General features: G+C 42.9%; 2 protein-coding genes, 1 long non-coding RNA gene and 1 pseudogene across 10 annotated transcripts; 1 reads left to right on the forward strand and 3 right to left on the reverse strand.

Moving 5' to 3' along the window:
• The first annotated feature begins 6473 nt into the window (after positions 1–6473).
• Positions 6474–30013, forward strand: LOC123453339. 2 transcript variants are annotated; one of them, XR_006632736.1, is made up of 4 exons: positions 6474–6515; positions 8420–8556; positions 25201–25272; positions 28994–30013. It is a non-coding gene; the product is annotated as an uncharacterized LOC123453339 (long non-coding RNA). The 2 variants fall into 2 exon arrangements; XR_006632737.1 differs by having other exon boundaries at positions 28997–30013.
• Positions 20077–20802, reverse strand: LOC123453338 (annotated as a pseudogene).
• A 48-nt stretch (positions 30014–30061) lies between the features above and the next one.
• On the reverse strand, positions 30062–34042 carry LOC101608658 (spermatogenesis-associated protein 31-like). Its single transcript, XM_045161282.1, has 2 exons — positions 31675–34042; positions 30062–31323 (listed from the first exon to the last, which is right to left on the reverse strand). Exons 1-2 carry the CDS (start codon positions 33920–33922, stop codon positions 30062–30064), a joined length of 3510 nt encoding a protein of 1169 aa, XP_045017217.1. The 5' UTR covers positions 33923–34042.
• A 19100-nt stretch (positions 34043–53142) lies between these two features.
• On the reverse strand, positions 53143–113820 carry Ptpdc1 (protein tyrosine phosphatase domain containing 1). Of its 7 annotated transcripts, none has more exons than XM_045129994.1 (11): positions 113589–113820; positions 81804–81888; positions 72971–73034; positions 72363–72534; positions 69088–69168; positions 68783–68901; positions 67559–67696; positions 63912–65170; positions 59500–59685; positions 56201–56311; positions 53143–53498 (listed from the first exon to the last, which is right to left on the reverse strand). In XM_045129994.1, the coding sequence occupies exons 2-11, from the start codon at positions 81819–81821 to the stop codon at positions 53379–53381; spliced, it is 2268 nt and encodes a 755-aa protein (XP_044985929.1). In that variant the 5' UTR covers positions 81822–81888; positions 113589–113820; the 3' UTR covers positions 53143–53378. The 7 variants fall into 7 exon arrangements, with proteins under 7 accessions (XP_044985929.1, XP_044985928.1, XP_044985927.1 ...); XM_045129993.1 differs by having other exon boundaries at positions 113571–113820; XM_045129996.1 differs by lacking the exon at positions 72971–73034 and adding an exon at positions 53950–54007 and having other exon boundaries at positions 53388–53498; positions 113571–113820.
• Positions 113821–144179: the final 30359 nt, after the last annotated feature.

The following is a 144179-nucleotide window of genomic DNA, read 5'->3' on the forward strand; positions in this document are numbered from 1 at the left end:
GTTTCTGTGTCTGAGCCCCACACGGACACCGGCTATTTAGCATCTTCAAAGAGTTCAGACAAGTCTGTGAGGACCTCCCAGCTTCTGCCCTTTCTGGATACACACACTCGAGAGGTCCTAGAGGCACATATTGTAAAGTTCTGGCTGAAGCACTGCTGGGGTCTCCCTCTCAAGGTGATTAAGCCCGTGAAGCTCCTTAAATGGAGAAAGGCTCATCTCCTGGCCCTTCCACTGTGTGCACCCCCTACTTCGTCCCCCCGTGTGTCTGGGGCCCACCCAGCAGCTGAACTTGTCCCGTTCCTAGGGAAACCATCTCAGGCATACCTCACAGAGGTAGTCTTGGATGAATCACCTTCCTCTTCCTCTTCCTCTTCCTCATTAGGGAGCCTTGTTCTTGTCCCTTCTCCATCTTGTCAGGAGATCAAGGGAGCTCTAATGGGAATCCCATCTGCTGTTGAATGTGGACTTTTAAATACCGCTGCATCCCAACATGAAAGCAGGTGCCCTTCAGCAACTGTCAAATATAACTGCATTGGCAAAGCCCGTCAATCCAGGACTATCCTAGAGACAGGGCAAGAGAACCCAGAAGTCCCTCTCCTGCTTGTAAAGGTCTGTTTCCCCAGATCAAAGTGCATCAGCCAAAGCAGAAGTTGTGAGTCAATATGAATGTCAAGCACCTAGCCTTCATGCAGGAGCTGCTAGGCAGTTAGGACACAGAACACAGGATCTTCACGCAGGGGTGGTTTGTCAGTGTGAACATCCAAGGCCCCGTCTTCATGTAGAAATTGTGAGTCAATGTGAATGTCGAGCACCTAGCCTTCGTGCAGGAGTTGTTAATCAGTTTGAACGTCAAAAGCCTAGCCTTCATGCAGAAGGTGTGAATCAGTTTAAATGTCGATCATGTTGCCATCATGCAGATGGTGAGAGTCAGTTTGATCGCAGAACTCCCAGCCGTCCAGCAGAAGTTGGCAGGGATTTTGAACACCAAGCCTTCAAGGAGGGGCTGTTAGTAAATTTGTTCCCCGAGCCCCCAGCGTTCCAGCACAAGCTGGTAGAGAATTGGAACCCCAAGTGGAGATGAAGCTGGCAGCGAAGCCTCAACGCTATGGCCCTGAGGAACTCCTCCCACACTGTTCTAGGGCCCTGCTCCTTGCTGCTCATGGAGGGACCTCACAGCGCGTACAGGAGCCTGTGATCGTGTGGGGCAGCGACGAGCTAACCCAGCAGAAACCCAGTGTCCCAAAGCAGCAGGACTCACAGAAGGGCCCAAGCAAGGCACTGGCCCCTATGTACCAGGGTGATGAGAAACTGAGTGCAGACCTGCGTGAAGAAAGGGCCAAAGTACAGAAGACGTCCAAGTTCACCCAGGCCAAGGGACAAGAAAACACTGTTCAGAAAAAATCCCATTGGCCTCTTCCCAACAGCCAACAGGCTCCTGCAAAAAGTCCTTCACTGGATTTTACCCAAGAAATCAATCAAAGCCCAGGTAGAGCCCCCAAAGAAAGGCAAGCCTCCATCGACCACCGTAAAGAGCCAGAGACAAGTGAAGAAGCCACAAGTAGACAGCAACGTCGCTGAAGCTCAGAAGCTCATGGCGACGGTGGGCTAGATACTAGAAAAGAAAATGATTCAGCAAAGTAAACTGTGCACCCGAGACCAATCAGCCCAAAGAGCTTCCTCTACCTCCAGGCTCTCCTCACCCCCTCTGCCAAAGCCCTCCCTCCTCCTCAGAATGAAAGAGATTGCCCAGCCACCTAGCCGCACCCTGCTCCCAGAAGTATCCAGTCCAGGAAAGGCATGTTGGGGGCCGAGGGTCCTTGAAAAGTGTGTGGTTCACCAAAGAGCAGCAGAGCTCACAGCATCCCCACCTCAAGCTCACCAACGAGGCTCCCCTAGTGAGTCCCTCTAAGCAAGGGACCATTGTGCCAGGGGCCTCAAATCACCATCAACCCTGCCCAAGGCACGGTGTGAATCAGACAAGTGTCTTATATAATCTTTCAGAAAATGCCACATTTTTATGAGTGGGAAAACGTACTTGAAAGAAAATGTCTATTCTCTGAGAAATGATTTTGCGCTATCACTACATCCAAGGGTTTTAAGGTCACCTAAGGAAAAGGATTTATTTGGCACATAAGAGTGCAGTGGCTTCTGTCTGCCCTGGATGTTTTGATTTGGCCTCTGTAGGGGATGGGGCCAGTTGCACATTTACTTGGATATTGCAAACTCATTTCTATCTTGAGTTCCTTCATTGAACCATATTCCCCCAAATCCCAGTGGTGGGAACAATACCACCCAAACACTGAAACCAGGAAGTGGATGACTTGTGCCTGGCTCTCCTTCCACTCTCTGCTTTCCTCCCCACTTTAAGCTTTAGGAAGCTCCAGGGACCACGGTTACAGAGGCAACTTGACCCACAGAGACTCTGAGAATGGTCAGAGCCACATTGTGTGCCATGTCAGAAAACTGGCAGAAGTTTGGGTTGGTGGGGATGCAACACACATTCAGTTCAGAAGCAGGAGAGAGCTTGCCTATGGCTCTCTTGTAGATAATGCCTGCCCCTAGAAAGCCCTTTCTCTTCAGGGTAAAGACTGGAATGAAGTTGGGACTCAATATTATTTAGCCTTTAACAAAAGTTCAGCATCCCAGTATCTCACTGCCCCCATCTTTCTCATCGGAGGTTAGTTTCTCCGTGCTAGAAGGAATGGTATTGGCACCGGCCCACCTTGTGTTCAGTGAGGCCAGAGAGGATCATGTTTCCCTATGGAACATAGTTCACCTGTCTTGGTCTATCCCTCATGAATCTAGGGATCCTGGGTGAATGTGACATGGAATAGAACTGAAAAAGTTGGAGGCAAAGACAAAGTCTGAGCAGCCCAAGGGCACCGTGATAGAACCAGGAACAAGGAGCCTCTGAGGTTCCTCTATCTCCCACAGGCCTAGGGGAGAAGATGTAAGGGGCCCAAAGGCTCTTTCTTGTCTCGCTTCAGTATCCCACCCACTTGCAGCAGATACTTGAGCCCAGACCTAAGAAAACCACCTCTCCCTACCACACAGAGTATACCAGTGTGGAAGAAAATGCACTCGTGAAGACAGCATTTCTTAGCATCTCGTGTAAACTTGTATGATTCTTTTCCATCCCTGAAAGGGTGAGTTGACCATAAGCACTGGTGATCTTGGCCTGTCTAGGCAGCACCACAGGAACTACTCCCCAAGAGGAAAGAACTTTAAAGGGATTGGGGGACAAGTTTTGGCCTGATTCATTGCTTGGCCCTCAAAGCTTCTCTATCTCAGAGACCAGTGAAAAAAGAGGCAATCCTCAGACTTTTGAATTGAAGGTGACTTTTCAAAATGCCCGCGTGTGTGGGGGCCAAACCGGAATGGTCTCTGCTCTGAATCTTCCTTTCCTCCAGGCCCTGTGCAAATGGAGCAGCCAGGGGAGGAGGAGTCACTTCCGCAGACAGAGTGCTCAGTCTGCATTCCACACAAGGTATTCCACACCGCTCTGGGGGCTAGTGCCCCAGGGTTAGGAGTCCTACCCTGCTGATTTTGATGACAACTGGAATCATCCCCAACTCCCTCCTCCTGTGAGACTTCCCTGAAAGCAGTGTAGGGGGAAGTGGACTCTAGATGCTGGTGTCATGGGCCTCTTGAGCCTAGTGACCAAATCATGCTCCAGAAGTGGACCCAGCAGTGGCAAGGGAGCTAGTGGCTGGCAGGGGAGCTGAGAACCTGGAGCAGACAGGCTGGCACAGAGCCGGATCTCTCTGACTTTGCTAGAGGTCATGCCCGGCTGTGGCAGCCTGCTCCCAGGACGTTGAAACGTGAGTTCTGGGACACGGAGGAGGTGGGCCCAGAACCCATGACTCCTGCTAGGAAACAGGCCCTTTACTGTACCGTCTTCCACAAGGTACTATATGGACAGTAACAGTGGATTCCAGACACACTTCCCAGAGAGACTTCATGACTCTCGATGCCACACAGTACATTTTATACTCTGAAATCTCCCATGGTCATGTCCCACAGACTCCTCAGACAGCTCTGGGACCTTAAGTTAGTCCCATAAATTAGAGAATCATAACTTTTATCCTGAGTACTGTATTGCCCAGCAATAAATGAAAGGAATATGTTAGGCTGGGAGATGTAAGGAGATAATGTGCTTGCCGCCGAGCTCACTGAGGGTCACATTTTCCCATCACAGGAAACAAGCTCTACATTGCCCTGGTTTTCTACTTTGATTTGGAATACTACAAAGACCTGCATAAGTGGGCCTGGAAATAAATAAAATAAACCAACGAGAGGCCATTGCCCCCCACTGGACTCTGCTGCCTTACATGATTTTTCTTTTAAGGTTTAGAGAGATTTATTTTTAGATATATTTTATTTTTATTTCTTTATTTGACAGAAAGAGGGAGAATATGAATGGGCACACTAGGGCCTCCGGCCACTGCAAACAAACTCCAGATACATACACCACCTTGTGCATCTGGCTAACGTGGGTCCTGGAGAATCACACCTTGGTCTTTTGGCTTTTCAGGAAAACATCTTAAATTCTAAGCAATCCCTCAAGCCCTAGAGAGATTTTATTAGATTAGAGGTAGAACTTGAAGTGATTAAGGAGTGAGTTCAGAGAGTTCTTGCCCAAGAGAAGGCTGCAGTGGAGTGATCAATTCAGTCCCCATACAGAACCTTTAAATGTTCCGGACTCAAACTGGAACTTTTGAAGGTTCTGCATGGGGACTGAATTGATCACCCCCAAGGCTTCTATACAAAAGATCAGATTTAATCTTTCCAGAAATCTAGGAAACTACCTAAGAAATCAACTTTATTATTTATTTATTTGTATTTTAAAATATTTTTTTGTTTTTATTTATTTATTTGAGAGTGACAGAGAGAGAAAGAGAGAGAGGGAATGGGTGCATCAGGGCCTCCAGCCACTGCAAACGAACTCCAGACGCATGCACCACCTTGTGCATCTGGCTTATGTGGGTCCTGGGGAGTTGAGCCTCAAACCAGGGTCCTTAGGCTTCACAGGGAAGTGCTTAACCACTAAGCCATCTCTCCAGCCCATTTATTTGTTTTTTTTTGAGGTAGGGCCTCTATCCCAAGTTGACCTGGAATTCACTATGTAGTCTCAGGCTGACCTTGAACTCACAGCAATCTTCCTACCTCTACCTCTGAGTGCTGAGATTAAAGGCGTGCACCACCACCAGAGATCTTTAATCCTTCCAGAAATCCAGGAAGGAGTAACTCTTTTCTAAGGAGAGACTCAGGTTGAGTTTAAGGACAAATAGATCTAGGGAACACTGTTAGGCAGCAAGAAATAAGGAGAAGCAAGACCCTTCTCTGATCTCTAGCAAAGTGAATATTATAAGGGCAAGCTCAAGGATATTCCTCTTACTTTTGAGGGGTCTTCTTACCCCTAAACTGCCTTAATCCTTCTTCTGAAGAAGTAACCCTCTGTCAGGTGTGGGAAGATGCACAAAGGCATCATGGAAAGTCTTCAGGAATAAAAGACAGGAACATGCAAAGAGCATTTGTAACCAGTCTGGTTATAAAAGGAGATGCTGGGGCTACAGAAGTGGCTCAGTGATTAAGGCGCTTGCCTGAGAAGCCTAAGCACCTGCATTAGATTTCCCAGTACCACATAAGGCCAGATGAAGTGTCCCATGCATCTAGTAGTACTGGTTTGCAGTGGCTGGAGGCCCTGCCATGCCCATTCTCTCTCTCTGTTTTATTTCTCTCTGCATACAAAAAATTAAAATTATATATACATATATTTTTTGTGTGTGTGTTTTTGTTTTTCGAGGTAGGGTCTCACTCTAGTTCAGGCTGACCTGGAATTCACTATGTAGTCTCAGGGTGGCCTTGAGCTCACGGTGATCCTCCTAATCTCTGCCTCCGGACTGCTGGGATTAAAGGTGTCAACCACCATGCCCAGCTTCTAAGAAATAGCTTTTAAAAGAACAAAACATGATAACAGGCAAGAGAGCAAAGATGTGGGATACCTTAAGAAATCAGCAAGTTAAAAAAAGAGAGTACTCAGTGATATATATATATGTGTGTGTGTGTGTGTGTGTGTGTGTGTGTGTGTATGTATGTATGTATGAATGAATATATGGCCTAGCAATTGAATATATGAATATCATTCAGTGATAGATAGATAGATATAGATAGAGATAGATAGATAGATAGAGATAGAGATAGAGATAGAGATAGAGATAGAGATATGAATGTATGGCCTAACAATTCCACTCATGAAGTTGGCCTGACACACGATGCAGGAAATCCTTGCATTCACAAGGAAATACACGGACCTTACACACGCACTCACGTCGTCCCTTGCAGCCCAGGGAGCAGCGAGCCGCAGGCGCACCGGGCTCGCTCTCCCGCGCCCCCCGCCCCCCGCCCGAGACTGTTGGGCGCAAACTGCCGCTGGGGGCGGCGCGGAAGCGGCTCCTCCGCCCGCAGCCCGCGTCTGCGCGACGTCGTGCGAGCGGCGGCCGCGGGGCCTCGGGGTGAGCGGCCGGGGCGGGCGGGGGCGGGGGCCGGGGGCGCGTCCCGGGCGGCGGCAGGGGCGCCCCGGCTCCGCGTCCGCGTCCGCGTCCGAGCGGCGAGCGCGCGTGCCCGAGCCCGGCCGCGCCCCTGCGCCGTCTTCGCGGAGAGCCGCGTCCTCAGCTCGGGGGCGGCGGCTTCCCGGGGGTGAACCCCGCTGCTTCTCAAAACCACTGGCCAGGCGCCGACACCGCTCTCAGTCGTCGCGAGGAGCGGGGGGCCCGCGGGGAACCCGCTGTCCGCTGGCGTCAGCGCGCTCGCAGGCGTCGCCCTCGGAGCGCATCGCGAGGCCCCGGGCGGCGCCGCGTCCCGGGAGGGAGGGAGGGAGTGGGGAGGCCGGCACGTTCTGCTTCTCCCCTGAAGACCCGCCTGGCGTGCCACCCACGCCACCATGCGAGGACTGCGATGAGCGGGATGGGTGCCCAGAGCTCGGAAGGACGCCTGGCAGCTGCCCAGTCCGCCCTGAGCGCGCCAATGCGGATGCCCACAGCGGCTGAGGCTTGAGGGGAACCGTGCCAAGGAAACACGCGGATGAACTCTGCGAAGACGCCTGCGTGCCCCTCTGGCCTCCGCCTGCACCCGCGGCCTAGGGCCTGCGCATCTGCACCCACAGGGCATATCCCCTCCCCACACACGCTCATGGGTTTCCCTCATATAAGGACATCAGTTACATTGTTCAAATGGGTTTTAGTACCCATAAACAGTTTAATTCTAAAGAAAACGACAATAACAAATATCCCTGGTACATTTCAATCAAATAATGCAGTGGACATGATGTTTTTGTGTGCCTTGACGACCTGTCTTATATAATTCGTTATGATGGCATTAGTAGAACTAGCTTTGTCCTGTAATCTTAGTCTCTCGTTCCTAATTAAATCTCCTTGCACGAGACATACTTTATGAATAGAAGAAATCAAGGGCCAATGTAGACAATTTATATCAAAACCAGTAATTGCAGTAATGGTTTGCCTAAAGCATTGTATGATGCCGGAGACTCACAAAGGCAACATCTAGTGAAAGAGAACTGCATTGAAAAATAATATTTTATTGAAAATTGCATCCTAAAATGTAAAATTATACTAAAGATGACTTCTAGGGATATAGAGGGATAGGGGGAAGGGGAGAAGAAATTGGGGGAAGCTGGACGTAGTGGCGCACGCCTTTAATCCCAGCACTCGGGAGGCAGAGGTAGGAGGATTGCTGTGAGTTCGAGGCCACCCGAGACTCCATAGTGAATTCCAGGTCAGCTTGGGCTAGAGTGAGACCCTACCTCAACAAACCAAAAAAAAAAAAAAAAAAGGGGAAGAGTATGATCAGAGTATATCACATGCATGCATTCAAATGTCAGAACGAACTCCCTTCATGTTGTACTATTCATACAAATGAAAAATATGAAATTAAAATACATCTCAAAGGGAAAGTGAAAAATAGAGTATCGTTTGTTATATACAGTAAAAATGTGATTAAGAAGAAACAGGGAGAGGTGGCTCAGCGGGTAAGGCACTTGCCTACAAAGCCTAACGACCCAGGTTGGATTCCCCAGTACCCACATAAAGCCATATGCATGTGGAGTTCAGTCACAGCAGCTAGAGTCCCTTGTGTGCCTATTCTGTCTGTCTGTCTCTCTCTGCGTGTGTGTATCTTTCTGTTTCTCTGTCTCTCTTTGCCTCTGTTTGCAAATAAATAGAGTATTTTTTGTTTAAAAAAAAGGAAGAAACATTTGACATGGATAAACATATCCTTTTGACAAAAATCAGTTCCCATGCTTGTGATTTTATGAAACTATGAGTAATTGTCACTTCTATCCTGATAGTATATGGCAAAAGCATTTTTATAACACTTTGGTGTGGCACTATGTGTTTTCTAGATCAAAAGCAAGCACTATGGAAGACCCTGATGACTTGACTTGGTCCTCTGAAGTGACCTCAGAGTGCAGTGAATTGTCCTGCCCTAATGATGAGGATGTTCTGTTGCTGATTGAACAACTGCGGATGGAGTGCAAAGGTAGGCTCGTAACACAGACACGAGGCCTCCGTGTCGAGTGCAGTGACGTGTGCACACGTTGCTTAGCAGCACGCTGTAGAACACGGATGTGTCTTGGTGCTATTCGTGTCAGAAACAGGCAGTGCATGTGGATAGAACGAGAGCTCTTGACTCTCAGCCAGGGCTCCAGTGATCCCCACTGGATTTTTTCCGTGCTAATAGCTCTGCCTGTCTCACCCGGCCTCTGTTTCCCTCTCGTCTCTTTACCCTGACCTGGTCACGTTGTGATTGGGTCAGCCTGGACTACTGCAGTAACCTTAGAGTGGTTTCCCTGCATTCCATCCCCCTGCTGAGGTCGGGGCATGATCATGACCTTTAACACTTCAGATACAATCCTGCTAACCCTTTGCCTAAGCCCAGCTCCCACTCTCATCACTGTAAGGTTGAAAAAGAAAATCTCGCCACGCGTGGTGGTGCATGCCTTTAGTCCCAGCACTTGGAAGGCAGAGGTAGGAGGTTTGCTATGTGCTTGAGGCCACCCTGAGACTACAGAGTGAACTGCAAGTCAACCTTGGCGAGAGAGAGAGAGAGAGAGAGAGAGAGAGAGAGAGAGAGAGAGAGAGAGGGAGAGGGAGAGAGGGAGAGAGAGAGGGAGAGGGAGAGGGAGGGAAAGAGAGAGAGGGGGGAAGGGGGAGGGGAGGGGGAGGGGGAGAGAGGGGGGAGGGAGGGGGGAGGGGAGAAGGGAGAGGAGGAAGGGGGTTGAGGGGGGAGAAGGAGGGGAAGGGGGAGTGGGGAGGGGGAGAGGGAGACAGGGAGGGAGGGAGGGAGAGAGGGAGGGAGAGAGAGAGAGAGAATCTCTTTCCTCTAGCTTTTCCCTGAATTTCTATTTGCCCCATCCGCTGTCTTAGATGTTTGTGCCTGTAATAGAGCTTTGTGCTTTCCATTGCTTTGCAGAGGGATTACTGATAGATGACAAAGTCCACATATACAAATCATAGTATTTGACAGGGTTTGGTGTCCATGGTAGACACATGGTCAGTCACCACAATTGAGATAGTTAACAAATTCACCATCAGAACATTCTCTTCATGTCCTTTCATATTCCCTTAAAGGCAAAATTGTGTCAAAGTACTTGTAGCATCTTCCACTCCCATCAGCACTATAGGGAAGTTCCAGTTCCTCCCTCTCTTCACACACATGTGCTATTTATTGTCAGTGTGTCTTCTTCATTGTAGTGGGTGTGTGTTTCTCAGGTCAGTGTGAGTGTGATGTACATCACACTGACCACTATTGATGTCTAACATCTCTCCACATTCCTGTTTTCCATTTGTATGTGTTCTTAGGTGAACTGTCTTCTCAAATCCCTTTTCACTAGAGATAATTAGGTTGTTTGTTATTTGTTGTGTTTTAAGTGTTATTACTAATATGCCAAATATCATTTTTTATCAGCTACCCAGTTTTGCTAGATTTGTGCTCCCCAGTTTGTGACCTTAGTAGTATCCTTCCTCACTAATGTTTTCTTTCTCCAGTGTTGATAATTGAACTTGGGAACTCACACATATTTAAATTTTTTAAAATATATTTAATTAACTTATTTGAGAGAAAGAGATAGAGAAAGGGAGAGAGAGAGAATGGTCATGCCAGGGCCTCCAACAACTGTAAAGGAACTCCAGACGCATGCACCCCCTTGTGCATCTGGCTTATGTGGGTCCTGGAGAATCAAACCGGAATCCTTTGGCTTTGGAGGCAAGCGCCTTAACCGCTAAGCCATTTCGGCACCCACACCTCATATTTATTAAGCACTGTACTACCAAGCTGTAGCCCCAGAGTTAGTTAAGGTGTCTGGTGGACTTCTAGCTCTGTCACTTAACTCAGGGGATCTGGTAGACTCTTCCTCAAATACTTCTGTTCATGTCCTATCCTGGAAAGCACTCCCAGAGAGGAGCTGGGGCATGGCAAGCCTCCATTCTTTAGATTCTGGTTTTTCTGTTATCATCTTCACTACCCAAAGTCCATTGTCTTGAATTGTTTGCTGTATGTTTGTTTGTGAGTGACAGGGCCTCACAATGTGGCTGAGACCTGCATTTAAAAAATTATTAAGACGGGCTGAAGAGATGAATTAATGGTTAAGGTGCTTGCCTGCAAAGCCAAAAGACCTAGGTTTGATTCCCCAGTGCCCAGGTTGGCCAGATGAACAAGGTAGCACATGCATCTGGAGTTCATTTGCAGTAGCTGAAGGCCCTGGTGTGCCCATTCTCTCTCTCTCTTTCTAATAAAAAAATAAAATAAAAATTTTTATATACTAAAATGAAAATCTAAATTTTATTTTTATTTATTTTTTTTCTTGACAACTTACATAATTGTAAACAATATCCCATGGTAATTTCTGCTCCCTTCCCCCACTTCCTCCTTTGAAACTCCACTCACCATCATGTCCCTTCCCCCTTTTGATCAGTCTGTCTTTTATTTTGATGTCATGATCTTTTCCTCCTATTATGATGGTCCTATATAGGTCATGTCAGGCACTGTAAGGTCATGGATATCCAGGCCGTTTTGTGTCTGGAGGAGCATTTTGGAAGGAGTCCTACCCTTCCTTTGGCTCTTACATTCTTTCTGCCACCTCTTCTGCAATGGACCCTGAGCCTTGGAAAATGTGATAGAGATATTTCAGTGCTGAGCACTCCTCTGTCACTTCTCAGCACCATGGTGCCTTCTGAGTCATCCCAAGGTCACTGCCTTCTGAAAAGAGAAGGTTCTCTAACCAAAAGTGAGAGTAGTATTAATATATGGGTATGAACATTAAGAGAAGTGCTTACTGGGCAGTTTGATAAGCACAGTATATACATTTAGCCAGACTGCAGCAGATGTTACATGCCTAGGGTTCATGACTACTCCTTTTGTAGGTTTTCAGTATCAGGGATGTAGTTCCTCCCATGAAGCGGGCCTCCAATCAAATTAGAGGGTGGTTGGTTTCCCCCATATCAGATGTGCCACTATTGCACCTGCTGGCTCATTTGGCCTGGATGGCCAAATATAAAGCTTGCAGTGTCCAATGTTGGGTATCTTTACTGGTGATTTCTCTGTCTCCCATTGAACTGCATACAGCATAGCTTTGTCCAGCTTTCTGTTAGCTTGTCTACATGGAGAAGGTTTGCAGCTCAGCTCCAGCAGGACTTCTCAGTGACCAAAGGCTGCTCAAATCCCTAGTCCACATATAAAGCCAGGTACATAAAGCAATGCGTGTGTCTGCAGTTTGTATGCAGTGGTGAGAGGCCCAGGCATGCCCATACTGTGTGTGTGTGTGTGTGTCTCTTTCACAAATAAATAAATTAAAAAACCTTGAGGGCTGGAGAGATGGCTTAGTGGTTAAGCGCTTGCCTGTGAAGCCTAAGGACCCCAGTTCGAGGCTTGATTCCCCAGGACTCACGTTAACCAGATGCACAAGGGGCACATGCGTCTGGAGTTTGTTTACAGTGGCTGGAAGCCCTGGCACACCCATTTTCCCTCTCTCTTTTCTCTCTCTCTCTCTCTGTCACTGTCAAATAAATACATAATGAACAAAAAAATTAAAAAAAAAACTTGAAATGCATGAATTAGGTTTGGAGATGCAAGTCAGTAGCAGTGCATACCTTACACATTTCAAGGGCCTGGATTCACTTTCAGCACTACTTAGAAATAATCAGCGTAATACTAATAATAGCTTTAATACTAGTGCATCATTTTTATATATTGTACCTATATATTGCACATTATCTGCAATGACAGCTAGAGAAAAGGATGCATTTGCTAAAATCTACTTAACTTTTAAGCATTTAAGTAATTACTCTTCCAAATATTTATATAGAAATCATACATTTTAAATATTTATTTTTATTTATTTATTTATTTATTTGAGAGCGACAGACACAGAGAGAAAGACAGGTAGAGGGAGAGAGAGAGAATGGGCACGCCAGGGCTTCCAGCCTCTGCAAACGAACTCCAGACGCGTGCGCACCCTTGTGCATCTGGCTAACGTGGGACCTGGGGAACCGAGCCTCGAACCAGGGTGCTTAGGCTTCACAGGCAAGCGCTTAACCGCTAAGCCATCTCTCCAGCCCAGAAATCATACATTTTAAAAGTTGGTAGGAGAATAATTGTGTTAAAATATACATTATAGATTTGGACTTGAAAATCACAAGCTGAAAGTCAAGGTAACAAAGGAAACAAAAAAATTGAACAGTTGGAGAAAAGCCTGCTAAGTACAAATTTGGTAAGATTTTCTCCTTTTTTTTTTTTTTTTTTTTTTGATTTTTCGAGGTAGGGTCTCACTCTAGCCCAGGCTGACCTGGAATTCACTATGGAGTCTCAGGGTGGCCTCGAACTCATGGCGATCCTCCTACCTCTGCCTCCCTAGTGCTGGGATTTCCTATTTTTTAATAATGATAAAAAAGCAGTTTTATTTCTCTGGCATTAGCAATGTTTTAGGCAGTAGAAAAGCTTATATTTAGAAGAGTATGTTTATACTTACAAATACTAGTAATTACTGCTGCTACCACCACTAGCACAAGTAGTCCTTGATAAGTATTGACTGGACTTCTAAAGTCAATGCTTTGAGTACTAAGAGTGAAATCAAAAACTGTGTCAACATGCCACCTTTTGGTTTTCTATTCCTCTGTTGAAGGCTGAGTGGGTTTCTTGCATCTTTCGGTTCTGGTTACAAAGGTTGCTCTGGACATTGGTGTATAATCATGTGACTGGATCCCCACTGATAATTTCAGAACAATTCTTAAAATTATGTTGATTTTCTTTAATTATTTAATCTAGGATTCTGTATGTATCTCTTTCATATTTTAATTACTTATTTGAGAGAGAAGCACGAGAGAGCATGAATGGGCATGCCAGGGCCTCTAGCCATTGCAAAGGAACTTTTGTACATTTGGTTTCATGTGGGTACTGGGGAATTGAACCTAGGTCAGTATGTTTTGCAAGCAAGAACCCTAACCACTTAGCAATCTTTCCCGCCCCTGAATATCTCTTTTAATATAAGCCTGTTTCAGTAAGATTTTGAGAGTAAATTGTTTACAATTTGCATTCCTCATCAAGAATGGGAACTAGGTCATTGCATAAGCATTGTTCCCAATGGAATGTGCTTTGCTCTTTGGATTTTAAAAAAGAAAGGAGATGGCAGTATAAACAGAAATGGCTGCTTGCTTTACTATGACCAGACAGAGAACCTAGTGCTCATAACACTGTGGGTTCAGAAACTATTTTTTTTCCTATTTTTTTCTATTCCATTCACTGTGTTAGTGACTAAGTAAAGAAGTCACCTTCGCGGGGAAGACTCCTGCACAGGTTAACGCACCTTCGAAATATTCTTTCCTTTATAGTGCAAGCTGAGCATGTCCAGAGACGTGTTCCGTCACTTTAATCTTGTACCTATGGGCTCTGAGCTTTTTAGCTAAACATGGCCAAAATACGTGGCTACTACCTTTCCTTCTGAAATTATGACCTTATCGGCTGGGGACATGGCTCAGTGGTTTAAAAATCCTATAGCCCAGGCTGTATTCCTCAATACCCACGTAAAGCAAGATGCACAAATTGGCAAAATGGCACATGAATTTGGAGTTTGTTTGCAATGGCAAGAGCTCTTGGCATGCTCTATTGTCTCTCTCTGTCTCTTCTTATAAATAAAGAAGATAAATAAATAAGTAAATAATGACCTTAAACTGAGCATTATTAGGGATTGGCCCACCCTGTATGAAGTCGTATATCCCCCCAATCCTCATGGTTCCTTTCTTCCTTTGTTCGGGGAGAGCATTGGCTTTAGCAATAACCCCTGTGCCCTCCTACCTGGTGCAGGTAGTGTGTTTTTCTGTTTCTTTTGGCTTTGTGCTCAACAAGATTCAAACCCACTGAATTTAGTTACAACTTGTGTCCTTCAAAGGTTTAATGGTCCAATATTAGACAAAATTGATGTGTAATTCAGTCTGTCAATGTTCTCATGTAGATGACCAGTAAATGTTTCAATTGTTTCATTTAATTTTCCTTTAAATAACAGTATTTTACATTTTGTACCTGTATCTGTGCCAGTATTTTTAAAATCTTTGATTTATTTTGAGAGAGAGAGGGAAGACATAGAGAATTGGTGTTCTTGGGCCTCCAGATGCTGCAAAAAAACTCTAGATGCATGTGCCACCTTGTGCATCTGGCTTATGTGGGTCCTGGGGAATTGAACCTGGGTCCTTTGGCTTTGCAGGCAAGTGCCTTAACCACTAAGTCCTCTCTCAAATCCTGGGTCAGTTTTTGATGCAGTAGAAGCCAGTTCAAAATTTTATGTCTCAAAGCAAAATGTAATCTGTTCCCAATCTACATTTTGGACAAGGCTCAGTGAGGACAGATTATCTTTTTCTACATTTGACATTGACTGGGGTGGCTTGAAGCTGGGCACTTAGAATCATCTTATCTCTAAAGCTTGGTTTTATCGCATGTTTGACAATTGACTCTGACTTTTGCCTGGGTCTTTAGCTGGGACCCCTACATGAGCATTCATAGTGTGGCTTGAGCTTCCTTGCAACATGTGGCAGGATTCTAAGGGTGAGCTTCTAGACAAATAAAAGTGGAAGCCATATCCCATTTTCTAAAATACCCTTAGAAGTCACCCAGAAGTCTCATGACAGTTTTTGTACTAGAATCCAGTAGCAATGGTCATCATTGAGGAAGAGGAACATCACAGGAAAAATACCAAAGTATAGAAGACATGTTTTAAATCTACTATTTGAAGAGCCATTATATTTTTTAAAGGCAGTTCTTGGGCTACAGGGATGGCTTAGCCATTATGGCACTTGCCTGCAAAGCCTAAGCACCCAGGTTCAGCTCCCCAGTACCCACATAGGTCAGATGTACAAGGTGGCGCATGTGTATAGAGTTCATTGGCAGTGGTTAGATGCCCTGGCACACTCCTCTTTCTCTCTTAAATAAAGAAAATATTTCTTTAAAAAGCAGTCCTTGGAAACTCCACACCACTGAAATCCCACCTAAGATTTGCTATTGTTGTGGCTTAGTACCTGTCTTTCATGTACATAAAGACTCAGAAGATTATAAGATAATGCTGTTGGACTAATTATTCTTGTTCAAAATCAATGCATGAAGCTGGGCGTGGTGGCGCACGCCTTTAATCCCAGCACTCGGGAGGCAGAGGTAGAAGGATTGCCCAGAGTTCGAGGCCACCCTGAGAATACATAGTGAATTCCAGGTCAGCCTGAGCTAGAGTGAGACCCTACCTTAGAAAACCCCCCCTCAAAAAAAAAACAACAAAAAACAAAAAGAAAATCAATGCATGGATCATGCATAAGCCTTTGTGCTGGGAGATGTCATCCCTCTTTGCATCATGACTTCTGGAATGCAAGTTAAATGTTATGAGATTTACAGTTCAGGGAAAGGATTATGAATTTAAGAATCCATAGTTGTAAGCTTTTTGTGTTAGGGTGCTATTCTCAATGTTTTGTTTTTGTTCTTTGGGCAACAAATTATTGATAGGGGCATATAAAACTCTGTAAAATGTCCCTAAAATTTCTTCAGAAAGTGAAGATAGAGAAAAGTGGTAAGAGGCTTTCTAAGGAGAAAGCCTTATGTTACGACATAAGGCTTCATGTTACGACAGAATCATAGCACAATAAAGGCAAAGATGAAGTGTCTGTATCAATGCTCATGAGTCTGTTTTGGTGACTCCTGGAGACCTTAACTGTTGACTCGGTGGTAACTCGCAGCAGCACCGGTGAGAGCCTGCTGGAGACCGCGCGGTTCTGCAGCTGAGGCCGTGTCCCGTGCTGTGTGTTTCCGTTAGCCTGCTCTCGGCCCCTTTCCTTATTACCAAAGCGTGTTACAATTCCATCCGTACAGAATGCGGACCTGACGGCAGAACTGGAAACCACACTTTCAAAAAGTTCACACCTGCATAAAGAAAACCAGGTGCTTCGACTGGAGCTATCAGCTATGAACACCACACAAAAGAAGTGTGAAAACCTGAGGAAGTATACAGAGAAATTGAAAAAAGAAATAGTGAGCCTCCGATGTTATATGGAAAGCAATATGGTAGAATGTAGTCAAATAGAACAATATAAATTGGAGGTTGAAGAGCAAACGAAACAAGATTTAATAGAAAAATTGAAACAAGTCAATCTGTTTTTACAGGTTAAATATCTATTATTATATGTTTTAATTATTTTCACTGAAAGTTATATTTTGGATGCATGTATGTATTTATTTCCTCTACTTATAGCAAGTTGATTTTTGGTAGGAAGATGATATCTGCTTCTCCTTTTAAATATTTCTATTACCATCATTTGACTATAGAAAATGATTTCCATTAGAGAATTACTTTATATTTAAGACTAGCCAGAATAAAACAAGAGGAAAAAGAGGATGTAAAAATTATATAATACATTTGAATTGTACTTAAGATACCTTGTTCAAGTTTTTCATTGTGAGTTAATGTATTGTCAGATTGCAGGAAAATATATCATAGTTAATAGCTACATAATAAGTACATAATAAATCATGAATAATAATTGCATGCCTACTAACATAAGAATGATTCTGAGCTGAGGCCATTGTTTCGTGGTACAGCGTGTGCCTACCATACACAAACTCCTGAGTTTGATTTCCAGTGCCACAATAATAATAATAATAATAATAATAATAAAGACAAATGATTATATATTTATAATTCAAGTTTCATGTAGCTTATATTAATGGCAAGCATGTTGGACTCTACTATCTTTTCGATGGGCTTTTTTGAGGTAGGGTCTCACTCTAGTCCAGGTTGATCTGGAATTTACTATGTAGTCTCAGGTTAGCCTTGAACTCAGAGTGACCCTCCTACCTTTGTCTCCGGAGTGCTGAGATTAAAGGTGTGCATTACCACACTCCGAAAACTCTGTTATCTTTTTTTCATGTATTTAAAAATTACTCTTGGAGAGCTGGGCATGGTGATGCATGCCTTTAATCCCAGCACTCGGGAGGCAGAGGTAGGAGGATTGCCGTGAGTTCAAGGCCACCCTGAGAAGACAGAGTTAATTCCAGGTCAGCCTGGACCAGAGTGAGACCTTACCTTGAAAAACCAAAAAAAAAAAAAAAAAAATTAAAAATTTAAAAATTACTCATTGAATGATTCAAAACTAAAGAATATAAATGTATAATAATTATTTGGATTATAAATATTTTTAAAGCAATTTCTTTCAATTTGTCTTAGACAAAAGCCATCTATGAGGAAAAGGAGAAAAAATTAATATTCACAGAAAATGCTTCATTATGAAGTCAGATGGAGCTCTGGATAAAAGATCTGGAATCTGAATTTTCTAGAATGAAAAGACAAGTTCATGTCAACCAGATAGCAATGGACAACTACAAGCTACCCAGAGGAAGTGAAACTTAGAAAATTATTAGCAAATAAACTAAACAAGTAAGTCAAAACATCACAGAAGACAAATTGGCTCATTAATTTGACTTAAGGGCATAAGTTTTAGTGAAGCAGGTTGTGGAGATTAGTGAGATGTAGAAAAATGACTAAAGAATATAGGGCTGGAGAAATGGCTTAGTGGTTAAGGTGTTTGCCTACAAAGTCAAAGGACCCAGATTTGATTCCCCAGCACCCATGTCTCTTGACATGGGGCACACCGAAGTGCCCATCACCACTGGCTGTCAGTAGCAGCTTTTTGGCTGGGTCCACAGCCATGTCAGCAAGGTACTTCTCATGCTGCCGCACATCCATCGAAGGACCCTCTTCTGCTGGTCCCAGAGCCAAATACCACCTGTGTCATCCCCAGTAGCTAGGACATTCTCATCCACCAGCAGCCGACCACTGATAGCGCTCCCATGAGCCTTGGAAATTCATCTTTCCATTTGGCCGTGCTCCACATTTAGAACATGGATTGCTTTGTCTTTGGAGACAGCAACAAGTTTCTATCCATCTTCAGAGAACACAGCTCAGCAAGACGTGAGGTGGGGCCCTTGTAGAAATTCTCTCGAAAGATCACCCCAATGCCAGAATGAGTGAACATAGAGGAGTTTATTACCCAGGGGCCAAAAAGCTTGAGGTCACCCTCCAAAGAAGCTTTGCCTTCCAGCGGAGATTTTATTTCCATTCTATAGTTCTCATAGCCAAGGGGAGGGGGAAGTGAACAAGCAAGATGTGGCAGTTTGCATATCAATCATTTCTGTAGTCAGGCCACCGTAACAATGAACTCCATTTTACTTTGTTTTAGCCTAAACTGTCTTTCCTTCCTATCATCCATTTGGGCCATTTCTGGACAGTTCCTTCTTTTTTTTTTTTCTTTTTTATCAAATATTCTTTAATTTCACAGACAACAATATGAAACAAGCACAATGGTTTTGCAGTACAGTTTCAAGGTGTATACAAATTAGAATACAGAGTTTAACACTTGTGTAACTGACATTTCGAACTTTAGATATCCATATAAAACTTACAATTTCAAATATTAGCCAATCTGATAACTTTCTCATAATATAAAAGGATGAGATGCAGATTTTCACTAAACTACATAAAATATTTAAAATAATCATTAAAACTCAACATTAGAATTTATAAAGATTAGCTATAAAAATATATTGGCAAGTCACTCTTCTTATAAAGGTACCATTCGCTACATTACAAATTAGTCTCTAACATAAAACTCCCTCAACTAGCTGCTCTATCTCAGAACCTGACAGCCCTTACATGAAGTTGATTGTAAAATTCTCTTGGAAAGCTTTGGTATGCATTTTCAGGTTTTATAAAAAGTATTCTCAGAGCTTTTGTAAACACTTCACTCTATTAAAGCACAAAAGTAATGGGTATCCAACAGCATTTAGGATAAAGAATCAAAAAACCAAATCAGTGTATATTTGTAAAAATCACCTTTACCAGAGTAGGCAAAAAAAAAAAAAAAAAAAAAACTATTTAAAAGTATCAAACTTTAAAACAGTTCTTTTTCCATTTTTCTGACAAAAAAAAAAGCTACAAAATCATCCCACTTCATTCATGTACCTTGCAAGCCTTTTAGGAAAAGACCTTAGAAACAGTTAACCCATTCTTAAAAATCCTCTCCAGTTCAACAAACTTACTTTTAAAAACTCATCTAAAAAACTTCACAATAGGACAGGTATACACAATCAGACCACATAATTTATATATTTAGTAATGTATCAAGTTTTCTTTTACATTTGTAATTTAGAATTTATTGGTAGAAATAAAATACACATATAACCATATACGACTGAAAAAGGCCAATCCCAAGAAACAGTAAGAAATGCGTACATACAGGGTAAATTGATTTACAAATTCAATTTACTAAATTTCACCTTATATACCATTTTTTGGATTGATTTAGAAAATTTGAATTGCTGAAGTTCACTTCTTGCTTCTTGAGGATGTTTCTTGTTTACAAAGCCCCCAGTTGTGCCAGTAGCTTCTTAAGGCCATTTCCCACTTCATCCTGTGACCAGGTCTCTTGCATAAAGACATTTATTTACCTTTGCATTGCAAAAACCTAAATAAAAATTAGCTTCACTTTTATAAAACTTTATAAAACTCCACTAAAAAGAAATCCGTCTAATTTTTGGGTTAGTCCACAAAAATACTTTCTTTTTTAAAAAAATCAAACACTTTTATGAGAATAAAGATCCTTCAAAGTTTTTAACTCTTCTATGAGAGTTTTATTTTGATTTTCCAGGACTGCAACTCGATTTTCCAGGCATTTGACGTACTCTTTCTTATTTCTTCAACATTCTCGAGGAGCTTCTCTGTTTTTCATCAATCTTATTTCTCTTTTCAATTGGGGGTCATCTGTTTTAGTTTCCTGAGAGGTAAGAGTGACAGGCGACGTCATCACCACAGCTTGTGGCAGTGAAGTGGCCGATGGTGTGGTGTGGATCTGGTATGTCTGCACATCTCCTGATGCAGCTTGCTGAGGATTGCCTGAATTTGTCATGGTTAACGTCTGGAGTCCCTGTACTCCGTCTGTGTCTGGACTGGCCAACTGCAAGGCTCCATTTGGGGCAATGGCAATGTACTGTCCTCTGCTGGTCTGGTAGATGGGAGTTGGAACAGACATAGAAGTAACAGCAGAAACGCCAGGGTTTTCTCCATCTCCTTTTCTGCTTCGTGTTTCTTCAGAAGAGAGGTCTTTCAAAATTTTTCTGTTGGGCAATATGAGAAATAGGAGCTCCCTGAACTGCGGAACCAGGCTGAGGAGCAGTCTTGGAAGTGTCACTCTTGTGGGAATCTTCCATAATCAACTGTGGCCATTGCCCAGCCGCTGTCCAGGGCAGACACGGTCCACTCCCCCTCCCAGGTGGATCCGAATTCACTTCCCGGTCCCCCTCTCGCGGCAAGGGCCTCACCTCTGTCTCGGGATTGGGTAGGGATGCGCAGGGCCACTTGAGAGCTAGCTGCCGCTCCTCTGCCATCCAGGGCCACCAGCTGTGGCATGATTGATACTAGGCCCGGGGCAAGGGGGGTCGCCAAAACCAGTTCCTTCTTTAGGATTTTTCCATTTGCTGACAAAGATAAGTTTTAGCTCCTCAGCAATTAACTGTTACAGCAACTCCGTGAGTCAGTTCAACTTTTAGCTTCTTTTCTACCACACCCTGAGGACCACAGCTCCTTGTTTTCTCCCTCTTGACAAGAGTAGGAAAAGACAAACACATCCCTGGCCACCAACAGGTCTAGAGTGAGATGGAATGCCAGCCCATTGGCAAGTGATTCCAGCACAATATCCTCCAAAGCCATGTTGTGTCTGTAACACAACATCAGAAGCAATTCTACCCTTCATTTGGCTCTTACATCCTTTTAAAAAAAAAAAACTGACAGACTTTCAATTAATTTAGTTATTAGAGAGAGAGAATGAGAGAGACAGGACTTCTAGCCACTGCAAACATACTCGAAATACATGCGCCACCAAGCGTCCGGCTCACGTGGGCTCAGGGGCATCAAACTTGGGTCATTAGGCTTTGTAGGTAAGCATCTCAACTGCTAAACCATCTCTCCAGGCCCCCCTTTTCTGGGAGGGGGGATTTAGAGGCAGAGTGTTTCTCTAGCCCAGACTGCTCTGGAATTCACCATGTACTTTCAGGCTGGCTTTGAACTCACAGCAATCCTCCTACCTCTGCCTTCCAAGTGCTGGGATTAAAGATGTACCACCACGCCCAGCCTCTTACAATTCTTTCTGCCACCTTTTCCACAATGGTTCCTGAGCCTCGGAGGGTGTGACAGAAATTTCTCAGTGCTGAACACTCCGCTGGCACTTCTCAGCACGATGGTGACGTTTGAGTCACACCAGTGGTCACTGCCATCGGAGAAGTTTCTCTAACCAAAAGTGAGAGTAGCATTAATACATGGGCAAAAACGTAAGTGTTTAGAGGGCAGTTTGATGTGCATAATGCATGCACTTAGCCAGGCAACAGTAGTAGTTACACCTCTGGGGCTTATAACTTCCCTAATTATAGGCTTTTGATGAGGTTTTCAGTACCAGGTGTGAATTCCCTCCTATGGAGCGGGCCTCTATTAAATCAGAGACAGTTGCTTTTTACATAACGAGACATGCTACCCTTGCGCCATCTGGCACATTTGACCTTGTTAGCTAGACATAAGACATGCAGTGTCCACTGCTGACTAACATCATTGATGACTTCTTTCTTCCAAAGGGTGCATGCTGTATAACTCTTTGCAATATTCTGACAAGAGCTAATTTTTTAAACAAAGTTTCTTATTAAAAAAGCTTTCAGATGCTTATTGGTATAAATTTCTGGTCAGTAACTGCTGAAAAAGAAACATTAACAAGATTGGCTGTTTTCTAGAAGTTAACACTTATGCTTTCTGTCATACACTACTGCTGCTCCACTGGGCACCTTTGGGCACTTGGTGAGTTAACTTCCCCAATTGTGATTGTTGCTGTTACCATTTGAGGTCACAACACCGTCCTTCAGAGTTTTATACTCTACCTAAAATCCTAGTTGTGATATAGGGAGAGATCAGCATAAAGGTTAATGAAAGTATAAGTCCTTGTTCCCTGTGAAGGCTGTGTGGGAGACAGACAGGGCGGGTCCCACCCCGGATGCATTGGTGCCTAGGCAGTGACCTCAGTGCTTTCACGGCTGCCTTGGCTGTTCTCGATCCCAGCTTAGCTGTCTCATTCTCCCCTGGAGGCTGCTCCTCTCTGTTCTTCCTCAATGCCAACTGCCTCATTTCTCACAGAAGATGGGAGAGTGTACAGATACCTGCAAATACCTTTAGGGGTGGGCTTTCAAATCCTTAAACTGATATACTAAGTACAAGCTTTCTAGTTCTTTGCGTTTTGTCTTTAACTGTGTATAATTAAGGAGTGCAATATGATGTTTCAGCATTCACAGAGTGAAGTGGCTGATATGGTCAGGCCAACTAACATAATTATCATCTCCCTTCATATGTGCTTTGCTTTGTCCTAAGACTGTTTTGTTTATTTAACACCAACTTCTGAGTGAAGATACAAAACTCAAAGATAATGTTTGGTCTTAGATGATCTACTTTTGTTTTTCAGATTTTATTCTTTTATTCCATCTTCCCTGTTCTTGTTTCCTTGGGCCCTCCTCTGTGGGGTTATGGGATTTATTGTGGGGTTATGAAGGCCTCCCTCAGTCCATCCCAATGGGATAGTATGGGGCCAATGCCAAAATATCCCCATTTGTGGCTCTTACAATCTTTCTGCCCTTCTCTTACACAATAATCCTTGAGAAATGTTAACTATAACCTTGAAAATAGATAAATGTTATGGTGAATCAGATGTCCCCCATAAACTCATGTGTTCTGAATGTTTGTCCCCAGCTGGTGGCAGTTTGGGAGGTGGGGCCTTGCTGGAGGAGGCGTGTTGTTGGGGGCAGGCTTAGGGGTGTTACAGCCAGCTCCATCTTGCTTGTGTTTGCTCGCTCCTCGCTCTCCTGCTGCTGTATTTCTACATGCTGTGGCAGAGGTGATGTCCAGCCTCTGCTCATGCCATGCTTCCCCTTGCCATCATGCTGCTAGTGTGGGGGGGGTCACAGATGCTGGAAACACGCCATTTGGAACTGATTTATGGGAAAATTTGGAAGGATTTGAATCCTTGGTCTGAGAGACTCAGAAAAGCTTAACTTTCCATAGCATGGACTGAAAATGCCCAGGTCAGTGTGATTCTTGGCAGTTATGCAGACTTTCGTCCTGCCGTCCACCCCACTGCCCCACTTTGCTCTCGCTTCCCGCCCAACTGGACTGGCCACACACAACCCCACCAGCGCTCTTCCTCTCCGCTAGCTGTTGGCAAGCACTCGTGTACTTGCGTGCTTCTGGTCTGCGGACGCTAGCTTGCATCTCCTCCACCAGACAAAGCCTTCCATACTGACACAGCAATGATACACACAAGTCCCTTCTGTTGTTCCCGTACTGCCCTGATTGTTCCTGCTGCAGTATCTGTGACCCTACGTGGAAACTGTCTGCATATCTGTTTTGTTTTTGTTTTTCCCTAGGTAGGGTCTTTCACTCTAGCCCAGACTGACCTGGAATTCTCTATGTAGTCTCCAGATGGCCTCAAACTCACAGCAGTCCTCCACCTCTGCCTCCCGAGTGCTGGGATTAAAGATGTGCACTACCACTTCTGGCATAATTGGATATTTGTGCATTGATTTTTTTTCTGAGGTAGGGTCTCACTGTAGCCCAGGCTGACCTGGAATTCACTATGGAGTCTCAGGGTGGCCCCAAACTCATGGCAATCCTCCCACCTCTGTCTCCCGAGTGCTGGGATTAAAGGCGTGTGCCACCACACCTGGCATATGATTAAATGTTTAGAAGGTGTCTTAAAATTTCAAATTCTCATACAAAGAACTGCTTCCCCTCAAATGTCTTATGCTTGTCTATATACTGCTTTCTGCAGCAAAATTACTCTATTTAGCAGGAGGCAGAGGTAGGAGGATCAGTTTGAGTTCAAGGCCACTTCTAAGACTACATAGTGAATTCCAGGTCAATCTGGACTAGAGTGAAATCCTACCTTGAAAACAAAACAAAAAACCTTGTTCAAATACCAAATACATAATTTTTCCATTGTTGTTTCTCAGACTCCTTCAATCTGGAACACTTTTCAGTCTTCCTTTTGTGTAGACTGCCCCTCAGTTGAAATTTTCTGATGCAGCATTGTGATGTTTTTTTTTTTTTTTTTTTGGCAAGAGTGTCACAAAAAAAAGCCAGGCGTGGTGGCACCTACTTCAAAAAGAGAGAGGGGAGGGGGAGGAAGGGAGAGAGAGAGAGGGAGAGTGAGTCACAGAGAAGTGAGTCTGTGCCTTTGTCATTGAATCTTGTCATTGTCATGTGACCTATTTGGATTCCCCTATTGTTTTGATATATAATATTGGAACCTGTTAGGTTTCTTCTCTGTGATGTTGTTTTGAAGTTTTATTTAGTGTTTGGGGCAGAGGTAATTTGTGACTTATGCAAGTACCTATTCCTCATCAAAATTTCAATTTATTTACATACAATAATGGGAATTCGTGGTTTATTTTACTCAGAGAACTATAACTTGTTAATACTTTTAAATTTCACTTCTCATTTGGACTTCAGCATCTGCATGCATGCATGTGTGCGTGTGTATGCATTGCTTGGGTAAGGTTTTATCTGGATTCATTTTTCAGATCATGAGATTATGGTGTGTGGGAGAATGTCTGAATCCAGGGCAGCTCAGTAGCGGAGAAGGGCTCAGAGAGGTAAGCATTATTTCTTTTCCTAATCCTGGTTCAGTTTGTGGAGTTTCTGCAAGTTATCACAACTCTATAGGCTTCAATTTTCTTTTCTTTTTTTTTTAGACTTTTTTATTTTTATTTATTTATTTATTAGAGACAGAGAGAGGGACAGAGATAGAGAGAGAGTGTGTGAGAATGGGCGCTCCAGGGCTCTAGCCACTGCAAATGAGTTCCAGACGAATGCGCCACCCTGTACATCTGGCTTATGTGGGACCTGGGGAATCGAACCAGGGTTCTTAGACTTCATAGTCATGAGCCTTCAGCACTAAGCCATCTCTCCCACCCTAATTAAGTTTCTTAATGAAACATTGACAGTCGTGGAGCTTGAACCTGGAGCTTCACACATGCTAGAAAAGACCTTCACCATTAAGGAGCTCCAACAAGGCAATACTACCTCATAAACATCGCACTGTTCAAATACCGAGGCAGAGCCCTTTAGTTTCACAAGGGTTAAAGAAAGTGTGGAGATTGCCAGGGGCATAGGCTTCAATTTTCCAAACTAGCAGTGCTAGGTTGAATATGATGACTTATCATTGCTTCTCAAAAGCACATTGGAATGATTTTCAATACCACTGTGGCTCTTGACAAGAGTAATCCATGTGACCTTAGTGGGCTGTTCCCACTGTGTGCGCTGCTATGAAGGGAAAAGAATGACTACTGTGATGAAAACTGTGGTGTAGTGCCAACTGGTTCTGTCCCACGCTGACTTCTATGATGGTACATTTTTTGGTCAAGTGTTCCACTGAGCTTCGGGCCTGTGGCTTGTGCCCTTCTGCCTTCCTGGGGTGGCACCTGGCCTGAATGGACGGATGTTGGAATGCAGGCACAACGGATGTACCCAGCTCCTGTGGGCAACAAGTACTTTGGTTTCAGGAGACACACATGTGACTCTTTGGTGCCCTCTCCTGAGGTCTGCTTGTTCTGACCCAGTTTATTTCCATTATATTTCTTTGTGGTGTGGCTTCCTGCCATTATGACACTTCAGTTTGAACTTAAAGGCCTGATGTGGGGCTACAGCATCTGTCCCCCCACTGCTTGTGAGACAGAAAACTGTGGCTGTGTTTGCATCTTCCTCCTGTTTGAAAGTCAGTGCAGGAAAATGATAACATGACAGTGATGGTGGTGGAGATGGTGATGGTGTTGGTGGGATAGCTGCCATTTAGTCACATCTCTGTGAAGTCCCTAGAGCTATTGGTGAGTCCAGGTTTTTGCTGTCTTATGGGGAGAGTCGCCAGGGTCACTGGCCAGTAAAGCTAGAGCTGGGATTTGCTCTTGTCTGCCTGGCCTGAAATATTTTTCTTTTATAGATAGGCTCTGATTCCCTGGGATTAAATCTGGCCAAAAAAGGGAGAGGGGCTGGAGAGATGGCTCAGGAGTTAAAGCACTTGCCTGCAAAGCCTAACCACCCAAATTTGATTTTCCAGTACTCCTGTAAAGCCAGATGCAGAGTGGCTCATGTGAATCTGGTATTCGTTTGCAGTGGCCCTGGTGCACCCATTCTGTCTCTCTGCCAGGCATGGTGGTACATGCCTTTAAGGATCCTTTAAGGTGCCTTTGAGGCCAGCTTGAAACTACACAGTCAACTCCAGGTCACGCTGGGCTAAAGTGAGACCCTACTTCGAAAAACCAAAAATTTAACTAATTAGTTGTTTTTGTTTTTTTTTTAATCACCATGCTAACCCTGGTAAGTGGATGTTCTGCTTCCTGGTGTCAGAATTCCCCATATGCTCCTCCAGTCTTCTGGGCTCTCCTGACATCTTGACTGTCCCCAGACCCAGGCATAGTGGAGGATCTAGGTGCATGTCATTGTCCTTATCAGTCACAGCACTTGGGAGGAGCACGTCTTCATCCTGTGTGCAGCCCTGGGACAGGGATCTTGGAGATAGAAGCTGACTGGAGGGACCCACACAAGCATGACGAGGAACCATGCTAAAGGACATACTGGGCCTGGGCCTCTGAATTAAAGGGCAGATAAGCATGGACACTGAGTTTAGTACAACGGAGAGACATAGCATTAGTGAGCTAGAAGAAACTGGAAGCCCCCAAGCTGGGAGAGTGCTCTCGTTCATGTTAAAACAAGACGTTCTCCCAAGTCACCTGTGGTCAACTTGGCATCTGTCCGCAGCATGAGCACACTGTCGCAATGACGTGCTCTGTTGTGGTTTGTTCTGGGTTCTTCATGGTTGTTACTAAGCTTTCAGGGATCACCCCTCCACTGAGAGCAGACCTCCCAGAAAGGCCTGGTCAGAGCTGGCCCTCACTGACTGTTGGCTTCCTCCTCTCTGGATCCCCCTTTCATCACACGCCTCCCTGAGCCTGTTTCTACCTCTGTGAAGAGGACTTAGCACCATTACCCCTGTGTTCATCGGCTTAGCCCAGTAGTTGGGGGCAGATTCTGTAACCAGACAACCTGTGACCCTAACCCGCAACCTGAGCTCTGCACACTATGATCTCTTTGATCTGAGGATGGCCCTCAGCTTTTCTATGCCTTGGTTTCCCCATTTATGAAATGTGGATGTCAGAAGGCTCTCATGGGATTGTTGTGAAGAGCAAAGGCACTGGTCCACATCAAGTGTTAAGCAGTTCAGGTAACTACAGTCCAGTGGACAGCAGTGTTTAGCTGTATGTTTCAGGCCATGGAGGTTTTGCAAGGCCTGATCAGGAGAGACGTGCTGGTTCATGAAAGTGGCTAAATGTAGCTTTGGGGCCACAGACTAGACTGGCATTATAAGAGGGAGTCAGAGACAGTGAGTGCTCCACTGTGTCACTGAGAAGTATGGGTAGGAAATAACTGAATCACATAGGCTTAAGTGTACCTCCAAACTGATCACCAAGAAGTCCACAGCTCAGGGCCAGAGAGATGGCTCAGCAGTTAAAGGCGCTTGCTTGCAAAGCATGCCAACATGGGGTTGACTCCCCATCATCCACATAAAGACAGATGCACTCAATAAGGGCCCCTGGAATTTCCATACACATGCACATAAATAAAATTTAAAATAATAAGGGTTACCCACTTGGAACCTCTCTGAACGTGGGAACTGTTTGCTATACTTACTGAAAATCTTTAACTTAAAAAATTAAAGGTCTACTGGGTCTGGAGAGATGGCTCAGCTGTTTAGACATTCATTGTCATCTTATTCTAGAACTTTTAAAAAATATATTTAGGGCTGGGGAGATGCATTAGTGGTTAAGGCACTTGCCTGAGAAGCCTAAGGAGCCAGGTTCAATTCTCCAGGTTCCATGTAAGCCAGATGCACGTGGTGGTACATGAGTTTGGAGTTCATTTGCAGTGGCTAGAAGCCATGTGTGCCCATTCTCTCTCCTCTCTGATAAAAATAAATCTTTAAAATATATTTATTTGCATGGGGGGAGAGAATGTGTGCACTGGAATCTCCTGCTGCTGATAAGGAACACCAGATGCATGGGCCAGCTTACACATCTGGCTTTATATGGGTCCTGGGGAATTAAAACCAGGCTATCAGTCATTGCAAGCAAATACCTTTAACCTTGAACCATCTCTCCAGCCATAATTTCTTTTATTTCCTTGACTTCTTTAATAACCCATTCACATTCAATACATAGTTTAATTTCTATGACTTTGTTATAGTGGTGTTTTACACGTTTTGCTTATTTGTCACTTAAAAAATTAAATTTCTTTTGCTTTTTCTTCTTTCTTTGGCATCAGTAGTGTTGCTACCTGTGCCAGGTGTACAGGATATAGGTTGACAAGGACACAGCAGCACAGCCACACAGCCGGATACTGTGATGAGGAGGCGACGTGCAAGGTGGCTTTGCCCAGATGGGACAGATCTGCTCATGCTTCATGGGACTCCACGCGGCCATGAGCCTGCTGCATAAGCAAAGACAAAACTCGACTCCACTGCATGTGAAATGAATCTTATGAAGATCTGAGATGACTTCAATGTCATCAAGTTGTTCTGGGTTCTGGAACAGAGAATTATGTCTACTTCGTAGTGGAACTAGCAAGTGGAGGGGAAGTACTGCATCACATCCTAGTGGCGGGCTGAAGGGAGGGGGAAGCCTGGAGGTGGTTCAAGAAAATTGTTTGCACTCTGCTCCACTGTCAAAGCAATGGCATTGTGTCCAGAGATCTTAAGCTGCAGAACATACTAGTGGATAGCTGAGGCAACATGAAGATCGCTGAATTTCGAGTGAAGGTCTCAGGAGGACAGAAGCTATACACAATTTGTGGAACTGTCCTCTACTGTGCCTCACAAATGTCCAGGCAACAAAAAATAGGATGGGTCGAAAGAGACTATCTGGAGCCTAGGCGTCATGCTGTTCTTGGTGGTCACAGGGCTCCTCCTATGTGAAGTGGACATGGCACACTATGTGGCTGTGACCATTCTCAGAGTCTGTGTGGGATGACTGAGTGTTAAGATGGCTCTGTAACTGTGGTCCCTGGAACTTCCTAAAGCTTAAAGTGGGGAGGAAAGCAGAGAGTGGAAGGAGAGCCAGGCACAAGTCATCCACTTCCTGGTTTCAGTGTTTGGGTGGTATTGTTCCCACCACTGGGATTTGGGGGGATACCGTTCAATGAAGGAACTCAAGATGGAGATGAATTTGCAATATCCCAGTCAATGCGCAACTGGGCCCATCCCTTCCAGATGCCAACTCAAAACACCCAGAGCAGACAGAAGTCACTGCACTCTTACATGCCAAATAAATTCTTTTTATTAAGTGACCTTAAATTCCTTAGATGTAGTAATAATGCAAAATCATTTCTCAGGGACTAGACATTTTCTTTCAAGTACGTTTTCCCACTCGTAAAAAATGTGGAATTTTCTAAAAGATTATATAAGACACTTGTCTGATTCACACAGTGCCTTGGACAGCGTTGATGGTGATTTGAGGCCCCTGGCACAATGGTCCCTTGCTTAGAGGGACTCACTAGGGGAGCCTCGTTGGTGAGCTTGAGGTGGGGATGCTGTGAGCTCTGCTGCTCTTTGGTGAACCGCACACTTTTCAAGGACCCTTGGCCCCCAACATGCCTTTCCTGGACTGGATACCTCTGGGAGCAGGGTGCGGCTAGGTGGCTGGGCAATCTCTTTCGTTCTGAGGAGGAGGGAGGGCTTTGGCAGAGGGGGTGAGGACAGACTGGGGGTGGAGGAGGCTCTTTGGGCTGATTGGTCTTGGGCGTACACAGTTTACTTTGCTGAATCATTTTCTTCTCTAGGATCTGGCCCACTGTCGCCATGAGCTTCTGAGCTTCAGCAACGTTGCTGTCTACTTGTGGCTTCTTCACTTGTCTCTGGCTCTTTACGGTGGTTGATGGAGGCTTGCCTTTCTTTGGGGGCTCTACCTGGGCTTTGATTGATTTCTTGGGTAAAATCCAGTGAAGAAAGCGGTGCATCATTCTTTGGAAAGGACTTTTTGCAGGAGCCTGTTGGGTGTTGGGAAGAGGCCAATGGGATTTTTTCTGAACAGTGTTTTCTTGTCCCTTGGCCTGGGTGAACTTGGACGTCTTCTGTACTTTGGCCCTTTCTTCACGCAGGTCTGCATTCAGTTTCTCATCACCCTGGTACATAGGGGCCAGTGCCTTGCTTGGGCCCTTCTGTGAGTCCTGCTGCTTTGGGACACTGGGTTTCTGCTGGGTTAGCTCGTCGCTGCCCCACACGATCACAGGCTCCCGTATGCGCTGTGAGGTCCCTCCATGAGCAGCAAGGAGCAGGGCCCTAGAACAGTGTGGGAGGAGTTCCTCAGGGCCATAGCGTTGAGGCTTCGCTGCCAGCTTCATCTCCACTTGGGGTTCCAATTCTCTACCAGCTTGTGCTGGAACGCTGGGGGCTCGGGGAACAAATTTACTAACAGCCCCTCCTTGAAGGCTTGGTGCTCGGTGTTCAAATTCCCTGCCAACTTCCGCTGGAAGGCTGGGAGTTCCGCGATCAAACTGACTCTCACCATCTGCATGATGGCAACATGATCGACATTTAAACTGACTCACACCTTCTGCATGAAGGCTAGGCTTTTGACGTTCAAATTGATTAACCACTCCTGCATGAAGGCTAGGTGCTCGCCGTTCACATGGACTCACAACTTCTCCATGAAGACGAGGCCTTGGATGTTCACATTGACTAACCACCCCCGCGTGAAGATCCTGTGCTCCATGTCCTAACTGCCTCGTAGCTCCTGCTTCAAGGTTAGGCGATCGGCATTCACATTGACTCACAACTTCTCCATGAAGATGAGGCCTTGAATGTTCACATTGACTAACCACCCCCACGTGAAGATCCTGTGCTCCGTGTCCTAACTGCCTCGTAGCTCCTGCTTCAAGGTTAGGCGATCGGCATTCACATTGACTCATAACTTCTCCATGAAGACAAGGCCTTGGATGTTCACATTGACTAACCACCCCCCCGTGAAGATCCTGTCCTCCATGTCCTAACTGCCTCGCAGCTCCTGCTTCAAGGCTAGGTGATTGGCATTCACACTGACTCACAACTTCTCCATGAAGATGAGGCCTTGGATGTTCACATTGACTAACCACCCCCCCGTGAAGATCCTGTGCTCCATGTCCTAACTGCCTCGTAGCTCCTGCTTCAAGGCTAGGTGATCGGCATTCACACTGACTCACAACTTCTCCATGAAGATGAGGCCTTGGATGTTCACATTGACTAACCACCCCCACGTGAAGGTCCTGTGTTCTGTGTCCTAACTGCCTCGTAGCTCCTGCTTCAAGGCTAGGTGATCGGCATTCACATTGACTCAGAACTTCTCCATGAAGATGAGGCTTTGGATGTTCACACTGATGAACCACCCCTGCATGAACATCTGGTGCTCCGTGTCCTAACTGCCTTGCAGCTCCTACTTCAAGACTAAGTGATCGGCATTCACATTCACTAACAACTCCTGTTTCGGCTGGTTCCCTTGGATATGGGGAAACAGACCTTGCAGGCAGGAGAGAGACTTCTGGTTTCTCTTGCCCTGTCTCTAGGACGGTCCTGGATTGACTGGCTTGGCCCATTTGGTTATATTTGACAGTTGCTAAAGGGCACCTGCTTTCATGTTGGGATGGAGCGGTATTTAAAAGTCCACGTTCGTCAGCAGATGGGCTCCCCATCAGAGCTCTCTTGATCTCCGGACAAGATGGAGAAGGGACAAGAACAAGGCTCCCTAATGAGGAAGAGGAGGGTGATTCATCCAAGACTACCTCTGTGAGGTATGCCTGAGATGGTTTCCCTAGGAACGGGACAAGTTCAGCTGCTGGGTGGGCCCCAGACACACGGGGGGACGAAGTAGGGGGTGCACACAGTGGAAGGGCCAGGAGATGAGCCTTTCTCCATTTAAGGAGCTTCACGGGCTTAATCACCTTGAGAGGGAGACCCCAGCAGTGCTTCAGCCAGAACTTTACAATATGTGCCTCTAGGACCTCTCGAGTGTGTGTATCCAGAAAGGGCAGAAGCTGGGAGGTCCTCACGGACTTGTCTGAACTCTTTGAAGATGCTAAATAGCCGGTGTCCGTGTGGGGCTCAGACACAGAAACGCCACAGTTCACAGCAAGCCACGACCGACGCAAAGTCAAGGGGAACAGACCGCGTTTGATCTGAGCTGACTTTGTGCCCACGTGGGTCTTCAGGATGCTTTCTTCATTCCTGTCTGTGTTTCCCAGGGAGCCACTTTTTGAGTCTGTCTTCAAGCATTTGACTAGATTGTTTTCTGATTCTGCAGAGGTTGCCCCCTGAGAATTCACTGGGTATCTTTCCAGCCCCCTGGATACATCTCCTTTGGGGACCTTTCCTAGAATCTGAGCCAAATTCTTCCCTGACTCCTTCCTTAGCTGGAACCTCACTTTGGGGATCACCTGTGCGTGTTCAGTGGACGACCCAGAGGATCGCGACGGCCCAGGTTTGAGGTGGGCCTGGCTTGCTTTTGTCAGTTTGTCCTGGTGTTGCATCACTTCCAAAGACTCTTGGATCCTGCGGGGAAGTTCCCACCGGTGTTGGATGAGCCAGGTCTGCAGGTGGTGTTCTAGTTGCTCTCGGGCCTCAGGGCTGACGGGAAAGTTCTCAGGAAGGATAGACGACACCACCCAGTGTTGGCATGGGCCGGGAGTACATACATTATGGACCTCTTGAGGTCTTTGGCCCATCAAGGGTAAAAATGACCCACTCTTCAGTTTTTTCCACATAGAGGACTTTTTCAGGTATTGAGTTTCAGTGGGGATGGAAGGGTTGGGCATATTGTGGGGCTGCAAGCAAGTTGGCTCACAATCGCTAATGACCCGTAGAGATGCAGGTGATTTGACTTGGGTAGAGAATGGCAGATGAGGCTGCATCTGGACCTGGCCCACAGTTGCACACTGGAATTTGGATAGGGACAGCATTAAAGGTGGAGATGGGGACTCCAGGTATGACAGGGAAGAGACCATGGAGTGCACAGGAGACATTTTAGCTTGCACTGGAACTGGGCAAACATGAGTGACTCCATTAAATAAGAAGAAGGGAGACTCTAGCACAGAAGAGCTCTGAGGGATCCATGCAGCAGCCCCCAAGGACTCGCTATGCAGAGAAGGGAGGCCCCAGAAAAGTTGGCTAGATTTCTGCTGGAAATTCTCCCTTGGGGTCTTGGTATAAGAGACTTTCTGTGTGTCCATCAGTTCTTCTGGTTTTTCCTTCCTGTCCCATAAAGGCTGCAGGGTGGTGGAGTCCTTCTCAGCACTTGGTGACTTAACTCTGTTTCCTAAAGAACTGAACTGGTATCCTGGGCTCACTTGTTCTAGAAATGATCCATCTTTTTCTTTTTCCTTCAGCTTTCTGGGGCAGTGTCCACAAGCTGGAAATTATAAGACAAGGTTATAGTGGTAAAGACAGGTAGTGGGATTTTTACAGGAGCTAAATGTATGTAATTGAAAAGACTAAAAGACTAGGAGCATAGACTAGAGTTGCCTCATATTTAAGCTCACATGACCACTGATTGACAGGTAGTTTCAAGGCATATGGATGGACAGCACTCTGTCATCTGCAGATTGCTCCCATTTCTGTCATCCTCCATGGTCCTCACAAATGTCCTTCAGGAGAAAGCTTGGCACCATCTCAAAAAGGCATTAGCTTTTCTCAAGGTGAACATGTGTCAACAGCTGGACCTAGAACCTGCATGCCTGGCAGGGCTGCTGCTACCACCCCCAGCGCCCCCTACTGGATGGCAGCTGCTTCGGGGTCCTTGGCAGTTTCCCCTCTGAGCAAAGAACCTGAGAATTATCCAGGTTCCATTCCCTTCCCAGGCACCTCGTTTTTGTGCTCAGCAACTGGCATCCTGGGTTTGGGGCTGTCGTCCCTCGGGGGTGGACAATCTCGTGTTTATTCTGGACCTCCACTGTGAGGAGCAGAGCCTTACCTCTGCAAGTTAGATCTTTCTTCCTGCTTCTGCTCAGCCGGCGTACCTGCACCTGACATAGAGATGCAGTTAATGTTATGTGCCTTTTTTTCTTAATTTTTTACTCAGTCTTTTCAGGCAATTCCGACAGACTGGTGTTTTCATATGAGAGAGAGAATTGGGACTCTAGCCGCTATAATCAAACTCCAGATGTGTGTGCGCCACCTTTTGTGCACGTGACCTTATGCGCTTGCATAACCTTGTGTGTCTGGCTTATGTGGGATCTGGAGAATTGAACATTGTTCTTTGGCTTTGCAGACAAGCACCTTTGCCGCTAAGCCATCTCTCCTGCCCTTACTCATTTTTTTATATGTATGTTAGTATTTTTTGTGTTTCATTTATAAGAAATACATAAATGGGCAGGGAGATGGCTCTGTTAAGTCCTTTCTTTGCAAGCATGAAGACCTATATTTGATCCCTAGGTCCTTTGTGAAAGCTGGTCATGGTAGCCTGTACTTGTAATTCCCATGCTGGGGAAGTGGTAACAGGCGGATCTTGAGCACCACAGGCCAGCTCATCTGTCCTACTTGGCCAGATCCAGGGCAATGAGGTATGCTATGCTGTCCCAAAAGAAAGGTGGGTGGCACCTGAAGGGAAAGACATTCAGGGTTGTCCTATGGTCTTCATATGTGTGCATCCACTCCCACATGATAATCATAATAACTAAGAATACTACATGCATAAAGGAATTTTCTGCAGTAATATCTACTGGAAGTCTCTGTCAGTGTTCCTCTGCTCAGAAAACACAGGCTGAGCTCTACAGGTCTTCTCAGCATCCAGGTGCTATTCTGCTCCCAATGTCAAAGGTGACTCTAGTCTCTGATCAGACCTCAGATCAGCCCAAATGATGACAAGCCATATGCCTGAGAGGGGACATGATGCCCAGTGCTCTGAGCCTATCCTTGCCCAGGGGCTCCCCTCCTCTCCTGAAATCCAGTCCTTGCCCGCTGACTGTGGTGCTTCCATTTTGCCCTGGCACCTCCAACACCATGGCATTCAGAGGGCTTCTGGTACATGTCCTGCTGCTTTCTCTAGCTCAGCCTGGCCCTGCCAGCTCCCGGGAGAGTATGGTTCTGATCTTCCCCCACATTTCCCCTCAGATGTTCTCTACTTGGTTTGGAGCTGTGACAATTGCAATAAGAGAACCAGTCTCTCCTGGACCTGAGCTCAGAGTTTACCTTTCTGCTGGTTTTCTTTATCGGTGGTGGAGGTGAGGGTGGGCGACTCTGAAGGAAGGCAAGAAAGAGGAGGAAGAGGACCACTCCACACGCAAAGGCAAGGATCAGGTCCATTGCCCAAGTAGTGGAGCTGGGGCTCAGCCATGGGGCAGGGGCATTAACGCTTTTCAAGGGAAGAGTTTCTCCATCTGAACCACGCAGTTGCTCTCAGGCCACTGAGCTCTGGAAGTTCTCCTGGGAGTTGGCAGGAAGGCCAAGGCTTGCATCACAGAGCTCCAGCGTCTATATCACAAAGGGCCTCTGAGAGCGGGGGAGGGGTGGTGGGAAGAAGAGATGGCACCACAGCCTCTCCCTGCCTCCACCCAACAGGCCTCCATCCCTCCTCAGCCTTCGGGAGGGCTTTCACCTCTACCTGCTCGACCCATCAGAGAACCACGTTCCCTCGTTTCTACTTGTTTCCCCCTCAGAACCTGTATAGCACCTGCTTCCTCTTTTCCATTGCCAATCTTTACTCGAGGCCTGCCAATTGTGTGTGTGTGTGTGTGTGTGTATTCACGTGGGTTTGTGTGCAGGTCAGAAGACAACCTCACATTCCACCTTATTTGAAGCAGCGTCTCTTCGCTGCTCTCTGCTGCGTCTACAAGACCATTTTGTGCGGAAGATTCCATGAGTCCCTATGTCCCACCCCCTTCTTGCTCGTGCATCTGTGTTCACGTGTGTTCTCAGATCCGCACTCAGGTTCTCATGCTTCTGCAGCAAACTCGTTACTTGCTCAGTCCTCTCCTCAGTCCAGATCTGCCAGTAGTGTGGTCCTGAGGGATGGGACATTGGGAGCCTGTCGCAGAACAGAATGCCCCGTGACTGCTCTTGCTCATTCCCTCTGTGGACCTGCCAGGAGACCCTAGCCCTGCATGGGCCTTGTCCATCCCTGACTCTGCAGGAACCAACACCCTTGGCGCTGTCCGGGGTGCTGGATTCTGACCACAAACCACAAAGTGCAGGGCAGAACCCAGCCAGCAGGTGGAAAAGCAGAAGCTGAGTGTGCCTGCGACTTGGGTTTGCTGCTTACCATCATTTCTCAGGAAATCACTCTGCTTTGTGTCCATTTAAAAATTACTAACGTGGCCCTAAAGGGAGGAAAATGAAGGATACAGACACAGCAATGATCAGCAGTGGCAGAATCCAGCCTGGGCACCAGGAGAGTGACCAGCTGAGAAGAGAGAAGTTATCGTGGAGGGAGGAGAATGACATGACAGGCTTTCTGGACTCTGTGTGTGTGTGTGTGTGTGTGTGTGTGTGAGAGAGAGAGAGAGAGAGAGAGAGAGAGAGAGAGAGAGAGAGAGATCAGGCTGCCCTTGACCTTGAGAAGTCCTCTTCTTTCAGTCTTCTGAGTGCTGGGATGTATTTTTCTTTAATCTTTCTCACCAGGGGGCATCTAGTGGTGGATTTGAGAAAGGTGGGTGGAACTGGCTAAAACTGGCTAAACTGGCTGGCTAAAACTCTGATTCTCAGAGTCTGAAGATTCATGGGACCAGGCGTGACAGGGCAGGATCCTGTGGCATGCATTACTAGCTAGGCCTGTTCATAAACAGGGATCTGTGCTCTCCAGCGTATGCCTCAGTTTACCAGGAAGGTTTGATTCACACAGAGCGACTGGAATGGTTAATATCCATAGCTGTCAACCTCACAGGATTTAGAATCACCATGAAATCAGATCAGGGAATGTATGTGAGGTTTTTTTTTTAGATCAGGTTAGTTCACATGGGAACCCATCCTAACTGTGGGAGGCACCATCCCCTGGCTGGGGTCACAGACTGCATTCAAAGGACAGAGCGAACTGAGCAGCAGTTCTCACTGCTCTCTTTCCTGGTGCTGATGAAACGTGACCAGCTCTTCCTGAGCTCTCTGCCACACCTTTGCTACTGGGAGTGACTGAACTTGGAACTGTGAGCCCAAACAAACCCTTCCTTCCTTAAGCTGCTTTTGCCAGGTATTTTTGTCACAGGACTGGGTAAGGTAGCTGATACAGAGACTCAGGTCTGCAGGGTGAGACCCGGGCCTCAGCTTACCCCAAATCCCGCCGCACTCACACCCAGCCTGGCTCTGCAGGACGGGAGTCTAGACCTCAGCTTCCTCTGATATCACAGATCTATTGGTTTCTGCACTCTGGGGAGAACAAATTGCACACACTGGCAACGCCTTCCCAAGAAGGCACTGGCAGGAATGGCTGCCAGAAATGGACTTACATAGTCTCCAGGAATCGCCCCCATCCAAATTCCACGCCTCCTTTAGAGCACCTCCGGGCATGGGCGTGGCTATGACCAGGCAGGCTCCTGGCCACTCTATGCCTTCTGCCCCCTCTGCAGCTCCGAGCCCCAGCACTGGGGCGCTCTGCTTCCTTCTCCCAGGCCCCTCCCATAGTCCCAGGGATTGAGCCAGGATGTTCCACTGCTAGGAAAGCACTCTACCTCTGAGCCTTGCCCCTGGAACATCTCTGAGGGTCCTAGGCAGGCACTCCACTTAGCACACTCCAGCCCCTCACTGGAGATTCTAGGAGGAGCTCTACCTATGGTACATGCCTGCGGCCCCTCATTACTGGATTTTAAGCAGATGTCCCATCACCAAACCATGCCCCAAGTTCCATACCGGAGGATTGGAGGCATGTAGCCTACCACTGACCTATCCCCACAGTCCTCTTTTTATTTTGAGAGAGGGTCTCACTCTGTCAGCCCAACCTGACCTTGAACTCACGCTGTATTGCACACTGGCCTTGAACTTCTGCTGCTCTTGCCTCAGCCTCCTAAGTAATTAGGATTATTCTCACTCCTACCAGTGGAAGGCTTGCTCTCTGGGCCCCCATTACCTGTCATCTGTCAGCTGGATGTGGGAGTCTAGAAAGGCAGGTGTACCTGCAGTTCATGCTTCCTCAAATGTCACACTCTCCACTCAGCTGTGTGACTTCTCAGATCTCAGGTACGTCCTGGTCACAGGTGAAATGCTTGTTGTACCCTATCCTCAGGAACATCAGAGGCCCACAAAGATCCAGGTGTAGCTGAGGTCCACAAGGGCCTGAAACATGGGTAGGAAACTCTTCACCTTACCACAGAAGAAACCCAGATGCCCCTGGGCTGTTTATCAGTGAACCACAGCAGGGATCCCAAAGGACCTATGATTGTAAGTTCACCTGCCTGAAGGCCTGGGGCCTGTAGACATCAGGGACATGCTGAGTGCCTATATTGTGTTGAATGTTGGAATCTCAGTAATAAATCCACTTCTCTACACTTGCCTCTGGCTAAACAGAAAGTTTAGCATACCGCCCACTGTGTCTATGTGGGTCTAAATAGTTTTCAAACACTTTGGTGTTTTAATATCACTATATGTAGAAACCTCTAAATGGAAGCCATGGAGCATTTTGCAATAATACACATTTTTAAACTAACTGAATGTTGTCATCGCAAGTGCTATTTTAGACCATCTGCTAAGCAGGTAATTTTGGAATTAACATTTTTTTTTATCTTACAGGATACCAGGTAGGTACTTTCAAGGCACACAGAAATCCTACAGTTGGCACTGATCTTCTTCAGCCCATGGGTGCTGGTTGGTCACAGAGGCTGAGCACAGGCACAACCCAGCCATAGAACGGATGTCACGAGGCCACATCCCTTACCCGCCCAAGAGGTGGGGCAATCTGCATGTGGCAGTGACAGGAATTTCTCTGTGTTAAGACACAGCCCAAGTTTCTCCCATCTCTTGATCCTGTATAGCTACGCAAAGGAAAATGGAAGCCTACAGCTCACGGTATCTTCCTACAGGGCCTCAGGTTCCTAAGGCCTCCTTTAGGGTCAGGTTGTGAGGCACTGGCTGCACTGGGGCACGCACCAATGCATCTGCTGCCTGGGTGCGTGGGAGGAGGTGCAGCTGCAAGGAGGAGCAGAAGCTGTGTCCCTCCTCCTCACCTTGTGCCTGAATGCAACTTTTGGGTGTTCTGATGTCCCCAGACAGACCCTCGCCCCAGGATACTTTGGACCATGGCAGGAGCCTCCTGACACTCGTTTCCCATGATCCCTCAGCTTCAGCAAGGTCCCTTTAGCACTCCCAGCAGACCCCAAGAGCTGCTCAGACATGCAGTCCAGGAAGTTCCCCTTCCCGTCCTACATGCAGACAGCACCACCAAATCTCAAGTGTCTCACTTTCCCCCGTAGAAAGTAGGTCTTGCAGAAGACCCGTCTCTATAGACATTCCATCATGGGATTCCCGGGACCATAAATCCTGTTTCTCTACAACCAATTGTGATCAGAGCACAGAAAGCCATGACTCAGTTTCGGACACATTTCCCATATGTTGCAGGTCAGATAAACAGCCTGTCCTCAAAATCTGTCTCATTCAAGGTGTCAGAGCAGAGTCAAAGGATACAGGCAACATGTAAACATTCTCCATCCAAACCACTTGTGCTTCTCCACCCATGTGAGCGCTGTGTGCACGCCGGGGCAGACACACTGTGGGCAGGAGCACATACAAAGAGCAGGACGAATGTTCTCACTGACGGGCATGCGGTGCACTGAGGCTAAGTGCTGGGGAAGGAGCCCGTTAAAGACAAAAGAGGAGCAAGCTCGGTGGAGAAAGCACATGCCACACAAGCGCGAACACCTAGGTTTGAATTTCAAGAACCCACGGAAAAGCTGGACACTGTAACCCCAGCATCTGTGGTTCCCGAGTGCACCCAGGGCAAGAAGGTAAGCAGACAGGAGGATCACCTGGAAACTCACAGGCTACCCAGCCTGGAAAATGAAGGGTGGTAAGTTGTGAGAGACCCAGCTTCTGGTGGAACTGGGATGGGGTTCCCATGAAATCTTCAGAGAATGGAGCCAAGTGAAGAAGGAGGCCAAGGGAGGGGGGAAAGACAACTAGGCTTGGGGCTTCTGGGGTATATTCCAATAGAGGACACAAAACCCAAAGCTTGCAGCTGAGATTCAATCATGACACATAGTGACTCAGAAGGGAAAACTGGCTAACACTCAAGGATTGCTAGAGAGATGGGAGTCCCAGGGGATTGAGGGTCAGAAGGGCCAGGGACCCACCTGTAACACACACCTCTGTGGGAATGGCCAGACCCATGATATGACCAGGCCCACTGGCAAGGAGGAAACAGAGAGGAGCTGGGAACCACATTGTGGCACAAACCCAGATGGGGTCACCCATGCCAGAATTGCTCTGCGATTTCTCATAAAGCCAAAAAGTGCACCATGACCCAGAAACCCCACAGGCAATCTCCACAAAGGAAAACAACAGAGACAACATATGCAGTAGCTTTGTTACTTCCACCCAAAGAAAAGAATGAACTGTGTGGTACATGCCATAGTAGATACTAACAGCTTAGATGGCCCTGCACTGGAGAAAGGGTGAATGAATGTGGTATGTCTTTATAGTGACTCATTGTAGCAATGGGAGTGAAGCACCATTCATACAATCACATAATGAACTCTGACTTGGCTTTAAAAAATTTTTATTTTATTTACTTTTTAGGGAGAGAGGTGGAGAGAAACAGAGAATTGGCGCAACAGGGTCTCAGCCATTGAAATTCAACTCCAGACGCTTGCGCCACCTAGTGGGCATGTGAGACCTTTGCGCTTGCCTCACCTTTGTGCATCTGGTTAACATGGGATCTGGATTTGAACATGGGTCCTTAGGCTTTGTAGGCAAGTGCCTTAGCCACTGAGTCATCTCTCCAGCCCTGACCTGGTTTTTGACAAGTGAAAGTTTCCAGTCCCCCCCCCCCACCGCCAAGAACTCCCTATGTCATGATGCCATTTGCCCGGGTGTTGGGGTCACAGGGTGGGCTGATTCTCAAGGGGCATGTTGACTGAAGGCAGTGGTATGCCATGACTTGGAGGCCCTCATTACTGAGAGGGGAAAACCCACAGACGTGTGCATGATGAAGAGCAGAGGCTTCCATGTGTGAGTGGGGAAACCCCACAGAGAATGGACAAGGCCCGCCATGAAAGATGAGTGGCGTGAGAAGAGAGAGAGTCTTTTCCTGGCGAGTAACAAACCTGCACATGGGAGGGGGACAGCCTAGGCTGCCTGGAACATGGCGAAGGGACTGGAAATTATAAAGCGCATCACACAAACACTGTGCTCTAGCTACACGTTAGCAGTCCTGAGAAGCCCATTGCATTCAGACAGGAAACAGCCTGTGGTAGTGAGAGCCAGGCTTCTCCGTATCAAAGACAGAATGTGCTCAACGAGAGAATGGATGGGTGAGGATGGGTCAGCAGTACCAGGATGTGCCCTAGGCTTTACCTGTATGTGCAAGCAGAAAGGACAGACACAAGCATAGGAGAGTCTGAGCATGGGTTAGCGCACCCTCAAACTTTTGCTGTCTCTGTCCATTTAGGAGCCAGGAAGCAATGACTGCAGCTGGGGCCATGAGACCCCAAAGCTCAGTTACAAATACATCACTGCTCTCCAGCCAAAGGAACCACATGTTTGAAAGGGAAAAAAGAGGGTTGAAGAGATGGCTGGGAAGTTAAGGTACTTGCTGGCAAAGCCTAACCACTGGGGTTTGATTCCCCAGGATCCACATAAAGACAGATGCACAAAGTGGTGCATGTGTCTGGAACTCATATGTAGTGGCTGAAGGCCCTGGTATGCCTCTTTATTCTCTCTCTTGCTCACTCTCTCTTGCTCTCCTCTCTGCTTGCAAATAAAGAAACAAAAAGTTTTTTTTTTTTTTGTAAAAGAGAATAAGAAAAATATTAAGTATAGAATATGTGCAGCTGGGTGTGGTGGCACACGCCTTTAATCCCAGCACTTGGGAGGCAGGGGTAGAAGGATCGCCACGAGTTTGTATGTAGTCTCAGGGTGGCCTTGAACTCATGGTGATCCTCCTACCTCTGCCTCCCATGTGCTGGGATTAAAGACGTGTGCCACCATGCCCGGCACGATTTTATTTTTTTTATTTGAGAGTGGCAGAGAGACAGACAGAGTGGGAGAGAGAGGGAGGGGGCGAGAGAAAGGTGTGGTGGTGCACATCTTTAGTCCCAGCACTTGGGAGGCTGAGATAGGAGGACGGCTCTGAGTTCAAGGTCAGCTTGAGACTACAGAGTGAATTTCAGGTCAGCCTGGACTATGCGAAAAAACCAAAAATAAAATAAAATTTAAAAGTTCACTAACCTTATAGTGTAGAGACACAGAAGATGTTAAAACTTTGCCAGTGAGAAGACACCAGTGCTCACTTGAGCTTATGACGCACTGAGACAGTCACAGGATCACGTTTCGGGCTTCCACCCATAAAAAAGCATGCCAACCTAACTGGGAGCCAGAGCAGACATTCCCATCAAGGGGCAGTCTACCAAATACATGGGCACTGATCTTGAAGTGTCTAAGGAAAGACAAGGAAAGATGGGGAAACTGCTACAGGGTACGAGAGGTTGACCAACATCATCTGAACACGGTGAGGGATCCTGACCAAGTTTCAGAACCAACACAGGGCACGAAGGGAGGACGTGGTGCACACGCTGCGTCGTGTTAGGACTGTAGTGCTGCGTCATTCACACATCCACTGGAGAGCTGGTGAAGGGTGTCCAGGAACTCTCCAATGCCCTCCCCCCTTCTGTCAGACCAATGCTACTTCAAAAAAGAAAAGTCTTAGAACATGCAAGACACGTGCAAAACAGACAGCAGAGACACATACTCTCTGTCTTCTGACAGGTCTCATGTGCCCCAGGCTGGCCTCGAGTTCCATGTTGCCGAGGTTGACCATCTTCCTGCTCGCACCTCTTCAGGGCGCTGGGATTACAGCTACGTGTCGCCACGCCTAGCTTCTGCAGCGCTGGGATCAGACCCAGTGTTCTCTGCATGCCAGGCGAGCACCCTGCCAATGGAACTACCCTCTGGATCTTTGGGCACTGCAAACACAACCGGATGTGCATGATGAGTATGTATTCTACCACTGAGATACACTCCCCTCTTCCATTTATTTACCTTTCTGAGTAGGTTTTGCTATGTTGTCCAGGCTGGCTTTGAACCCCCACTCAATCTTCCTGCCTCTGCCTTCCAATCCTGCCCATCATCAGTAACCTGTAAACGCAGCGACAACACAGGCACCGACGGGAACTGTTACTGTCAGCACGTAACGCTACTTTCCAATGCTTCTGTCACTTTATTGCACGTGAATGCGTGTGGGATGCACGCTTGCTTGTGTGTGTACGGATGCATGTGGGAGCTGGAACACATAGGGACCAGAGGGAGATGTTGAGTGTCTTCCTCAATCACTTCCACTTTATTTTTTCTGAGACAGCATCTCCAACGGAACCAGGAGCTCACAGCTTCAGCTAACCTGGCTGACCATGGAGCCCCAGGGACCCTCCTGCTTCCCCTTCCAGTGCTGAGACGACAGGAACGTGCCACAATGGGTGCTGGGTCCTGATGCTTGTGTGGCCATTTACAGACAGGGCCATCTCCTCAGCCCCGATTTTGTTATTTTAGAAATGTGATTTTAGAGACTGGAGAGATCGCTCACTGGTTAAATGTGCTAGCTTGCCAAGCCGTATGGCCTGGGTTCAATTCCCCAGTGCCCACATGGAGCCTGATGCACAAAGTGGTGCATGCAGCTGGAGTTCTCTGGCACTCAGTGACTCTGCTTTGGGGACCTGGTTACACATCCTCTTTCCTTACCTGGCTCCCCAGCAGACTGGGATGTTTGTCCCTGTGTCTTACCTTTACACATGATGTATCTCATGCATGCCTTCTACCTTCTGGCGAATGGTGGATGTCCAGGAAGCACAAAAGCATGACCTTGTCCTGGTCAAGCAAAGTGAGAGAAGGTCATCCTGGGTGTGGGTCCTTGAGGAGCACTGGGTTCAGTGAATCTTGTTTCAGCCGTGATGGAGAATGATGCAAGAAAACACCTGACATCAACCTCTGGACTCCACATGTGCACACATACACGTTTAATATTATTTAATATCCTAAGGATTCATCTCCATATCTTAGAGATAATTACTAAACCATTTTTATTGCCACTCTATTCACAATGGCTAGGAAATGGAACCAGCCTAGATGTCCCACAACTGATGAGTGGATAATGAAGATGCGGCACATTTATACAATGGAATGGTGAAGAAAAATGTGGGAAAGAAAAATGAGATTATGAAACTTGCAGGAAAATGGATGGATCTGGGATGGATAATAAAATGGAATATACCAGACCCAGAAAGCCAAATGTCACATGTTCTCTCTCATATGTGCATCCCAGCTACAAATGATTGGACTTCTGTATGAGTTGGAATAAAACTCAGTAGCAGAGGCCTGTAAGCTAGAAAAGGGATATAAAGGGAATAAAAAGGGAGGGAAGAGGGACTTAAGAGGATGGTATTGTGTATATGTAAGTAGAAGCACAGATTACCGGGGGTGGAAAGGCCTAGGTGAGGTCAGGGGAAGAGATTGAGTAAAGGAAAGGTGGGGGAAGGCTAATCAAAATCAAAGAGGGTGTGAATATGTCATATGGAAACCTACTTTTTCGGACAATGGCACACCCAGAAGTCATAGATTGTTACTAGAAAATTTTCAGTGTCAGGGTTGGGATTCCTTCCAGTGAACTGTTGGTCAAGGAGTTCCCTGAGACCACCAAACATTACAGACCATTGCCATGGCTCTTGGCTTCCCACCAGGAATAGATAGCAAAACCCTATTGCTGAAGACTCCACATACCTGTGATGCAAGGCCACTGAGAATTCCTGCTGGAGCTGAGCTGAAAACCTCCTTCATGTAGATCAGCTGACAGAAAGCTGGAAAAAGCTATATTGCATGCACTTCAACGGGACAGAGAGAAATCACCAGTGAAGAAACTCAACAGTGGACACTGCAAGCTTTAAATGTGGCCAGCTAGGCCAAATGAGCCAACAGGTGCAATATTGGCATGTCTGTTATGGGGGAAACCAAACACTCTCTAATTGGACTGGAGGCCCACTCCAGAGGAGGGAATACATGCCTGATACTGAAAACCTATGACAGAGGAAGTCATGAGCCTTAGGGGTGTAACATCCTGTGGCTGCCCAGCAAGCACTTCTCTTGATGTTCATACCAATGTATTAATACTATTCTCACTTTTGGCTAGAGAAGCTTCTTTTCAGATGGTGGTGACCTTAGGATGACTCAGAAGGCACCACGGTGCTGAGAAGAAGTGACAGAGGAGTGCTCAACACTGAAACATCTCTATCAAACCTTCCAACACTCAGGGTCCATTGCAGAAGAGGTGGTGGAAAGGATGTAAGAGCCAGAAGAAGGGTAGGGCTCCTTAAAATACATTCTTCCAGACAAACAATGGCCTGGATGTCCATGACCTCGCAGTGCCTGACACTACCTACACAAGACCATCATAACAGGAGGAAAAGATGAACTCATCAAAATAAAAGAGAAACTGTTTGAGAAGGGGAGGGGATATGATGGAGAGTGGAGTTGCATTGGGAAAGTGGGGGGAGGGAATTACTTAATTATGGAAGCTGTCAATAAAAAAATTAAAAAAAGAAAAAATATTTTTTTTTTATTTATTTGAAGGGGAGAGAGCATACACTTAGATACGCCAGGGCCTCTTGCTGTTGTGAACACAATGAACTCCAGATACATTGCATACATCTCTGTGTATGTGACTTTATGTGTGTATTGGGAAACTGAACCTAGGCCAGAAGGCTTTTCAAGTAAGTGCTTTTACCACCGAACAGTCTACCCAGCCCAAATTCCATTCTTTGAGTCATGTTGCAATTGAGTTTTCAGACAATAAACTTCCACTGTTCACCTGAAACTTTTGGTGGGCCAGTTTGGCTTTCTTCAGGTAGGAGGAAATCTTGCTGGTATGACTAACCCAGACCGTAATAGGGGGGATGGGGGACAGGTTATTGCCATCATTGGAAGAAAAGAGGGCTCTGTTTTGGAACTGAGGGGCTTCTGAGTTGTTTCTGAATTTTCCTATACCCCAACTCAATAAAGTCAAGCCTGCTGCAGATAGTAAATCTTTAATCACTGCTGAAAGATACTTAAAAGCATAGGGAGCTACAGATCAATCTTTCTCATGATGACCGATATAAAAATCTCCCAAGCAGTTTTATCTCAGGGAGTGAAGCACACATCAACATGTGAAAGGAAGCTAAGCTTGGTATTGCACTCACTTCCTCACCGATGGAGCAAACATCCAGAGCTTATGGGAGGAAGGGGCTTACAGATCCAGGGGAAACTCCATCAGTGGTGGAAGAAGCAGTTCACTTCCATAGATCATGCAGAGAGAAACAACTGCAGCAAGCAAACACCCACACCAGCAACCACAGACTGCCAGAGCTCCTAAACTGCTCTCTCCACACCTACTAGGGCTGAACTCAGATCAACCCCTAAAAACACCTTAGGGCTGGACTCTAAGACTTACCCCCAGTGAAATGCTCCCCAATAGCAGGGATCTGCCTGCTAGGGGCTAAAGTTGCAAGCTCAATTTTTAATTATATTTTATTTAATTTTGCAAGCAGATACATACAAATGGGAGAGGAGAGTGGGTGCACCAGGGCCTTTAGCCACTGAAAATGAACTCCAGACACATGCATCACCTTGTGCATCTAGCCTATGTGGATACTGGGGAATCGGTCCTGGGTCCTTAGGCTTCACAGGCAAGTGCTTTAGCTGCTAAGCTGTCTCTCCAACCCCTCAATTTTAATAAGCCACCTGAGTCTAGGGGGTCATACATTCAAACTACTGCATTCCACCTTGGCTTCCACAGACTCATGAGCATCTCACAATATAAATTGTTACTACTGCAGTTACCTTTGCATTGCTGGACAAACACTTGGCCAGGAGTGGCTTACAGACTTGATGGGAAACTCCATGATGGCAGGGGCTCCAATGATGTGGGAGCAGAGGGTGGACATCACCACCTGGCCAACACCAGGTGAACAGCAGCAGCAGGAGAGTGTGCCAATCACTGGCAAGAAGAAGCTTGTTACAGTACCTGTAACACCCCTCCCCCTCAATACACCTCCTCAAGGAGACTCCAATTCCTAAACTGCCACCAGCTAGGCACTTAGCATTGAGAACACATGATTTTATGGGGGACACCTAGTTCAAACTACCATACTGGGCATGGTGGCATGTGCCCATGTCTCAGCACTCTGACAGTGAGGCAGATGGAGCAGGGTTTGAGACCAGCTGGGCTTATAGTGAAACTATCTAAACACAAAAGCAAAACAAAAGGCAATATAGTACATAATTAGAATAAAAAGAGAACATGTCATCAAAATGCTCAAAAAAATACCTTAAGAAAATATAACGTTTGTGGCTTGAGTAGAAAATGACCGCCAAAAGCTGCTGAGCTTGTTGAAGGTTTATTGCCAGCCAGTGGGATTTTAATGGAAATGCTTCCAGTTTTCCTCTACATAGTATAATGTATAATGAATTATTTCTCATAAAACTGGGAAGCTGGGTGACAATATGGCTATGCAAACCTGCACATTTCGAGTTACAGAAATAAATGAAACCAGCTCTTCGCCACCAGAAGCAATTCTTCTCAAAGGAAACCAGTGAACTCTCTGAAGCAGGACAAACCAACTGCAGTGAATATTTATGCACTTCCTCTAAGTGTGCCATGTTAGACCACCATATTAAAATTATGAAAAATTGGCACTCTCAGTTGTCAGCATGGAATCTCATGCTCAAAAATACTTTGAGGTCAATGAGGGTGCTCTAGGTTTGGAAGGTCCACCTGGTCAAGAGTCCCACAGGCAGGCAGTATGAGCAGAGGAGAAACAATGGTCAGTCTCTGTGGTGGTTTGATTCAGGTGTCCCCCATCAACTTAGTTGTTCTGAATGCTAGGTCCCCAGCTGATGGAGATTTGGAAATTAATGCCTTCTGAAGGTAGTTTTGGGGTGGGTTTATGGGTGTTATAGCCATTTTCCCCATGCCAGTGTTTGGCATACTCTCCTGTTCCTGCTGTCCACCTTATGTAGGCCAGGGGGTGATGTCCACTGTCTGCTCATGCCATCATTTTCCCTGCCATCATGGAGCTTCCCCCTCAAGGCTGTAAGCCAAAATGAACCTCTTTTATCCCCCCGCAAGCTGTTCTTGATTGGGTGATTTCTACCAGCAATGCAAACCTGACTGCAACAGTAAAGTGGTACTAGAAGTGGGGTTGCTACCAGATATTTCACTGTGTGGACTTGGCTTTATAGAGCTTACTTTCAAGAGGAATGTGGAAAGATTTGAAACCTTGGCCTAAGAGATGCCCTGAAGTGCTTTAAGTACAGCTTGATGGACTATTCTGGTTAGAGTTGAAAGATCTGAATGCAGTAATAACTATGGATTGTGAGGTTTGGCTTATTAGGGCGAGAAAGAGCATTGCTTGGCAGTTTGTGTGAGGCTTGCTCTTATGTCTGTGTCCTGAGAAGTTGTGCAGGGTTGCTTTGCATAGAAATGAGCTGGCATGAGCAGAGGGATATGGCACAGAAAAAAATGAAATCTTTGGCTCTAAACTGCTGCCCATTCACCTACAAACTGTTTGAGAGATTACAGCCTTTGAGATTGGGCCAGCTGACCTGCACTGGGACAACAGGAAGAATGTAGACTCTTTTGAAGGGGCATGAGTGCTCAAGGAGTGCCCTCTTCTTCAAAGTCTGCTTTATTCCCCCCTGGATTAACAAAGTGGCACCCTACCTGGTATTGTGGGGTATGAGAAATGCAGGAAAGAGAGGGTCATTGAGTTTGCAACACAGTCTTGTGTTTTGGAAATGGCCATGGGCAGTGTGAAGCAAGTTTGCTGGATGCCTGCATGGAGACCTCATGGAGCCATGAGGATGAACTGTGGCTTGCAGTAGAGACCCAATGGAGATGCCAGGAGCATGAGATGGCTGCTAGAGAAAGCTGCCAGCCCTGGATGAAGTTTTCCAGGACTGTGAGTAGCCTAGCTGGAGGTGTGGAATTGGAATACCAGAGACTTGTTGCTGGTTAGAATTATCGAACTTGGAGATTTGTCACTGGCTAGAGTTGCTGGACTTGAAGCTACAGAGTTTGATGTTTGCTCTGGTTGTGTTAAGTCTTATGTTGGTTGAGTATTTCTTTACTATGCCCAATGCCATCTTTTGCAGTGTGAATGTTTATTCTGTGCAATTATGGGTTTTGGGGGGACTTTTTGGTATTATGGCTCAGTTAAAAGATCTTGGACTATGAGGATGTATGAACATCATTGGGATTGATAAAAACTATGGGGACTTTTAAAGATGGACTGAATGCATTATATTTTACATCATGTATGGATATCAGTTTATGGGGGCCAGGAGCGGGATGTAGTGGTTTGATTCAGGTGTCTCCATAAACCTAGTTGTTCTGAATGCTAGGTTCCCAGCTGATGGAGATTGGGAATTAACGCCTTCTGGAGGTAGTGTATTGTTGGGGGCGGGCTTATGGGTGTTATAGCCAGCTCCCCCTTGCCAGTGTTTGGCACTCTCCTGTTCTTGTTGTCCACCTTATGTGGGCCAGGGGGTGATATCCACCCTCTGCTCATGCCATCATTTTCCCTGCCATCATGGAGCTTCCCCCTCAAGCCTGTAAGTCAAAATAAACCTCTTTTTGTTCCCCACAAGCTGCTTTTGGTTGGGTGATTTCTATCAGCAATGCAGGCTTGACTCCAACAGCCTCCTTGACTTGGTATTGTTTATCATATGAACATCTTCTTCAGTATGTCAAGAGAACTGAGATAATACATATAGTTGTTCATAGCAATATGGTTATGCTCTTAATCTTTTTTGGTTAAGCCTTATTTTGTAACCTTAAAATTTCTAGTAGCCCTCATTCTTGAAAATATAGGAAGATGGAATTCATCCAAGTGAATATTTCCTTTTAGAACCCACTCTCTCCCCTTGACCATTCTATACCAAGTGTAGATGGAGATGGGGCTGACTAGACCTTGGCTAGAAGATTACTCAGCCTCCAACTCGGTCTGCACATCATATAATCTAAGAGCAAGGCCTTACCAGCATCATTAGGACATCAAAATAAATAAGTACAGGACTAGTCACAGAATGTTCTTTCAACTTTTATTCAAATAAACATGAGACTGTACATAACCTAATTGCATCTTTTTGGTCTGATGGGCCTTCTAGAAGTGCAGTGCTATGATCACAATCTGAATGTTCTGTAACTTGAAACAAATATTCCAGATTCATGAGCAAATGGATGGCTTTGGGGAAAGGAGGGAGAGAAAGAGGAGGGAAACATTTCATGGTGTCACTTGCCTATTAGAGGTTGACAGAGATGAAAACAAACATTCTTTTTAAGATCCTTATTTTTGGAGCTGAGGAGATGGCTCAGTGTTTAAAGGTTTGTTTGCAAAGCCTGCTGGCCAGGCTTCAATTCTCCTATATTCATGTAAAGCCAGATGCAAAAAGGAGTTCGTTTGCAGTGGCAAGATATCCTAGTGTACTCATTCTCTCCCTTCCCCCTCCCTCAATCAAATAATAATTAATAAACTATTGTTTAAAAATAATTAAAATGTACTTCAGGCAACAAGATGTGATTATTTCCTTCTTTCAGGCTAGGCACTTTAAGAACACTTATTTCTGGGGCTGGAGAGATGGCTCCGTGGTTAAGAATGCTTCCTGTGCAAGCATGAGTGACTGAGGGGCCTAAGACTGGCTGAGTTTGATTCCCCATTATCCATGCAAACAACTGGTGACACTCACATGGCCACATGTCACATGTGTGTAATTCCAGTTCTATGTGGAGCAGAGACCAGAGAATTACTGGGGAGTACCCAAAAATGACAAGCTCCAGAACTGGTGAGAGTCTGTGTCTCAAGGAAAATAGGTAGATGAGTTATGGAGTGGACATGTGATGTTCTCTGGCCTCTGCAGACAGGCACGTGGGTGCTACATAGGCACATACACAAATACCAGCCCCATACCACACTACATACTATATACACGCCTACCCCCATCCTCAGGGGAGAAAAGCTCACAAGATCTTTCACTAATGGGCAAACCACTCTACTATCATCCATGGTATTTAATTCCCCAAGAAAAATGCAGACCATATGGATGACAAGTATATTTAGCCTTTGTCATAAGAGCTAGTGAGAGAAACAATGACTAAATTTTTTTTTTTTTTTTGACATGCTTCAGCACAAGTTAGACTTGCAGGAGTTGAGAAATTCATTTGTTCTAAATCAGTCTTGTTTCTCCTAACATTGTGTTAAAAATTAAGGAGTAGCTTCTTTTGTCTGGATTGGTTTGGTTATGCATGGGCTTCATGGAGGAAGATAATATCTTCTTTGTGGTCTTGGCCTCAGCTACTCTTGTATATTAGTTGAATTTAAATACAGGTTATGGCTTCAATTGCTGATGAATAGTTTGACCTTCAGGAATTAAGTTTGAATAGTCACCTACTCCTATTTTGGGCAAGTTAGGATGAATTCAAACCGAGGTCAAATTCATTCATCTAAAAAGTATAATCCTCATAGGAAAAAATCAGCCAGTGACAAAGGCCTGAGGCAAGTGGGCTCATGAAATGGCAGCTTTGAGAATGTGGGGTCTAGGCTGGGTAGCAATGCTAACAAAACCCCATCCAAACACAGTGGTCCACTGCCCTGATTTGTTCTATGTCTGAAATGCTACTGTCGACTGGGTAGATGCCTGTAGAGAGTCTAGCTGGCCCAGCAGCCACCCCAGCACCACTGACTGTTCTTCCTGCAAAATCCTTGCACATCCCCTTCTATCATGACATGATGTGGCTCAGCAGTTGTTGAGGGAGTGTGAATAAGGCTTCTGAATCAAACGGCCTCCCTCTCTTGTAAGAGCCAAGGCTGCAGTGGCTATTGGGGAGCCTGCCAAACAGCAAGTCTGCTTTCTACAAGTAAGAAAACCTCAATCACTCCACAGTCAGTCCAACTAAAACTAAATTACTGAAAAAAATACACCTGGAAACTCTGTCATATCTATAAAAAAAAGACAAAGAACTTCAAAGTCTTAAAAAGTCATTTCAAAATGAATTAATAGCTTTCTTAGTAATAAATGTAAAACAGTTTAAGACATGTGGTGACTTTCTTAGGTCATATGTCCAGGGACACAGTGACATTTTACTACTAAAAGGATCTATTTGGTAAAAACTCTAAGGAGAGTTCTGTCAACAAAAAGCTGTTTTTGGAAAGAAGTGTTATCTTTCCCACAATGTCAAAAAGAATAAGGACATAAACATTATATACATAAGATGTTAATAATATTAATTCAATCAAATAAATAAAGTGGCACCAACTTTATGGCAATTTTTCAAAACTAAGACACAGTTTAAGGATATTGAAAAATAAATAATTTCTCCAAAAAGGAATGCTTTTTCTCAGCATAAGCCAGCAGCATTCAAAATAAAGTGCTATGAGAAAAACAAGCTCCACAAACCAGCTTATTCACATATGGACAGAAACGTTATCTGGATCTTTAGTTCTGAAATATTCATCCAAGAAAAAAAAAAAAAAAACTTCATGAGAGGCTGGCCTTAGGGCTGTCTTTTGCCATTTTTCTTTTTTCCTCCAATGTGTGCTTAAATATTTTCTTCAAAGTGCTGTAAACTGTTGGTCCATTTTCAGAATCAAAATTGACCTGGTGGCAAAGAAAAATTCTATTCAGGACATTGTGGTTAAATTTTCAACTCATCTCTATTTGCAGAGAAAAGAAGGAATTGAAAAAAATAAAACTAAACTAAGACATAAACAAAACTACATGTAAGTTAAACATATAATAAATTTCATATATTTTGAAGTCTGTATTAAAACTGTCAATCATATCAATACCAAACATATGAGTGAAAACTCAAAAATTAAACCTAGTGTTGACATTTAGTGTAATCACATGCAATTTGTCACGAAAAAAGTCAAAGTAAGTATGAAGTGTTTTTAATTCAGAGACTGACCATTAATACTTGAAAGGAAGTCTCTGATATTTTGTTTGTTTTACAAAGCATATCAGCTTTAAGTGTGGTGTTAAAAGGCCCTAAGATGCCTTTCTGGACCAGAGTAGTAAGACCTGAGCACAGACTTCGGTTTCCACTTGCCTGCTATGTATCCCCATCTCGTAACTATTATCTCTTTGGGTCTCAGTTTCCTCCTCATCTGCAAAATATAAAGCCCAGTACACACTGCTTTGGGATTTTTCTGAGTCCACAAGAAATCTGTACCTGCGAGCCTGTAATGTTTTAGATATATAAAAACCTCAGTGGAAGTAAGATTCTTCTTGTTTGGAAAGGTACCATGTTCCCATACTTGGAGTCTTCAGAGTGAACTAAAGCATGAACTCTGTCCTCTTCCTAGAATAATGTGTGGCTACTGAGGAAGGATCAGGACTTTGGGGTGTCCTAATCCATGGATTGCTCCTTGTTTGATGAATTCTGACTAGAAAGGTTGCACCCTTCATCAGTGCTGCAAAGCATCTGAGATATTACTATTTGCCGATGCCATGCATACTGACAGAGCTCAGGAGGCTCTTGGTAAGACACAGCTTTATTCCTCTTGGAGGTGTGTGCTTTATATCCTTGTGGGCTCTCTTAGCCCTTGTACTTCCATGGGGGCGGGGAGGGGGCTCAAAGGTCCAGATGGAAGCTGCATAGCAGAGGAAGGAACCAGAGCTCCAAACTCAGAAAGTGTCCCCCACCCTTCTCATGCTAGGGATGGAAGTTAGGGGCCCTTACATATGGCAAGCAAGTGCGCTACCTCAGCCCTAAAATCTCCAATGTCTCACAAGGGGGTTACAAACTAAATTTGCCAACCTCTGCTCTGGAGGGAAGCGCCTATCCCACAGGCAAGGCAGAAAAGTGCTTTTTGTGCCCTGTAGGCAGAGCTGTCAGTGCCTTAATCACCAGACTGTCCATGGACACAGGCCCACAAGCAGCAGCCTTTTAATGTTTTTGTAGATGAAGTCTGAACAAATGACACCTCTAACTTCTCACTGGTATCCCTTAAAAAGCCAAAACATACTGTAAAGAACTTCAAATACTTTAAGAAGACCAATATTAAGGAATTTTCTCCAAACTTAATTTTATCTTAATTGCTACAGTATCTATCCTATCTATAAAAAATTCGTATCAGCATTAATTGCAATTTCAATTATTTACTTTTTTTTTTTGTTTTTCGGGGTAGGGTCTCAGTCTAGCTCAGGCTGACCTGGAATTCACTATGTAGTCTTAGAGTGTCCTCAAACTCATGGAGATCCTCCTACCACTGCCTCCTGAGTGCTGGGATTAAAGGCATGTGTCATCACACCCAGCTTATTTACTTTTTTAAACACCAAACCACAACCTTCTTGCATGGGTAGGTAGCCTCTCAGTCCAGGGAAATGTAAAAACACAGGCAATGACCATGTGATTTGGATCTGAGACTGTGGACTCTGAAAACTGCAGTAAGAGAGTAGAGGGACACTGTATGCTTAGTGCCATCAGCTCAGAGAAAGAATAAGAAGCCAGCAGTAAGGACAGCACTTTGGAAAGAGTAGAAAGGGAGGAGATTAGACAAATATAAAAAAGGAACATGTTTAATGTGTAAATGGGTAACATAATAACCAATGATTTCCAACGTTTACCAGAGGTGCTTACTCCAAAGCTGGGTGGTTCAGTGACATTTTCAAATCATATGTGACAGATAAACGAATTAGGTGAAAGGGAGGGGGCAACATTTTCTCTTGACATGAACCTGGTTTGTGCAGCCAGGAAAAAAAAAATGCCAAAGATGTAAAGAAAGGACCTTTTTTAAAAAAAACATGTTTAAAATTTGTCAGCCAGAATATAGTACCAAACCGGACCTAGAATCACCTGGAAGGCAATCCTCCAGGCACGCCAGTGAGGGCTGACCTAGATGAAGTTAGACTGACTGGGTTAATGAAGGTGGGAAGACCCACCTCACCTGTGGAAAGCACCACTCCACAGGCCGGTCCCCTGGGGAGAGCTGGCGGCACACAAGCTCCTCACTTTCTCCTTCCTGACCGCAGCGGCTCCATGCTCCTGCCACCATGAGCCCCTCCCCGTGGCGTAGCGCCCTTACTTCCTCCTCAGCTGGTTTTGTCAGTTACTTTGACACAGCAACTAGAAAGGTAACTAATATACCACATCATCCTTCAAAACACAGGTAAATTTTTCTTGGTATCACTGTTTGGAAACTCCAATTATTTATAAGATATGCTATACACATCTTCATTAAGGCAAAATACAGCTAAAAGTTTAATTTCAGAGCAGAAGGTGCCCTATGGTTCCTGATTTATTTATACTACTGGTGCAGATCCATGTTGTGGAGGATGGAGGGAAGAATGTGACTCACCTTAGTGAAAGCTTTAATAGCATGCACAAGGCAAGCCTCCTCCACTTCCACAGGCAGCGTCTGCAGGTTCACTATGCAATGCAACACGCAAAGGATAGTCTGGTGTTGTCCCTGGTTTTTTTGTTAGAAATCAAAAAATTTTTAAATATCTCAAGAAATCAACTCAAATAAATGTAGAGCCAACAAATGGTTGTGACATAGTACTCAATCTCAAAGGCTGTGATATCTACCAAAAGCTCTAAGTGCTAACTTACTGTTATGTGCTAATGCACTGTGAAAACAACTTGGGATAGTTAAGATTAGTTGGGTTTTACACAAAGGATCAATCAGTGAGTCTGAAGATCAGTGCATTTTAGACCAGATATTTCTTCTGCAGTGCACTGAACAGATGTTTTTCCCTTCTCACTCTAATTTAATCATTTCAGCTTGATTACTGGATGTTGTCACAATTATGATGATCTGTACACTTAAACAGTCAGTACCTATGTGCCCAGTTTTTGCAGATACCATAAAGGGGCTACAGAGCAGATAAAGAGACAGGCCAGCTCCCAAGAAGGCAATACAGACTTCAGGAGGCAGCCCTGATGTGTAGGAGATATGTAAGGAAGTGCCTATGTCATGACCATCCACCTCAGCAAAGGAGAAACTCCATCACCATATGCAATAATATCCAAGAAGTAACCCACTGAGACTCACCACCAATTTCACCTCTGGAAATTTACCCTAGGAGAATAATTTGAAATACAGAAAAACCTGTGCACACTGATTATCACTGCAAAAAGAAAAAAAAGTCTACAAAAGTGAAAAACTTAACACAAAATAAATGCCCTCCACATCTGAGTTGAGGCAAGTCATGATGGAAGATGCAGCATGATGTGCCAGAGAAAGCAGAGTTTGAATTCGACTGTGATGCTTGTTGTAATCCTTGAGCAAGTTGCTTCACCTTGTCTTGTCTATACAAAGGGTACCTTGTCTCTTAAGCACTATCAAGATGAACAGAAGTGAAAATGGAAACTACTTCCTGTAGGGGCTTAGCCCACATCCACCCAACAAAGGTGAATCTCCTCTCTTACTACCTACTGTGTTAGCTCTGAAATTCAGAGTTGTTAAGAAATATCTTAAGAAAAATACTAAAATGGTAAAAATTTTGATCTTAAAGGTATTTACTCTCATCTGTTTATGTTTCTGAATGCATGTTCTTTTGGGGGGTGTCATGTCTTGTGTTCAGGTGTTCACCCCTCATGTGTTTATGTTTCTGTATGTATGTTCTTTGGGGGGATGTTAAAACTTTGTGTTCAGATGTGAGTGCACCTGTGTGCATACTGTGTCAACAGTTTGTGTGACAGCTATAGATTATAGTGAAGGCTTGGAAACCATGATGCTTACACTATAGCATGGTAGGTAAGTCAGTGTTAACTGATTACACTATTTCCATAAACAAAAACAAAGACCATTTTTAACTGAAAAGTAGTATCTTCTGTGGTTAAAAATGATAAATTTCATGAAAGAATCTACAGAAAATAAGTTTCCTGGGGCTGGGGATGTGGTTCATAGGGTAGAGTTAGTTTGGCATGCAGGAAGCACTGGGTTCCATCCCCAATTCTGCATAAAATGGGCATGATGGCATAAGCCTGTTATCCCAGCACTCTGAAGGTGGAGGCAGGAAGATCAGAGGTTCAAGGTCACACTTGACTGCATAGCAAATTTCAAGTCAGCCTGGGATACATAAGACCCTGACTCCTCCCCACTCCTGAGTAATTTTCTTTCCCTTCCAATAATCATTTTTTATAATATCCTTCCCAGAATGCAACCACAATAATCAACTTCTTATTTATCCTTTCATATTCTTCTCTGTATTACACATATATAAGCAATATATATGTGTATGTATGTGTATCACACACTTCTTTAGAAAAATACAAAGGACTTTATATTTCAACCTACTTTATAGTTTTCCCATGTAAGTAGAAGCAAGCATCTTGAAGAAAAAAACTGATTCTAGCATATCCTTATGTAAAAGATATACAAATCAATTATACTTAAGATTTGAAATGTTCATTCTATTTATGGAAAATAAGTTATAATTTTAAACACAAATATCAAATTGGATACTGAACTATATTCAGTAACTTTATGAATTTATAAGACTAAAAAGAAAAAAATTGCAAAGATTTAAAGCACTCTCCTAGGATTAAAAATATATTCCAGGGCTAGAGAGATGGCTTAGTGGTTAAGGTGCTTGCCTGAAAAGCCTAAGAGCTCATGTTCAAATCTTCAGGTGCCACGTAGCCAGATGCGCAGTGACACAAGCACGCAATGTCGCACATGCTCACAAGGGGGCGCATGCATCTGGAGTTCATTTGCAGCAGGCTGAAGGTTCTGGTGTGCCCATTCTCTCTCTCTCAAAATAAAAATTAAAAAAATATTAAAAGACTGTCAATCCACAAATCAGTGAGTTTTGACAAGTGGATAGTCATTAAAAAAAAAGAATATAATCTTTTTGGATGAGAAGGGTGTTTGAGATCAAACCCGGGGCTTGTGCTTGCTAGACAAATGCTCCACACTGACCCTAAGTCCCCAACCTTTGTTTTTTGAGGCAAAGTCTTACTATGTGACTCAGGTTGGCCATGAGTTTACTATGTAGCCCAGGCTGGCCTAAACTTGAGTCCTTCCTATGTCCATCCTCCTTCCTATCCGGCACTGGGGTCACAGGCATGTATCATGATGCTCAGGCACTCTCTTTTTATTTCTGTATTTTCTTTGTGTGTGTGGGCACATTTTCATGTATCTGTCAGATAGTGCAGGTGTGGAGGTCAGAGGACAACATTCCACCTTATTTGAGGCAGAGTTGCTTGCTCTTGCTTGTGCTCTCTCTCTTTAGTTCACACTATGGTTGTTTTTTTCTGTTGCTCATCTTAAGCCTCTAAGAAATTCTATCTCCACCTCCCACCTCGCTGCCAGCATGCTGGGATTAACAAGCCCTACTCCATAGCTTCTGGCTTTTCATGTGAGGTCCTGGGAATCAAACTTGGGTACCCAGGCTTGAGAGGTGAGCACTTTACTCACTGAGCCATCTCCCCAGCCCCAATTTTTATATTTTCTAAATATTTATGCTATTAGTTTCTCTCTCCTTTCTGCAGTGCTAGGGATCAAACCATCTTAGAAAAACTACTGAATTAGGCCTACATAAAAGAATGCGTAAGAGCTCTCTTTTTTTTGTAATGGATTGTGAGCATGTGAGGTGAAACTTACATTGAGGGACTTAGTTAAAGTCACTAACTTGTCCACAGCTAGGTTACCTTCTCTAATAAGAACAGGGCTTCAGCAGCATCTGCTTGTCTGTCAACCAACATGTCCATATCCTCTTTGGTGATTACAGGCTCCTTAAGTTGTTCCACCCAAGACCACATCAAATTGCACAAGATGAAAGGGTCTCTTTCACCACATATTCTTTCCCAGGCTCCCTCTCGGGAATTTAGTTCTTTCTAAAACAGAAGAGAAAGAGACAGACAGACAGAAACAGAGAAAGTGAGAGGCTTATGGACCCACCCTGGAGGATCCACAGGTTGCATACTAGTGGAAAGGCTCAGGCTTTGAAGTGCTGTCTGGCCCCTCCAAGTAGGAGCACTACGCTAACATGGAAACCTGTCTGACTCTTAGTATCCCTCTGGGAAGTTCATCCCTGCTAACTGTTGAAACACACAGCCCTGTCTCCCACTCAGAGACGACAGAAGCCATGCAGGAACAGGAATTCTTCTCAGGATTCTGGTGAACAGAACAGAAATAGTGATTGTAAACAAAGTAGAATGGCATGAGAAAACAGGAGAACATTTACAAATTAACTTGGAATCTCAGGCAAACCTTTTGACTGAAACTTCAAAGTACATAAACACATACACACACACAAAGATGCTTTTAAGTTGGTGTGTCTTTCAAGTGCCTTTTTAGAATCTTCTATAGAATTTACCAAGTAACAAGTTATGCATCCAGAATTTTTTTAGGGTGGTAACAACTCAGAAGTCCTACTGATGTTCCCAAATATCTGGAGACAATTTAGCATGCATAAGGGTCTCTTGCCATTGCAAATGAAGACCAGATGCTTGTGTCACTTTCTGCATCTGGCTTATGTGGGTGGCTTGGGAACTGCACCTGGGCTGGCAGGCTTTTCAAGCAAGCACCTTGAACTATTGAGCCACCGACTCAGACCCCTACACATAAGATTTTAAATCTTTACCTCAGGGCTAGAGGGATGGCTTAGTGGTTAAGGCATTTGCCTGCAAAGCCAAAGGACCCAGGTTCTGTTCCCCAGGACCCCCGTCAGCCAGAAGCCATAAGGGGGTGCACACATCTGGAGTTCTTTGCAGTGGCTGGAGATCTGGCATGCCCATTTTCTCTCTCTCTCTCTACTTTTCTATGTCATATATATATATATCTGTGTCTTGCAAAGGGCAGGAGAAAAGTGAGATGAGAATTTAAAAAATATTTTATTTATATACTTACTTACTTAGAGAGGGAGAAAAAGAGGGATTGGGGGGAGAGACAGAGAGAAAGAATGGGAGTGCAAGGGTCTCTAGCTACTGCAAATGAACTCCAGATGCATGCACCACCTTGTGCATCTGGTTGGTACTGGGGAATCAAAACTGGGTTCTTATGCTTTGTAGGTAAGAGCCTTAATTGCCAAGCCAACTCTCTAGACTCAGATTTTAAGTTTTGACAGGGACCAGTTTTATATTTTAGTAAATCAAATATAATGTCTTAATAGTAATACATTTAGTAATTTGCTTCCATTCATTTAGTCACTCAGCAAAAACTTGCAGCCTACTTATGGTGGACAGAAACTATACCGCAAGACTCTCTCTAACTTTCACAGCAAACTCACAGGGAAGCTCCTCACAGATAAGTGTAAGTGACCTGGAACCCAAGGCTGGAAATGTTCCACCAGTTTTCCTCAGTCCAGCTGCATAGGCCATGGCAGCATTACTTTTAATTGTCTATATTCCTTCCCTACACATAACGTATATAACGGAGTAGCTTTTAATTTTATGGAACCAAAGAAGAAAGAAGCTGGGTAGAACTACAACCCTCTTAGTGAAATAACTACTGTACTGTGATGCTTTCTATAGCTTTCCATTGAGGTGATGATGATTTAAAATTACTGACTACATGAATGTACTCTGGTTATGTCACATATAAGGCATATGACTTCAGTGAGCCACTTAACCTTTAGAATCCTTAGTTTCCTCACCTGTGATACTGAGCTCATCAGATATAGTATTATCTGCCTCACAGGATTACCATGACAATCATATGGAATATTTTTCAAAGGGCCTACTGGAGGCATATGCAGCATTATACTAGTCAAATAACGCTTTACTTCCCCACCCCCAAGAATTCAACTTACTTTTCTTGGTTACTGGAAGGCAAAAAAAGAGGGAAAATAAACTATCTCAAAGGTTACTGATTCACCTCTAGAAAATGTTACTTTACATGCTACTTGTATAGAATAACTCTGTACCTCACACTAGTGCATGGGAGCACTTGGCTGAGGGACACGCGGTGCTGACCCAGGTGTAGTTATGACAGTCTTTACTGAAACATCCTTTTGCTTGCTAGCTCTTGATGCGGCAATGCACAGGAAGCATTTGCTGACTGAACAGAAGACTTTTTCAGTTCGGAATATGGAATAAAGAAAATAATTCAGGGGCTGGAGAGATGGCTTAGCGGTGAAGCGCTTGCCTGTGAAGCCTAAGGACCCCAGTTCGAGGCTCGGTTCCCCAGGTCCCATGTTAGCCAGATGCACAAGGGGGCGCACGCGTCTGGAGTTTGTTTGCAGAGGCTGGAAGCCCTGGCGCGCCCATTCTCTCTCTCTCCCTCTATCTGTCTTTCTCTCTGTTTCAAATAAATAAATAAATAAAAATTTTAAAAAAAGATATAATGCTTTATAAAAAAATATTGTTTAAAAAAAAAAAAGAAAATAATTCAGTTATAAAGAGAACAATGGGCTGGAGAGATGGCTTAGGGGTTAAGGACTTGCCTGCAAAGCCTAATGATCTGGATGACCTGGGCTTGTACCTCAGTACCCACATAAAGCCAGGTACACAAAGTGGTACATGCATCTGGAGTTCATTTACAATGGCTATAGGTCCTGGTATGTCCATAGTCTTTCTCTCTGCTTGCATATAAATAAATAAAAATATTTTAAAAACAATGTATTTAACTTAAAAAATATTTTTTAAAATTTATTTATTTGAGAGAGGGAAAGCGGCAGAGAAAGAGACTGGGAGAGAGAATGGGCACACCAGAGCTCCCAGCCATTGCAAATGAATTCCAGATGCGTGGGCCCCCTTGCACATCTGGCTTACATGGGTCCTGGGGAATCGGACTGAGGTCCTTTGGCTTTGCAGTCAAATGCCTTAGCCTCTAAGCCATCTCTCCAGAGCATATTTATCTTTTCATTAGGAAAATACTGTACTTCAGATGCACTTTTACCAAAGTTATCTCCTTCCACCATACAGCTTTAAATTAGTGTGAAATACCAAACATATTTTTCTGTCTCTGCATCTGAAGAGATAATAACACTCCTAGAAATTTTATATGCTTTGGAGCTGGGTGTGGTGGCGCATGCCTTTAATCCCAGCACTTGGGAGGCTGAGGTAGGAGGATCACCATAAGTTCAAGGCCACCCTGAGACTGTACAGATTGAATTCCAGGTCAGCTTGGCCTGAGCAAGACCCTATCGTGCAAACAAAAAATTAAAATAAAACAAAAGAAAATTTATATGCTTTGTTTAACAAATGGTGGGATATGGAAGAACAGCTACTAAAATATTCACAATAGGTTCTGTGCTGCTAAGTCATGCTTTCTTTGAGCCAGGGTGTCCTCATCTTGAACATAATAAGTCAACCTCATGCTGGGGCAAGTTACCTGCTTCTGCTAACTAGGTTTATAAGGTTCATCTTTCCTCTATTCCAGGTGTTCATTTAGACCAGAGAGAGTAGGGCTGGCTTAAGACTGTCTTCCTAATAAAGCACAACACAAAAGGGGTTGAATTTTATAATTTCACATTCTAAGTAAAAGCCAAGAAGGGACCTCAAAGTCCTCCTTTCAGATATAAATCTGTTGGCACCATGGTGGCATAGTGACCCTTCTCATTTTCTGCCTTAAATTTTGATCATGGCATGAGAGTGGAGTGAGACCAATATGTGGAAGAGGAGGCCAAGAAGCAAAGACCTCTAATATTTATGCCAAAAATTTTTGACAAATGATTATATTTTATTTATGGCCCTAAATGAATAGTTCCCAAAGTGTGGTTTCTCACTGCCATGTCTTGAGTTCAAAAAATACTACGGATCAGTTCCTACCATTATCTTGGCTGGCTGCTCCAGAAGAAATCTATCAGTATTAACACCTTTTGTGGACCAAGCATTGTACTCAGTGTTTTCTTACACATAAGATAGTTAAGTGAAATTACGTAATCATCCTGTGTCATTTCTGGAATCAGATCCACTACTGTTGAACCACAGGGCCCTACCCTGTGTCATTTCTAAAATATCAAGTTCACATTACAGCTGACAAGTCTCAAATTCAGCAGTTAAATATGCTGCTAAGATACTTTCACATTTCTAGAACACTTAAGTTTGTAAAAATGTTTTTTTTTTTTGCTTTGTCATAACTATTTCCACATATATGTAATTAAATTAAATGCAAATACCTGCCACATTTCTACTTTTCTTTTCACTTCTTCTTTTTCTACAAATTCATTTAAATTTGCCAGGGCTTTGGCAGCCAGTATTCTCCTTGCTTCGATACTCAGTTCAGACAGCAATCCAGCATGCGGCATTGCTCCAAACAGGCATGTGCTGCCTTGGGTTTCTTGTGCGAATGGGAACTGTGCCTGGGAACTAGAGCCGTGGTTTGGAGGGCTACAAGGAGTCCTGCCCTCTCCCTGGACACAGCCTGGGTCCCAACCACCAGGAGCTTCACACTGACAGCGGGCTGCATGCTGGTAAGAAGGGTTTGGATTGTTATGGGCACTTGTGAAGTTGGGTGTCACTGGTTCTCCAGGACTGTGTGCACATGAGACACCCACAGAGAAGGTTCTACTCCGCTGTACTTCCTTTAGAACGTCTCTCTGACAGAAAAGCGGAGATCCATCATCTTTGAGACCCTCCATGGCTCCACACTTTGGCTGATCCCAGAATGAAAATGTACTTTGAACCAGCGCTTCCTTATTTGAACCTGGCTCTGGAGTTGGTGAGATGGTACAGTGGCTGATGGGCTTCTGCTGCTGGAGGTTGTGGTCCAGCAAGTCCTGCACAGGAACCATCCAAGGAGTCTCTCCTTGCTCCAGGACAGCCTTGGCCCTCTTTAAGTCAGAGTCACTGTAACTGAGCTGCCTTTTAAGATGAGTCAGGGGCTGAAGGCGCTCAATATTCCGCCTCTTCCAGAGGGGGTCAAACTCATGCTCATTAGAAAGAATCATATCCTGATTCTCATACTCCACTGGCTCTGCAGAGGGGTTAAATGGCTCAGACACATCACTGTTGTGCCTCAGTAACTCTTTATCCAGCCGCATGCTAACCATCTCAGACACAGTCTTTTCAATTTCAGCAGAGAGTCCAGGTCCATCTAGCATGTCCTTCACCACCACTGGCCTATTCTCAGCTAAGTCAAGCAGCAACTTGCAAACCAGGTGGATGATTTTTGGCACATGTTTCAGAAGTCGTGCCTCGTAACCATGAAGCATATGACGCTGGCGAATCAGGTACTGGGCTAAGGTGACAGCATGTGCTTTGGGATCACAGCAAGAGAAGATACTACGCAGAGGAGCCAGAAACTGAGTAAATTCCCGTACACAGAGCAGCTGCCCTCTGGTTTGTATGGAATTGGGCCGTTTTGCACGCACAAATATAATTGCTTGGTCAGCAGTCATTCTTGTTGCAAAAACTAAATAACATGCTATTAAAACACCTAAACAGTGAAGAAGAGAAATCAATATGAGAAAAGCAGTTTAGAGACTTGAATGTGTATTAAGAAACTATAATGATAACTTTGTAACTATTTTTCAGGTATGCATTATTACTCTCCTCTTATTGCTTAGATTTTCACATGTCTTCATGAAAATCCCTTCCTATGACTGAGCTCTCTCTGCACCTCAGACAAGGGGTAGCACAGAGTTGGGTGAGGAAGTGTGAAGTAAGGGGAGATGAGGCTGAACTGAGTGAGCATATGTCTAGCTAGTCATCTCCTGCCCAACTCTGACCTAGAAGAAAGCTAAGGCTTACTTCTGTGTTCTACTCTGAACAGATCTTGAAATCTTCCATTCAATCCATTCATTCAATTTGTGCTTAAAAATTCCCACCCTGCCATCAACTACCAGAACACTCCCAATGGGCACTCTTCCAACTTGGGAAGCTTTTTCCTTAGAGATTATCCACATTCATAACCTACTTTTCTTCCTGACAATTCCTCCAGACTGTGTTTACACTTATGTCTGTTTTTCCCCAGACCATAACATAACTCTGTTTCTCCATAAACATGTGCTGCTATTAAGATTCCAGCTATAACAGTATAATAACTGCAGATTCTATCAGCTAATATTTAACTTATATGAGTAAGTAATGGAAAGGTGATAAAATATGAAGCCCTAATAGCCAAAGTCATCCATGTGATTCACAAGTCTGTGAACCTTATATATGAAAACCAAAACCTCTGAACATTGCATCATCTCCAGTTTGCAGTAGGATACAATGTATCTTTCTCTTTAGGATGTGAGATCTTTAGTGTAAAGTATCATATACTATGTCTAGGAACAAAGATATTTTGACTTGGCCTAAGATCTACCAATCTCTAACTGGATTGATTCCCAGCAGTGAGGATACTCCAGGGCAGGTGGGAAATCCTTTGGAGGAACACATACACTGAAGCTGAAGTTCAACTGCAGGTGGTATGGCCTGACTAAATCACATGACAATGAAGATATCAACCCTAGGCCCTTTACTTTTTGTTCTCAGACCATCAATGTAAAGAAAGTCTGCTGAGGCTTGAGAGATTGCTTAGCAGTTAAGGTGCTTGCCTGCCAAGCTTAAGGAACCATGCTCCACTCTCCAGAATCCATGTAAGCCAGATGCACAAAGGTGAGGCAAGCACAAGGTTGCACATGCCCATTAGGTAGTGCAAACATCTGGAGTTCAATTTTGGTGGCTGAGGCCTCAGCGTGCCAATTCTCTCTCTCCCTCTCTCTCAAAAATAAACAAAGTCTGCTGAATAAAATCATTGATTTTTAGGACTGGGGAGATGACTCACTGGATAAGACAGTTGCCTGGAAAGCCTAGGGACCTGGGCTTGATCCCCTAGTACCCACATAAAGCCAGATGCACAAAACTTCATCTGGAGTTTGAGTAACTGGGGGCTGTGGTGTGCGCTCACTCTCTCTCAGTCTCTCTCTGCTTGTAAATAAATAATTATTTTTTAAAAATCACCAATTTTATCTAAAATAATTTATGCATGGATAGAGTTTCCTTCACAAACACAACCCTTGCACAGTCCAAAGTAGAACACACATAAATGCTGGAGTAAGACAACCATGGGCGCCCATCTTGGTCCTGCCACTTATTAAATGTAGCAGATTATTTAAGTTCTTTCAAAATATAGTTGCTTTAACTCATATTGTTGCTAAAGATTTTAAAAGACAGCAAGTGTAAAATGCTTTGGACACAGTAAATGAACAATATTTGCTACTTTAGTTGCTTTTGGCTAAGTCAAATGGCATTTTAAAATCACTATACATTAAAATGAAAGACTGATTTTTTTCCCCTTTAAATGAGAAAACAAATAGTCATTTACCTTGTTTTAGAGACATGTTTGTAATGAATTTGCAGCCCTAAGTTATGCAGAAATATTCTCTCCACTACCTGCTTACAAATGTCTTTGATTTACTTCCTCAATTTGTTTCCAAAACTTTGATACGTTTGGTGTTTTGATTCAGGTGTCCCCATAAACTTAGGTATTTCTGAACATCAGGTCTCCAGCTGATGGCAATTTGGGAATTGAAGCCTCCTGGAGGCAGTGTATTGTTGGGGGCAGGACTATGGGTGTTATAGCCAGCTTCCTCTTGTCAGTGTTTGGCACACTCTTTTGTCCTGTTGCTGTTGTCCATCTGATGTTGGCTAGGAGGTGATGTCCACCCTCTGCTCATGCCATCGTTTTTCCCTGCCATCGTGGGGCTTCCCCTCAAGGCCCCCACAATCTGCTTTTGGTCGGGTATCTTCTGACAGCAATGAAAAGCTGACTGCAACAATATGATTCTAAAAAACTATTTATGTTTAGAATTATTTAAAATCACATCCTAGGAGTCACCTGTTCGTCCAAGTCCAGCATGACAATGGATGGCTACTTTTCCTTCCTGTAAGGCAAACGTCATAACCTTTACCATGTCCAAGATGGCTGTGAGAGATGCTACACCATAATCCTTCCACCCGAAATTGTAGAAATAAACTAGGCAATGAGAAAGGAAAAACAAAATTAGCATGCAGAAAAATATACCTGCAAAGACATTTAAAGAAAATGAGCAAATTCATTAAAAGCATTATTATAACACACATGGACTTCACTGACCACACAGATCTAAAAACAGTATGTTTTTAAATTTTTCAGTAAGTTTAAGTGTTAACATTTTGTACAGAGCACATCCTATATATTACTTAATGCTTTTTTGCTGAAATTCAGCTGGAAAAACAGAATAATTAAAATTTAATCGTCTACTCATGGTTGAAAAAAAAGCTAAGACATTTAGTGTGGGGTGTCTTGCTAGATTGTTCCCCACTTTATTTATTGAGAAAGGATCTTTCAGTTACCCTACAGCTCGGCAGTTTGGCAAGTCCAGCTTGACTCCAGGGATTCCCTGTCTCTGCCTTTTGAGTGCTGAGATTACAGAATGGGGCCACACCCACCTGGCATTAACCATGGCTGCTGGGGATCAGAACTCAAGTCCTCATGCTTGCATGGCAAACACTTTATCTACTAAGCCATCCCCCTAACCCCAACATAAGTTTCTTAAGAAAAGTTTCCAGACTGCATGCTTATCTTATTCAGTCTGGTTTGAATAACACATGATGAATGGTTCTTCCCAAAGGTTCTATGATTGAGGAGCCTCCTAGATGGCTACGAATGGCATCCTTCTAGAAGCAGGGCTGGCAGCTTATCCAGCTCCTAGCCCTCACTGCCATTACTAAGCTGTGTGATCTTGGACAAGTTAGTGACTCTCTAAGCCTCTCTGGCCTCATGGGTAAAACATATAGTTGTGTTACACAACTATCACAAGGAAGAAATAAGGTAACAGGGTCTGTTATAGCAAGCCCTCTAGGCATCCTTCTTGTAGGAAAGAAGAAACCTTGTACTCACAACTGCAATGCCAAATATCAACACCAGTTAAGATTAAATTAGCCCATCTTCATTTCTAGAAACCCTGCCTATGCAGACTATATTTATTTCGATCAACTCTTTAATCTGAGTGCCTAGCCAACAAAGTCTGTAAGTGCTGTCTTCAATAATTCACAGAAAGCAGTATGGGAAGGAACTTACTGCCAGCCTCCATGAATGCTTCAGGAAGGTACGTGAAGCCACTTTCTTGTTCCAGAGAGTTCCCACAGCTAGCATGCTCTCCAGGGCGCTGCAGGTTGATTATTGTTTTTATGCCCTGACTTAGAGGAAAAAAAAAAGTATCAGTCACAAAAGCTGTAGTTGGGGAAAAAAAAGTTAGCCACTTTGTAATGAAAATAAGCCTTATGCTGCCCATTTTGAAAATGAAGGTACTTTTCACTTCATGGCACAAACCATGAAAGGACGCCATGTGCATTTGCTCACTAAACTGTGAGTGATCTACTTACCTGAGGAACTGCTCAATAATGTGATACTTTTCAAGGAGCTCTGAAGATGGGCGGGCCATGGCCAGGATATTGTCAGTGACCCTGAAGATGAGAGAGGGACGGGTGAGATGCACAGAACCCAGAATATTCTACCATAATGAGTTAACAGTTATTTCCTATTATTTCAGCAACATTTATATTCTTATACAAATATGGCTTTAATTTTGCATCAAATTCAGAACTCTTAAGAAATTTTGTGGCTTTTTAAATCCCTGGAAAAAAAAAAATCCCAGGTTACAAACCATTTATGGGCTCTAACAAAGTATCTCCAAGGGCTATGAAGAGACTCCAGAGGATGTTATGGAGAACATCAGTTCCTGGCAAAAGTGATAGGTAAGTGAACTAAATAGAGGGCTGTCTGTGAGCCAGGCACTTCTGATTACTAAACTAACTGAACCTCAGGTACTAAGGTGTGGAATGGGGATAAGAATGCTTGCCTTGGGCTAGAGAGATTTCTCAGTGGTTAAGGCACTTGCCTGCACAGGCTAAGGAACTAGTTTCAATTCCCTAGTACCCACATGAAGCTAGATGCACAAGATGGCACATGTGTCTGGAGTTTGTTTGCAGTGGCTAGAGGCCCTGGTACATCCATTCTCTCCCCTCTCCCCCACCTGTCTCTCTCTCAAATAAATAAATAAAAATAATTTAAGGGCTGGAGAGATGGCTTAGTGGTTAAGCACTTGCCTGTGAAGCCTAAGAACCCTGGTTCGAGGCTCGGTTCCCCAGGTCCCGTTAGCCAGATGCACAAGGGGGCGCACGCGTCTGGAGTTTGCAGAGGCTAGAAGCCCTGGCGCGCCCATTCTCTCTCTCCCTCTATCTGTCTTTCTCTCTGTGTCTGTCACTCTCAAATAAATAAATAAATAAAAATTATTTAAAAAAATAATAATAATTTAAAAAATATTTTATTTATTTGACAGAGAGAGAGAGAGAGAGAGAGAGAGAGAGAGAGAGAATGGGCACAGCAGGGCCTCCAGCCACTGCAGACGAACTCCAGATGTGTGTGCCCCCTTGTGCACCTGGCTAACATGGGTCCTGGGGAATCAAACCTAGGTCATTTGGCTTTGTAGGCAAACGCCTTAACTGCTAAGCTATCTCTCCAGCCCAAATAAAAATAAATTTAAGGAGCCCGGCGTGATGGCGCACACCTTTAATCCCAGCACTCGGGAGGCAGAGGTAGGAGGATCGCCATGAGTTCGAGGCCACCCTGAGACTCCATAGTGAATTCCAGGTCAGCCTGGGCTAGAGTGAGACCCTACCTCGAAAAACCAAAATAAATAAATAAAATTAAAAACAAAAAGAAAAAAAAATAAACAAAACAAAACTTTTGGCCGGGCATGGTGGCGCACATCTTTAATCCCAGCACTCGGGAGGCAGAGGTAGGAGGGCTGCCATGAGTTCAAGGCCACCCTGAGATGACAGAGTTAATTCCAGGTCAGCCTGGATCTGAGTGAGACCCTACCTCAAAAAACCAAAAAAAAAAAAAAAGAATGCCTGCCTTGCAGGTTGGCATGAGAGTGCATGTTGCACAGATATAAAGTCTTTTACACAATTCTTTTTTAAAATTTATTTATTTATTTGACAGATACAAAGGGAGACAGAGAAAAAGAGAATGGGTGTGCCAGGGCCTACAGGCACTGCAAACTCCAAATGTGTATGCCCCCTTGTACATCTGGCTAACATGGGTCCTGGGTAATCGACCCTGGGTTCTTTGGCTTTGCAGGCAAACGCCTTAACCGCTAAGCTATCCCTCACCTTTTACAACGATTCTTGACACGTGGATATAAATAAATACCAAGTTGCTATAGTTAAGCACAAACATGGGCTCTGGAGTCAGTAGGGCCTAAACTTCAAATGCTTGTCTTTTTTTTTTTTTAACTTTATAGCTGAGAAGCAAATTCATTAATCTCTCTGGATATTAATAAAATGGCATTAACAACTTACAAAGTTTTAAGAAAATGGATAACAACAATTTGAAAGCATCTGGATGCACACAGTGGTATTAGTAAACGAGTGTTATTACTCAATCAGTGAACACAAGCCCACAAAAGGGCTATGACTCTTGTTAGGCTTTACTTTGCTTGTTCAATATCCTCATCAGGGGCCATGTGAAAGATGTATGAGTCAGTCCACTGCAAATCGTGGGTTATATGGATCTCAGAGGACTAACAAAGATGTCAGAGTAGCAGGGCAGATCCAAAAGACACAACCCTCTCTGGAACAATATAAAATTTAGCATGGACTTCCACAGATTTGATATCCCCCAGATTCACTAGTAGTTAGTACAGATGGAGGTGTAATAAAGCAGCAGCAATGGAAAAGGCTTACATTAGACAACAATTAAGCCAAACTATTTATGTGACCTTAAGCCATATTATTAAAAATTTACCTGTCTGACTGTGCATCACAGATGTCTGCCTACTCATACCATTAATGTGACAGTGATAGAGCCAAATAGGTAGCGAATAATGCTGACCATGGACCTTGGAGCTATACCCCTTAGCTGTGCCCAGAAAATCCAGTATGAAAAAGCATAAAATGCAAGTTGGGTAAGCAGGACAACAAATACCTAGTTTAAAAGTGATTCTTGCTATATAAAATAATTCATGAACAGAATTCTTTAAACAATGAATCCCTCACATGAGTTTCAAATATGATTTATCAGCATTTTTTCAGATAAAAAATGTACACCAGACTAGCATATTGTTACTAATAAAAGGCAGTATGCATCAAGAATGGGATTAATTGTACTTACACACCAGAAACAAAGCAAGCATCTTATAGGCTGTCTACTGAACTATCTGCATCACTTCAAGTAAGGCAGACTAAAAGTGTAGTTTTATAAAGATAGCAAAGAACAATGATGTTAAAGCTGACCATACAAAATTTAAGACATACATACATACACTGTAATCTTCTCAAACTTACAGCTAACCATTTTTACTACTTCTAACAATTTTGATATTTAAGAGCTCTCTAATTACCCATCTATTTAAGGTCTTTTACACACATTGTTTAAATTCATTTTAAATCACACCCTTATGGTTTGGCCTTAAGTATCTCCACTTGATAGATGAGAAGCTAAGGATGACGGTGCCAGGATCCCACAGCTGGCCTACGGGCAAAGCCAGGGATGGTGGCAAGAGCCCCTGACCTCAAGCCCACAAGCCCTGCCCACTGATTCTCACGTGTCCTTCTTTCACACTACACAGCTTTGCAAGGCCCACAGCCCTATTTACCAGGATGAGTAAACTCCCTTAATAGCTTGCTCCTGCTCACTCCAGCGGGCTGGGTTCTCATACTTGCACGCTCTACCACCACACGCCATGGAACAGGCCATGTGTCCAGGGATGACATGCCGTAAACGCTCTCCCACTTTTGTGTACTTTGGTGCTGGGCGTTCTGAATTCCCTAGAACACATAAGGAAGGGAAGATTCAAAATCTCACTCTCCCAATGGAATAGTAACATGGGAAACAGCTCCACTGTATTGGGTTTGGAGATGACAAGCTGGTTCTAAATCCCTTTCTTCAAATATTAAAACAGCATCATCACACAATAATGTCCACATATTATACTGGCAATGAAAAGAAGTTTCAAAGCAGATCTTTATCAAGGGGATAAGTTTTGTTCAAAAACTCTATTTTAAATTGAAAAAAACCCACAAAATATTCAAACATTTTATCTTCTCTTATCTATCCATTCAAATTCTTAGTATAACATAGTGAAAAGCAAAATATAGAATTAGCTGTGAATATTTTAAAAGTACAAACACAACACAGCCTATTCACATTCCATAAATTCAGATGCAAAGGTGTAACAATTTATAAGGAGAAAGGGCGCGTTACTTTTTCTCTCAAGGAAAGTTGGGTTCCGCTCCACACGGCTGACAGCGGACACAGCCACCATCACCTGGAGAGAGGATGAAGACAGCAGTTTTGTAGCAGAGCCAGAACCACGCCGGGCCTGTTGTAGCCTCAGGACTGGGTCGGAAGTGGAGTGCCGGCGGCCCTGCAGAAAAGAGCTGAGGAAGTGCACAGCAGCGGAGGGCCTTCGGGTTGCGTCTGGTACCTGCATGGTACTAGGTTCAGGAAGCAAGAGTCGAAGGCAGGGAGAACTCAGCCCTGGCTTGCTCAGTGAAGAAGTGCACTGAGACACAGGCATCGCTCTGTAAGATCTAAGAGCTATTCAGGATAGGCTGACTCGTTTCCATAGTGACCAACAAAGAAACTACTGATTCCCACTTAGATCGGAACAGGCAAAAATCCCACATGAACGGGTTGTATTTGAACAAATTGTTCAAATCTAGGAAAGAATCATATGCATTTGAAAGACGCTGTTCTTCAGTCCACATTATTCTATTTAGTTTCTCATGTACGTCAAAATCTGACTCCTCAAAGAATCACTCCCACAATATTATAATGAATTTAAAAATGTTTTTAAGATGTAAACATTGCCTTTTATATACATTAAAAGTTTTAAATTCTGTTATTCTTTTCATAGCTTGTCTCTTGGTATTTAAAAAAATATATCCTTTCTACTTTTAATTAGAACTGGATAGAGAAAAGTTAATTGTAACACAGAGTTATGTACTGGGTGTCTTACAACATTATGCAAAGATTATTCAATTTTTCATAACCAACTACTTTCCTATATTTTGCTAGAACTACTAAATAAACTATTGGATAGAACAAATACCGATATTTTAAAGCTGATATAGTTAATTTTTTTTTACTTTCAGAGTACAAAAACCCAACTCTTGATTATGCCTTCTGGAAATAACTGAGTCATGAGTGAGTGTAACTATGAGCAACCATGCTTTTCAAAGACCCAAAACTATCATTCTCTGCCTTTTTTCTTTTTCTTTCTTTCTTTTTTTTTTTTTTTTTTTTGCTATGGGGGAAAATAGCTTCAAAGTCTTGGAGGAGGCATATGAATAAAATTCACTGAAGTATCACATTTTTTAAAGGAACTGACTGAGGGGGAGGACGCAGTGTGAGGATAAAGGATATAAAGAAAACAGAAACAGCAACAACTGCAATGCACTCGTTGTCCGCCTCCTCCCTCGTTAATGTCAGGCTGCGCCCGCGCCTTCTCTCTCTGTACAAATGGCACTTCATTGGTGGGGATGGAAAAAAAAAACCACTGCCATGCATGAAGCTGGTTTATCTTAATGATTATGAATGCATAAGCTAGCTCCTTTTAAAATCCCATCCTCATGTCCTCTACAATATATATGTTTGCCAAATAAGGTAGAGACTAAGAAGTCCAATTCACCACCCTGATTGCTACTCCATACAGAAATGGAAAAAGTCTTCACCACCAATCCAAAAAGCACAGCTTCCTTGGAGGAATGACCAGAGGAACATTCTAGGCAAAGTCTTTATGACCTTCAGGAGAACCAGAAGAGACAATTCTACACAGGTCTGCATGAGATGAAAGCACAGAAAATATAGCAAAGGAAAGCAAATGACACCTAATGGCAGGAGGTCCCAAGTGTTCCAGTTGAGGAGTTGTGTGCTTGTTATCTAAGGACAAGGAATCTGAAAAGACAAGTCCCTGTGCCCATGGTGGGCCCAAGAGACATGAGTAAGAAGCCCATCCTGTGGCCTGATAAGGACAGTAGCTATGTGGATGGGAGTCGCTTCAGATGATGGACTACCATAGTGCTGGAGGTGATGCTGGGACTCCAGCTCAAGTGACCAATGAGATCTTGCAGCCAGTTCACATGGAGCCCATGTGTAGTAAGAGAAGCCAGCAGGCTCCATGGCAGGCACATGTATTTAAGGCAACAAGGAGGAGGTGTCAGTCAGTGAGCAATGCCAAAAGAACTGGCATTCAAGGACAGCTACAAAAGGAATTCAAAAGTGGCTCTGCTTCCGACTGTACTCAAAATGCAAAGTAATTTGGTGAGGGGGAGGACTTACTTGCACTAAGCTAAGGAAGTGATGGTTCATATATCACACTGGGAATAATCTTTGCTGTGAAAGCACAAGAACTGGGCTGACCTCAAATAAGCACACAACTGAAATGACCCAACCCACGTTACTCCACAGCAACCCCGCATCAGGACCTAAGGAAGTGCAGCCCGGTATAAGTCAGGCAAATTAGTTGGCTCTTGGCACATCTGCTCAGCATCCTGACAGCAAGGTGCCAAGATTACACCCTGCATCCATCTGGCAGACCAAGTGGAACTGTACCTACCTCTAAGCACATGAGTCTTCCCTTCCCTGTTGTCTGCAGGGCTGCTCCAAAATTATGCCTTGGCAAAACACCAATTCACAGCCAATGCCCTTTTAAAAATTAGTTCTATTTATGTCACAGAAGGCTTTGCAAGAGGGAGGCATACCTCAGTCCCCATTCAACATGCTAGCTGGGTTTACTTTTGCATTTGTCCATATATTTACAGATTTTTTGTTTATTTTTCCATATTTATAATCATGAAATAAATATGTGCTTTCCCTTCCTTTTCTAATCAGTATGGGAATGTTTTCCCATTTTGTTTCTGTCTTCTCATAATTTTTATTCAATGAAAGCAAAATCAATGATTAGTACAAGTGAAGATGAACACAATTCCCTGATACTTTGGCTATTAGACATTTTATTTATTAATTAATTTATTTGAGAAAGAGAGGCAGATAGAGACAAAAAGAGAATAGGTGTGCCAGGGTCTTTAGCCACTGCAAACAAACATCAGACACCTGTGCTCCCTTGTGCATCTGGCTTTTGTGGGTCCTGGGGAATAGAACAAGCACCTTAAGTGTTTAAACACTAAGCCATTTCACCATTTCACCAGCCCATTTCACCAGACTTTTAAAAATAATACATTAAACTTCTTAGGATGAGAACCTTTTTATTTCTGTATTTTTCCTTCAGTGGAATCTTGGGGGTGATCTGACTAGAGAGTAATAGCAATGTTAAAAGCACCTATTTAATTTAGTTGAGTCTTTTCACATTTAAAAACTAAGTAGGAACAAAGAGAAAGAGGGAACATGTTTAGCAACTCAAAAAGGTTTTGTTGAGGATTAGAGAAAAAAGGTCTTGAACTCAGGATAAAGGACACTATATTCTCTCTGACATAAGCTTTTAAGTTAACCTCCTTTGTCCCACAAATTTGAGCATGTTGCTGCAAAATTGCCAAAGAACTTCAAAGGAATTTTTTCTTTTCTTTTCTTTCTTAATACCAAGAATGAGGAAAATCATAAGTTGCATGAGAAGAAACAATCAACAGATATATAACATGTTGAAATTAATCAATAAAGACTATAATTGTAATGTTTCTTTGCAATAATTTTTAAAAGAACTTGAATCTTAGAATACTGTCTGACCATAAGGCAAGCAAACTAGAAAACAGTAACAAAAACAACAGGAAAAAAATCAAAAACTTAGAAATTAAATATTACTTACAAGTAAATCATGAGTTAAAGAGAAAGTCTTTAAAGAAATGACATAACACATAGAACTTAATCCCAATGAAAATGTAACACGTTGAACTGCACGGGATGCTACCACTTAATGCTTATGATAGAACACAGGAAAGGTCTTAATCAATAATCTAAGTTCCAACCCCAGTCACTAAAACAAGAACAAATTAACACAAAGCAAGCATTGGAGGGATAGGATTAAGAGCATAAATCAATTAAATTAAAAATAGGAAAAGTGTTGACAGCTTTTTCCTTGCTTGATGAAGAAATTAATGTATTGATAAACTTCTGGCAAGACTGACAAAAAATTTCTTTCTTAAAAAGAAGACTCTTGGGCTGGAGAGATGGCTCAGTGGTTAAAAGCCCTGACTTACAAAGCCTGTCAGCCCAGGGTTCTATTCCCAATAACCCACATACAGCCAGGAACACAAAGTGGCACATATATCTGGAGTTCACCTGCAGTAGCAAGAGGCCCTGGTGTGCCCATTCTTTCCCTTCTATCTCTTTCACAAATAAATACATTAAAATATTTTAAAGAGGGCTGGAGAGATGACTTAGCATTTATGGCACTTGCCTGAGAAGCCTGAGGACCCAGGTTTGATTCCCTAGTACCCATGTAAACCAGATGCACAAGGTAGCAAATGGATCTGGAGTTCATTTCAGTGGCTAGTGGCCCTGGTGTGCCCATTCTCTCTCTCTCTTCTGCAATGTTAGGCCTGTTGGCAGCCTGATTTAGTGTTGAGTTCTTTGTAACCTCTGGATTTCTGCTTTCTTAGGATTTGACTAATCTTCATGTATGCCCCCACTACTGCAATGTTCTGCATAAGCAAAGAGCTAAGCTGCCATGGACTGAGCCCTCTGAAGCTGTGAACAAAAGTAAATCCTTCCCTTAAGTTTTTTCTCAGGTTTTTTGGTCATAGCAATGCAAACGTATCTAACACATGTGGAAAGTTAAACTATGAACTGAGAATATATATTTGCAAAGTACATCTAAGAAATAACTAACTGTCTATATTACATACTCTTAATACACAACAATGAAAATATACAACAATTCAATTAGAAAGTGGACAAGGGCTAGAGTGATGGCTTAGTGGTTAAGACTCTTGCCTGAGAAACCTAAAGACTCAGGTTCTCCCAAGTATGCATGGAAGTCAGATGCACAAGGTGACGCATGTGTCGAGTTCCTTTGCAGTGGCTAGAGGCCCTGGTGCTCCCATTCTCTTACCCACCCTCTCAAATAAATAAATAAACAATTTTAAAAATAAAAAAAGTAGACAAAAGACATGCATGGACAACAACAACAACAAAAATAAGGAAGACAATAGGGCTGGGGAGATGGCTTAGCGGTTAAGGCATTTGCTTGCAAAGCCAAACGACCCAGGTTTGATTTCCCAGCATCCACGTAAGCTAAATGCACAAGGGGAAACATGCATCTGGAATTCATTTGCAGTGGCTGGAGGCTCTGGCTCGCCCATTCTCTCTCTCTCTCTCCATCTGCCTCTTTCTTTCTCTCTCTCAAATAAATAAATTAAAAAAAATTTTTTTTAAGTAAGACATCACCCTGATGAAAGAATACTGCATCACCTAGGAAATATTTTTGCTAATCAAAATACTGTTTTGACTTGTCTACAAGGACACAATTGGTAACATAAAAATGTGACAAACTGTACAGGGCAAAAAAAAAAAAAATCTAAGTTATTTCCTCACTAATACATTGTAAGGAAAAAGTGACAGCAAAAAAAGTCCAAGTTTAAAGAAGATTTAAGTTGTATAGCAACCAATGGCAATGTATTGACCTTTCATGGATCCTGATATAAGTGATAAAGAGAATTATGCCTATGAGACATAGCTATGAGGTAATTAGTAATTTGAACACTATTTAGATACCTGATATTATATAATTATTTTGGTTATGGTAATGATGATGTGAATATTTAATGAATAAAGTAATATGATGCCTTTAATTTGTTTCATAGTCCTCTGAATGCAGGAAAGTGAGTGGAGATGAGTGACTGAAACTGTTAGTTAGGTAGTAGTGCATATTGGAGGGATGGTTCACATATATACACCTGGATGTTAAACATATGTATATGACATACATAGGGATGGAACATATGGGGGATACCTGGAGATGGTAAATACAACATAAATACATGGGACATGGAGATTTTTATTTTATTCTGCTTACTTTTGTGAATGCCTAAAATACTCTATAATGGTCAATGTTTTTAGTTTTTGTTTTCAAGTAGTAGGATTGATATTTAAATCTAGGTTTGTCACATTACAAAGCTGGTTCTGGATAAATTTTCCATTTTCCTCTAAAAACAAATACTTTATGTACGCTGACATCAAGCTTTCCCCTAATTCACTATCCAGTATGTAAATAATTATTTTACAGTATAAGAAAATGTATTTTCCTAAGATATTCATTATGGACCAGTAATACATTTAAATACAATGCTTTAAAACATTATACACAAAGAGCTTATAGATCACATTTAGTAACAAAACATTTAGTTGCTTAATACATGTTTTAACAATTACAATTTAATTTTTAAAACCAAACATGTAAGTATTTCACTTTATAGCAAAGGGCATTTAAGTGGGTTGCACAAACAGCAAGCAGAACTGTGTGATAAAGACAAAAGAAAATTATAATTAAGCCCAGAACTCAAGACAGTATGCATATACTTCTGTTTAACTGAGGCCTAATTTTATAGAGATCACTGAGTATTAGATTTCTATAAAAACATAGTTATCTGTACCAGCTGGTACCCCTGCTTTGATAATTTGTGATCAATATCTGGTAATTTCCTAAACCACTAATGTAGCTTTCAGGTGATATGTGTGTTACACTTTCTTATAAATAAAGTGAGGCCCAGTAACACTCAAACATGTCAAGGTAAAAATTGGTCCTAGAGACTTTATCCATGAATTTAGTGAGTATTTAATGAGAACCTACCTTCCCCTTGCCCCCAGAGCAAACTACTGAACATGCCGCTGCTCACGCCCCAGCTCTGAGTCACCGAGCCTTTAATTCATAGTTCAAGACACGCAGAGATGGAGGTTTTCTCTTTATGGACAGAGCTTTCTTTGGACTTTTATCAGGGGTATTTCTGAAGTGTACACATATATACAGCCTTGTAAATATTTTTTTATCCTAAAGCCTAATAAAATATAACTTACTACCTTTATAAATGAGATATAGCTTAAGAAATTTAGATAGTAAGTCTATCTTACCCAGATTTTCTCTTAATTAAAAGTTTACTGCATTACTATTATTAATTTTTAAACAAAAATTTAAGGTTAAAAACCAGCTAACCTAGTGGATCGCAACAGAGATAGATAGCCACCTTCCTGGGACTTTTGAAAATATGTAGAGGCTTCTATGGTTGTCACTAGAACTTGGGGACATTAATGGATTTAGCAGGCGAAACCAGAAATTCTAAAAGTCATCAGTGCTCAGCCTCTCCTGTCTAATGAAGAATTTATCCACTATAAAACCAACAGAACCCTTCTTGAGAAACACTAACTAAAAGGAAATATTAAGACAGAAGAAGGAAAAAAATTTGATTTAAACTTGTTGCCAGGGGTATTCCTTAGGGGAAAGTATTCTACAAGGGAAGCAACATTTGTTTTAGAGAGCACTTCTAAGGCCAAGGAAACTGGCAGGAAGGCTGGCACATAAAAGCTGTCCACAAATGGTAGTTACCAGTAGTATCAGTGCTGTTACTGTCAGACACAGCGGACATGAAGGAGGGGCTCTAGGTATCTGGATTGCAGCCATCATCAGAAATGAGACAGTTTCTCTTAACTGGAGAGGGCCCCCTCTAGTGCAGCAACCATTAAGAACACAACCAGCTTTGGGAACTGATTGTCCCAGCAAATACTAAATCAACATAGCTTTAGTTAGAGCCTTCCTCCTCTGCTCTTTCAATTCTAACCCATACTTTGGGAAGAAATCCTGCAAAGTTCCTTATTCAGTAGGACTAAGGAGAACTTGGACAAAATGCAGACTGGACAGTTAGAAAATACCACAGAAGTATTGGTACGAAAAATTACTGGCTAACGCTAGTGGCAGAAAGGCCCATAGTATGCTCTGGATCTTAAAAGCCCCCCGCAGACTCATATGCTAAAGGCTTTGCCATCAATCTCCAGTGCTACTAGAAGGTAGTGGAACCTTTGAGAGGTAGGATCTAGTGAGAGGAGGTTAGGCCACTGTGGGCACATTCTGAACAGGAACATTAAGCTCCTGGCCCCATCCTCTGTCTTTGCTTCCTGGCCACCATGAGGTGAGCAGTTTTCCCTGCTTCTGCCATGATGCTCTGACTCGCCTCATGTCCAAAAGCAAGGGGTCCAACTAGCCATGGACTGAAACCTCTGAAGCCATGAGGCAAAATAAACCTTTTTTTTTTTTCCTCCGAGGTAGGGTCTCACTCAGGCCCAGACTGACCTGGAATTCACTATGGAGTCTCAGGGTGGCCTTGAACTCATGGCGATCCTCCTACCTCTGCCTCCCGAGTGCTGGGATTAAAGGTGTGCGCCACCATGCCCGGCTTAAATAAACCTTTCTTATCAGGTGTTATTTTTTTGTTGTTGTTGTTTTTGTTTTTGAGACAAACCCAAGAGACTGCCCCCCCCCTTTTTTATATGTGTGAGAGAATTGGCACACCAGGCCCTCTAGCCACAGCCTTTTTTTATTTGTTTAATCACAGCAACAGACAGCTAACATAGTCACTAACATTAAAGTGAAATCATGGTATCTCTCAGTCAGAACTTTGGAAGAATGAAGAGCAAGTATGGCAACAGGAGTCTAAGTCACAGCAGGCTTCCTTGCCTGGGTTTCATAGATAGATCCAAACAATGTGGGAAGAGGACAATGGAGAAAGAAAAACACCAGGAGAAGTAGGGCTTCAGTGCTTCTCTAAGTGACACTTGCAAGTAACTGAAGGAAAAAGAAATGGTTGATTCACAAGTAGGCGTATGACGACAGGAACAAATATATAATCTCAGTCTGAAGTAATATTGCAAGAGACTGTTTGCAACATCCCTTCTTAAAAGGTCAAAATCATTATCCAGGGTTTTGAAAAGACATTCTAACAGGCCAAAATGGTGAGGCAGAAATAAAAGATCTTAAGTAATATCTAGATGTGGGATTCTGAAGGGGAGAACAGAGAGTTTTATTTCACATACATTTAAATAACTGCTTTATTAATACAAGTTTGCAGAAACAAGTACATTAAACACATATTACCTTCCATGTCTGTAGCATATTCACTGTTATTTACCAAAGTAGAATATGGTTTTTCATTCTGAGGCAGAACTCCTGCAGCCATGGTCTGTTGGAAAAAGAGAAAAAGATAAGCATAATATGTTAAGACACCTGCTTTCTAAGAAAGCAGACATTAGTCAAGTGACCCTCCATCCCTCCTTCCTAGCTCTACTGGGGACCAAAACCAGGCCTTCACAAATGTTAAGCAAGTATGCTTCCATTGAGCCACACCCCAGTTGCCTAATGATACATGAAAGGTATTTACCTAGTCCAGGTAGGGATGTGCTGTAAATATAAAGATTATGAAGCCTTACTATAAGACATGTGAAATATCTCAATGATATTTTAACACTAAAATTAATTTTCTCTGTTACCTTTATTTTTAATGTTGCTACTAGAAAACCTAAAACTCAATATATGGCCCACAAAAGCTGGATATGGAAAGGATATTACAGAGGAAAATATGACATACTTTTGTGCATTTAAGAGTCTACTGGCAAGATAAGATGTAGACAGAAATAGTGCTACAAGTGCAAAGTGCACAAGACCAGCTCAGACAGGAAGGAAATGCATTTCAACTGGTATAAGGAATACTGTTTACTGTGGATGAGACTCTGAGCAGAACTCCTCTTTCACAACTGAAAAAGAGAGTTAGACTAAGTGATGGTTTACTGTATGTGGTAGTTTGATTCAGGTGTCCCCCATAAACTTAGGTGTTCTGAATGCTAGCTCTCCAACTGATGGATATTTGGGAATTAATGCCTCCTGGAGGGAGTGTATTGTTGGGGATGGGCTTATGGGCTTTATAGCCAGTTTCCCCATGCCAGTGTTTGGCACACCCTCCTGTTGCAGTGGTCCACCTTATGTTGGCCAGGGGGTGATGTCCACCCTCTGCTCATGCCATCCTTTTCCCCTGCTACCGTGGAGCTTTCCCTCAAGCCTGTGAGCCAAAATAAATCTCTTTTTCCCAGAAGCTGCTCTGTTGGGTGATTTCTACCAGCAATGCGAACCGGACTGCAATACTGTATTTATAGATATTAAATTTGTGGCTAACAGTCTCTCTAGCTCATGCTAAATTATAGAGCTAAGTGACTGCTGTGTTGCTCAAACACACAGCTTTCAGTGAGCAAAGTAAAAAAAAAAAAATGTTCTTTTAGTTTTCTGAGATAGTGTCTCCCTTTGCAACCCATGCTGGCCTAGAAACGCCTCCTGCGTAAGCCTGTAGGACACTGGGATCACAGGTGTGAGCCACTATACTCTACTATGCACCTTTTTTGTATGAAAAATGAAAAAAAAAAAAACAGCGTTGGGAATGTAACTCAGTGGTAGACTGTTTATATAGCATGAATGAGGCTCTGAGTCCAGTTTCCAACACCAAAAACAAAACAAAATTAGACACACAAACACACACACACATCCCTAAACAATCATCACACTCCTATCCTAAAAGCAATCATAAATGATCACCATTAACTGTTACTAAGGGCTGAACAAATAAAGAATCACTTTTTTTTTCCTATTAAAAACCCTACAAAGTAGATATTACTCCCTAGTTTAAAGGTATGAGAATCACTGCCGGTTTGGCACACACATGAAATGGGAGAAGTGGCAGACAATCTTATCACTCAGCTTTCAGTTTATCTTGACTGCTCTCCAGCTATAAATGAAAATAAAGGTGGGCTCAAAATTACTGAGCCATCTCCCCAGCCCCTTCGAAGATTTTTTTCTATTTATATATATATATATATATATTTATTTATTTATGTTATTTGCAAGCACAGATAGAGAGAAGAAAGACAGACAGAATGGGTACACCAGGGCCTCCAGCCACTGCAAATGAACTCTAGACACATGTGCCACTTTGTGCACCTGGCTTTACATGGATCCCAGGAAATCAAACTTGGGTGCTTTGGCTTTATAGGCACACTTTAACTGGAAAGCCATCTCTCCAGCCCTAAACTTTTTTTCCTAAATAATAGTTTTGTATTTTTGTCAACAACAAATTTATTTACTTTTACTACTTTTTGGTGGTACTATTAGTTGAATATAAGAAGCAAGTACTCTATAATTTAACTGTACTCTAGTCCCAAGAGATTTACCTGTTTTGTTTTTTTTAATCCAGTTGCAGTATAGCTCAGTGGTAGAGCACTTGCTGAACATGCAGATCCTAGGTCTGCTCCCCAGAATTGTAAAAAATAAATAAATAATTTTTAAAAACCTTATGGACTGAGAGTGAAATTCAGTGGTAGAACACTCTCCTAGCAAGCATGAACCCTTGCTTTGATCCCTAGCACTGATAAAAATAAACAAAAATAAAATGAATCCAAATGCTTGTAATGTTCATAAAATTTCTAACATGTTTACTTATAATTGTTATAACTGAAGGGCTGAACCTTTACATTGAATCACTTGCTAATGCTGTACATTCCTGAATTTAAACCTTCACAAAAAAAGAAAACACTGCCAATCTCTGATTTCTGAGCCCAATTTTTCTACTGACATGTATATGCTCAGGTACATGATTCCACAGCAAGGAAAAAAAAAAAAAAAACTATTAAGGAGAGATTTTCTTTTCTTTTTGAGATGAAATTTCTCAGTGTAGTGGATTTTAAAGTGTGGCTTCCATTCTTCACATGGCAGTATGGTAGCTGGGGGTCTTGGGTTGGCACAACTGTTTCATGTGTATCAATGACAGCACCCAGATTTGAGTTTTCAAAAGGTTTGAGGCCAACCTGTGCTACATTGAGACCCTATCTCAACAAACAAAAAACCTTACTTTCTGACAAGCACCAGTAGCTATACCCTAGAATCACACATCTGTCTGGAATCTCAGAAACTAGAAACAGTAAATTCATGAACTAGGTTGGTACACTTCTGAGGTTGTATAATTCATGAGCTGTCAGGGTACCAGGCTTGGAACTATGATGATTTTCACTATCCCTTCAAGGAGAGGCTTTGACAGCAGCTGCTTTTGGGATTCTGGTAAATTTGTGGACAATCTTCTATGTAGGAGCCATGCATGGTATAGAACTCTTTGTATAGGAAGAAGCAGAGAGGTAGGGAAGACAGCAGTTTTTATCCCTTTCTCTGTGAAAACTGGCAGCTGTGCCTGTGGGGCCCTAGAGTGATGACTGAGAGGCCCAAGGAGGTCTTGGCAAAGGTCTAGAGTACAGGAAAGGCTTATTATTTGTTGTTGAAAAAGTATATTTATTGTTTGCACATCAGTGCTCAGAGAATCAAATACTACAACCAACTCATTAAATGACTATGGTATCTTAAAAAGCTCAAAAAACCTATTAAAATTTCCTGCACAATAAATTAATAGTGTTGATTCAATTCAGCCCCAATTAATACTTTTCCTTAGAAAATTTATTTCTGAGAGATAAACATCACAAATCTTGTTGATTCTTTGCAATTTTCAAATTTGTTACAATTTTATTACTAAAGCCAATTTTAAGTACTCAAAACATTAAAACACTTAACATTCCTATTTCATGAAACTGTATCCTTTCAAAAAATTCAGAAATTAAAACCTCAGGGGTAAGCCAAAATGAAATAAAAAGGAAAAAGGCTTTCTGCAATATTAATAATGTCACAATTTGGATTACATACTAATTAGCACAACATTTTGAAATTTGCTTAGCATTTCAATTTCAAATGGATGTCACAACCTATGAAGTAGAAGCACAGTGACAAGCTGCTCCAGGAGGCTCATAGCAGAGCTCAACCTGCAGCATCTTCCTGTCTCTAAGAGGAGACGTGGGCCCGGGGCTCAGAAGCTGAGGTGCAAGCCTGAGGACCAGAGTTCAGATCCCCAGCGTTCACATAAATACTGGGTAGGCATGCTGGTCCATCTGTGCTCCCAGTGCTTGGGAAATCGAGACAGGGGATCCCCAGGAGAAGGTGACTAGCTAGACTTGCCAAATTGGGGAACTCTGGGTTCAAGTGAGAGATTTCGCCTGAGTAGGTGATTAAGCAACTATACAGTGATTGAGGAAGATATCCCATGTCAAACTCTGGCCTTCAGATGCATGCACAGGCATCTACATACATATAAACACGTATATACACATGCATGTACTACATACACATATAAATGTGAAAAAACAACAAAGAGTAGATAGAAGAGATGGGGATGTAGCTCAGTGGTAGAGTGCTTGCTCAGCACACACAAGGTCCCGGGGCCAGCCCCCAAATTAAACTTAATGGAAACATTTTTATCATATTACCCTCCATAAATCTGGATTGTCTTTTAAATTTTTTTATTTATTTACTTTATTTGAGAGAGAGAAATAGGTAGATAGAGGCAGAGAGAGAGAAAGAGAGAGAGAGAGAGAGAGAGAGAGAGAGAGAGAAAATGGATGTTCAAAGGCCTCCAGCCACTACAAATGAACTCCAGACACATGAACCACTTTGTGCATCTGGCTTACATGGGTACTGTGGAATTGAACCTGGGTCCTCTGGCTTTGCAGTCAAGCACCTTAACTGCTAAGCAATCTCTCCAGCCCTAGATTATTTTCTTAAGGCATATTAAAAATTTTTATCTATTTATTTATTTACTTGAGAGAGAGAAAGAAAGAATGAGAATGGGCATGTTAGAGCCTCCAGCCACTGCAAACAAATTCCAGATGCATGTGCCACCTTGTGCATCTGCCTTATGTGGGCTCTGGGGAATTGAACCTGGGTCCTTTGGCTTTGCAAGCAAGTGTCTTAAACACTAAGCCATCTCTGCAGCCCCTTAAAGCATATTTTAGTGAGAAAACAATTACAACCATGTTAGAAATCAGGGATTTACACAGAAGGGATTCTCACTGTGGCTGACCTATAGATGAACTATATAGAAAGTTCCCAATATATCTGAAATAAGCCAGTGTGTTGAATGAGAAGCATGTCAGTGACAAACTAGGACCAGGCAGCCCTTACCAACCTGGGCCAGTTCACCCCTCCTTAGGCAACCTGTTTGGCCCCTACTCCCATGAGGTGACCATACTGATGCTGAACTTAGTGTAGACACCAAATCAGCATAATGCACTATAGCCCAGAACTAAACTTAAGTGATACTCCTGCCTTAGCCTCCCAAGTAGCTGGGAGTGTGCCACTACATCAGGCCCAGGAAGGCCTTTCTTGATAAAGTTTTCCTGACTCCACCCTTTGTTTGTTAGCTGTAATAGATGAAACATGTGTACTTAACAGTCTCCATTGTGGACTATAGTCAAGACAGGAGCGACAACTGGTTCAACTTAATGCCTGTAGATAAGGGGAAAGACCTGTGTGGGACACACTCATAACATACCTGTTGAGCTTAAATGGACAACACTAGACTGAGTCTGAGTATACTCACATCTTGTCTAGGTCTATATTCTAAGTCCATTGAGAACTATGGCTATTTTTACAAGGGTTCTGGGGAATAAAACCTGGGCCATCAGGCGTTTGCAAGCAAGTGCCTTTAACCACTGAATAATCTCTCTAGCACCAGGGCTATTTTTCAAAAATATTTTTTGAGAGAGAAAGAGGCAGATAGAGAATGGGTACATCAGAGCCTCCAGCCACTGCAAATGAACTCCAGACACATGCACCCCCTTGTGCATCTGGCTTACGTGGGTCCTAAGGAGTTGAACCTGGGTCCTTTGGCTTTGCAGGCAAATGCCTTAACCAGTAAGCCATCTCTACAGCCCCCACCACAACTATTTTCAAAAAGTGCTTGCTGTATCCTTAGGTCACAGAAAGTATGATTGTGGATTATGTTAAATTCTTTCCAACTAGCCCTCAAGTTATAAGGAACCTCAGAAGTTCTCTAACAGAAACTAAGTATGAACATTTCTCAAGACCTCATTTGTACAGCAACTGCCATCATTACACAGTCTAAGAGCTAGAAAGTTCTTTACAACGCTGCCTCTCTCTAATTTTGATCTATTGGTCCTACTTCTGCCTACACCAAACAATATACCCTTTCTTCTATAGTCCTCCTTACTTCTGAGTTATGACTTTCCAAACAATGCAACAGAGGTTCCCTTTATCCTTCTTCATATGGATAAGCCTGGCTACCCTTTCCTACCCACACTTCATTGTTTACATAATATTCTATTGGCCAAAGTTGAACCCTGTCTACCAGATGTGATATGACAGAACCAAATAATCAACCCCCTTTATTTGCCCATTCTTGTTTCCCTTCTATTTTCAAGTTCTAGAAAATTCTATTACATAAAGAGTCTTAACATTTAATTTTCAGCTAATTGACACTTTCTTATGGGTACATCAGGGCCTCTAGCCACTGCAAATGAACTCCAGACACATGTACCCCCTTGTGCATCCGGCTTATGTGGGTCCTGAGGAGTTGAACCTGGGTCCTTTGGTTTATTCTAAGATGTAAAAAAAAAAAAAAAAGACAACATAATTATATATTCTGTATACACACAGAATCTGTACACACAATTTTTTTAAACAAGTGCTGCATTTAAGTCCATAAAGAAAAAGGGGGCTTGGGGAGATGGGTCACAATTTTAAAGGAATTTCCTTGCAAAGCCCACCAGCCCAGGTTCCACGGCCCAGTGTCCACATAAGCCAGATGCAAAAAAAAAAAAAATGGTACATGTATCTGGAGTTCATTTGCAGTGTCAGGAGGCCCTGGAGCACCCATACACACACTAACTTACTCTCAAATATTTTTTTAAAGAAAAAGATGTACATGTAATCTTGCATTACTAAACTTGTGCTGTTCAAAGTAAAACTTGTGTGCATGCACACATGCATCCACACATTTCAGGGGGCTGTTGGGAATGGACTCATACAAAAAAACGTCATGTAAGACACTTTACCACTGAGCTATTCTATTGCAGCCTTCAAATTAAGACATTCTAAATACCAGTGTCAAGCAGGTTCTTTCATTCTGTCAGTTGCTTACAACAATAATGCATTTTGCTTAGCTATAAATTTGAACAATGCATTCCTTACACAGACATCTTTGTCTTTAGTCACCTTTTTCTTAGTGATGTAAGTAAATAAATCTTCTCCACATCCCTAAGATCTTTTAGCAACTCAATCATATCATGGTCCTCATATTGTCGACCTGGGATTTTTTCTGAGTTCTCTGGATTCTTCACCAAATGACCAAAACTTCTTGGGAATAATATGTAACTGGCAGCTGGAGTTTGCTCTCAATCTCTCTCTCTGCATGTGTGTGTACACGTTGCTATGTGTGGGGGTACAATGTAGATGTTCATGCACATTTGTGTGCACAGGGAAGGCCAGAGATGTATGTTGAATGTCTTATTCAATGGCTTTCCACCTTACTTTTTGTGACAAGGTCTCTCACTGAACCTAGAACTCACTGATTCAGCTACATAAGCCAGCCAGCCAGCTTTAAGGATTCTCCAGTCTCAGCCTCCCCAGTGCTGGGATTATTGGTGCATGCCATCATGCCTGACTTTTACTTTTACTGGGGATCTGAACTCAGGTCCTCCGTCTTGCACAGCAAACATTTCACTCATTGAGCCACTTCCCCAGTACCTTTATTTTACTTGTATTCTTTAGTTAAGGCCACTGTGTCTTCTTTTGATTTTACTGCTTTATCCTCAAGTAATTTTTTTTTTCAAAAAGTGTTAAGTGGAAGGTATCTTTTCATTCTAAAAATATCTTTACATTATTTACACACTCAACTTGCAGAATTCTAGGTTGAAAGCTATGCCACATCAAAACTCTGAAATTACAGTAACAACTGTCGGTAAGTCTGCTGCCAATCAAAGACTTGTAACAGGTAACTATGAGGTCTTTTTCTTAAGTGTTCTGAGATGGGGAAAACTGGAGGCAGGTCTTTTTCATTCACCTCATTATTTACTGGTGGAACCTTTCCATGTGCTGATTCATGTTTTCTTTGGCAACTAAGACTGATTGTGCATCATGATCTATATTAAATGCTTTACTTTAAAAAATCTGCACCATTGTCATGGAATAATTTTGAGAAGTATATACTATTACTCATTTTCTTAGGTGGGAAACTGTTAGAGAACATAGGGTTCTAGCCTTCAAAACTGATGCTCTTACTACCAATCCACTGTGCCCAGCTTTAAAGATTAACCAATTTGGTGGGCTGCTACAAGGTGTATTTTAGAGATTGTATTAGATTAAGAGAAGGAAAAACAGTGTGAAGAGTACTGCCCATGAGAAGGTAGGAGGGGAAAAGCCCTGAATGCAGGAAAGTTTAAATCATCACAGAATTATCTCATTATCATTTTCTTAGTGCAGTAGTACAGTTTCTACTTAATCCCTTATTAATTTCCTATTTTTGAACTGTTTGCTTCAGAGCTTTGCCCTTTTCCCATTAGAACAGCTGCGCATTCTTTCTTATTCATCTAGTGTGATATATAAATGACACAGGTCAATTCTTTATCATGTATAAACAAACCCGGTGTGTAATGTCCATACATGTATGTGTGCTCTGTGTGTCGGCAGATGTATGGGTGTGGGTGCATGTGAAATAATCCTAGGTGTCCATCCTCAGATATGCTGTCAACCTCTTTTTGAGATAGGGTCTTTCATTGGTCCGCAGCTTATCAGTTATGCTAGACTAGCTAGCCAGTGATCTCCAGGGATCTGCTTCCCTAGTATTGGAATTATAAGCATGGGCGTTGCAGTCAGGTTCACACTGCTGGTAGAAATCACCCAACCAAGAGCAGCTTGGGGGAAAAAGAGGTTTATTTTGGCTTATAGGCTCGAGGGGAAGCTCCATGATGGCAGGGGGAAATGACGGCATGAGCACAGAATGGATATCACCCCCTGGCCAACATCAGGTAGACAACAGCAACAGGAGAGTGTGCCACACACTGGCATGGGGAAACTGGCAATAACACATATAAGCCTGCCCACCAACAATACACTGCCTACAGGAGGTATTAATTCCAAAATCTCCATCATCTGGGAACCTAGCATTCAGAACAGCTAAATTTATGGGGGACACCTGAATCAATGCACCACAATGGGCCACCATACCCAATTTGTTATATAAATACCCTAGTCCTCATGCTTGCAAGGCAAACATATTACTGACTGAGTCATCTCCCCAGCCCTAAAGCAAAGCTTGTTAAAAACAGTTTATTATGTCTGAATTATGATAATGGTGTGTTGCCTGGCAGCCTTACTTTTGCAAGTACTTCAAGCTGTATGATTCTCCCTTTGCTTTTTGGCTCACTTCCTTCTCTAATAACAAAATCCTTCTCCAATTCAAGATGTAAATCTCAATATGGTGTCTCCTATCTTGGAGTGCTAAGTGTGGCCCCTTTGTTCTAGGTTAATAGTGATATTTTTTAAATGTACTGATCTACAGAATGAAAGGAACATCTTCAAAATCTTTAAAAGTAGAATAACTTTTAAACTTTGTAAATTATTTATAGTTATAAAACTTCAATACTATGCTTTTAGGAAATAACCTGAGTACATGCTTTTTATCTAGGGAAGAACAGAAGAAGGGTTTGGAATGTAGCTCAGTGCTACAACTTGTTTGGAATGCTGAAGACCGTAGGTTCAATCCCTACCACTGTACTGAAAAAAAGAAAAGGAAAGAAAGAAATCTCACAAAATAAAACAGTGGAAGAATCAAAAGTTTTATTAGTTAAAGGCCTAATTACTTGAGTAAAATTGGCTATTTTCAAAGATCTGAGATCAACTTGAAAAGTTGAGACTATTGGGGCTGGAGAAAAGGCTTACTGGTTAAGACGCTGCTTGCAATGCCTAACCACCTGGGTTTGATTTTCCCCAGTACCCGCGTAAAAGCTAGATGCACAAAGTACTGCACGCATCTGGATTTTCTTTGAAGTGCCTAGAGGCCCTGGCATGCCTATTCTGTCTTTCTCTGCTTGCAAATAAAATAAATAAGACATTACAAAGAGAATGGAGGTGGCTGCAAGACCTTTCAAGCTCTGAGCACCAACAGGAAATCAGTTCTATTTGATCTGGCACAACCCTTAGAGTATACTGTGTAGATTATTTTCTTCATTCCTGGGGGTACCAAACTGCCTTTATCTGGGGATCTAGTTGCCTCAAGTAATTAAACAATTTTCTTCTTAATTCAAACACATGTAACATTTTTGAAATAATTTTATTTATTTATTTAAGTGTGAGAGAGAGAGAGAGAGAATGGGCACACCGTGGGGCTTCCAGTCACTGCAAATGAACTCCAGACACATGTGCCACCACATGCATCTGACTTACGTGGGTTCTGGGGAGTCAAACCTATCTCCTTAGGTTGCACAGGCAAATGCCTTAACCACTAAGCCATCTCTACAGCCCACATGTAACATTTTCCACTTACCTTTCTTAACCTGCTTCTACTTTTGCTCAAGAAAATCTTACCTAATGACTTCTTGTCTTATTAGTGGGCTTGTTTTGAATCAGTTGGATGATTAGAGGGTACTTTAAAAGTCTTATTGGAGTTCTCCTAAGACTTTACTCTGACCTAGTTCAGATTCACTGCTAAGGCCACTTCTTTCCAACGACAGACACCACCTGCTGCTGTCAGCAGGCACTATGACTCCTGTAGGGAGTTATTTTACTTGCTGCTTCCCTGTATTTCCTAGCCTCAGGCAGTTGATCATATCATACTGCATTGGAACATCCAAGCTTTGAAGACATTCTATTCATCTCTGGTTAGGGTGTTCCTTCCTTCTCTTTAGGATCTTAACTGTACAAATTACAACTACTTTGGCTCAGTTCCACTTTCTATGCATTCTGGGAAGACTCTGGGTCTCCTCCCTGAGCCAGTCTGGAAATGGACCCCAAGGACGCTGCTGGAGTAATCCTCAACTTACCTGTACTTCTCTTGGAAATTGAAGTCCTGAACTGCCTCTCTAATGACCAAACCCATACTTTTTTACATGTTGTCTAGGTTTTTAGTTAAGAAGATAGTCCTGTTTTTTCATTTCAGTTGGAAACAAAAATCTCCCCAGGCATCTTGGAATAACTCATGTCCTGGGATCTCTGAAACAGTGTTCACTGTATACTACCTCTGAATAAAAAACATTATAGTTCAACTATATGTAACTGTTGACCAAAAATTATAGCTTAAGCACATTAGAGAGTCAGAATTTCTGTTTAAATCTTGACTATTCACTTATGACCATGTGAGCCAGTTTGAGTTTTGATTTCTTCTGTACAATGAGGACTTTAGTCTATGTTCATAGGTTGTAAAGGTGAGAAATATACATGTACACATGAATAGTTGTAGACAATGCTTAGCCTAAGAGTATTCAACAATACCTGCTATTTTAATTTGCAAATGAACATCTATGACTTTTGTTTTATTCCTTTATTAATCTGAACTTATATTATTTTGCTCCTCTTATTAAAAGAAAAACTGTTCAAAGCTGGGCATAGTAGTGCATGCCTTTAATCCCAGCACTCAGGAGGCAGAGGTAGGAGGATCACCTAGAGTTTGAGGCCACCCTGAGACTACATAGTGAATTCCAGGTCAGCCTGAACCAGAGTGAGACCCTACCTTGAAAAACCAAAAACAAACAAACAAAAAAACTGTACAAGATTCTATGCTTTACTTCACTAGTAGTAATGATCAAGCTTCCAAGAAGACTTAGGAAAACATTACTCACAGCTGAATTTATTTCACATGTCTGGCTGTAGAATATGCATAAGAGGCTTGAATAGCAATCTTGACAATTCACTAACAATTTCACATTATGTAACTTCATTTCCTGAGCCAATGACAAGCACTTTGCTCACTCTTATTCTAGTTTGCTTTAATCTCTAAAAACCCTCAAATGACTCAACTGTTCAGAATTGCTCATATATTCAACTAATTAGTACCTACTACTTAACACTTGAATTCAGCGGTGAACAATAATATTACTCATACTGTTAAGAAGGGTAGTCATGAAATAACAGTTTCATATAAAGAATGTTCTACTTCATAAAAACTCCTTTCAGAGAGTAGGATGTGAGATGAACTGAAAAATCCTTAGATCTCTACTTTCTTTGTGTTTTCCAGATACATAGTGTTTTGTTCAGAGCTCCTCACATATTCTCTGCAGAAAAATTGTGGGGCACTGCTTTAAGGAAGTGCTAGGAGGTCATAAGTGTTCTGACCTTTCTCAGATGCCCCAGCCAGCACTCTGACTCTGGAATATATCAGGATTACCTTGGATGCTGTGGGTCTGCTGATGCCTACCACTCATAATACTTTTAATTTGTGTTCTAGGTCATTCTGATGTAGGACATCTGTATCCACAATTACAGGCAATACTGTCAACATGATGAGATTCTAAACAGCAATCATAGAAGGTAATACTTACAGGAACTTATGAAAGTCATATAGATATATTATGCTCATTCATAACATGAAAATAACCAACTTATACTTGTTTATACCATGCCAGGCATGGTTCCAAATCCTTCATATATCATGCCACATCTAATCCTTGTAACACCATATAAGTTGAGATACTATTTCTTAAACAGACTTTATGTTTTAGAGCAGTTTTAGATTCACAGCAAAACTGAGTAGAAAGTAAGAAGCTTCCCATATATACATTTTCCTTTTCTTCCCACAACAGTTTTTCACACTACGAACATTCCCCACTGAGTGGAACATTTGTGACCACAACTAATGAACATTTATTCATCTTTATTCACTGCTGTTCCAAAGACAAATCTCAGGAATACAACCCCTTCCACATTTAGCTTCTTCTCTCCCAATATAAACAGAAATGTAGTTGGACTTGGATTAGAAAATTCAAACATCTTTAATAGAGTAAGTGGCATGTATTAGCTTTGTGACCTTGGACACATTTACTGACATCTCTGAGACTAAGGGCATCATGCCGGGTCACTTCTCTTTCCAAAACTTTCCACATAACACAACATAAAACTTAATCATCCCCATTTACTGTTCTCAATTGGGTTATAATGAAAATACATCTAATGTATTATATAATTTACGTATCCTGCTAATTGTATCCTGTTTGTTGCCTGTTGAAATGTCATTGTGGTAGTTTGAATGGATGCCACCAATACATCCAGGAGTTTTATTCAAGCTTGTAACTTGGTGACAACTGTGGGTGGATCCTAGGTCCAGTCCTAAGGTATTTGGGGATGGATCTGGAATTTCCAGCTAAAGATAGGCAGAGTGCTTGAGCTCTGCGTTCTTGGGAGTGCTTGCTTATGATGCTGGTGATGGTTTTTCTCTCAGTGTGGACTTGTGAAAGGGGGCCAGCTTCTTCTGCCATTATGGAATTTCCCCTGGATCTGTAAGCATCAAATAAATTCCCTTCCTCCCATAAACTGTACCTGGTTGGAGGTTCATCCCAGTAATGTGTACCTGAGTGCAATAGAATTGGTACTAGAGAGTGGGGTTGTTGCTGTGGGATGAATCTGTGAGGATTTTGGTCTTTTGAAACTTTTGTATTGGAGGAATAGGCATGGACTTTGTACTTGCAACTGAAGGTGCCTTCTAGAGTGGTAAGCTAAGTTTTTTGTACTATTCTGGTAAGAGTTGGAAAATGATAAGTGCAGACAGAATTGTATTTTGGAGGCTTTGCTTATGAACATTCTAAAGGGAAGGAAAGACTGAAAAGAACTTTGTCAGAACTGGGCTACTGGCATAAGGGTTGGCTGTGTTCTACTGCCCATGCCTAGAGACTTTGAGCAAGGTTAAATCTGTAACGGACTGATGTGCTTGGATTAATGTATGGAGCTGAGAAATTTAAGAATTTAAGTTAGAAAAACTCAAAACAAATTTAAAATTTACTAGCACAGAGACTGGTTTTAGGTTACTGAAGCTGCTATTGTCAAACACATTAGCAACTTTCAGAAAGATGGCCCAACTGCTTTACATTAAACAATGGAGAGAATGCCAGAGGTGATTCCACCCCAGAAAGACTGAATGGTAGGAATGCAATTCTTTTTAAGGAATGGAATGGATGGAAATGATGGAAAGGAAGGAACCTGCTCTTCAAAGTCAATGATTTTTTTTCACTCCTGAATTAAAAATATGGCTGTGTCCTAAATACCTAGTATTTATTTTGGAAGAATAAAATGCATGGCATAAAATGCACAAGGTTCCAGGAGCCACTGCTGAGACATGGCATACAGGTAGGGTGTGATGATGCTGATGAAAAGGCTAGCAAAGCCACTGGAAGATAGACCATGTTTTGCATGGAGACCCAAAGATATTTTGAATATACCAGGACTGTGCAAGGGCTACTGTGGGGCTGGGATGGAAGTTTTCCCTGGCTATTCAGCCCAGCTGGAGGAAGATTCAGAGGCTGTCAGTTACTGCTTATGATATTGGAAGTAAACTGCAGGTGTTTGATATTTGCTGGATGGTTACTGACTTTGCATTGTTCCATGTTCTCATTGATATACCTTATAGCAGTTGGAAATGTTTACTCTGTGCTTTTTTATGTTGAAAGTATGTAAGTTGTTTTGATTTTACAGGACTCACAGCCAAAAGTCTATCTTAAATCTCAGATGAGGGGCTGTAGGGATGGCTTAGCAGTTAATGCACTTGCCTGCGAAGCCCAAGGACCCAGGTTCAGTTCCCCAGCACCCATATAAAGCCAGATGCCTAAGATGGCGCATGCATCTGGAGTTCATTTGCAGTGGCTGGGGGCTCTGGCATGCCCATGTTCTATCTCCCTCACCCCCTAACAAATAAATAAAATATTATATAAAAATTAAAAAAAATCTCAGATGAGACTTGGGACTTTAGAACTATCTTAAGTTGGTAAAGACTGTGGGGGACCTTCAAATTTGGACTAAACAATACTATACCATGTGAGAAGGTTTTGAATCTATTGGGGGTCAGGGGTGGAATGTGGTAGTTTGAATGGATATTCTCCAACAGATTCAGGAGTTTTAGTCAAGCTTGTAATTTGGTGTTACTGTGGGTGGATCCTAGGTCCAGCCCTGAGGTGTGGGGGCAGATCAGGAATTCCAAACTAAAGATTTGCGGAGTGCTTGAGCTTTGTCTGGGGTTCCTGAGTGTGTTTGCTTGTGGTGCTGTTGGTTTTTGTCTCTCTCTGCATGAACCTGTGAAAGGGAGCCAGCTTCTTTTGTCATTATAGAACTTCCTCTGGTTCTGTAAGCTTCAATAAATTATGTTCCTCCTATAAACTGAACCTGGTCTGGAAGTTCATCCCAGCAATGTAAAGCTGTGACCAGTAGGCTTGATGAAAACAAAACTTTTTGTGTGCTTTGTCAGCTTCTGCACCTCTGAAGCCTGCAGCAGGTCCAGAATGAAGGGAGGATTGGGTATTGTAGGATGAAGACTTGAATGAACATTCAGTGAAAGTTATCTGCCTCTACCACCAATATCATCACATAACCTCTGAATCCTGGTGTTTTCAACTGTGCAGTAGGAATCGTAGTCATGTGTCTTTGTCTCAGAGATACTGAGAACATGCAATTATGTGAAATTGCAAGGAGCAGTATTAGCTTTATTTGGCTTGCTGAGCACAGTTAAATCTCCATCTTCTAAATCTCACACTTGGCAGATTTGGGTTCTTTCTAATCTTGTAAGGGATGAATCTGTTTTCTTCTCAGCCCTTAACCCATACTCTCTCCCCTCTAGAATGATTCCCAAATGCCTGTTACATATTTTGATCCTATCTCCTCATCCTATAGGATTGAGCAAAGATTTAGACTTATGTGGCTCAAGACACTACCAAAACAATCTCCACATAACATGGTAGCATTTTGTTCTTGAAGTATCAACACCCTCATTATTCCTATGTATGAAAACAAAGCAAAAATGGCCTTTTTTTTTTTTTGAGGTAGGGTCTCACTTTAGCTCAGGCTGACCTGGAATTCTGTATGTAGTCTCAGGGTGGCCTCAAACTCACGATGATCCTCCTACCTCTTCCTCCAGAGTGCTGGGATTAAAGGCATGTGCCACTATGCCTGGCTCTTTTAAAAAGACTGAAATGTAACATAAACAAATGTAACATAAACAAAACACCATATTACATAAAATACTCTTTGTTCATAAACCATCCCCAAAAGCAGGCAGAAAACAATTTTTAAAAGACTTTTTGTTTAGTTCCCCAACACCAACATTTCCAAAAAGCCTGGGCCTCAGGGACAGGACTAAAGGCCACCTTAAAAATACACTCTTATCTAGTAGTTCACTATTAAATTCACCAACTGATATGATCTCATATTTTAACTACACCTTAGAGAAGGCTCCAAGGCTCTCAGGAGACTTCACATATAACAGAAAAACAACACTTCATCAGGAGCCTGGTTGTTTCATCATTTCAAGAAGTATGCTTTTGAATTCATATGCTACCGAAAACACTTAATGAAAACAGATGAGGTAAAATGGTAACAGTAGATGAAGCTGTCCCATAATCCCTTATCCTCTTCCTACCAGTAGCAACACCACAGTATCCCTTCCAGGTTTGAACCAATCACAAATCTAGGCACAGATATTTCTTTTGGGGAGAGGTGAGTTAACATTTAACTTTGTTGAGAATTTTAATGGACAGGACACAAATCACCAAATATGCTTTAAGAGGAAATAAGAGTCAGGCATGGTAGGACATGCTTAAAACCAAAAGTACTCAGGAGGCTGAGGCAGAAGTACTGCCTTTAGATTGAGGCCGGCCTGGGCTCCTTAAGGAGACCTGTCTTATAAAAGCCAAACACATACACTCAGAGACAGAACCAAATAGACAAAAATTAAATAGAAAATCTTTATGTCCATAAAAATCCATAAATTAAATTACTATTTCAAAAACTTTCCATTTATAGCCAGACCTAGGTGGTTTTATTGTTGAGTTTTATGAGACTGATGCTCTATCTACTGTGCTAGTGAGGCACCTTACTATTCAGTTTTATACAACAATTTAAAATGAATTAACACCAATCCTTCTCAAAATCTTTTAAAAAAATAGAAAAGGTTGCACAGCTGCACTGCCTGGCATAGGGAATCCAGAGTTGATCACACTCCCCACCCTGGGGCACTGAGTAGGTTGCCTAGGGACTAGGTGAGCGCTCCCCTAAAACTACCTTCTCTCAGGTATAACCACACTGGGGATCAGGCCTATTTGGTGCTGGCCTCACTCCCCAGCCTTTCTGCCAATGTAGGGATGGAAGCAGGCACGGACACCTAAGCTGATCAAAACTCCCTAACATCAAGCACTGGGTAGGTTCCCCAGAGTCCAGGTGAGTGCTTATCTTCCCCTTTCCACTCCCACTTCCTGGGGTTGGGAATCAGGTCCATTTGGCACTGACCTTGCTACCCAGCTTGCCCACCTGTGATGCTGGGAATAGGTGTTTCTCAGCTGATTGGGCACTGAGTAGGCCAGGCTGCCCAGAGTCCAGCCTGGACACCCACACAGACTGAATCCACAAGGAGGAGCCTACTCAGCTTCCAGTATGCTTAGCTCGAACCTGTGGATACATAAAACTATCATCCATGACCATCTGGATCAAGGCTGACCAGGCTCCACAACAACTGCTGTTGCTGCATTTCCAGTAGGATAAAAAGGTCTATCTACAAATGGGAAAACCACAATGAAAAATAACACAAGAAACCAAGATAAGGTATGCCCAGGTTGAATCCATGCTGAGCTAGTGAGGAGGGCCTATCTGCAGGCCTTTTTCTTGGAGCCACACCAGGCTGGTGAGATAATGAATGACTATGGTCTGGATTCAGAGGCACACTGGGGCATGAAAGTGTTTTGACTGCAGACTGTATTCTCAGAGCCAAGCCGGGTTGGTGAGGGAGTGCCTGACCATGGGCTGTGTTTGGGGTAGAGCTCAGGGAGGACCCAACAACACCGCCGTGCTTAGAGACAATGCACTATACCGGAATACCCAAACCGCCAAGCCTGTGGCTATAGTCCTAGTGCCCACCTAGTACACAGCAAGGACCAGCTGTGGGGCAAGACAGGAAAGTCTCCCTCAGGTGAGCTTACTCCCCTACAGGCCTAGTGGCAGCTGTTGACAGACAATATCCTCAGTTTACACCAACCTGCTTGTCAGACCTAGGGCATCAGCCCTGTGCCCCTTAGGACCCCAGTGCAGATCACATTCCAAAGTCCTCAGGCAGTAAATAACACTGGAAGAAAATAGTACTACCTGGATAGTAAGCAAGCCATGCAGGCTAGGGCCACATCCTGACCCACCTTTATGAACACACATAAGGAGGACTCTGCTTAGACACCAGGTCACCCAGCCCAAGCAAGTGGACAGATAACCTACCCACATTCCCCCTTTAACCAAAGTTGCTGGCTGATATAAATCAGGAGCCACAAGGGAACAAGTACCACGCTCCCAATACAAGAGGTCATACTAGAGAAGGGCAAACTCCAAGGCAAAAAAACAATGCAAGACATCAAGTCCACAGGTCCCCACCAAGAATGGCCCTTAATGTAAGCCTCCAGTGAAATCACAAAGGACACAGCAGACACAGAATCCCATAATGAAGGCATGTTAAACATAATAAGCAAAATTAATGAGACCAGGAACAAATGGATGGCAGTGAAAGGATAAAAGTTGCCCTATTTCTGCTGCCCTGTTTTCTAGTTGCTCTGTTAACCTGTCTTTTTAAGCTTCTGTAATATGGCTTGCTTGCTGCTGCACTGAATCACAGAACCGCCATTTTGCAACTGCCTCCATTTTGTAAAAAGTATACCATGAGGAACCTGACCTTTTGTATGCCTTATACAATGCCTAAATTCCAGGAACTCGAGTTCCTCATTAAGATAACTCCCCACCTGGACACAACCAATCAACGGTCAACACATATCTGAAGCCCCCAGACACGAGCCCACCCCGTGGGCCCCACCCAATCAGAGGGACCCATGGCTGGAAAGCCCCTATGACTCTGCATACCTGTGGTTTTAGCCTATATAAGCCGACCAAACCCGTTGCTAGGGGCTCTTCACCCCTCCTGAGAGAGGAATCTGTGTTGAGCCCCGATGCATCGGATTCAATAAACCTCGTGCGGTTTGCATTGAGAGCGTCCTGCGTGAGTGTTCTTGGGGTCGTGTAGACAGCCCTGAGCAGGGACCCCTCTGGGGAACCCCACAGCAGGACCAGAATTAAATTATCAAAGAACCAACAATCACGTAAATGAAATACAAGAGACTCATCAACAACAGCATATAGCTCTCATTTCTCATCTGAACATAATAGAATAAAATCAGAAAGACCTTAATAGCCAGATAAATGGTTTGAAGGTAAGTCAACAAATACAGGACCTTAACAAAGTGACTAAGTTTAATGAGGAAATGATTAAATACAGGCATGAACTCCAAGAAACAACAAAAAGTCAAACTAGGACCTGAAAATGGAACTCAATAAAGGGATGAAAATGATGCATAAACATACAACAGAGAACAAAAATCAAACAGCCCTCATAAAAGCCTCCCTAGAAAGCTTCATGGCGTAGATCATATGGACAACAGAATTTCAGAACTTAAAGACAAGACAGAGGAACTGGATCAGGAGTTCAAAAATGATAAGTTCAAAACATCATACAAACAGAATATGAGGAAATTGTGGGATACACTAAAAAGACCAAATAGCTGGATCATGGGTATATAAGAAAAAGAAGAAATAAAAGCTAAAAGCATGGAGAACATCTTCAACAAAATTATTGAAGAAAATTTTCCCACCTTCACAAAAGAGACTCATCCAAATATAAGAAGTGTACAGAACACCAAATAGACAGGACCAAAGAAAAAACTGTCCATGTCACATTATAATTAAAGCACTGAACAATGAAAACAAAGAAAGAGTGCCAAAAGTAACAAGAGACAAATAGATCATGACATACAAGGTTATCCCATCAGAATTACCTCACATTTTTCAATGGAAACTCAGAAAGCCAGGAGGTCTTAGAATGGGTACTCAAAACCTTGAAAAACTATGGCTGCCAACCCAAGCTACTATACCCAGCAAAAGTATCCCACATAACAGAAGGTGAAAGGAAAACTTCCTTTGATAAAAGCCAGCTCTATGAATATATGAACACAAAGCCAACCCTAAAGAGAATTCTTCAGGGAATACTCCACATAGAAGAGTCCAAGAACCAACCTCAAGATACTATAAGAGGGAAAAACAAGAATCAAAACTGGAACAGATGCAAAAATGTATAAAACTCAACACAGCACCAAGACCTGAAAAGCCTTCAGTATGACAGGAATTACACTGAACTTCATAGTTGTAACTCTAAACATCAATGGTCTCAATTCCCCAATCAAAAGCACAAGTTAACTGGCTGGGACAGAAAAATGCATCCATCTATCTTCTGTCTACAAGAAACTCATCTTATTGTCAAAGGCAGATACATCCTCAGGATGAAAGGACAGAAAACAATCTTCCAAGCAATTGGAAATTAGAAACAAATAGGTGTTGCTATATTAATATCTGACAAAGTAAGACTTCAAACAAAAAGTAATCAGAAGAGACAAAGAAGGCCAGTTTTTACCCATCAAGGAAATGATCCAATAACAGGATATCACAATCATAAATTTATGTGCATCAAACACAGGTATGCAACATTTTATTAAGCAAATTCTACTTGATAACAAATCAGAAATAAATCCCAATACCAATATATTAGGAGATTTCAATACCCCACTATTATCGATAGATCATCCAAGCAGATGACCAACAGGGGAAAAAAATGGAGCTTTAATTACACCATACAGCAATTAGACATAACAGACATCTATAGAACATTCCACTCTAATTCTACACAATACACATTCTGCGGGACTTCGTAGCACTACGGTAGCACATCTGACTCCAGAATACACATTCTTCTCAGCATATGAACTCAAAATATATCATTTATTAGGGCATAAAGTATGCCTCCATAAATTTAGGATAACTGACATAACTCCTTGTACTATATATGATCACAATGCATTAAAGCTAGAAAATAGGGCTGGAGAGATGGCTTAGCGGTTAAGCGCGTGCCTGTGAAGCCTAAGGACCCCGGTTCGAGGCTCAGTTCCCCAGGTCCCACGTTAGCCAGATGCACAAGGGGGCGCACGCGTCTGGAGTTCGTTTGCAGCGGCTGGAAGCCCTGGCGCGCCCATTCTCTCTCTCCCTCTATCTGTCTTTCTCTCTGTGTCTGTCGCTCTCAAATAAATAAATAAATAAATAAAAATTAAAAAAAAAAAAAGCTAGAAAATAAGAGGAACAAAAAAAAAAACAAAAACCCACAAGAAAACACACAACTCCAGGCAACTAAACTACAAACAACTCACAACTAAAACAATGGCATGGAAGAAATTAAAACAGAAATTGTAAAATTTCTAGAAATGAATGATAATGAAAACACATCATACCAGATTCCATAGGGCACAATGAAGGCAATTATAAGGAGAAAATTCACAGCACTAAGTTCCTTCATATCAAAGACAGATCTAAATTTAATAACTTATCCATACATCTAAAGGCATTGGGAAAAGAACAACATTCCAATCCCAAGAGCTCCAGATGGAAAGAAATAATTAAGATCAGAGCACAATCAATTAATTGAAAATTAAGAAAACAATTAAAAAGATTGATGAAATGAAGACCTGGTTCTTCAAAAATCAAATAAAATAAATAAACAAGATTGGAAACCCCTGGCCAATTTGATCAAAAGAAAAAAAAGAGAAGTCTCAAATTAATAAGATCAGGAATGAAAATGGAGAGGTCACAACTGACACCAATGAAAATGGAAGAATAATCAGGACATACTTCTAAAACATCTTGTGGTGGTTTGAATAGAATAGATGGCCCCCAATATATTCAGTTGTTTATTTGTTTGGTAGTTTGCATCTTTTAGCCACCTGGCTGGAGGCAGTGTCACTGGGTGGATCTTTCGGTGCGGTGGTGGGTTTCAGATTTCAATCTAAAGATATGCAAAGTGTGCCTAGCTGGAATTCCTGAAGTGTGCTGTGGCTTTTGACCTTTAGGCTTGTATTTCTCTCTCTCTCTGCTTGGGCCTGTGAAGGCAGGCCAGCTTCTTCTGCCATTATGGAACTTCCCCTGGATCTATAAGCTTCAATAAATATCCCTTCCTCCATAACTGTGTCTGGTCTGGAAATTCATCTCAGTGAACATGAAGCTGTCTGCTACACATCTATTCCAACAAACTGGATAATCTGGAAGAAATGAATGAAATCCTAGACACATACCACTTACCAAAGCTAAACCCAAAACAGATAAGTTTACTAAACAAACATATTACATCCAATGAGATTGAATATGTAATTTTTTTTTTTTTGCTGTTTTTTTAAAATTTTTATTAACATTTTCCATGATTATAAAATATATCCCATGGTAATTCCCTCCCTCCCCACCCCCACTGAATATGTAATTTAAAAGCTCCCAAGCAAAAAGAGTCCAGGAGCTAATAAATTCTCAGCCAAATTCCACCAAACTTTCATCTAAGAACTAACACCACTTTTGATCAAGTAATTTCACACAACTGGTAAAGAGGGAATGCTCCCAAACTCCTTTTACAAAGCCAGCATTATTCTTTACCAAAATCCAACAGACACACAACAAGAAAAGAAAAATTATAGACTGATATCCCTGATGAACCTAGATGCAAAAATTCTCAACAAAATCCTTGAAAACCAAATACAAGAATACGTCAAAAGCAATATCCACCTTGATCAAGCAGACTTCATTCTAAGGATGTAGGGATGCTTCAACACATAGAAATTGATAAACATAATACACCACATAAATAAACTTACACACAAGAACCACATGATCACTTCAACAGATGCAGAGAAAGCCTTCAACAAAATACAGCATCCCATGATCAAAATGCTGGAGAAACTACAGAATGAAAGAGCATACCTCAATATAATAAAGGGTATATAAAGTACCTAAGGCCCAAATCATACTAAATGGGGAAAAACTTGACAAGTTCCCAGTAGGATCAAGTGGTGCTGACCACTGGGGTGACTCAAACCTCACCAAAGTCCTGAGAAGAAATGACAGTAGAGTGTTCAGCAATAAGTGAGACATCTCTATCACACCATCCAAGGCTCAGGGACCTATTGCAGAAGAGGTGGAAGAAAGAATGCAAGCACCAGAGGAAGGGAAGGACTGCCTACAATGCTGTCTTCCAGATACAAAGTGGCCTTAATATTCATGACCTCACAGGAGTTGATGCTACCTACACAAGACTTGCATATAGGAGAAAAAAGTTATGACATAAAAATAGAAGAGAGACTAGTTAGAAAGAAGGGATTCAGTGAATTGGGAGAAGAAGAGAGTGAAAAGGGAAAGTGGTAGGAAGGGATTATGATCATGGTATATTGTCTATATGTATGGAGACTGTCAATAAAAAGTTTTAAAAAATTAAAATGCATAACCACCAAAAAACTTGAAACAAGAATGATGTAGTCATACTAGACATGTTGTTCTATGAACAAAAGGCAACATGGAGAAACCTTAAACGCATTACGCTAAGTGAAAAATTCTAGTTTGTCACATTCATATGACATTCTGGAAAAGATAAAACTAGGGAGACAGAAAATGAATCAGTTTTTGCAGAGGGGTTGAGAAGGGTGAAGGTCTGAGTAGGTAAAGCACAGACTATTTTCACAGCCAAGAAACTATTTCATTAATTACTTACTTGTTTATTTTAATTTGTATTTTTGCATATGTGAGTGCAAGTGCAAATGAGACATAAGACATGTGTGGAGGTCAGAGGACAAGTTCTGGGTCAGTCTTCACCTTCTCCTTTTTTGAGATAGTGCCTCTCTTATTTTGAAAGGCCATACCACCCTTGCCGCGCCTGATCTCATCTGAAAGGCCAGATTAGCTAGCCCAAGAACTTCTGGGTTCTCTAACTCCATTTCTCATTGCTGAAGGCCCGTGGGTTACAGACAAGGGCTCCATTTTGCTTCCAGCTTTACATGGGCACTGGGGATCAGAACTCTGGTCAGCAGGCTTGCAGAACAAGCACTTTTAACCACTAAACCACCTCTCTAGACCCCTACCCCCCAAATATCTTATTTATACTATACCTACCCTTCTATAATTCTTATGATGATGAGAGATGATACAATGTCTACGTAATAAAAGATAAAGTGTGGGGGATGATGTAGACATTGTGATATAGTGTTAAGCTGATATGTAAAGGTTACTTGAACTCAAGCACTGTGAGAGCATACAACTAAGTGACTAATGAGTGGGTAGCAATCACAGCATGGATACAGCGGACAAAGGGATAATTCATGTCCAGGACAGAACAAGTGGGAGGAAGCAAGATTATATCACATTACTCACAAAACATGCAATTTTTAACTTATGAATTGCTCATTTCTGAAATTTTCCATTTAATATTTTCAGACTACGATTAAGTATGGCTAACTGAAATCACAGAAAACTATGAATAAGAAGGGACCACTACAATACAGGCACATATGGATACACAGGTCAGTATACATACATGTATTTCATGACTCCAATCCCTAAAGGCAATGACACCCTAGTTGTGAGGAACACATCCAAGCAAATCTGGTTTCTAAAACCATTTTGTTAACTTTATATTTTATTTATTTATTTATTTGCAAGTAGAGGGAGAAAGAGAGAAGAGAGACACAGAGAGAATGGGCATGCCAGGGCCCCTAGCCACTGCAAACGAAATGCAGAAGCACGTGCCACATTGTGCATCTTATGTGGGTAAGATGTGCATTTTACATGGGTGCCATTTTTGAGTGAAAAGATCCAAGGATCTTTGTTAAAATGACTAGTTTCAGAGCTGGAGCAAGGAATATACAAGATGAGCCTGGATAATCTTGTAGCATCACAAAGTAAGAAAGTTCAAAACACAAGTTGAATGTCAAAGGGATACAGAACCTAAGTGAAAGTGTTCCCAATGGCAAAATCAGGAACAATACACATAACAAAACACTAAACTAAATAAACTAAAACAAAAAACATAATGCAGTACCATTATACCTGGCGGATAACACCTTGATATACTCAAAATTGAATGTAGGTCATTTAAAAATTTTTTTCTGGCTTTTAAGAAAATAAAATTATAACATTTGGGGCATATTTTTCCAAAGTAAGAAAATAACATATGAAAGACAAATAGCTTAAAAGGGACACTGAAGAACTCATGATCAGAACAAGATTCCAGGCACACATGAACAACAGTACAATTCCATCTAATAAGTATTCCAGCCCCTAATCAGATACCAAGAAAACTACATTCAGGATGGCAGAGTACAAGGATAATACAATAGCCTTTGACCTTTGGAAAGTAACTTTTGAGTGGGCTAGAGTGATGGCTTAGTGGTTAAGGCACAAGCCTGGGAAGCCTAAGGACCCCTAAGGACCCTAAGGTTTGATTCCCCAGTCCCCACATAAGCCAGATGTACAGGGTGGTACATGCATCTGGAGTTTGTTTGCAATAAAAAGTAACTTTTTAGTGAAAAGGATGAAGGAATACACCCAGAAAATAATGAATTCATGTATTCAAAGGATTGCTATATAGAAAAGATATTATAATTGTTCAGTTTGACCTGAGGAATAGGCTTAAGAATGAAGGATAAAGTCTACAACAGGCTGTGTGAGGCAAAATGCTGGCAAAAAAAAATGATTAATATATGTTAAGATCTTTTCCTTAAACATTCCACACAAGATTTGCCCTGCTAAATGTAATATACTTCATAATTTATATAATAAAAGAGTGTGATAATTATTTTCTAAAAAATAAACATTTGGAAGTCCAAATTTTATTATAAAGAAATACGGCTCAACTTTATCTCTGTGGACACTAATTTGATCTATCAAGAAGGCTTGCCACTGATCCAAGTAATAATCACTCAGAAAACAGAACTGGAAAGCTAACAGTATAATTATCCTAGGGTCTTGTTTTTATCGATTTAGATTATTAATGGCATTTGCCCCTTAAAATCTTCAAATAATAACTCTCTTTTCTGTGGTTTGGATCTAATCATTTGCATTAGAAGGATCTAAATGAGAATACTTTTCACATGTGCCCCAGGGAACAAACACAACTAATCACACAGAGAGAAAAAAAAGAACCTCCCCTGTGGTCCTTGCTTATCATCTCTGTTTTCAAAGAGTGCTCAAGGGAAAGTGAGTAAAGAGCTGAGTTCCTGGCATACTGGGACAAAGTAAGGGCATAGAATGGAGGAAGATGTAGAGATACGTCAGCATGGGGATGGAGAGTATTTAGCTACTGGGTAGAAAGAAAGAGAACAGCATAGTAATAGTGTTCAATAGGACATGGTGAAGGTATTGTTCAGGTTGGCCACTGACAAAGTCCAGAAATATCAGTAGTATCCTAGAAATTATAGCAATAATCACAAATTATCCATGTGTGGACAATCAGTGTCAAGGAAAATTTAGGTAGGAGGAACTGGGAAACAGAGGGGCTGACATTTGCTATAGTACATTATTTTGGCCATACATTCAAAATCAATATAAAATGGAATAAAAATCTACAATACAAAGAAAATCAAATACAAAATTATATACACAGTATGTAAAAATAAATATGCCTAGAGACAGGACTTGAAAGACATTGATCACAATGCTAATAATGGTAGTATGACTGACTTTTTCTTATATGTTTCTACATTGCACTCTATATAATTTCCTTTTGTTTTTATTATTACTCAGATGACTAAAATAAACTTAAAAAGTTAGTTTAGCCATATCTTTCTCCAGAGATTCATAATGAGCCAAACATCCATAGATATCAATGGAAGTAAATCTGGAATTAAAAATCTAAGCCAGGCGTGGTGGCACACACCTTTAATTCCAGCACTCAGATGGCAGAGGTAGAAGGATCACTATGAGTTCGAGGCCACCCTGAGACTACATAGTGAATTCCAGGTCAGTCTGAGCTAGTGTGAGACCTTATCTCAAACCCTCCCCCTCAAAAAAACTTCTCTAGTTGATACACAGTATGGATAAAAGATTGTGACCTGAATTAGTAAAAGGACCTTCCATTCTTAGCACAGGTTAAAAGTATTTTTTTGTTTTATGTTTGTGTCTTTTTGAGATAAGGTCTCATAATTAAAATAATTAAAAATGGTAAAAATGTGGCTGGAGAGAAGCCTTACTGGTTAAGGTGCTTGCCTGCAAAGCCAAAAGATTCAGGTTCAACTCCCCAGGATCCACATAAGCCAGATGCACAAGGGGCTGCATGCATCTGGAGTTAGTTTGCAGTGACTAGAGGCCTTGGCACACCCATTCTCTCTATATATTTCTGTATCTCTCTCTTTCAAATTAATAAATAAAAATAAAATTTTTAAATAGTAAAAATGTAATTCTGAAATATGATTCAATAAGTTTGTTTTCTAGAAAAGTTCTAGTTTATTGTATCAAATTTACATATTACATTATGCTGGCAAAAATTCTAAAAAGAGTACTTAAACTATTTTAGTTCTAGAACTTCCTCCTCCCTCAGGACATAAAAAATGTGATTTTATATTAACCTTATATAGCCTCCTATGAATTTTGCCTTATTAAACATTGTGCCTTATTTTATTAAATTATTTCATTGGGATCCAATTCTGTATTTCAGAAAAGTAGCATTTTATTCTAAACATGCATTTACTCTTTTCTTTAAATTATTTTTATTTTGTTTATTTGAGACAGACAGAAACAGAGAGAGAGAATGGACACACAGGGCCTCCAGCCACTGCAAGCGAACTCCAGACACATGTATCACTTTGTGAATCTGGCTTATATGGGTCCTGGGGAAGCAAACCTTGGGCCTTTGGCTTTAACAACTTGAGTGTTAAGTCATCTCGCCAGCCCCAAGTATCTACTTTAAAAAAAAAAATCTTTATAATGCCTGTATTTGTTATATCATTGTTTATCTGTTTGTTGAATTTATACAATACACAAACCTATAAATTTTTTTAAAAGGTGACCCTGTCCTGTTTTATAACAAAGGCAGTAGATAGCACATAAAAAGAAAAAAAGAAAAAGAAATTGGACTCCATCTTATACCACTTATAAGAATGAATTCAAGTGGGCTGGAGAGATGGCTTAGTGGTTAAGACACTTGCCTGCAGAAACTAAGGATCCAAGTTCAATTCTCCAGTACCCACATAAGCCAGATGCACAAGGTGGTGCATGTGTCTGGAGTACTTTTGTAATGGCTACAGGCCCTGGCACATCTATTCTCTCTCTCTGTTTCTTTCTCTGTGTTTCTCTTAAATAAATGAATGAATAAATAAATTATTTTTTAAAAATAATGAATTCAAGATGGATAAATGTAAGACTGAAAACGTTCAAGTTCTTAGAAGAAAACAGGGGTAAATAAAGCCCCTTAGCATTGGACTTGACACCAAAAGTGGAAAAAGCAGATATGAACAAGTAGCACTGTTTCAAACTAAATCACATCTGCACAACAGATGGAACAGGCGTAAATATTGATAAACCATGTACCTGTTATGGAGTTAATATCCAAATTACACCAGAAACTCAGGAAAATTGTTATCTTTTAAAAATCCAACTATAAAATTGGTAAAAAACCTAAACATAATTTTTTTTCCAAATAAGACAAATTGCCAACATGTATATAAAAAGGTAATCAGGAGACTTCCGGTTAAGATGGCGGCGTAGGTACCACGCCAAAGCAGCCTAGGGGGGAAAAAGACCAAAAAAAAAACTCAGCAAAATACACACTTTTACTAAAAAGTGAGGTGTATAGGAAATTGAGGCGGCAGCGGAGAAGTAGAAGAGTTATAGAGCATCCAGAGCCTGCACAGGCGGGAAAAGCGCCTCCGGCAACTCAGCCAACCGCCGCAGCTGCGGTGCAGCAGAAAGCCGCCAGACTCTCGGCTGGAGCCGCAGGAAAAGCCAGGTGTGGGATTTTCCCCTCACACCGCGCTCTGGAGCCGCAGGAAAAGCCAGGTGCGGGATTTTCCCCTCACACCGCGCTCTCCGCAACTCAGGAAACGTGAGGGGAGAGCGGCAGCGAGCAGCGGAGGAGCAGACCGCGAGGTAGAAAAACACGTGGAACAGCGAAACAACCACAGCAGCCCCTCCCCCACCGCCTGAACCCAGCTCCAGCGAACACAGCAGCGGCCCGGGACCCGGCCACGCCAACTTGGGCTGACAGCGGGACCCAAGCAGGAGCAGAGTTCGGCAGCAACTTCAGCAGCTCCAGCACCGGTACCAGCGGCCCCAGCAGCAGCGGACCCAAGAGCGGCAGCGGCGGCAGATCCCGCAGCAGCGGCTTCGGGGGGGGGGAGGCAGCGGCGGTGGACATGGCAGCGGCAGCTTCAGCAGCGGTGGTGGCTCCGGTGGTGGCAGCTACGGCAGCAGCAGAGGCAGCAGCAGCGGCTCGGTTTGCCCCATAGGAAAAGCAAGTGCCCAGCTCCAGAAATCAGAACAGCAGCCCGACGACCCAGGCAGCAACTTGACTGAGACCAAAATCACCCAAGGTAACTGGGATTGCACCAGGGAAGGGTCTCACTTGGTCACAAGCTGACTTGGATCCCTCAACAGACCAGAAATCTAAACCTCTTTGTTGATAGAGGATCTGGTCATTATAATAACTACTCTCGCATACATACTCGGGGCTGTTTTTGATTGAATGTGTACAGTGTTTAGTTAAATTTTAGAATCTACCTGTATTTTATTCCACTCAGCCTGCTTGACTACTCCTATAGCAGGGAAACTCAACCCCTAAGAACATCTTTGTAGATACTCTGAGAGTCTTAAGAGCCACACCTAATACCTTAAGGTCCTACCCTGAAAATATATTACATCAAATCAATTGATACAGCTAAGAATACACAGCTAGCTAGAAAATCAGCATTAACTTAATCCAAGATGCAAAAATATATACATTATAACACAAGAAACACTAAAAAGCAAGACGATATAAATCCACCTAAAAGTATTAATGCATCAGAAATGTCCTCCAGTGAGAAAGAGTTAGAGGAAATGCCTGAGAAAGAGTTCAAAAGAATAATTATAAATATGTTCAAAGAGGTCAAAGAACACATGAAAACAATCAAAGAAGAAATCAAAGAGGAAATCAAAGGAATCAAAGAAGAGGCAGGACACCAATTTAATGAAATAAAGAAGGCAATACAAGACATAAATAGGGAAATAGAAATAATGCAGTCCAACAAAGAGAAAGACAAACTTATAGAAAAGTATGAATGGGAATTTCAAGATATTCGGGACACTATGAAAAGATCCAATATAAGAATTCAGGGCATAGTAGAAGGAGAACTCCACTCCAGAGGCATAGTAGGCATCTTCAACAAAATCATAGAGGAAAATTTCCCCCAAATTGGGAAAGAGGTGCCAATACAGTTACAGGAAGCCTTTAGAACCCCAACCAGACAAAACCCAGAAAGAACCTCTCCTCGCCATATTATAATCACCTGTCTGGAAGAAAAAATGGAAGCATTGCCTTGGGAAAGGAAATTTGAGTCCCTTGGATACAACCCAACCAAAGCATTGGGATTGGGTGAGAAATTAATTGAATCTCAAACCAGTGGGTAGATTCCTAAAAGGGTAACCTAGGGAGGTTGTTAAATGCAGATTCCAAGCTAGTCCCATATTTTGCAGTAAAAGCTGGGAACCCAACTTAAAAAAATAAAAAAAGTCACAGGTGTAATTCTAAAGAAATTTGACTACTGTTGAATGGGAGGTTCATAAACCACATAACAAGTGAGTTGGTGGGAGCTATACATACATGTGTTTAAATCCTAGTTCTTTTAGTTAATAATTCTGATGGTGGCAAGTCACTCAAATACTGAAAGCTTCAGTTTCCTTATAAAGAAACTGGAATGACACCTTTTTTTTTTTTTTTTTTTCTTTTTCGAGGTAGGGTCTCATTCTAGTCCAGGCTGACCTGGAATTCACTATGTAATCACAGTGATCCTCCTATCTCTGCCTCTCAAACAGTGGGATGAAAGGCGTGCGACACCACGCCCAGCTAGAATGACACTTTGCTATGGAAATCAATTCAAATTATGTAGGTGTATCTATGTGGATCTATTTGTATATGTGAACACTGATTCACAAAGTCCAAGATGAGACTTAAATGAGATGACCTCTTCTGGCTTTCAGTCTAGGAATGGTAGTTTGTGTTAATCTGTTAACATGGACGGAATATCTGATTGACTGTTTCCCTAGTGCATTGTTTCTCAACTTTTGTTTTCTCCCTTTCCCCCGAGTGACTTTTTTTGACGTTTTCTTTCCTAATCTGCCGCCCCTATAAAATTTGAGTACCACAACTATACTACATGGCTGTTTCCGTTCTATGGCCGTTAGAGCAAAATCCTGCAATTCCTAAGCCCTTTCATGACCACCCCACCCTCTCCCCAAGAGCCGGAGCAACATCATGCATGTTGTGAATGCATGTTTGCCAGAAAAGTGGTCAAGGTCAGGGGGCTAACACAGTGGCGGAATTCGGTCTAAATCAGAGGTCACAGAGTTGGCAGCCAGGTGGCAGGTCGTGAACGTGCGTTGTATTTGGTGTGGCTTTGTTCTTGCTGGTCATCAGTCGCCTGTATTAAAAAGATCCAGGGATCTCAAAACTTAACAGACACTGAGCTCGAGGGAAGACTGCATCGCTCCGAGCAGGGCTCGCAGGGTCGCCCTCAGCCCGGCCTTCTCCCGGCTACTCGGAAGGCGTGACCCCCGGCACGCCCAGCCCCCAGCGCTCGCCGCCCCTCGGGGATGCGCCGGCTAAGCGCACACATCCCACCCTCGCGAGCCGGCTGAAGAAAGCAAGGACGGGAGCCGTTAATGGACACTAACCGGCGGCGGATTCCCAACCTTTTCGCGCTCCGCTCCAGTCAGCCGGCTGGGTCGGTCTCCCACGGCGTCCGTCCGAGAGCCGGGAGGCGTTCAGACGGGTCGGCCCGAGGAGCTTGCCCCCACGGGGGGACAGTCTCCCGACGCCGGGAACCCGCTCACCCTCACCCGCCCGCGCCGTCCCCACCGCGCCCTGAAGGGCAGGGTGGGGTGGAGGGGAGTCACCGCTCGGCGTACCACACAACGTCCGTCCACCCCGGGGGCGCCCACGGGCCACACCGCGAGGCCGCGGGCCCTGGCGCAGCCCTCCGCCTGACAGCCAATGGCAGGCGCCGCTCTGTGCACGTGACTCGCACCAGCCAATGGGAGGCCGAGGGGGCCCGTGACGCGACAGGCGGCTCCCGAGGCTTTCGAACCGGCGCGGGGTCCGTCCCGGTTCGGTGACGGGACCGAGCGTGAGGGCCGATGAGGGGCCATCCCCCACCCCCCACCCCCACACACAGTGACCCAAGGCGGTCTCGCAGGTGAGTGATGGAGGGCTAGCCAGGACTTCCCTGGAGACAGTCTGGAAAGCAGCCTGTTGTCCTCAGCCCGACTCTTCCCGGTATCCTGGTTTCCCGGTGCAGAGAAATCCTTCCCGGAACTGAATCCGTGGATGAGAGCGAGGCCCTGGCCAACACGGAAACGTCTGTGGTCATTCTCCTGCCCCTGCCTCCTCCATGCTGAGATTATAGGTGTGTGCCGTCATGTCTGCCTGATACTCTTTTTTTTTTTTTTAGCAGCAGTGTAAAATTTACTGAAAATAATAATAAATAAATGAGTTCTTATATACTACACATCTCTCTCCCATTTTATTACCTTGGTAAACTTGTCACACTTATTAGTATTATTTTTGGTCTGATGTTTCCCACAGAGGTAAGATGCTATTCTCATCATCTTGATAGGTGATGGGAAGACAGGTAAGGGCACTCTGTACAAAGGAATCTACACCCTACATTATTTTGTTTTTTGTTTTTTCGAGGTAGGGTCTCCCTCTGGTCCAGGCTGACCTGGAATTAACTCTGTCATCTCAGGGTGGCCTTGAACTCATGGCGATCCTCCTACCTCTGCCTCCCGAGTGCTGGGATTAAAGGCGTGCGCCACCACGCCCGGCTGCACCCTACATTATTAATGATTTGTTTGTTTTAACTCTCCAGCCCAGGTGGCGCTTGGAGAAGTGCAAAGAATTGAATGGGAGGTGCCTGAGTTCAAGTGTCCCCGAAAGGCACAGACATCACAGGAATATGGTGATGACCAGAGGAGACATGCTTGAACGCTGATAATTAACTTTCGTTCACTCCCTATAAAATAATTGGCTTGAGATGAGATGTTAAGGCTGTTTCCTTGCCAACTACCTTCTCACACCATCAGCCTCTAAACAATGCTCTCCTTAAAGAGTGAGTTCTTATCTCTGCTCATTGATGTTTTGATAGCACCAACTCCAGTAGTCTGGTTAGAATATCAGGGGTATACGCTATCAGCATGAGTTACCACTAACAGATAGTAATCTTTTTTAATATTTTATTTTTATTTATTTATTTGAGAGAGACAGAGAAAGAGAGAGAGGATGGGCATGCTAGGGCATCCAGCCACTGCAAACGAACTCCAGACTCATGTGCCATCTTATATATCTGGATTATGTGGGCCCTGGGGAATCGAACCTAGGTCCTTTGGCTTTGTAGGCAAGTGCCTTAACCGCTAAGCCATCTCTCCGGCCCAACAGATAGTAATCTTAATAACCCAGCTGAGCAGTGTTTCACATTGCTCCAGTGGAAATCTACTCTTTCCATACTGTACTCTTTGAAAGGAAATCATGTACAACCCACATATAAGGAATGAGGAGTGGTAACTCTGGATTTTTATATTACATGAACACAGTGCCTTTTTGTTTGTGTTTTGAAGCAGGGTCTCATGTAGCTGAGGCTTCAGTTTTGCTATGTTGTCAAGGCTGGCCTTGAACTCTTGATCCTCTGGAGTGCTGGGATTATAGACATGTGCCACCATGCCTACGTTTCTACCTTTCTTTTAGGCTTTCATGATTTCTAGGGACAGCTCTCCCACTAAAGCTATCTTAGCATTTTCCCAAAGTTTCTTCTAATAGCTTTATAATATTTTTATTTTTTATTTTATTTTATTTTTTTTGGTTTTTTGAGGTAGGGTCTCACTCTGGTCCAGGCTGACCTGGAATTAACTCTGTAGTCTCAGGGTGGCCTTGAACTCATGGCAATCCTCCTACCTCTGCCTCCCAAGTGCTGGGATTAAAGGCATGCGCCACCATGCCCGGCTTTTATAATATTTTTAAACTTAAGACTTTTGGTTTGGCAGGTGGTACTCTTGTTACTGCCAGACCCTTGACCTTTGCAATACCCTCAATAAACCTGTTCTTCCCGCCCCCCAATTCTTTTAGTCTATCTGGAATTTATTGTTGCATTGTTATTTATTTTATACTAAAGTTTAATTTATGTTTTAGAAAATCACATTTTAAGTGCCACACAAAAAGCATCCATAGTCATAGGATGACATATTTCTGTACATGTAGACATCTTGCAATGTTTTTATCAGGTTTGATGTATCTCCTCAAACATTTATCATTTCTTTATACTTTATATATCATTTCTTTATACACCTCTTCTGGTCTTTTGAAATAAACAGTACATTATTGTTGTTTATGATCACCCAAGTGAACAATAGCACACTGATGCAAGCTCCCTGTAACTAACTTCATACCAATGGATTAAAACAGTACTTTTATTTTTTTCCTTGTGTGTATGTAATGTGGTGTGTGGTGTATGTATATGTATGTGTACTTCTTGCACCCCATGTGCTTGCCTGTGATAGAGGCTGCTCACCTGTGGTGGCCGGAACCAAACATTTGGTATCTTTTTTCTAACCGTTCTTATTTGAGTTGGAGTCTCTTATTGATACCAGAGCTTGCTGTTTTTTGCAGGCCTAGCCTATTTCCTCGTCTCCTACTCCCCCTTGTGGGACTGAAGTTACAGATGCACTGCACCACATGGGGATCTGGACATTTGAACTTGGGCTGTTCCAGGCCCTCATGCTTGCACAGGAAGAGTACTTAACCACTGAGTATTTCTCCTGTATTCTTTTTATTTATTTATTTATTTAATTTGAAAGAATGAGAGAGAAAGAGACAGAGAGAAGGAGAGAATGGGCACACCAGGGCCTCCAGCCACTAAAAATGAACTCCAGACACATGGGCCACCTTGTGCATCTAGCTTATGTGGGTCTTGCAGAATCAAACTGAGGTCCTTTGGCTTTGCAGGCAAACACCTTAACTACTAAGCCATCTCTCCAACCCTAATTTTTTTTTTAAGATAGCTTACAAAGTGACAAGGTCATTGTGGCATTTTCTTACATGTATGTCCTTATGGGTCATTCTTACTCATCCTCCTCCTACACTGCCCTTGTTGATTCCTTTCCCCCAATAATTCTCTCTTCTCCTTTCATGTCACATGAGTTATATTCCGCCCTTGGGATCTCTTCCTCTTCTTATGGTCCTCTTTCTTCTCTCATCTCTCTCTTTTACACACACACACACACACACACACACACACACACAAATTTCCATCTAGATTCTGCATGTGAACACAGGGAGTATTTGAATCTGATTTATTCACTTAGCATAATGATATCCATGATTTCATTTTTATTTATGAAAACAGTCCATTGTGTATATGTTTCACATTTTCATTACCATTCATCTCTTGACAGACATCTGTGCTGAAATGAAAAAAAGAAGGTGGTATGAAAGCAGGAAAAATAAAGAGAAGGAATACATAAACAAAAAAAAAAAAGCAGAGCCAAATTCTATGAAGGGGAAAAGAATGAGACTAAAAAATAAAAAATTCCAATTATGAGAAAGTTTAAAAACAAAATTATGAATGAAAGAAGGTTAAAAAATCACGATTTTTTTTTTTTTTGCTTGTGTGCGTGGTGGATCACACGTATGTGCCCATGCAGCACCCCTTGAACTCACCTGTGGCCAGAGAAGAACATCAGATGTCCTGCTCCATTTCTTTTCCATTCATTTTTATTTGAGCTGGAGTCTCTTGCTGATTACTGATTGTTTTTTTCACAATCTCTGGCCATTCTTGGTTCTTTTCTCCCCTATGAGACAAAGGTTACAAATGTACAGCCATGCCCAGCTGCCCACCTTATTTTGAGAGAGTTACTCGTCTGCCTGGAGTTTTGTCAAGTAGGCTAGGCTGGCTGGCTAGTGAGCACCAGAAGTCTGCCTGTCTAAATCTACCCAATGCAGAGTTTTATATGCATGTGCCACGGTGTTTGGGTTCTTCTTCTCCACTTCTTTTTTTTCCAGTATGCTTTCTAGGGACTAAACTCAGGTCTTCCTGCCTACAAGCAGTTTATCAACTGAGCTATCTCTTTAGCCCCAACAACAGCATTTTAAAATAAGGTCTTATTGAAGGAGGACAGAAGCAAGTGTGTGTGTGTGTGTGTGTGTGTGTGTATGTATTCAGCCAGGGACCAAGGTCCAAGGAGATGCCACCTTGCTCCTTGCCTTCCCTGGCAGGACTAGAACCCTCATCTGATCTCATTCAAGATAGCTACAAGCTACACACCCCAGCATCAGCCTACTGCTTGCTCAAGTTTAGACACCTGTTGGGTGGGCTGGCCCCTCCTGAGTAAGCCTTTTGAGTCCACCAACCAATCAGGGGTCTCTCACTTACACACCTGAATCTGATGGTGAGGCTCATCCTAACTGGATGTTTAATCCATAAGTGGGACTGACAGGTGTGTGCAAATTCCTCTGTTCATTCTCCTGGTCTTTGCTTCCTTGGCCATTTGTAAGGTCAAAATGGGAAGAATTTCCTTTTACCAGGGTGTTTTTCTGCTTGTTTCCCACGCGTGCCTTGTTCTGGGGCTTTCTTACCTAACCGTGTGTGCAAAACTCTCTTGATTTCCTCTCCTCCCTCTGGATCTACATGTGGGTCTCTCTTAGTAAGCTCTCACCCTTGCCACTCTGGAAGGGGGAGGATTTTTCTTGGGCATGTTCCTGCATTGTTTTGAGGACTTTTGTGTTTTGCTACATGTATGATCTCTTTGTAAGCTATGAGCCCTCCCCAACATACATGCCTTGGGTTCTCAAGCTTTGTGGTGTGTGTGTGTCTGTGTGTTGCAGTCAGGTTCGCATTGCTGGTAGAAATCACCCAACCAAGAGCAGCTTGTGGGAAAAAGAGGCTTATTTTGGACAACCAGCATGAGGGGAGGCTACATGATGGCAGGGGAAAACAATGGCATGAGCAGAGGGTGGACATCACCCCCTGGCCAACATCAGGTGAACAATAGCAACAGGAGAGTGTGCCACATACTGGCATGAGGAAACTGGCTATAGCACTCATAAGCCCGCCCCCAACAGTTCACTTCCTCCCGAGGCATTAATTCCCAAATCTCCATCGGCTGGAAACTTAGCATTCAGAACACCTAAGTTTATGGGAAACATCTGAATCAAACCACCACTTTCCACCTCTGGCCCCCATAAACTGATATCCATACATGATATAAAATACAATGCATTCAGTATGACTTTGAGTCCCCATAATTTTTATCAATTCCAATGATATTCATACATCCCCATAGCCCAAGATCTTTTAACTGAGCCATAATACCAAAAATCCCCCCAAAACTCATAATGGCACAGAATAAACATTTGCACTACAAAAGATGCCATTGGGCATAGCAAAGAAATATTCAATCAATACAAGATTTAAAACAACCAGGGCAAACATCAAACTCTAGCTTCATGACCAACAACTCTAGCCAGTGACAAATCTCCAAGTCTGATAATTCTAACCAGCAACAAGTCTCTGGCATTCCAATTCCACCCCTTCAGCTAGGCTACTCACAGTCCTGGAAAACTACATTGGGGCCGGCAGTTTTCCTTAGCAGCCATTTTGTAGTCCCGGTATCTCCAATGGGTCTCCACAGCAACCCATGGTTCATTCTCATGGCCCCATTGGGTCTCCATGCAGACATCCAGCAAACTTGCTTCACACTGCCCATGGCCATTTCCAAAACAAGACTGTGTTGCAAAGTCCATGACTCTTTTTCCTGTATTTCTCATATTGCACAATACCACATAGGTGCCAATTTGTTAATCCAGGGGAGAATAAAGCAGACTTTGAAGAACAGGACACTCCTTGAGCACTCAGGCCCCATCAAAAGAGTCTACATTCTTCCTATTGCTCCAGTGCAGGTCAGTTGGCCCAATCTTGAAGGTTGTAATCTCTCAATTTGCAGGTGAACGGGCAGCAATTTATGCTCAAAGATTTTATTTTTTTCTGTGCCATACCCTCTGCTCACACCAGTTCATTTCTACATAAAGCAACCCTGCACAACTTCTCAGGGCACAGACATAACAGCACGCTTCTCACACAAACTGCTAGCCCAGTCCAAGCAAAGCTCTTTCTTACCCTCATAAGCCAAACTTCACAGTCCATAATTCTTACTGCATTCAGGTCTTTCAACTCTGACCAGAATAGTCCATCAAGCTGTACTTACAGCACCGCAAGGCATCTCTTGGGCCAAGGTTTCAAATCCTTCCACATCCCTCTTGAAAATCAGCTCCAAAAGGCCAAAACCACACAGTCAAGTGTCTAGCAGCAATCCCACTTCTTGGAACCACTTTACTGTTGCAGTCAGGTTCGCATTGCTGGTAGAAATCACCCAACCAAGAGCAGCTTGTGGGAAAAAGAGGTTTATTTTGGCTTACAGGCTCGAGGGGAAGCTCCACAATGGCAGGAGAAAACGATGGCATGAGAAGAGGGTGAACATCACCCCCTGGCCAACATAAGGTGGACAATAGCAACAGGAGAGTGTGCCACACACTGACATAGGGAAACTGGCTATGAGACCTGTTACAGTCAGGTTGGCGATGCTGGTAGAAATCACCCAACCAACAGCAGTTTGTGGGGGAAAAGGTTTATTTAAAATTTTTTTTTGTTTATTTATTTATTTGAGAGCAACAGACAGAGAGAAAGAGGCAGACAGACAGAGAGAATGGGTGCACCAGGGCTTCCAGCCACTGCAAACGAACTCCAGACGCATGCACCCCCTTGTGCATCTGGCTAACGTGGGTCCTGGGAAATTGAGCCTCGAACCAGGGTCCTTAGGCTTCACAGGCAAGTGCTTAACCACTAAGCCATCTCTCCAGCCCCAAAAGATTTATTTTAGCTTACAGGCTCAAGGAGAAGCTCCACGATGGCAGGGAAAAACGATGGCATGAGCAGAGGGTGGACATCACCCCCTGGCCAACACAAGCTGGACAGTAGCAACAGGAGAGTGTGTCAAACACTGGCATGGGGAAACTGGCTATTAAACCCATAAGCCCACCCCCAACAATACACCACCTCCAGGAGGCTTTAATTTCCAATTGTCATCAGCTGGGGAACCTAGCATCCACAACACCTAAGTTTATGGGGGACACCTTAATCAAACCACCTGTGTGTGTGTGTGTGTGTGTGTGTGTGTGTGTGTCTTCTTCAGAGGCTTCTTCCCTAGAGATTTCTCTATGTGAAGGAGAATCTCCCCATCTCCCCACCCCTCTTTCCAGCGGGGTAATAGGGAGAGGATCTTTCTGGCTTGAGCCTTTCTGCTAGCCTTCCTCCTGGATCCTAACTTGCTCTAAAATAAACCACATAATTCATATTTCTCTTGAAGTCTGTGTTTTAAATTCTTTGCTAACTCAGATAACCCAAAAATTGGGGTCCATGGTCCTGGGATATCCTGCATCCTTATAGAATTTAATCCCTCCTTGGACCCCAAATCCTGCATCAACATCATACGTACTGTTTCATAACATTTTTTACGTAGCATAAAAATCACTACAAACAATGGTTTTTATATCCCACACAGTTGTGTCTGTTTTGGGGGTGCCATAAGGCTGACAGAGCTTCAGTAGGCTGCATTCCAGGTATTTGCCAGAGCTGCAGGCTTTTCAGAGGCTTCACTGAATATGCATCCACATTTGAGTCTCCTCATAATAATAGCAGGATTAATCTTGCACCTATACACTAAAGCCATTTTCCAGCTATCAGAATATTGTTTTCTGAGTTCCAAAGAAATCCATGTCTCAGCTCCTAGAAGTTCCTGGTCCTACGGCCCTCTCTGTAGACCTCAAAACATGGCAGTTTGCTTCTTCAGAGCCAGCAAAGGACTACCACTTGGTTGTTTGTGTTTGGTTGAATTATTTAATTTTAATTTTATTTTTATTTATTAGAGAAAGAGAGAATGGACATGGCAGGGCCTCTAGCCACTGCAAACAAACTCCAGATGCATGCGCTGCCATGTGCATCTAGTTTACATGGGTTCTAGAAAATCCAACCTAGGTCCTTAGGCTTCTCAGGCAAGTACCTTAACTGCTAAGCCATCTCTCCAGCCCTGTTTGGTTGATTTTTGAGACAGGATATTGCCATGCAGCCCAAACCTGCCTTACATTCATTGTCTTGCTTCAGCCTGTGCTGAGCTTCTAGGCATGTGCTACCACACCTGCCTCATTATCACTTTCAGGGTAACATAATGTTGCACTCTGAGGCTGTACCAATTGAACTTTCTTTTATAGATGTGAAGTTGTTATAAATCTTCATTATAAACTATTTAAAAACAATAGCCTCATGCATGTATTTTTGTGATTTCTCTATCCTAAGGGCCATGCCTAAAAGTGGGATGGCTGAATCAAATGGCATATTTGCATATCTTTTTGTAATTTCCTTTTATGAGAGAGAATATTGGTGCACCAGAGCCTCCAGCCATTGCAATCAAACTCCAGATGCATGTGCCAACTTGTGCCCATGTGCAACCTTGCACACTTGCATCACCTTGTGTGTCTGGCTTGTGTGGGAAATGGAGAGTCAAACAAGGGTCCTTAGGCTGCACAGGCAAGTGCCTTAACCACTAAGCCATCTCTCCAGCCCCATATCTTTCTTTCAAATCAAGGTCTTGTATAGTCTATGCTGACCTTAAACTTATGATCCTCCTGCCTCAACTTCCAAGTTCTGAGATTACAGCAGTTCCTTACCATACACAGCACGTTGTTTTAACATGTTGCAAAATAACCATCACAAAACAAGTCAATCCATTCTTCAAAGAATATGTGAGTATGCTGGCTTATATACATAGCTCATTCTGTTAATTTAGTATATAATCATCTTAATCTGTATTTCTTTGATGAGGGAAGTTGAACATTTTCATATGTTCACTAAATATTGTGTTTTATGAATTATCTTTTACATGTTTTGCAATTGTGAAAGCACTGTGTAAGTGTACTTTGTCAGTTATGATTTGATTATTTTTCTACTTTATGTTTTATTAAAAATTTTGCTATTTTGTTTCTGAAGGTAATTTTGTTTACAGAAGAATTTGGTCATAAAACTTAAAACATTTTCCCAAAATCATTTCTATTAATCATTTTCTTAATGCATTTTGCCTTTAAATTTTTATTTCATTTATTTTTTTATTTATTTATGTTTATGTGTGTATGGCACATGTTTCATGGTGCATGTACTGCTGTGTGCCATGGAATGTGTATGGAGGTCAGAGGACAACTCTGAGGTTTCTGTGTTTTCTCCCACTTTCTTTGAGACAGGGTCTCTTGCCAGTGCAAACCAATACCATTCTAGCTGGCTTGAGAGCACTGAATGTGTCTGGCTGTGCGTCCCATTGTTGTTGGTGTGCTGCAGTCACAGATGCATGTGCCTCTTTGTACCTAGATTTCATGATGTTGGGAAGCCAAACTTGGGATGGCAGGTTTTGCAAGCAAGTACCTTACCTTTTTCAAATTTTTATTGATTTATTTTTTATTTATTTGAGAGAGAAAGAGGAAGAGAGAGAGAATGGGTATGTCACAGCCTTCAGCCACTGCAAACAAACTCCAGAAGCATGTGCCACCATGTGTGTCTGGCTCACATGGGTCCTGGGGAATTGAACCTGGGTCCTTTGGCTTTGGAGGCAAGTGCCTTAACCACTAAGCCATCCCTCCAGGCCCAACCTTTAACTTTTTTTTTTTTTTTTTGGTTTTTCAAGGTAGGGTTTCACTCTGGTCCAGGCTGACCTGGAATTAACTCTGTAGTCTCAGGGTGGCCTTGAACTCACGGCGATCCTCCTACCTCTGCCTCCCGAGTGCTGGGATTAAAGGCGTGCACCACCACACCCGGCTCAACCTTTAACTTTTGATGTCATGCTCAGAAATACCTTTTCATCTAAGGCTGTGAAACTTTTCAAGCATTTTTCATTTAAAATTTTTATGATTTAATCTTACATTTATACTTTAATTGTTCTGGAATTATTGTTATGTCAAATAGTTTGGCTTAGTGACCATGATAAGTTTTGTTTTCGTTATTCCAAGTGGGCATGGTGCCGTGGTTTAGAACACTCAGAGTACTGGACCTCCTTTCCTGAGACCGTCCCCGTTCTCACCCATACTTGTGCTACCACATCTCTGTCTGGGGCAGCAAGACTGTCATGTACAGACTGTATAGCTCAAGGGAGAGTAGAGATAATGGTACTTTCTGATTGTACAGTGTATGGCTCACACACTGTGCCCAGAAATCTTACCAATTATTTCCTTCTCTTTTCATCGCAACAAATAAGAGTCGCAAAGATACTACTTTAAGTTCTGTCATGTTCCATGTGTGCTCTTTCCAGATGAGTGACACATGGGAACAAAGGAGGAAATGTACCCTGTCTGCACAATTCCTATTAAATACTGGCTTTAGGGCCGCAGGGAGGGGGAGGGATAAACAGTAAAAGCACTTTGTGTGCAACGATCCGAGTTCAGATTCCCAGAACCCATACAAAGATGTAAGTACTAGTGAGAAACTGTAATCCCAACACTCCTATGACAAGACGGACAGGACAGACAGAATTACAGAAGCTTGCAGGCTAGCTAGCACGTTTACGCAGCAGTGAACAGGAGACCCTGACTCAAACAAGGTGGGAGGTGAGGACCAGCACCTGAAGTTGCCCTCTGGCCTCCATACGTGTGCTCTGACACACACACGTACCACAGCCACACACAAAGAAAAACATCTGTTTTGATTTAGAAATTTACTAGGTTGTCATTGTGTCTCTAGTGCAGATTAGTCAAACTTTTCCCTCAGTGGAACAGGGGATATAAGGCAGGCTGAAGTCTAAGCTCACCCCTGGTGTCTGTGCCCTGCACAGTTCATCCCTGCGAATGAGAAGGGGTCCTGACAGTGCTGCAGGATAGCACCGAGCAGACTGTTATTTTGTAGAGTAAAGGTCCTTGAGGTCCTCAGTTGGTTGATTTTAAGCTGATCAAAAGGGGGATGAACTTGGACCTGGCCAAACTGGACAAGGTTTGTTTTAATTTTTTTTTAATGTGAGAGAGATTTGGCATGCCAGGGCCTCTAACCACTACAGTCGAACTTGAGACACAAGCATCCCCCTTGTGCACATGTGCAACATTGCACACTTGCATCACTGCATCTGGCTTACATGGGACCTGGAGAGTCAAACATGAGTCCTGAGACTTCACAGGCAAGTGCCTTAACCACTCCAGCCCAACAAGCCTTTTTAAAAATGTTTTATTTCTTTTATTAGAGAGAGGGAGAGTGAATGGGTGCACCAAAGCCTCTAGCCACTGCTAATGAACTCCAGACACCAGCGCCACCTTGTGCATCTGGCTTACACATGCACCACACGTGCACCAGTGGATGCTGGGGAATCAAACCTGGGTCATTTGGCTTTACCAGCAAGCCTTAACTGCTAGGCCATCTCTTCAGCCCTTTGCAAAGATTTTAAGAGGGCTCAGGAGCCTTCCTGAGGCAGATGTTCTCCTCACCCCCGAGTAGACCCATGGAGGGGCTTCATGGCCAGGACCTGGGGACGAGGAAGCCAATCCAGCCCTAGTGAGCCCTGGAGTGGACCCTCCGTCAGCTGAGCAGAGGCCACACTTGCCCATACTTTGGTGGAACCCTGTGAGACCCTGAGCAAACAACCCAGCTGAGCTGTGCCCAGACTCCTGACCCCCAAAGCAGGAAGAATAAAGGCTACTACATTTGCAGAACTAACTCAGAAAGGAGTCACTTGAGCAGATCCTTGTTGTTGCAGTCAGGTTCACATTGCTGGCAGAAATCACCCAAGCAAGAGAAGCTTCTGGGGGAAATAAGAGGTTTATTTTGCCTTGCAGGCTCAAAAGGGGGAAGCTCCACGATGGCAGGGAAAACAATGGCATGAGCAGAGGGTGAACATAGCCCCCTGGCCAACATCAGGTGGACAACAGGAACAGGGGAGTTTGTCAAACACTGGCAAGAGGAAACTGGCTATAACATCCATAAGCCCGCCCCCAACAATACACTGCCTCCAGGAAGCGTTAATTCCCAAATCTCCAACAGCTGGGAACCTGGCATTCAGAACATCTAAGTTTATGAGGTCACCTGAATCAAACTACCACAGCTGTGCTTGCCTGGGGTGAGAATGCAAAGAGCCAGGGTGCCCATTTGTATATTTACCCCCTACCACCAGTTCAGAGCAAACCTCAGACTATCACATAAGTGAGACTGCCTGCTGAGGAAACCTGACCTCTCTGTATCTCTGCAATGCTTTCTACTGCCTGAGGAATTCCCCTGGGAGGAGTCTGGCCGATGTAGGCAGGGCCTGTGTGCTGCTATGACCAACTGATGTCTTGTGGTCCTTAACTACCATCTTAATACAATTATGTTGCTCCAAATCAAGCATGGTGGCCCAGTACTGGAGCCTGCAGAGGGAGGGCTACAGGTAATTCAAAGCCATCCTGGGTTTTATATAAACCATGTCTCAGAAAAAAACCCCAAATTTATAAACCAAACCAAATTAAACATTAAGAAAAGAGGCATGGTGATCCAGAGGAAGATATTACCTGAGAGGGAAGCTGTCCCTAACACAGGCAAGTCCTAAGCTGGACCAAGGGTGATACATTCTCAGGCAGCATGACCAGCCAACGGGGGGGGGGGGGGGGGGGCAGACCAGGGGATCCATAGAGTCTCCCTCTCCTGCCCATGTTTTAACTGTTCTGGGTTCTAAGATGCAGAAATAAGGAGAGTGAAATCTGGCTGTTGCAGGCCTTCTCTGCTCCTGGAATAACGTTTACTATGTGGGCACTGCTCCTGATACAGCCTCACCCACACGGCACAAGCTAGCTCACAGGAGGCCATCTCAGGAGGCTCAGGTCTCATACATAAAATAACTTAGTATTTGTTACATAAAATAATTTAGTATTTGTTGACAACTTGAGCACATCTCCCTGCACATGTCAAGGCATCTCTAAACGTATGCATGACACCTAACGCGATGTAAATCTCTGTGACCCTGCATTGTGTAGGAGGCAATGACAAGGAAACAGTCTGCACTTGTTCACTGCAGATGCAGTTTTCCTTGGACATTTTCCATATGTGGTGGCCTGTTCTACATATGCAAAAACCTAGGGATACAGAAGGCAGACTGTACATGCTATGGAACTTGACAGTGACTGTAGCCACTGTATTGAACTTAGAGAACTTAAGTCAAGAAGAGATCTGGTGGAGAGTAGGTCATGACTGCCATGGGCATATGATGGTAATAAAAAGCAGACCAACTTCTAGTTGTGTTGTTTTAAGATTCCCTGCAGGTAATTTGCCATCAATGGCTACCCTGCTTGACCTTACACTTGGGTGTCACAGCGAGGGGGGGGGAGGCACTTTTCCTGGGATTTTCAACACGTGCTGGCCCAGATTGGAGTTGAAATTATACCTTATAAAGTGGAGAGGTGTAGCCAGGCGTGGTGGTGCACTCCTTTAATCCCAGCACTTGGGAGGCAGAGGTAGGAGGATCGCCATGAGTTCAAGGCTACCCTGAGACTACATAGTGAATTCCAGGTCCGCTCTGAGTTAGAGCAAGACCCTACCTCAGAAAAACAAAATAAAATAAAATGGAGAGGCTCTAGAACAAGATTGCGCCCTTGAGTCATATGGGCTGTTCCCTGCTTGTGCTATAGCCATACCTGCCTGTAGGAAGGGGTGCCCTTCCTTATCAACCTTGTACAAAGATGGCATAAATATATGGGAAGTGGGCTGGAGAGATGGCTTGGCAGTTAAGCGCTTGCCTGTGAAGCCTAAGGACCCCGGTTCGAGGCTCGGTTCCCCAGGTCCCACGTTAGCCAGATGCACAAGGGGCGCATGTGTCTGGAGTTCATTTGCAGAGGCTGGAGGCCCTGGCATGCCCATTCTCTCTCTCTCCCTCTATCTGTCTTTCTCTCGGTGTCTGTCGCTCTCAAATAAATAAATAAATAATTTAAAATATATATATATATGGGAAGAGTTGTGAGATAAAATATGTGCTTAAGAAAGATATGTTGAGGTTCTGTCCCCCCAACCTGTGAATGTGACCTTATTTGAAATGAGAGACTTTGCAAATTAATTGGCTTAGATGAGGTCAGGCTTGACTAAGGGGGGACCCTCATAGAGTGACTTGTCCTTATAAGAAGAGGGAGATATGAAGACACGAATATCAGACATGGGAAGCCATAGGAAGATAGAAGCAGAGGTGTGATGGGGCCACAACTGAAAAATGGGCAGGACCGTGAAGAGATGGCACCCAAGTCCTCACAGGAGTGGAATCCCGAGACAGTGACTTTATGGAAAGCCGTTCTCAGGAGACCGCTATGGGACAGAAACCTCAGAAGTGATGCACTGGCTTTTACCCAGCACATAGGACAGAGCTGCTGCACATCTAGGCTGGCTCTGGCTTCCCAAGCTCTGGGCTTAGAAGCTTACTTGGCATGTGTGTTGGGATGGGGGACAGACTTGAGGCAGCCCAGCCTGGACAAGGGATGAGGTGAGGTGTGTTTCTCATGACACAATTGCAGAATCCTTAAATTGATGACTTTTCAACTGCATATTAGTACAAAAGTGGTGAACAGCTGTAGAAACTGCACTTGGGATTTTAAATTTTGGTCTTGCCCAGGCTCTGAATATGTGGTCTGATCTCTCTTGATGCTCAGACTGGCAGTGAACCAGAGCTCCTTGTCAGCCCCATAACATATTTTTAAAAACAAGGTGAGGGGCTGGAGAGATGGCTTAGCAGTTAAGCGCTTGCTAGTGAAGCCTAAGGACCCCGGTTCAAGGCTCAATTCCCCAGGACCCATGTAAGCCAGATGTACAAGGTGGCACATGCATCTGGAGTTCGTTTGTAGTGGCTGGAGGCCCTGGTGCTCCCAGTCTCTCTCTCTCTCTTTCTCTCTCTGCCTCTCTCTATGTCTGTCACTCTCAAATAAATAAACAAAATTTTTTTTAAAAAAAGGTGAGCCAGGCATGGTGGCACATGCCTTTAACCCCAACATTTGGGAGGCAGATGTAGGAAGCTCATCATGAGTTCAAGGCCAGCCTGTGACTACATAGTGAGTTTGAGGTCGGCCTGGGCTAGAGCGAAACCCTACCTCAAAAAGAAAAACAAACAAACAAAAAACCATAAGGTGGAGAGTGCCTGCAGAGGACACCCATGCTGACATCTGCACACACCCCACACTATAGATTAACTGCTTTAGTTATTGCAAGTGGGTGACTCTAGAGCTATTTTTATTTATTTATTTATTTATTTGTTTGTTTGTTTGTTTGTTTATTTTCATTTATTTATTTGAGAGTGACAGTCAGAGAAAAAGAGGCAGAGAGAGAGAGAGAGAGAGAGAATGGGCGCGCCAGGGCCTCCAGCCATTGCAAACAAACTCCAGACGCGTGTGCTCCCCTGTGCATCTGGCTAACGTGGGTCCTCGGGAATAGAGCCTCGAACCACGGTCCTTAGGCTTCGTAGGCAAGCACTCAACCACTAAGCCATCTCTCCAGCCCTAGAGCTATTTTTAAATGAGAGGTTTAGTATCCACATGGTTCCTTACCCTTATATGACTCTAGAAGCTAGAAAAATCCACAAGTGCAACATTATAATGGCTAAGGGCCAGATACAGCGTGTGTGCTCTGGGAACCTAATATTTCCAGGGAAATGTGATTCTCTAAGGAAGTGATATTTTAGGTATAAGGTAAATATGAGTTAGTAAGGGGATGAAGGAAAAAGGGAGACTTGAGGCCAAAGGAATGACCACATACATATAAACTAGTTCTTATTAAATTGAAAAACCAGGAGTGAATTTCTAAAAGAACATAGGATATTCTAACTGAACATCCAAAAATATATATATATATAGTGTCACAAAACACTGACAGATCCGGCTGGAATCAAGAAGAGAGCCAGTCCCCAGACAGTTAAGTCAGCCCGTCTAGTGCTGGAAAGCACTACATGAGCTACTGGGGCAAGTGGCCAACAACGGTGTGAGCAAGCAGGGGTCTAAGCTGCTCAGAAGCAACCAGCCTGACAAGAAGTACTCATCAGTGCAATGGGCACACAAGCCTTGGTGGGTAACCAATGGCTTTGTGATTGGCAAGAGATCAGCTCAGGGGAAAGGATCTGGAACTGGGAACCAGGTCAGAATCCTGTGGAGACAAAGATTATGCTCTTCAATGACAAGCTCCCACTAGTCTTTGATTAAAAGAGGGGCTACATACATCAAATTCTCCCTGAATTAATAATGCTCATCCCATTTAACCTATGCTGACTACCCTCTCCTTGGACAATCTGTTTTTATTTTTCAGAAGGCAGTGAGACCTGAGGAGATAAACTACGCCTTGCACTTCAGCTAAGGCCCAGGTGAAATCACAGAGGAATTGGGGAGATGAACAAGAGTGCTGCTTCCATGGTGAACCTGATAATCAGTGCCAGGGTGAATGAGACAGCATACTCAACATTTACCAAAGCAGAGATCCAGAGGCTCCTAAGAACTCATCACTGAAGTAGACTTAACGCACACTCACCATGGCCCTACCCAGAGGCATCCCCCCCGCCCCCACTAACTGACTCCTTCTTTCACAACACATAATCCACAACCCCATGGGGAATACCAGCAACCCCACTGAGGAGGGCCCCCAGCAGAATGGGTACAGGGACAAGAAAAAAGATGGTATCAATATATTATGTATACATGCAAACTATGTCCTTAATTAGAATATGTGTGTGTGTGTATGTATGTATACACACGTATGTATATACATATGTACACATATACATACATACCTTTGTTGGCCACTTGCCCCAGTAGCTCATGTAATTTCCAGCAGTAGACAAGCTAACTAATATATATATAAAATAAAAAGCCCCCCCAAAAGTATCAGATGGGGCTGAAGAGATAGCTTAGTGGTTAAGGCACTTGCCTGCAAAGCCAAAGGACCCAGGTTTGATTCCCTAATACTGATGTAAAGCCAGATGCACAAGCTGGTGCACATGACTGGAGTTCATTTGCAATAGCTAGAGGCCCTAGTGTGCTCATTCTCTCTGCATCTGTCTCTATCTGCTCCCTCTCTCAATATAAATACAATAAAATATTTTTTTTAAAAAAGTATCAGATCTTAGACTTGGACAAACCTCATTTCTTTACTGAGAGCTGTGCCATCTTGTGGTAGCTGGTTGTCAATACATTTGTCATACCAACATTTTCTTAGAACTTTTGAGCTAGAGGGCCCCTGCTGCATAAAATGATATTCATTTGGCTCCCAACTTTTACCAAGAACTACCAGTCAGCTACCTCTCTTTGTAGACCTATGTTTTGAAGGGTATCTGTCAAACAAAAATGTACAACTTTACTTTTATTTTTCTTTGCCTGATTTATTGTCTAGGTTACATAAATTAATATAATTTTTTTAAAAGCAAAGAAAAAAGGGAGCTGGAGAAATGGCTCAGCTGTTAAGGCACTTGCCTGGAAAGCTTAACGACCTGAGTTCGATTCCTTGGTGCCTATGTAAAGCCAGATGCACAAAGTGGGTGCATACATCTGGAGTTTATTTGTAGCAGCTAGAGGCACTGGCACACCTATTATTCTTTCTCACTCTCTTTCTCTCTTTTTTTCTCTTTGTCTCTCTGCTTGCGAATAAGTAAAATACATATTTTTAAAAGCAAATAAAACTTGCCTTATTTGACCATGGGAAACTCTCCATGCTCTGCTTTAGAAAAGTTTCCTTTCTTCTCTGGGATGATCTGCTCATATGACATCATAGCTGTAACAATGTTAAGTAACAGTGAGGGAGAATGAGCCTGCTAAGTGGGTATTTGTTTTTAAAAGTTTGTTTCTTGGCTAACCTTCTAATGAGCAAATCCTTGGGTTTATGAAGCTTACAGATTACCATTCTTATCACTGAGAACTCTGTAAGAATCCCCGTTAGACTTTGGTGTGTAAACTCATTCATGTTCAGTCTTCATCTTTTTTTCTTTTGTTTTGTTTATTTTTATTTATTTGAGAGAGAGAGAGAGAGAGAGAGAATGGGCGTGCCAAGGCCTCCAGCCACTGCAAATGAACTCCAGACACATGCGCCCCCTTGTGCATCTGGCTAACATGGGCCCTGGGGAATCAAACCTTGAACTGGGGTCCTTAGGCTTCACAGGCAAGCGCTTAACAACTAAGCTATCTCTCCAGCCCAGATTATTTATTTATTTATTTATTTATTTATTTATTTATTTTGAGGTAGTGTCTTACTGTGGCCAGGCTGACCTGGAATTAACCATGTAGTCTCAGGGTGGCCTCGAACTCACAGCAATCCTCCTACCTCTGCCTCTCGAGTGCTGGTATTAAAGGCTTGTGCCATCACACCCTCAGTCTTCATCTTTATATAGAAGAAGAAACTAAAGGCCAAGAGGAAGCAACCTGCTTTTTTTTTTTTTTTTTTTACCGCCCTTACTCTGAAGCTGCATTTGAGCATATCTGTGGTTATAATAAAGAAGCAATTAGCAAAAGTAAGGCCTACCAGGGGAAGAAGCCCAAGATGGCAGTAGCAGAGTGGGCTATGCGATGGGGTTGCAGAGACAGACTGGACTGCTCTGACTCCTCTCGGCCCCTATCTAGGGCATGGCAAACCTGTAAAGAATGCTGGTTATCGGTGAAATTTGGAAGCCTTGGCAACTATATTTTTATTTTTGTTCATACATTTGAGATACTTAAATCACAGGGTTTAAAGCTGAAAAGTATTATTGTGCAAGCTGAAAGTAGAATTAATTGTTTCCAATAAAGATTGGAACCAAAATACAATAGGTTTAAGAGACCACGATGCCCACCTGGTACTCATGTGGGTGCTAGAGATCTGAACTCAGGTTCTTAACACTTGGGCAACAAAATGCTCTACCTGCAGAGATATCTCTCCATCCCTGAGTGTACAGTGTTGGTTTTTAAATTGTGTTTATTTATTTATTTGAGAGAGAGGGAGACAGAGGAAGAGGCCTATAGAGAGAATGGGTACACCAGGGCCTCCAGCCACTGCAAATGAACTCCATACACATGTTCCGCCTTGTGCATCTGGCTTACATTGGAATTGAACATGGGTCCTTAGGCTTTGCCGACACACGTTCCACCTTGTGCATCTGGCTTACATGGGAATCGAACATGGGTCCTTAGGCTTTGCAGGCAAGTGCCTTAACCACTAAGCCTTCCCCCCAGCCCCAGTGTTTTAACATTGTAAACTTCTGTGTTTTCCCTCCATACTGTTTCTTCTAGCTGAGTGCATTTGAGCACACTGTGGATCCACTGGCCTGAATCTGAAACTGGACAGTCATCTGCAGTCCTCCCCTTTTCGCCCTGCTCACTGACCATCTGTCACGCACATCCACCTCCTCAGAACCACTTGGATGGATCCTTTTCTGTTAGACTGCCTGATCTTGACTGCTTCCAGTCTGTCGTCCATCTGGCGGTACAATAAGCTTTCTGAATACAAACAGCCATGCCACCCCTCTTCAAATACTGTCAAAAGCTTACCTTCCTTAGGATGGCTTCGTGACCTCACCCATGAACTGTCCTCCCATGCTCACTTCCCTCAGTCCTTAAACCTAGCTGTGCCAATTCTGGCCACCTTGTCAGATAAGCCAAGCTCTCTCTTCTCCCATGATGCTATTAGGTCAGAACACACCCCTTTTTCTCTTGCTCATTCATTAGGACCCAGCTGTTACCAGCTCTTCCAGGAAGCGGTCCCAATCTTCTATACCCCAGCCTGGTTAGAGGTCCATCCTAGAATGAAGATGATGTAATTGTACTTTGCAGTTTACCAAGTATTTTTACATATATAATGATTTGGATCTTTCCAAAAGGCTGTATTTGGATCCACTTTATAGACAAGGCTCCAAGAGATTAACCTTCAAAGTCAGTCAGTTGTTTAGTAACTAAAATGAGTGATGGGAAGGAGAACCCTGGTCTTCTGACGTCTACTCAGTTACCTTTCCCTGCTTCCTTCTGGAACAGACAGAGAGCAGAGGGGGCACACTCCAGACAGTGACAGTCCAGACAGTCCCAGAAACCTCACGCCTCTCTATCACACCCCACCTGGTAGCTAGTTTTGTTGTTGTTGTTGTTTATTTTTATTTTTTTATTGGAGAGCGACAGACAAAGAAAGAGGCAGGGAGAGAGAGAGAGAGAGAGAGAGAGAGAGAGAGAGAATGCCAGGGCCTCCAGCCACTGCAAATGAACTCCAGATGCTTGCGCACCCTTGTGCATCTGGCTAACATGGGTCCTGGGGAATCAAGCCTGGAACCAAATCCTTAGGCTTCACAGGCAAGTGCTTAACCACCGCGAAGCCATCTCTCCAGTCCCCCCCACCTGGCAGCTCTCATTTAGCCTATCAGGAAGCCACCTTCTGTAGCCCAGCACTTCAGGCTGGGGAATGTATTTTTTAAACTTTGAAAAATGTCATCTCTCCTGACATTTACGAAAGTGCTTCCAGAAATGAAAGCCAATTAGCCAGTGACTTTGTTGATTAATTCATCACTTAACATGGGAATGACACTTTGAAACAGTCTGATGAAGGACTTAGATAAGGGCAGTGAGAATACCACCTTTCCCTGAGAGGGATGTGTTTATCTTGATTGTTTCACTCTCTGTCCAAGTTCAATTTTATTTTATTTTTTTTTTTTTAAAAATTTGTTTATTTATTTATTTGAGAGAGACAGACAGAGAGAGAAAGAGGCAGATAGGGCCTCCAGGCACTGCAAACAAACTCCAGACCCGTGCGCCCCCTTGTGCATCTGGCTAATGTGGGACCTGGGGAACCGAGCCTCGAACCGGGGTCCTTAGGCTTCACAGGCAAGCGCTTAACCGCTAAGCCATCTCTCCAGCCCCAAGTTCAATTTTATATTCAAGCTGTTGAGAGTAACTCTACAGTTTAGTTTGAGATACTGGAGTATTCCAAGAAGCACAAATAAAATTGAGGAGGAACCAGGTGTGGTGGCATATGCCTTTAATCTCAGCACATGGGAGGCAGAGGTAGGAGGATCGCCATAAGTTCAAGGCTACCCTGAGACTAGTGAGTGAATTCTAGGTTAGCCTGGGCTAGAAAAAGGCCCCACCTCAAAAAAAAAAAAAATGAGGAGGAGTAATTAGTATAACCAGCCATGGGTGCTATGACTTTTGGTAATAAATCCTCTTGTTTGTGGCAAGGGTGAAAACTTCTTGTAAAGATAATTGCATTATGTTGAGAATGTTCTGTTGTACAAAAGTTCAAGTGTGAGCTGGAGACATGGCTTAGAAGTTAAGATGCTTGTTGGCAAAGCCAAAGGACCCAGGCTTGATCCAGGACCCATGAAAGCCAGGTTCACAAGGTGGCACATGCATCAGGAGTTCATTTGCAGTGGCTGAAGGCCCTGGCATGCCCACTCTTTTTCTCTCTATCTGCCTCTCACTATGAAATAAAAATAAATAAATAAATAGGTCTGGAGAAATGGCTTAGTGGTTAAGGTGTTTGACTGCAAAGCCTAAGGACCCAGGTTTGATTCTCTATTACCCACATAAGCCAGATGTGCAATATGGTGCAGCATCTGGAGTTTATTTCAAGTAGCTAGAGACTCTGACATGCCTATTGTCTTTCTATCTGCCTTTCTCTCTCTAATAAATAAATACATAAATTTAAAACAAATAAATAGAAATCTTAAAAATGCTTTGAAAAAGTACAAATGTGTATAGAAGGTGTATATGGAAGATAGGTAGCTAAATGGGGTGAGTAGTAACAATGGCTAATTTATTTTTTCTTAGTGCAAATTCGCCCTTTAATATTTACAGTGCAGAAATGGCCTTAAAGTATTTGTTTATTTTTACTGATATTATTATTATTTGAGCCACAGTCTCATAGCCCAGGTTTGCCTCAAACTCCAAGGATGGCCTTGAATTTCTGATCTTGGAATTACAGGCAAATACCACCATACCCAGCTTCCGTAGTGCTGGGGACTGAACCCAGGGCTCCATGCATGCTAGGCAAGCAATCTACCAACTGAGCTATAACCCCAACCTCTAAACACTTGCCTTTTGTAGCCACCATATATTGATTAACTCTGTGAATAGAGATTTCTGGAAGGACATTGCATAAGAATGGGACTTTTCTTCCTGGTCCTGGAGTACTGTTTTGCCCCTTTTTGCTCCCATTATTGGCCTCAGCAGTGCGTGCATGTGTGTGTGTGTGTGTGTTGTGTCTTTGAAACCAATAGTGCTTTGCTCTAGTCATGAGCTGAGGGTATTTGGTCCCTCAGCAACCTTACAGCTCTGACTAAGCCCAGTGATGGATACTGGCCCTTCTAGGCACTGTGTCCATAGTGGTGCTCTGACCTCTCTGCACATATGTCCACCATCCTCAGGTTCCTTGTGTCTGGAAGATTGCTTCCAACTTCCTGTGAACTATGGACCAGCTCTACGCCAGGCAACCAATCAAAATTCTTCCCTATCCAGCAGGTAACAGCCACTTCAGTAAAAGTTTGGGAAGAGTCTCCCCTTCTAAAGATGAGTTCTTTGAATATTGTTCCTCAACATTTATGGTACACTTAGAGTTCTCTTAACATCATTCTAGTTACTCCCACATTATAGTATAGTTATTCTCCATATTCAGCTTTCATGTTCAAATTACTGTGTTTTCTGTTCCTGATTATACTTAACTGACACAATTTCAATAAAACTGCTTACTTTTATTCACTCAAAAGCCCTTGTGGGGCTGGAGAGATGACTTAGTGGTTAAGGCATTTGCCTGAAAAGCCAAAGGACCCCAGTTAGATTCCCCAGGAGCCCCGTTAGCCAGATGCACAAGGGGGCACATGTGTCTGGAGTTCATTTGCAGTGGCTGGAGGTCCTGGTGCTCTCTCTCTCTCTCTCTCAAATACTTTTTTTTTTAAAGCCCTTGTGCGGGGCTGGAGAGATGGCTTATTGGTTAAGGTTATTGCCTGCAAAGCCAAAGGGCCCAGGTTCAATTCCTTAGGACCCACATAAGCCAGATGCACAGGTGGTGCATACATCTGGAGTTCGTTTGTAGTGGCTAGAGGCCCTGGCTGCCCATCTTCTGTCTGTCTTTCTCTCTCCCTCTCTCTCAAATAAATAAAATAACAATTTTTTAAAGCCCTTGTGTGGATGAGTGCTTTCATTTTCTTAGGTAATTATCTATAAGTGGAATCAAATATGTCACATAGGAAATGCATGTTTGTCTTTATAAGAAGTTACCAAATTATTTTCTAAAGTTGTTGTGCTACCTTGCCCTCCTATTAACAACCCACAAGAGTTCCTGTAGCTCTGTGTTTTCTCTAATACTTGGCATTGCCAGGACTTTCCAATTCTAGCCATTCTGGTATATAGGGTTTCTTGTAGTTTTGAAATGAATTTCTATAATGTTAAGTGCCTTTTCATGTATTCACTGTACATTTAGGCTTTTTCTTCTGTCAAATGTCTGTTTAAATTTTCTACTGCAGCTTTATTTCTTATTAAAAACTTGGAATATTCCTTGTCTATTATGGGCATAAGCCTCTCTCTCTCTATCTATCTATATGTGTGTGTGTGTGTGTGTGCTGGAGAAATGACTCATTGGGTAAAAATTTTAACAAAATGGTCTCATAAATCCCAAGGAAGCCTTGGACTTGCTATTGCTATGTAGTGAAGGAATATCCTGGACTTCTGATCCTCCTGCCGCCACCTCCCAAGTGCTGAGATTATAGCCGCACATCACCACTCCTGTTTTTTGTGGTCCTGGGGTCAAACAGGGCTTCTTGCATGTTAGGCAAGCACTTTTCCAACTGAGCTATCTCTGCAGCCCTGCTGAGATTTCCACTGGTAGTTGATCTGTGCGTCCATTTGAAGCAAACTGAGAACCTGACAATATTGAGTGTTATCTTAGTCCACTAAAGCTGCTAGAACGGACGAACCAAATGCCTCAGACTATTTGTGGTTAAGTAAAGAACAGAAATGTATTTCTCACAGTTCAAGATATTAGAAGTCCAAGATCAAGGCAGGAGAAGGCTTGGTGTTTGGTAAGGGTTGCTCCCTTGCTTCCAAGATCACATCTTGAGTCCCATGTGCCCCAAGGAGTAAGGCACAGAAGAGCAATGACAATGTCATCCTCACAGGGGGAAAGCACAAACAAGCCTGCTTCCTTGAGTGCTCTCATAAGGGCCCTTATCCCAACCTTATGGCCTCTGCCCTCAGGATTTCATAACACAATCACACTGATGATTAAGACTCAGCATGGAATTTTGGGGGCCACACAGAGACCCCCAAAGTTCTTTCTATCTGCTAAGAGTTTTCATATTTTTCTCTTAGCAAAAGTTTTCAGCATTCAGTATTCAGGTCTTCAAGTACCCCAAGTACTGCAATTTGCGTATTATAAATGGCCATATTATTTTCATTTGTTTATTGCCAGTAATGGTAATGTAGATATAGCAATTGATTTTTTTGTGTGTATATGCATGTGGTGTATGTGTGTGTGTGTGTTTGTCTTTGCACATATGTGTGCACATGCATGTGGAAACCAGAGGTGGACGTCGGGTGTTTTGCTCAATTGCTTTCCATCTTATTCATGTTTTTTTTTGTTGTTGTTGTTTGTTTTTTTGAAGCAAGCCCAACAGACTGGCCTTTTTTTTTAATGTTGGCACAAGAGAGAATAGGCATACCAGCCTCCAGTCACTGTAATTGAACTCCAGACACATGCGTGCGCCACCCTGTGTGCATGTGAGACCTTGTGCACCTGCATCTCCTTGTGCTCCTGGTTTATGTAGGATCTGGAAAGTCAAACATGGGTCCTTTGACTTCATAGGCAAGCACCTTAACCACTAAGCCATCTCTCCAGCCCTCCATCTTATTCTCTAAGACAAGGTCTCTCACTGAATCTGGAGCTACCCAAATAGATGAAAGTATAGCTAGCCAACGAGCCCTAGGAATAGATCCTCCTATCTCTGCCTCACCCAGTACTGGGATCACAGGCTCCCATCACCAAACTTGGCTTTAATGAGGGTATTGGGAATCTGAACTCAAGTTCTAATGCTTGCATGATGAGCACTTTACCAACTGAAACATCTCCCCAGCCCTTCAATTGATTTTTTTTGTATTAACTTTTCTTTGTGAACTCACTTCTCAAGTTCACTTATTAACTCAAGAAACTTGGGGCTAGAAAGATAGCCTAGTGATTAAGGTGTTTGCCTGCAAAGCCAAAGGATCTTGGTTCAACTCTCCAGGACCCAGTAAGCCAGATGTACAAGAGGGTGTATGTATCTGGAATTCGTTTGCAGTGGCTGGAGGTCCTGGTGTGCCCATTGTCTCTCTTTCTCTCTGCCTCTTTCTCTTTCTCAAACAAATAAAAAGAAACTTCTCTGTATATCTTCATTTTCTCCATAGAGTAAAATAGTTTATTTTGTTCTTTCTTATCTATATGTCTCTGTTTATTTTTCTTATTGCATTGCTCAGGATTTCCCACATAATATCAAGTACAGATGTTGAAAACATTGTTTTATTTCTGATTCTAGTAGTAAAGTATTCAACCTTTTACCTATTACCATTAAATTAGATGTTAACTTCAGGGTTTTTTTTTAATTTATATACATATACACATACACATATTATAACAAGTAATATGTTTTTATCCCTTTGCCTCTGCTCCTGTTATCCTGGGGGCTTTCCTCAGAGGGGTTATGGTATTCACTGAGGTCATGAAGGCTCAGTCCAAGTGGGGTAGCAGTGGGAGGGAACCCCATGCCTCAAGGTATTTCTATCCATTAGCTTTTAAAATCTTTCAACCCCTCTTCTACAATGTGCCCTGAGCCATGGCAGGCCTGTTGGCAGTCTGGTTTAGTGTTGAGTTTTTTGTAGCCTCTGGTTTCTGCTTTGATAGGTTTTTATTGATCACCATGTCTGTCACTATCACCCTGGAGCTGGTTGTCAGGCTATCAGTAAGAGCCATATTCATGTCACCACTTCTTCTGCAATTTCTCTTGGGCCCCAACAGATGTGGCTGAGGTGGCATATCTCATGATGGACAGCTGACTACCTTCTTGTCTTATCTACGGATCTTGGCTATCCTCCATTTTCTCTGCCATCTATAAAATAAAGCAGATTCTCCAACCAAAAGTGAGAGCGGCTTGGGTTAAAGGGGGTATGCAATGTTTTTTTTTTTTTGTTGTTGTTGTTTGTTGTTTGGTTTTCGTTTTTTTTTGAGGTAGGGTCTCACTCTATCCCAGGCTGACCTGGAATTCACTATGTAGTCACAGGGTGGCCTCGAACTCATGGCAATCCTCCTACCTCTGTCTCCCAAGTGCTAGGATTAAAGGCGTGTGCCACCACGCCTGGCCAAAGTTTTTTTTTTTTTTATTAACAAATTCCATGATTATAAACAATATCCCATGGTAATGCCCTCCCTCCCCGCTTTATGCAAAGTTTTTGAGAGATTTTTGTTGTTGTTGTACAAGCCCACTCTTCTTCTCCAGAGAGCAGTGGGGACCTCTCCCTGATGTCTGAGTTTCCTGAGCAAGGGATTCTGGCTTGGTTTCCAGTACCAGATATGAGTTATTTCCAAATGAGTGGGCCTCATTTCCCAGGAACAGTTGGTTACCCGCATAAGCTATGTTCCACTGTTGCACAACTGTGTACTTCTTGTCTGGCTGGTTCTGCAGGGTCCCCTGTTTATGTTGTTGGTGACCATTGTCCCTCAGTTGCTCCCATGGGGCTTTCCAGCACTATGAGGGATAATTAGGTGAGAGCTAGTTTCCCTTTCAGTTCTAGCATGGCATTCTGGTGTCCTGTGACTACATCCTGTGGTGTCTTTAGCAATATGGTCTTCCTTTGAGCTCTGACAGGTAATCACAACTTCAGTTTTTGTTGATGATCTTCATTAGACTATAAAATTCTGCTTTTATTCATAGTTTTCCAGGAGTATTTTAGGTTTATGCCTTAGTGGTGAATTTTTTATTAATTATGAACTTAACTGTATGTACATATTGTATATTGGTCATCAAGTTACACTCTTATATGCCCTCTCCTCCACCACTATTTTGCTGAGGGTCCTCCTCAGTGGAGTTATTGGCATTCACTGAGGGGTCATGAATGCACCAGTATGCATGTGGGGAACATGTTTCAGAATACTCTTTCCCACCCTGTATCTCTTATAATCTTTTTTGCCTCCTTTTCTACAATGTTCCCTGAGCTTTGGCAGGTATGTTATAAGTCTCCTTTAGTGTTGAACTCTCTACATCCTCTGAATTTCTGCTTTCATGAGCTTTGAGTCTTCTCAGTGCCTAACACCAGCTCCCTGGAGGAGGTTGTCAGGTTAGCAGAGAGAGCAGCAACGAGTGGTGAATTTTATCAAGTGCTTCATCTATTGAAATGATAATTTGCTAGTCCTTCATTTGCTTATTGTGGCAGCTACTTTCTTGCGGCCAAGACAAGACATTTAAGCAGAAGCAGCTTATAGAAGAAAAGGGGTTATTTCCTTCTTATAGTTTCAAGTTTCATTATGGCAGGCAACACATAACAGGAGCAGACAGACAGCCTGGCATCACATCTCCATAGCAGCAGGAAGTCGTTTGACTACTGAGTTGCAGCTGAGCAATATTACCCTACAGCTCACCACCAGAGAACCACCCCTTCCAACAAGTCTCCATCTACCAAAAGCCCCAAAACCTCCCCAAATTTCTACCAGATGGAGACCAAATATCCAAACACATGAGCCTATGGAGGACACTCCATTCAAACCACCATACCTATTAATATGGTAAATTAAGATGATTTTCAAATACTAAGGCAATTTTGTGTACTTGGGATAAATCCAAATGGTTATTTAAAAATGTTAATTTGTGGCTGGGGAGATGGCCCATCAGGTAACAGTACTTGTGAAAACATGAGGGCCTGGGACTGCCTGGGTTCCATTTCCCTGCACTCACGTTAAAAAGTTTGGTGTGACCATGCACACCTATAACCCCAGTCTTCTGGAGACAGAGACCTGAGAATCACTGGGGCTCACTGAAGGAAAATGGAAGCTCCACTTGAGTGAGATATTCTGTCTTACAGTGAAAAAAGCAAAGAGGCAACCTACAGAATGGGAAAAAGTCTTCACCAGCTATATATCTGATAGAGGATTAATATCTAGGATATACAAAGAACTCAAAAAGTTAAATAATAAGGAATCAAACAAGCCAATCAAAAAATGGGCCATGGAGCTAAACAGAGAGTTCTCAAAGGAAGAAATACGAATGGCATATAAGCATCTAAAAAAATGTTCTACGTCACTAGTCATCAGGGAAATGCAGATTAAAACTACATTGAGATTCCATCTCACTCCTGTCAGATTGGCCACCATCATGAAAACAAATGATCATAAATGTTGGCGGGGATGTGGAAAAAAAGGAACCCTTCTACACTGCTGGTGGGAATGCAATCTGGTCCAGCCATTGTGGAAAACAGTGTGGAGGTTCCTAAAACAGCTAAAGATTGATCTACCATATGACCCAGCTATAGCACTCCTAGGCATATATCCAAAGGACTCATCTCATTTCCTTAGAAGTACGTGCTCAACCATGTTTATTGCTGCTCAATTTATAATAGCTGGGAAATGGAACCAGCCTAGATGTCCCTCAACAGATGAGTGGATAATGAAGATGTGGCACATTTATACAATGGAGTTCTACTCAGCGGTAAAGAAAAATGAAGTTATGAAATTTGCAGAAAAATGGATGGACCTGGAAAGGATTATACTAAGTCAGGTAACCCAGGCCCAGAAAGCCAAGCGCCACATGTTCTCTCTCATATGTGGACCCTAGCTACAGATGATTGGGCTTCTGCGTGAGAATGAAAATACTTAGTAGCAGAGGCCAGTAAGGTAAAAAGGAGACATAAAGGGTAGAGAAAGGAAGGAAGGAGGATACTTAATAGGTTGATATTGTATATATGTAATTACAATGATTGTAATGGGGAGGTAATATGATGGAGAATGGAATTTCAAATGGGAAAGTATGGGGGTGGGAAGGGAGGGAATTACCATGGGATATATTTTATAATCATGGAAAATGTTAATAAAAATTTAAAAGAAAAAAAGAAAAGAATTTAAAAAAAAAGAGAGAGATTCTGTCTTAAGGAAACACATGATGTCAATAGAGGACACTCAACATTTTCCTCTGACTTTTGCATGAATGCACAGGGTACATGTATCTGCACACATGTGCATATATCACATACATGTCAACCACACACATATACACATCAAAACATTAAAATAAAAAACCACATTCCTTTAGAGAGAGAAAAAAAGACCCTGCATTCCATCCCAAACACTGTAAAAAAAAAAAAAAGTTAATTTTTCTCTGTGGTTGGATTCAAGTGAGCTGGGAAGTATTTTCACTTTTATTTCCTTGAAGAGTTTGGGTGGAATTGGCCTTATTTTGTCCTTGGAGACTTGGTAGAATTTGCTGCATATATCACTGGAGCTGAAAGTTTCCTTCATTGTAACAATTTAAACTGAAAATTAAATGTATATAATAGGTGTACCATTCCTCAGATTATGTTTCTTTTTCTTTTTATTTATTTGACAGTGAGAAAGAGGCAAAGAGAAAGAGAGCAAGAGGGAGAAAATGGGCATGGTAGAGCCTCCAGCCACTGCAAATGAACTCCAGACACATGAGCCACCTTGTGCGTCTGGCTCACATGGGTCCTGGGGAATCAAACCTGGGTCCTTTGGCTTTGCAGGCAAGTGCCTTAATCGCTAAACCATCCCTCCAGCCCCAGATTATGTTTCTTTGTTTCAGTCATTTTGCATTGTTCAAGAAACTTGTCCATGTTATTAAATTTATAGAATTTATAAATTTATAGAATTATCTGGACTTTCATAATGCCTGTACGACTATTCTCTTAATAGCTATAGGATATTGATTGATATTTTCTCTTTCATTCTTGTTAATAACCTCACTTTTCCTTTTTACTCTGGCTAGAGGTGTAATGGTTGTTCAAAATTCCTACTTGTTTCTGATTTTGTTGAGTTTCTCTATTTATTTTTGCTCTTTTGTTGTTGTCTTACTCTGGGTGGGATTTTGAGGTGGGGGGGGCTGTGGCTTAAACCTAGGGCTTTGTGTACGCTAGGCAAGCACTCCACCACTAAGCAACATCCCTAGCCTGTAACTGATGCATTTTGCAGTGCTGGGAATTGGACTCAGGATCTCTCATGTGTGCTAGGCAAGTGCTTCACAACCAGGCCCCTATGTTCTACA

This window comes from Jaculus jaculus, chromosome 11, assembly GCF_020740685.1.
Source record: "Jaculus jaculus isolate mJacJac1 chromosome 11, mJacJac1.mat.Y.cur, whole genome shotgun sequence".
NCBI lineage: Eukaryota > Metazoa > Chordata > Mammalia > Rodentia > Dipodidae > Jaculus > Jaculus jaculus.

Excerpts from the sequence above, each read along its gene's own strand:
- LOC101608658 (XM_045161282.1), bottom strand. The coding sequence starts at position 33,922 with ATGGACACACAGAAAGTCTCTTATACCAAGACCCCAAGGGAGAATTTC. Across the intron at positions 31,324-31,674 it reads TCTTCACGGGGGGGTGGTTA|GAGTGGTTAATCAATTTGAA; the intron begins GTCAATGTGAAC and ends GCCTTCATGCAG.
- Ptpdc1 (XM_004652068.2), bottom strand. The coding sequence starts at position 73,199 with ATGCAGGTACCAGACGCAACCCGAAGGCCCTCCGCTGCTGTGCACTTC. Across the intron at positions 72,535-72,970 it reads AACTTTCCTTGAGAGAAAAA|GGAATTCAGAACGCCCAGCA; the intron begins GTAACGCGCCCT and ends TATGTGTTCTAG. Across the intron at positions 59,686-63,911 it reads GAAAAGTAGAAATGTGGCAG|AAAGAACTAAATTCCCGAGA; the intron begins GTATTTGCATTT and ends CTTCTGTTTTAG.